The sequence below is a fragment of the Colletotrichum abscissum genome, assembly GCF_030869225.1.
Source record: "Colletotrichum abscissum strain IMI 504890 chromosome Unknown Scaffold_10.1, whole genome shotgun sequence".
NCBI classification, from domain to species: domain Eukaryota; kingdom Fungi; phylum Ascomycota; class Sordariomycetes; order Glomerellales; family Glomerellaceae; genus Colletotrichum; species Colletotrichum abscissum.
In genome coordinates, this window is record NW_026849988.1 from 1,184,884 (window position 1) to 1,300,918 (window position 116,035).

At 53.8% G+C, this 116,035-nt stretch overlaps 25 protein-coding genes across 25 annotated transcripts; 16 read left to right on the plus strand and 9 right to left on the minus strand.

Annotated features, from left to right (window-relative positions):
* Nucleotides 1–920: 920 nt before the first annotated feature.
* On the plus strand, nucleotides 921–2,462 carry CABS01_05319 (cellulase; the record flags this gene model as incomplete). Its single annotated transcript, XM_060538689.1, has 1 exon — nucleotides 921–2,462. One exon carries the CDS (start codon nucleotides 921–923, stop codon nucleotides 2,460–2,462), a length of 1,542 nt encoding a protein of 513 aa, XP_060405861.1.
* Nucleotides 2,463–3,732: 1,270 nt separating this feature from the next.
* CABS01_05320 (uncharacterized protein) lies at nucleotides 3,733–6,400 on the plus strand (the record flags this gene model as incomplete). The annotated part of the gene is made up of 4 exons (XM_060538690.1): nucleotides 3,733–3,819; nucleotides 3,938–4,156; nucleotides 4,230–4,948; nucleotides 4,999–6,400. The coding sequence occupies 4 exons, from the start codon at nucleotides 3,733–3,735 to the stop codon at nucleotides 6,398–6,400; spliced, it is 2,427 nt and encodes an 808-aa protein (XP_060405862.1).
* A 7,915-nt stretch (nucleotides 6,401–14,315) lies between these two features.
* On the plus strand, nucleotides 14,316–15,970 carry CABS01_05321 (ammonium transporter; the record flags this gene model as incomplete). The annotated part of the gene is made up of 3 exons (XM_060538691.1): nucleotides 14,316–14,385; nucleotides 14,454–15,377; nucleotides 15,435–15,970. The coding sequence occupies 3 exons, from the start codon at nucleotides 14,316–14,318 to the stop codon at nucleotides 15,968–15,970; spliced, it is 1,530 nt and encodes a 509-aa protein (XP_060405863.1).
* A 3,921-nt stretch (nucleotides 15,971–19,891) lies between these two features.
* CABS01_05322 (alpha/beta hydrolase fold protein) lies at nucleotides 19,892–21,126 on the minus strand (the record flags this gene model as incomplete). The annotated part of the gene is made up of 2 exons (XM_060538692.1): nucleotides 19,892–21,006; nucleotides 21,060–21,126. 2 exons carry the CDS (start codon nucleotides 21,124–21,126, stop codon nucleotides 19,892–19,894), a joined length of 1,182 nt encoding a protein of 393 aa, XP_060405864.1.
* Nucleotides 21,127–21,735: 609 nt separating this feature from the next.
* On the plus strand, nucleotides 21,736–23,039 carry CABS01_05323 (short-chain dehydrogenase; the record flags this gene model as incomplete). Its single annotated transcript, XM_060538693.1, has 3 exons — nucleotides 21,736–22,482; nucleotides 22,588–22,818; nucleotides 22,896–23,039. The coding sequence occupies 3 exons, from the start codon at nucleotides 21,736–21,738 to the stop codon at nucleotides 23,037–23,039; spliced, it is 1,122 nt and encodes a 373-aa protein (XP_060405865.1).
* Nucleotides 23,040–23,876: 837 nt separating this feature from the next.
* Nucleotides 23,877–25,783, plus strand: CABS01_05324 (monooxygenase; the record flags this gene model as incomplete). Its single annotated transcript, XM_060538694.1, has 4 exons — nucleotides 23,877–24,063; nucleotides 24,151–25,173; nucleotides 25,226–25,542; nucleotides 25,607–25,783. The coding sequence occupies 4 exons, from the start codon at nucleotides 23,877–23,879 to the stop codon at nucleotides 25,781–25,783; spliced, it is 1,704 nt and encodes a 567-aa protein (XP_060405866.1).
* A 633-nt stretch (nucleotides 25,784–26,416) lies between these two features.
* CABS01_05325 (fungal specific transcription factor domain-containing protein) lies at nucleotides 26,417–29,271 on the plus strand (the record flags this gene model as incomplete). Its single annotated transcript, XM_060538695.1, has 6 exons — nucleotides 26,417–26,643; nucleotides 26,740–27,855; nucleotides 27,946–28,371; nucleotides 28,451–28,707; nucleotides 28,820–29,020; nucleotides 29,102–29,271. The coding sequence occupies 6 exons, from the start codon at nucleotides 26,417–26,419 to the stop codon at nucleotides 29,269–29,271; spliced, it is 2,397 nt and encodes a 798-aa protein (XP_060405867.1).
* A 343-nt stretch (nucleotides 29,272–29,614) lies between these two features.
* On the minus strand, nucleotides 29,615–31,354 carry CABS01_05326 (cytochrome P450; the record flags this gene model as incomplete). The annotated part of the gene is made up of 3 exons (XM_060538696.1): nucleotides 29,615–29,770; nucleotides 29,842–31,032; nucleotides 31,103–31,354. The coding sequence occupies 3 exons, from the start codon at nucleotides 31,352–31,354 to the stop codon at nucleotides 29,615–29,617; spliced, it is 1,599 nt and encodes a 532-aa protein (XP_060405868.1).
* A 726-nt stretch (nucleotides 31,355–32,080) lies between these two features.
* CABS01_05327 (uncharacterized protein) lies at nucleotides 32,081–32,346 on the minus strand (the record flags this gene model as incomplete). The annotated part of the gene is made up of 2 exons (XM_060538697.1): nucleotides 32,081–32,272; nucleotides 32,326–32,346. 2 exons carry the CDS (start codon nucleotides 32,344–32,346, stop codon nucleotides 32,081–32,083), a joined length of 213 nt encoding a protein of 70 aa, XP_060405869.1.
* Nucleotides 32,347–33,497: 1,151 nt separating this feature from the next.
* Nucleotides 33,498–58,597, plus strand: CABS01_05328 (uncharacterized protein; the record flags this gene model as incomplete). Its single annotated transcript, XM_060538698.1, has 4 exons — nucleotides 33,498–40,233; nucleotides 40,300–47,531; nucleotides 47,601–56,951; nucleotides 57,107–58,597. The coding sequence occupies 4 exons, from the start codon at nucleotides 33,498–33,500 to the stop codon at nucleotides 58,595–58,597; spliced, it is 24,810 nt and encodes an 8,269-aa protein (XP_060405870.1).
* Nucleotides 58,598–59,532: 935 nt separating this feature from the next.
* CABS01_05329 (fungal specific transcription factor domain-containing protein) lies at nucleotides 59,533–62,671 on the minus strand (the record flags this gene model as incomplete). Its single annotated transcript, XM_060538699.1, has 4 exons — nucleotides 59,533–59,646; nucleotides 59,714–60,994; nucleotides 61,048–61,728; nucleotides 61,820–62,671. The coding sequence occupies 4 exons, from the start codon at nucleotides 62,669–62,671 to the stop codon at nucleotides 59,533–59,535; spliced, it is 2,928 nt and encodes a 975-aa protein (XP_060405871.1).
* Nucleotides 62,672–64,930: 2,259 nt separating this feature from the next.
* On the plus strand, nucleotides 64,931–65,476 carry CABS01_05330 (uncharacterized protein; the record flags this gene model as incomplete). Its single annotated transcript, XM_060538700.1, has 1 exon — nucleotides 64,931–65,476. One exon carries the CDS (start codon nucleotides 64,931–64,933, stop codon nucleotides 65,474–65,476), a length of 546 nt encoding a protein of 181 aa, XP_060405872.1.
* Nucleotides 65,477–67,204: 1,728 nt separating this feature from the next.
* On the minus strand, nucleotides 67,205–69,289 carry CABS01_05331 (uncharacterized protein; the record flags this gene model as incomplete). The annotated part of the gene is made up of 1 exon (XM_060538701.1): nucleotides 67,205–69,289. The coding sequence occupies one exon, from the start codon at nucleotides 69,287–69,289 to the stop codon at nucleotides 67,205–67,207; it is 2,085 nt and encodes a 694-aa protein (XP_060405873.1).
* A 461-nt stretch (nucleotides 69,290–69,750) lies between these two features.
* On the plus strand, nucleotides 69,751–71,059 carry CABS01_05332 (uroporphyrinogen decarboxylase; the record flags this gene model as incomplete). Its single annotated transcript, XM_060538702.1, has 4 exons — nucleotides 69,751–69,805; nucleotides 69,864–69,905; nucleotides 69,982–70,911; nucleotides 70,986–71,059. 4 exons carry the CDS (start codon nucleotides 69,751–69,753, stop codon nucleotides 71,057–71,059), a joined length of 1,101 nt encoding a protein of 366 aa, XP_060405874.1.
* Nucleotides 71,060–71,849: 790 nt separating this feature from the next.
* CABS01_05333 (uncharacterized protein) lies at nucleotides 71,850–72,372 on the minus strand (the record flags this gene model as incomplete). Its single annotated transcript, XM_060538703.1, has 2 exons — nucleotides 71,850–72,108; nucleotides 72,182–72,372. The coding sequence occupies 2 exons, from the start codon at nucleotides 72,370–72,372 to the stop codon at nucleotides 71,850–71,852; spliced, it is 450 nt and encodes a 149-aa protein (XP_060405875.1).
* A 5,106-nt stretch (nucleotides 72,373–77,478) lies between these two features.
* Nucleotides 77,479–77,891, plus strand: CABS01_05334 (uncharacterized protein; the record flags this gene model as incomplete). Its single annotated transcript, XM_060538704.1, has 2 exons — nucleotides 77,479–77,737; nucleotides 77,815–77,891. Coding segments are annotated over 2 exons (336 nt in total), but the record flags the coding sequence as incomplete, so codon positions are not given.
* A 39-nt stretch (nucleotides 77,892–77,930) lies between these two features.
* CABS01_05335 (uncharacterized protein) lies at nucleotides 77,931–79,485 on the plus strand (the record flags this gene model as incomplete). The annotated part of the gene is made up of 7 exons (XM_060538705.1): nucleotides 77,931–77,971; nucleotides 78,067–78,145; nucleotides 78,237–78,436; nucleotides 78,495–78,631; nucleotides 78,723–78,843; nucleotides 78,928–78,970; nucleotides 79,048–79,485. The coding sequence occupies 7 exons, from the start codon at nucleotides 77,931–77,933 to the stop codon at nucleotides 79,483–79,485; spliced, it is 1,059 nt and encodes a 352-aa protein (XP_060405877.1).
* A 2,389-nt stretch (nucleotides 79,486–81,874) lies between these two features.
* Nucleotides 81,875–82,205, plus strand: CABS01_05336 (uncharacterized protein; the record flags this gene model as incomplete). The annotated part of the gene is made up of 2 exons (XM_060538706.1): nucleotides 81,875–81,969; nucleotides 82,115–82,205. The coding sequence occupies 2 exons, from the start codon at nucleotides 81,875–81,877 to the stop codon at nucleotides 82,203–82,205; spliced, it is 186 nt and encodes a 61-aa protein (XP_060405878.1).
* Nucleotides 82,206–82,311: 106 nt separating this feature from the next.
* On the minus strand, nucleotides 82,312–82,730 carry CABS01_05337 (uncharacterized protein; the record flags this gene model as incomplete). The annotated part of the gene is made up of 3 exons (XM_060538707.1): nucleotides 82,312–82,386; nucleotides 82,471–82,621; nucleotides 82,693–82,730. The coding sequence occupies 3 exons, from the start codon at nucleotides 82,728–82,730 to the stop codon at nucleotides 82,312–82,314; spliced, it is 264 nt and encodes an 87-aa protein (XP_060405879.1).
* Nucleotides 82,731–87,946: 5,216 nt separating this feature from the next.
* On the plus strand, nucleotides 87,947–88,819 carry CABS01_05338 (superoxide dismutase; the record flags this gene model as incomplete). Its single annotated transcript, XM_060538708.1, has 3 exons — nucleotides 87,947–88,018; nucleotides 88,079–88,277; nucleotides 88,335–88,819. The coding sequence occupies 3 exons, from the start codon at nucleotides 87,947–87,949 to the stop codon at nucleotides 88,817–88,819; spliced, it is 756 nt and encodes a 251-aa protein (XP_060405880.1).
* A 2,295-nt stretch (nucleotides 88,820–91,114) lies between these two features.
* On the minus strand, nucleotides 91,115–91,306 carry CABS01_05339 (uncharacterized protein; the record flags this gene model as incomplete). The annotated part of the gene is made up of 1 exon (XM_060538709.1): nucleotides 91,115–91,306. One exon carries the CDS (start codon nucleotides 91,304–91,306, stop codon nucleotides 91,115–91,117), a length of 192 nt encoding a protein of 63 aa, XP_060405881.1.
* A 1,431-nt stretch (nucleotides 91,307–92,737) lies between these two features.
* Nucleotides 92,738–93,781, plus strand: CABS01_05340 (uncharacterized protein; the record flags this gene model as incomplete). Its single annotated transcript, XM_060538710.1, has 3 exons — nucleotides 92,738–93,151; nucleotides 93,455–93,534; nucleotides 93,667–93,781. The coding sequence occupies 3 exons, from the start codon at nucleotides 92,738–92,740 to the stop codon at nucleotides 93,779–93,781; spliced, it is 609 nt and encodes a 202-aa protein (XP_060405882.1).
* A 4,953-nt stretch (nucleotides 93,782–98,734) lies between these two features.
* Nucleotides 98,735–100,075, plus strand: CABS01_05341 (uncharacterized protein; the record flags this gene model as incomplete). Its single annotated transcript, XM_060538711.1, has 2 exons — nucleotides 98,735–99,044; nucleotides 99,498–100,075. The coding sequence occupies 2 exons, from the start codon at nucleotides 98,735–98,737 to the stop codon at nucleotides 100,073–100,075; spliced, it is 888 nt and encodes a 295-aa protein (XP_060405883.1).
* Nucleotides 100,076–102,146: 2,071 nt separating this feature from the next.
* Nucleotides 102,147–102,692, minus strand: CABS01_05342 (uncharacterized protein; the record flags this gene model as incomplete). Its single annotated transcript, XM_060538712.1, has 1 exon — nucleotides 102,147–102,692. The coding sequence occupies one exon, from the start codon at nucleotides 102,690–102,692 to the stop codon at nucleotides 102,147–102,149; it is 546 nt and encodes a 181-aa protein (XP_060405884.1).
* Nucleotides 102,693–107,230: 4,538 nt separating this feature from the next.
* CABS01_05343 (C2H2 finger domain-containing protein) lies at nucleotides 107,231–110,653 on the plus strand (the record flags this gene model as incomplete). The annotated part of the gene is made up of 1 exon (XM_060538713.1): nucleotides 107,231–110,653. One exon carries the CDS (start codon nucleotides 107,231–107,233, stop codon nucleotides 110,651–110,653), a length of 3,423 nt encoding a protein of 1,140 aa, XP_060405885.1.
* Between the last annotated feature and the right edge of the window lie 5,382 nt (nucleotides 110,654–116,035).

The following is a 116,035-nucleotide window of genomic DNA, read 5'->3' on the forward strand; positions in this document are numbered from 1 at the left end:
GGCATCAACGACGACGAACTGTTGATCCTAGCTTACACGACAAGCACACTCATCCACCAAGTTATCGTTTCAGATACTGAACCGACTGGGTTTCTGAATTCACTTGATCCAAGCCACCACGAACTACGAAACAGAACAAAAACGTTTCAGTCAGCTTCAGAACTGTCGACCATCAACGACTGAGGACGGTACTGAGATTTTGGCCTGGAAGTTGGGTGGAATCGAATAACATACCGAAAGCGAAAACAACGAGACGGCAGCGGAACCTGGCCGAGAAGGGGCGGAAAAAAAAGGAAGGGAAGGGAAATCAGACAGAGAGTAAGAAACCTATCAATACCGCCAAGACGGAAACGGCCTGACGTCTACAAGGGCTGTGCGCGTATTCGGTGTGAGCGTTTCACCGGACGACATCAAAACGAGACGAAAAGGGAACATCTCGAAGGAACGAAAAGAGCAATCCGAACAGTGAAGCGTTGCGTTCCCGAGCACGTGGTCGAAACGTTCTTATACCCTGCTCAGGCTAAAGTCTCTCAAGGAGATCAAAAAGTAAGGAACACCTCGTTACAGAGAGAAAGCAAAAGCAAAAGCAGAACACGGGCAGGTTCAAGGTGTGTGAGGTCATCTTGCCCGTTTGTTAGGTTATCGGCATCGTCGGGACAAGCTCTACAGTCTGCAGCCCCCGTCCGTCGTCCGTCGGATTTGAGGCTTTGTCCTTGCAGCAGGGCTGGCGCTGGAAAGGGACTAGTTTGGCCCGGCTTGACACCACCACCTCCCGCACAAGCCCACCGCTTTCCGATCCCGCCAAGGGGAGCCTCTCAGCGGACTCACCTCAGCTCTCCAGGTGGTGACACCGGACTCCACTGATTGGACCACAAGTCCCACAATCCAACCTTATCGCTTATCTTATCGGAACATTAGTGATGCCGTTCTCCGAGATCTTCAAGCTGAACCCCGGCACGCCAGCCAGGGTTTGGCGCTGGAGCGCGGGACGTCCCCAACCTGGGACGCCGATTGATGACATCGAGCAACCGAGCACTCCGCCAGCTAGAGGTGGTGTCTACCTCCCGAGCATAGACAATTCTGCGACAACCGAAGATCATGGAGCCTCCACCGGCCTCTTCTTCCGCAAGATCTCAGCCTCACCCCAGCCTTCTGCACCAACAGCAACAACACATTCGAGATTAAGAAAGAGAACCTGCCACCTTGGCTTCGTCAGATTCTCGTCCTTTAGAATGTTTCTCATACTGTCCCTCGTCTTCCTCGGCGGCTACGTCCACTACTTGTGGAAAGCAGAGGCTGCTCTCGGTGTCCCCTGGGTGCCCGACCCGGAGGCCCAGCTATTCCAGCAGCGGCCCCTACTACCTCCGGCCCAGGAGACCAGCATCGACACGTACTCGCTGCCGCTGCACACAAAGGGCCGGGACATTGTTGACGAGGAGGGACGTCGCTTCAAGCTCCTGTCCGTCAATTGGTATGGCGCCAGCGACGAGCTCAACATCCCCGGCGGTCTCGACGTCCAGCACCGCGATGTCATTGCGCAGACCATTCGCGGCCTGGGCTTCAACAGCGTCCGCCTGCCGTACAGCGACGAGATGGTCATCACCGACCCCCCGATCCCGGCCGAGCTGGTCGCTGCCAACCCGGACCTGATTGGTCTCAAGGCCCTCGACATCTTCGAGGCCTGCGTGACGGCGCTGACGGACGCGGGCATCGCCGTCATCGTCAACAACCACATCACGCACTCGACCTGGTGCTGCGGCGCCGACCCCTGCGACGCCCACTGGGCCAACGACCACCTCGGCCCGCTGTGCCGCATCAAGCAGACCGAAGAAGACTGGATCCAGCACTGGGAGAAGATTATGCTCCGCCTTGTCGACAACCCGGGCGTCATCGGCGTCGACCTGCGGAACGAGGTGCGCGGCGTGTGGGGCACAATGACCTGGGACAAGTGGGCCACGGCGGCCGAGAAGGCCGGCAACAGGCTGCTGGAGATGAACAAGGACTGGCTCGTCATCGTCGGCGGCACCGAGTCCGGCAACGACCTCACCGGCGTCGCGAAGCGGCCCGTTGTGCTCGACGTGCCCGACCGCGTCGTCTACTCGGCCCACGTGTACGCCTGGTCCGGCTGGGGCAGCCTCGAGGGCCGGTACTCGAAGCGGGCGTACGCCTCCTTTGTGAAGGCCATGCGGCACAACTGGGCCTACCTCGTCGAGGGCGACGTCGCGCCCGTGTGGGTGGGCGAGTTTGGTGCGCCGCACCAGCCCAGCATCGGCGACGCCAATTACTGGAACAACCTGCTGCGTTACCTCAAGGTCATTGACGCCGATTTCGGGTACTGGGCCGTTAACCCGCGCAAGCCAAAGGATAACGTCAAGGAGACATATGCACTCGTCGAGGACGACTGGGTCACGCCCGTGCTGGATTACCGGATGAAGGACATGGTTGAGATTATGAGGGCGTAGTGCGCTCCGCAGTTTTGGCTGGATGGTGAACAGGTGTGCCTTCTAGAGTCGCGAATTGAGGAGCTCTTGGCGACGATGTGTATTTGATGACACGAGAGATGGAAAATGTTTCCCCCCCTTTTTTACCACTCCCCCTTAATGGCGTTTTATGGAATGGTTCTTACTATAGGCACTTTGGTTTTTTTTACTCTGGGAGTGCCAGCTTCGGATACCCGGCTTTGGTCAGGCACGAGCTAGACGGTCACTGACGATTATGTCATAAAAATTGGCGAACATAGCCATACGTTGGGATTAGGATGACAGTTTTGATATAAGCAATTGGATTCATGAATGGCTACGTAGTCAACGAATAAGGAGTCCCTTGGATGAACTCTCAGTCCCTTCCTCGTCCCGTGTGAGGCATCCGCCATAGGTGACGCGAAGCATTGTTACTAAGGTATGAACTGATTCATCTGCGCTGATTATGCTAGTCCACGTGGTAGGACACGATGAAGAGGTCAGCGGATGGTCTCCAGTGGCTGTGGTGATGGAAAATTGGTCGGATGGTACGTCCGTGGCCTTGATGCTTAATCCGTCTTTTTGCCTGAAGGTACGACCACTACTCGTGACCAGAGACTTCTTTCAATACCGTCCTATAAGTCCTGATGATAAAGGCTCACGGATGAGGTAGGTACTGCTGCCCTCGTATAAGGTATACATTGGAATGTTTCCTCCCCGCAAAACGTGCTCGCTGAAACAATCGACCCCTCCTCTCCAGACAAGCAATCCAGCAAGGTGATCCCAACACCCTCTGTGAAAGCTCCTGTTATCGATAAAGCAATGGAATGGAAAACGCAGGTGCCACCCGCCCGACTTCCCATCAGGTCCCGTCATCAGGCCATCACCTTATCGATAACCGCAAATTAAAGTGGAGCAACACCCCTCAGTGGGTGTGCCGCCGCGCGCGTGAGTTGGAGGTGGGAGGTCCCGGAGGGTGGTGGTGTGTGTGGGTTGACGACAAACGGCGGCCAGAGGGAAGCTGCGGATGAGCTGCGGCGGGGGGGGGATGAGGAGAGGCCATTCTCCAGACCTCACCTTCCACCAACCCAACTCTCTTCGCGCAGCCATACACACACTTTCAAACCGTCGCAAAAGGCAGTGTGTTTCTTTTTCCGTCGGAAACAGGCAAAGCCTCGAGATTCTATACTTTGACAAATCCACAACAAAGGGGAGGGCGGCTCGTATGTTGCGCGCGAGGCGAAAGGGAGAGAAAGACTCCAAGGTGCGGTAGATGGCGGGCCAACAGGGTCAGTATCATGATCGCGGCTTCCGCGAGGCTGTGTTGGGGAAGTGTCAGGTCCAGACCTGTGTCGATCGGGTACGTACGACGCAACTTTGCTTCCTCTGCAACTCTGCTTTTGTTTTCTTTGGGGCAACGCGAGAGGCCTCTGCAGCTTTTCCTAGTATCGACTTGCATGCTGACTCTACTTTCTTAGTTTGGCGACGGAGCTACCGAAGTAATCCGGCAACGCGAGCGCGACCACGTCAACGGCATCGAGAATGACACCCTTGTGCAGGGCGTCCCGTCTGACCAGATTGTAACGGGTGTCGAGGATGAGGATGCGGGCAGCTCACAATCAATGTCCTTGGAGAGGAAGATACCGAAGACGCCGTACTTTAGGAACAACCTGACAGCTCTGTCGCAGAGATACAATGTTGGATCTCCCCTTCCCGCTTCGTCGGATGCCGTGAGGGACGACCACTTGGCTAACGGGACCCCTCTCCTAGCTCTACTTCGCTGCGTACGAAAACCGAATCTTCGTCTATCGCCCCAAGGGCGTCCCGAAACAGGCACTCCCTCGGGAGCCGAACCTCATTCTGGCCACAAAGCCTGACAAGATCGCGCGACATATTGGAGGCACGCTGAATTTGCGCTTCTCCCATCAGATCAACCACATCGCCGTCGGGTTTCTCGGGAGAGAGGAAATCCTCGTTTCGGTCTACGACGATGGGTCGGTTTTCGCGTACTACGTCCGGAAGATTGCAAAGTATATCGAGCGCATAGCGTCCGGTTGTCGAGAACCCAATCCGGTGCCGACGTACTTCTTGCGCGAGAACGTGGGTATTTCGGCATGGGGCATCGCGATTCATCAAAAGTCGCGACTCATCGCCATTAGCTCCAACAAGCGGGAAGTCACCGTCTTCGCCTTTGGGCTCTCCCGCTTGCCCGAGGATATGGACTGTCATGCGAGACACTTGGATCACTGCGAAAGATCGGTTCTCAAGAGGAAACGAAATTGGAGGATTTGCATACCCCTGGGTGAAGGGGGTCACAACATCCCCAATCTCTCTCTCTGGGACGACCATCATGGGTACGCTGAGAAAGTTGTTGCGAACGATATCTACGGGACGACCTGGATCTTGGACATATGGAAGGCCGGAACGGCGCCGTTCAAGATATCGCACAGAGCTAACGTCCAAGGGCAATGGGCGTTCCGTAATCCAATGTAGGCCATTGTCGGACACTTGAATATCAACTCTGCTAATCCAATTTCAGGGGCTGGGGCGTCATTGTCCTTCCGTACGAGAGTTTCCTGCCCGCACGATCTGTGACAGACCTCCTGGGCATGGAAGAGTCAGACATCATGAACGCTAAAAACTCCCACGCTGGGCGATGGATTGAGACCCAACGGGGCCTCTCCCGCATTCGCGATCATCCTGCGGAGCCGATTGCCCAGCGCATGCCGGAACCTGAAGCGTTCGGCCACCACCACGGAGCGGCATGGTTTCAGCATCAACAGCCAGCTTTCCTAGCTGCTATACTCAATAACCAGCAGTTTCTCGGACTTCCGGCGCCTCCACCGCCGCCGCCTCCTCCCCCTCCTCCGGCACCAGTCGACAATGATAACAATGTAGACGGCGGTGCTGTACCTCTCGCGAATGCTATTGTCCCTCCTGGAGCCCCAGCGACACAAAATGCGGTCCTGTTCACCCCGGATCACGAAGACGATGACGACGACGGGTGGAGCGAAGAAGAGGGAGAAGAAATTCCGGTCGCAGCATGGGACGATATGTCTTCTTCTGCTTTTGATAGCGAAGATGATGACGTGGGTGGGCCCAACGGAGAGGATGCGAATGAGATCGTCTTCATCGAGGAGGCGCTTTCTGCAACGGAAGAAAATGTTGGGTCTGGCGAAGGCATGACGCAGATTGCGCCGCCTGAGATGCTTTCTAGCTTCTTCAAAAACACGCCGAACTACGACATGAGCGAATTCCAATCTTCCTGGCTAGACATGGTCTATACGCCTCACGATGGCAAAACGTACGTTGCCCCAACGACAGTCATTGGACGCCTCCAGTATCTTCGTCGACCCCTGGTAAAGAATCGAAACACAAAGGAGCAGGACAGGAGCGCCCTCGAAGAATTGGGCAACCGGTGCTGCATCTTGCGAACCTACGAAGAGGACATTGAGATGCGCAGTATCAACCCAGACGACGGTGCGGCGGTCTTCTGCAAGGACCCGATCAGCTGGATGTACCCCCCTCACCCCTTACTGCAGCATTCCGAGCGGCTCAATATGATTCTTCACATCCCGGAGCTGTCGCTCGTGGTGATCGGATCCGCCATGGGTCGTGCTATATTGCTGACCCCGACACGCTCGCGTTACCACATCCCGGGGAACGGGTATAAGCTGAAGCAAGGGTTCCGGATTGACCGTGTTCTGCCGACGCTCTCGGACGAAAAGGCAGGACGTCGGCCGCCTCGGGGACTCTATGGCATCGCTGCTGGTCCGATTCAGGAGGGCGGCGCGACGGGGTGTCTATTGCGTGCTGATGATGCAGCTATGCCGTCGCCTGCGTCGAGACGGTACAGGCTTATGCTCCATTATCGGGATCATAGTATTTTGAGTTACGAGATCAGTCGCGATGACAAGAATGAGCACGTTCTCATCTTTTGAGACGCCGATTTCTTTGCAGAAGGGCAATGGTGAGGAGCCAAATCGAGGTATGAAGAGAGAGGTCGAGGGCAATGATTCATTAAATAAGCTGGAGGCTATGGAGGAAGGGAGTTATGCATTTTCTTCATGGACATGATGATGGCGTTTTCTTGAGGCATTTCAAAGGTCTTTTTTTCCTGATACCCGGCCTAGTGAACTCCCCCTCTCTCTTCGTGGTTGCTTGGTCGCGGAAGAGGGAGAGGTCTTAGCAAAAAGATAGCTAGGCCTTTTGAAGAATACGATAGCCATTAACCTTGAAACGTGTGTAACGTTTGTAACGTGTGTAATGTTTTCATACTTAGGGAAGACCGACCTTCTTCTTGAAAGTGGCTGCTATGGAGAGGGGACGAAAGGGGCCCTGGGGTGATGACCGCACTGCTTGAATTTCGAAGAGGTATGGAGGTTATCTTGCTAGGTCTCTTTCTCGCGGATTCTCTTGTCAAATCCGATGTGGCGTCTTGCTTTAGTTATGGATTACTTGATATCTGGTCTTGATGGTAAGTGTTCCACCATGCAGCCTGGCACTGATGCTTGAGGTTAAGTTCCTCCGTGGATGATCCCACCCGTTTTGAAGAGATCTTGTTAGACTTTTCTGTTGGCAGAGTGGATCCTATATCAATGGTTCAGCGTGAGGTTTCTCCTCCTGTTGACCATGTTTGTATGTGAAAATCAACCGGGTTGTGTGTGTCATGTCCTGTCTGGGAGTTTTCGTCCCCCTTGTTTGTGGTATTTTGACCCTTTTTCTGGCTCGAAGTAGGCTATGAGAGAACGGGTCCGGAAGCTGAAGTGTAAGGTGATGGTGGCTGGTGTACTAATCAATGGCACGATGGAGTCGCATCATTTTGCGAAGCTCATGGAATGTGGATGAATATACAAATCTGCTTTGCCATCTCTATTTTGCTACGAAAGAGCGGCTCTGGTGGTTTAGATTCGAGGGGGAATCTGATGTGCTTCTCTCCGGCGTGGAGACCTTCGTTGGGAACTATGAGTAGCGCGTTACGCGTGAAGTAACATTACGCGGTGACTTGAATACAATGACACGAGGAGGTACGGATTTGGAGAGCGACGTGGCGGTGGACTCAACTGATGGAAGAAGTATTCCTCTAGAATCCAGGAAGTCATAGCCGTCAAGGCCTGGGCCATATGTTACTCGCCGTGAGTACCTTTGACTCAACACACAGACAATGAACCTAACCCCTCAATCAATGTATAAAGCATCTTCTTCCCGAGGATGAGTAGAAGCAACATCATCCTTGATGTCGTTCATCATCATCGAGGTGAACAGACGATATTCTGAGCAGCTCGTTTCGCGTACTAGTGGGCCAAGCTGTAGCCACTATAAGGTGTTGGGCGACATAATCAATCAAGTACACATCATGTGTCAGAGACGGGAATGAAAGTAGCCCCGTAGTCTGACGTCGCTCCTGACATTGATTGTATTCAGGTCTATATATGCGACGGTTGCATGGCAGTCAAGGCTGACTTTGATCCATTGGCTAACATACTATCTTGTAGATAGCAGCAGTATATTCCGGATGAGACCAAGATGCTCGCCACAATCACTTTGGAAGACTCTGGCCATTGCCACATACCTCAAGAGATAACCCCCATAGGCTAAATGGGGGAGACAACTTACATAGACACTGTTTCTTCTCGCTCTGGGAATGATATGACACGTCTTTTCGACTTTCGCATCAACGCCAACCTACTCCAGCGTGTACGAAGCTACTCACTCAGCCGGTATAGAACTTAACCACAGCAGAAATGGGGGAAGTGCGACTAGAAGGATTTCCAACTAGATAGAACATTCACCGCACGACAAATACCTAGAAAATTCCGAGTATGGCGAAATGACACAAACTTCGAGCAATGATCAGAAATGCCACAAAGCAGCGAACTATCAAGTAATCCCAGACAAGCTTTCCAGCCGGACCTTTCCCCCCTTTTATGGAAATACGTAAAATAAATACAGATCAAACTCTGGTCCTTCTCATTTAGAGTAGTCGCTCCGTCAGCTACAAGCCTCGCAACAACCTAAGACGGGCCCCCGCTGCCTACGCCTAAAGATTAGAGAGGGGTGTTGAAGCAGTCCAAGGTGGAATCAAGTTGCTCTAACACATTAATCCAGAAAGTTGACGAATACGATGTTCGAAGACAGTCATTAATGACTTTAATACAATTCGTTTCCATTGTCATTCTCAAAGGGTCAGTGATCGCAGAGCTTCCAGAGAGATACAGAGGATTCCAAGTCGGATTCAGTTGACATGATACAAAACGATCCCACTGAGAGTGCAGTTCTGGCTATAGTCTGGAAGATCATGGGCAAGATGTGGCGTGAGGTGGAAAAGGCATGTCACGATACAGGAAAAAGTGTCGCTATTTGATCCAGTCCTCCGAAAGAACCTCCCTATGTCATTCATCATCAGACTTTACAAAGATCTCGTTGCGACCCACCCACGGCTTGAAGTCTAGGCGTATCCTTTTCTAAACACAGGCCCGTGCTAGCCATCAAATGGAGAGGCATCTAGACCAAGGTGTTTTAAACAAGCTGAGTCTCGTCCAGAGAGTGGCAGACCAAAGCTTGAAGGTAGCCGTAGCTCCCTTTAGCGGCAACTCAATAGATGATGGAGAGAACAGGTACTAAGTGCTAAATAGAGCGCTCTCAGCCGAACTCGCCTTGAAAGTTAACATCATGTAAATCTCTACCCCATCTGGATCACTTTTGTCGAACGGTGCCCTGATCCGTAGACCTAGCCAAGACAGCTATGTCATTACATATACCGCGTGTCGTCCGGTAAACATCTTACGCCGACAAAAAAGCAGGATCGTCGGAACAGATGGAAAGCGAGTACAGTGTATGTCAAGCCCATATCCGATGCCTTCAGTGGGAAACCCCCCTTTACCCCTTAACCAACATTCTGGCGCCGGACAGACCAACTCCAGATCATCGAAAGCAAATCAACTTGGTCGCGGAGTTGCATACTGTTCAAGCTCTCCTGCGCGTCGTCCTACATCCTCTACCGGCAAGTTTCGATGGCGCAGACTGCCGATGGGATCTAGGCAGCGGGGTGGTTGAGCGGATTTAGAGAATGACTTCATGACATACCAAGCTCTTTAAGGGGCTTTGGGATCGTTTCACCGACAGAAACTACACAAAATCTACGCTAGATCTGGGCCAAGCTGGTAGAGACGCTTGACATTTGATAAATGTTGCATCAACCGAACTTGGCCTGGATACTTGGCAAGAAGACACGAAAGGGAAATCCTTGACGTGCACGCATCATGACCGTGGCATTTTCGTTCGTAAGGCCCCCGTATTGTGAAGCAGGTCAGATGTAGCACTCACGCACTGCGTCTGAAGCGATCAAAATGCAGGACGATGTCGACTCCATCATGACAAAGGAACGGATCTGACTCCTTGCACCTCAAATGCATTCGTAATGTCGTAAGTTGTACCAGTTCAAGCTTCTCCTGATAACACCAAAGGAAGCCTCTCTTCTAGGTCTCGGTATTCCCACGATACGGTGGAAGTCTCATCACATTCTAGATCGATTTAACTCTATACGATGCTATCATGCGATCGTCCAAAGCTACGTAGTCACTTGCTCTCTTCAAAAGCAAGCCGTCAATCTGCAACGCCAACTCGACTTGTCTGAACCTCATATCCGTAGAATCCTTCTAGAAGGAGAAGAACAAACAGGGGATGACCGAGAAAGAATGGAAAGCCCACGGCCTTCGGCCGGCCCGAACGGACCCACTTTGACTGCCGGAAAGGAGCGAACGCACCCGAAGTGGATCCCTCTCCCGCTAGCGGAGAAGGAAAATGACATTTTGCTCTGACAAAACGACCGGGGTTCCGATTGGCTCATCTGGGCGCTGATAAGGCTAAGGTTTAGCGCAGGTCGACTGGCGCTGGGAACAGGGAATCTCTTCTCTTGGACGACCGGCGTCGCTAGGATGGGAGGAGGGAGAGGCGCACCACACACATTGGACGTCATCTTTTTTATTATCGGTTGCCCCCCAACTTCTGGGCCGTGATGCCCACATGTCGGGTGGTTTCAAGTAGGCGGACGTCGTCCCGGACTGGGCAATAGTTGGGATCTTCTCGAACACGATCATCGCCGCGCACTTAGTATAGAGGCCCCCGTCTCAGGAGGTCGAAGCCGGCAGTCAGTAGCAGAAGATTTTGGGGGACCAAAGCTGGGGTGCAGCAGTATCGGAGGGGATAGCGCGCGATAGGGCATGATGCTCCAGAGCGATGACATATGCTCATGCAGCGATTTGATGCAGATAATCGCGAAGCGTTCGACTGGTCGCGCAGGAGCTTATCAGGTTCGATGCGTGAGGCGGACGTCACCAAGATGCTAAATATCCAGTCTACCTAGCTCATCGTTCGGTTAAATACGCAACGTGTCTAGAGAATGTCATTGTTTGAGGCGCTTATCCGGTGCAATGAGCGTCTTTCTGATGGTCATGTCAGTAGCTTGATTTGGAGGCACGCCTCTTTGCTGATCTTGAGCACCGCCCAGGTTTTCCCACCTCTAACAAATACAGGCGTGGCGACCGAGGATCGTAGTGGGTCGTGGTCAGCGTTTCGGTAAGTCTTCGAATCGATCTCAGCCCATGATGCTACTCGTCTCAAACGTGAGAAATACAACGGCAGTTCGAAAACAGTGATTATAGCGTGAGAGCCGGAAGATAGTGACATTCCGCGCCTGAACTTCCAATACTCGATAGTCGTCGTCCAAATATTCAAGAATTAAAGGGCGTTGATGATGGTAGGGATTGGTTGAATAGAATCAAAAGCAACCGTATTTGCGCCTGTTAGAGATGCAGCCAAATAGATAGCTTTGATTGGAGCTCCCGGAGCGCCCCAGCCTGGGATCGACCACGGTGGAGGAAGCCAAGTTTGAAGGCCTCTCTGCGTTCTCCGGTTCCCTTGGGTGCTGGAGTCTTGATGCGATGCCCCCTCGCGAATTTTGCTCTCAAGGGTTAGCAAACGGTTGCCAGGCTGTAGACTAATGGATTTCAACCCCCACAACGAGAGGCGCGTCTCCGAATGAGCGATGGGTCCAGCAAGCCGATTTCTTCCTTGTGACATGTGCCGAAAACGGAGCTGCAAGAGCCAGAACCCTCTACGAGCAAGGGTAAAGAGCGGAATCGAATTTTTCGAGAAAAGAAATTTGGTCAGTCTTTCGAGGCGTCAAGCGGCCGGCCTGCTCCAGAAGTCATCTTGGTGTTGCAACGCAACTTGACCGAGAGCATTCGAATCATGCCACAACAATGTTGGAGCTAGTAGAAAAGTCGCGGTAGCCTCGCTCGGTTGAAATGACGGTACGCGCCACACCAAAGGTTATCTCTGGCTCTGGCAGATTAGGCTGTCAGTTGGCGTCAACATGTATGAAGAGTCTTGTCAGGAACGCATGGCCGATCTCGCCGGCCGTCCGCCTCTCAGCGTCTTGACTGAAGCTGATGCGCAGATGGGCATGAGGGATCATGTCCTCATGGTGGGTGGGGGGTGGGTTGGCTTTAATCATTGGCCGTGAGGTCGGCAGCAGGCATCGTGTGCGCTATGTGAGACAAATCGAAGTGTATTGGTCGAGAGTACCGCGATAGGACTGTGCTCGAGCAAGGGCAGTGACCGAATTCCTGGGAGCTAACCCCGACAGCAAATGCCAATGCTGAAAAGCAAAGTCAAGCCTTACGATAAGGTCGAGACATCCTCTGACCTGATCAATAGCTGAAATTTGGGGGTTTGGGGGTGGAGGACGCGACGGGAATTGTCGTGAAGAGGATTACCCCATTGGGGCAATTCCACTGAAGAAGAAAGGGAGCGAGGGATTTGGGGGTATCCCAGGCCGACACCCCCATCGTGAGGTCTTGTCCCGCCTGCATCGGTGGAGGGTGTCCGTGTGGGTCGAGTGATTGCCGGACTGCTGGGCCGTGAAGATGCAGGGGGGGATGGATGACAAGCGTGGATGCTGGAAGTAGAGAGTGACTGAGTGAGGGTATTTGCAAACTCGTGATGGAATTGGCTGACTAAACAGCCACAGTGAGCTCTGAGTGGACCAAAGGCATTTCTTTGATTCAGCCCAATTACTGTCCACCACTGACAGGTCCCGCTTGGGCTGCGCCTATCGCATGCCTTATCTGTGGTTCTGTCAAGCGTATCTGGGAGACTGGCCGTCCGTTCGGGTCGATGTTCCTTTTGGTTCATGATTGATTCAATGATGACAGCCAAGGATCGAGGATGATTGGAATTTGGGGGGAGACACGGAGGCAGCCAAGCGTGACTGTTGAAGCTGTCTCGATAGTTTCGATGGCTTGGCTTGGCAAGTTGTATTTTGGTTGCTGTATGTTCGGTAGGAGTGGCAGTGTCGCAGCCGGTGAGGTATTTGTCCTGCCGGGACAGATATCGGCCGAGTGGAGGGTTGACCTGATCACTGTTCATTGAGCCTGAACTTACATACGTAGTAGACCATTGATCTTGGTAGACAGAGATGCCGTGGGTGCTTAGGGTGAAAGAACAGGCCGGCGCTGATATGGCATTTCAGCATCAGAAATTGGTTGATGCGATGCGAATGGGAGGAGACGAGGATCATGGACAAGCTTGTGCCCCAAAGTCTCACACAAACACGCGTACTGGCACGGGTCCTACTCCGTAGACCTCCACATAGACGGCGAGAGTGAGCCGAAGCAAGAGCTTAATCACCCCAGACCCTATTGCCATTGAATCCACTGCCATGGGCTGTCGCCTGAGAAGAATTGAAGCCTACTTACACCTGCATCTTCATCGTCGTTTTTACTTGTGTAGGAGCCTGGGGCGGGAGTGCCTGCTTCAGCTCACTCGATTCTGAGATTAGTGTGTACATAGAGACAGTACGGAGTATCAGAGTACGTACTTTATCAGGACTAATGCGAATGACAATGACAGTGACATGGTGGCCGGCCGAGGAAGGCGTGGGGCGCGATAGGTGCAAGGACATTCCGCGGTACGTACCGATGCAGGTTCTACTTGTGGCAGGGGAGGGGCGTCTCTAGGCCAGGATTTCCCCCGAACGGCCGGGTCTGGCTTGCACTTGCCATGCTTTGCCTTCTTTGCTTTGGGGCCCACGGGCATTGAGTTCGGGATAGAACGCTCAGTCAGGTTCAGTCTTTTCCCGCCTTCTTCCTTCTCTGTCTCTATGTACTATCCGTAGTCCCTAGACTCTAGCAGAGGAGAAGCACCCACTTTATTCCCTCTAACGTACTGCGTCCGCCGCACCATGCTTGTCCACTCACATGTTCATCATTTGCCCAACATGGCCCGTGTCGTGTCTCTTATCTGCCCGCACCAAAACTCACTTACACTTTCCTGTCTGTCAAATCACCCACTGATTAACCCGTTGCCCAATGTCAAATGTCTACCTACGGAGCAATGCCCTCCAGTGCCTCCCCATCCGCTCCCACAACGCCTCCTCCGTATGCGGATTGCCCACACTAGCTCCGCTGGCCCAGGCAATTACACCCCCAGACATGGCCAGGGATCACCGCAGTATTCCATGCTCCCTCTGCCGCGACCACGTCCTTCTTGAAGCCACCCCTTCTCTCTTCTGTCCTGTCTGTCTGGTATTTATATATATGATCCTACCTGTCCCTCCCATCCCATTTCTGTCCGCCTGTTCTTTCCTCTTCACCCAGGCAATTCGTCTCATCTTGAATCCGACATACCCTGGCCGTCGACAATCTCGTCTCAGCTCTGTCCACATTCGAGACAGCTTGCTCTTGAGAAACAAATAATAATACTCTCTCATCCCCTCTCCTGACTCTTCTACGCCATCCAATCCTCTGGTGAACACCTCGCCCCAACCTCGATATCGCACACCAATCGCCCATCATGTCTTACACGCATACTGGAGCTCCTACGGAGTTCAATGGCACCAACGCCGATTACGGTGGTGATTCCAGTACGTCGACAACTTCCTACAAAATTTGGGACCCGCCTCGACCGACTTTGATGCTAATACGTGAATAGCCACCACGAACCTGAACCAATGGTACCAATCCGGTGACCAGTCTTACATTCTCGTCTCGGCCGCCATGGTTCTGCTCATGATTCCCGGCATCGCCTTTCTCTACTCCGGTCTCGCCCGCAGAAAGTCGGCCCTCTCCCAATTGTGGGTGGTTATGATGAGCTTTTCAGTCATCGTCTTCCAGTGGTACTTCTGGGGTTACTCTCTGGCCTTCAGCGAAACTGCCACCAACGGCTTCATCGGTGATCTTCGACACTTTGGCCTCATGAAGGTTCTCGCTACTCCCTCCCAAGGCTCGCCTCTCGTTCCCGCCCTTCTCTACTCCTTCTACCAGATGATGTTCTGCGCCGTTACTGCCGCCCTCACTGCTGGTGCCACCGCCGAGCGCGGCCGAGTCATTCCCTGCATGGTCTTCATCTTCTTCTGGGCCACCCTCGTCTACGCCCCCGTCGCCTGCTGGGCTTGGAACGCCAACGGCTGGGCCTTCAAGTACGGTGTTCTCGACTACGCCGGAGGCGGCCCCGTCGAGATTGGTTCCGGCATGTCGGCTCTCGCCTACTCCTGGGTTCTCGGCCGTCGCAACGAGAGAATGATGCTCAACTTCCGTCCCCACAACATCTCCCTCATCACTCTCGGCACCATTCTTCTCTGGTTCGGATGGTTGGGTTTCAACGGTGGTTCCGCTTTCGGTGCCAACCTCCGTGCCGCCATGGCTTGCTGGAACTCCTGCTTGACCGCCATGTTCGCCGCCATGACCTGGTGCCTTCTCGATTTCCGTCTGGCCAAGAAGTGGTCTCTCGTTGGCTGGTGCTCCGGCACCATTTCCGGCCTCGTTGCCGCTACCCCTGCCTCCGGAGTCATCACTCCGTGGGCTTCCATCATCCTCGGTGTTGTCGCTGGTGTTGCTTGCAACTTCGGCACCAAGAGTAAGCTATCCCTTCTCGTGCCCGAATGGGATCACTTCTAACACAATTGTCCCTTAGTCAAATTCCTCCTCAAGATTGACGACTCTCTCGATGTCTTCGCCGAGCACGGTATCGGCGGTATTGTCGGTCTCATTTTCAACGCCTTCTTCGCCTCCAGCTCGATTATCGGTCTCGACGGTGTCAACATGGGAGTCTCCGGCGGCTGGGTTGACGGCAACTACAAGCTCATGTACATCCAAATCGCCTACATTGTCGCCTGCTGCGCCTACACTTTCGTCATGTCTGCCATCCTGGCCAAGGCCATCGACATGATTCCTGGCCTGAAGCTCCGCGCTTCCGAGGAGGCCGAGCTCCTGGGTATGGACGACGACCAGCACGGTGAATTCTCTTACGACTACGTCGAGGTTCGCCGCGACTTCCTTGCCTGGACCCCTCACCAGGCCGAGCCCGCCGGAGAGGGAAAGTTCATTCCCCAGCACGGAATTGAGGAGCATCAGCACATGGCCAACAATGGAGCAAGCAGCGGATCAGACGAGCCCAAGCCTGCGACGCCCCAAGGCGAGATCAGGAGCGAGAAGGCTCCTTCTCTGTAAATTGGGGCCCGTGCCACGAGGAAGAGTTGGTCACTTTGGTTTGAATTTTTGGGTGCCGTATGGGCTCCAAAAGCGAGGCGTTATTTACAGGATGGGATTGATCTAAAGCTGTTTTCCCCGTTGGAAGGATATCCCGCAAAATGCGAAGCGAGCAGATACTTTTTTTTTTAATTGTTGTATAATACCCCATGGTATATCCGTAATGAGAAGCCAAATACAAGCGACTCTGATCTATTCCAAACGCTCAAGCGCATTTCCCTTCAAGTGAAGAACTTTGACAGTGTAATGGGACGAAAGCATCGAGAGAGCGCATAAAGAGGGGGGTATTACGACGAGGATGCATGCGGTGTTACCGAATGTCTCATCCTCCTGTACGACCGGAAATGACAACCAAGAAGATAGAGGCAGAGAGAGTGAACGCAAAAACAGCGCACCACTTCTGTATGTGTACATGCTTGGCAGAGCTGGACAATTGCGGTCAAGTGTCACAAGTTTGTGGAATGTCAGGAAGGTTGTGCAGATGGGGGTGGAGGGTGAGGGGGAAAGGATCGAAACACGGCCATCAGCCTTGGCGCAAGCTCTATTTCTGCTTCTGGCATGTTTGATTCGTTGGCAAATCCGACTACTGTAGTAGACATCAGGTTGTGGCCCGGGTTTTCCTGCTCACTCACACCCAGTCTCACTGGGTACTCATACTCTTACTCTTGTCGAGTCGGCAGTGCGTCTCCCCTCTCGCCCCGACTCTTGTCTCGATGATTGAGTTTTGGGTTTGACTTTTTACACGCGACTCGAGGCACTGAGTTTTCCAGGCGGATAATTGGGCTGCAGTTCCCCGGACGAGCTACGTTATTTGTTGCTTGGGTTGCTTTGGTGCTCATCTATTCGTTCCGTTTTGGCTACCACGTCCGGTCGACCACGTTGTGGTTAAGATTGGTTCGGCCAGTTTGGCTCGGAGACCGCGGATCCAATTGGTCCTCCATCTCTCTGCCCAAATTGGAACGTTCATCTCGCGCATCTTATGTCCCCTCTGCCGGCCGTCCCAAACAGCATGCATACGTATTCGTACGCGACTTGGGTCCTTGGGATGAGACGCCGAGTGGGATGATGTTCTGCATACAATGCGCCCCGGGACACCGAACAGTATGTCTGTGTCCTCTGCTTGGGGACATCTTTCAGCTTCGGATAATGACTCTCGTTTCTGCTTTCTAAAATTGACAGACTAAGCGCCGCGGCACAGTACCGGTAAGCCGACGTCGGCGCCAGCTCTGATGCTAATGTTCTGGAGAAGGGTGCGACTATTTCCGAGCGGATGTAGACAACACCGTTACCGTTGGTAATCGAGGCGATTAATCATAAAGACATGTCGAAGAAGAGGGAATGAGTACGTACTGTAGCCTAGTGTAAACGATCGGGAATTGACGCTCCACGCTGGTCTTCTTTTCGAGGGGGGTGGGATCGTTGGATGGGGCGGCATCGTCAACTTGTCAAGGATCCTCTCATCAACATCGAAGCCCCCTGTCGACGCACCCTTTTTTTCGCCCACGCTACCGACGTCGGGGGGGCTTGTCGCCTTAGTGAACCCCACCCACGGCCGAATGTCCAAGAGATAAGGAATTGAACGCTGAGTGGGCGGACCGGCGTCGCGACCCCCAAAGATGGTCTGCCCATCTCAGAAATATGTCCACTTTTTGGGAACGTTCACGCCGTCGGGGCGAGCTAGTGTGATATACCTTACTACGTAGTCGAGCATGCATCATGGGGGTTTGGCGGCTTGCATTGGACGTCGGTTGATGAAAGGGCGCGCGGGTGAAGGGGAAATTCGGAAGTGAGAAGACTAGGGGGGGGGGGGGGGGGGGGATGGGGAACGAAGGGTGGTTGGTGGCGCCGGTTCCTTTGGTTCCTTTTTTTTCCAATTGAAAAGGGGGGGGGGGGGGGGAGGGGGGGGGGGGGGGGGGGGGGTGGGGGGGGGGGGGGGGAGGGGAGGGGGGGGGGGGGGGGGGGGGGGGGGGGGGGTCGATATGGATACGAAGGCTGATTGATGCCGCCAGTTCCTTTGGTTCCTTATCTTTGCAATTGAATAGGAGAAGTGGGAGTGAAGAGAGATGGTGGTCATGCGAGCTGAAAGATTGGAAAAGAGGGAAACGTGGGAGGATTATCGGGCAAAGGTAGACGAGACGGAGAGAGACTGAGAGAGAAGGAGAGGCCGCAGAGGAGAAAATGGACGAGGAAGGAGGGCGCCAAGTGGGAAATTGTTAGGCAAGAAAGTGCGGTGCCACGGGGGGGGGGGGGGGTCAACCTTCAATGTCTTGGCAGGACCCAACGAGCCATACGCACCTGCTACCAGACAAATGAGCAGCATAGTGTATGGGGCAAGAGCAAGAGAGGGAGTCGCGATGTCGAAATATGAAGTCATATTCAAGATGCGGCTCTTCCAGCTGGCTTCAAGCTTTCGCTGCACCCCAAGATCCAGCGGGCGCTCGACGGGACTTTTTTCTCCCTTTCCCCAGATCTCGGGACGCGGTTCGTCCCTCTAGGGACCTAGGTACATGTCTAAAATAAAAATCCCCTAGATAAAGAAAAGAGTTGATCCTTCCCGTTGCGCGATGGCGATGCGGCAAAGGCAGAGGGAAACGCATCAAGGGCCCGGGAGTTTGGATCTTGCGCCCGCAAGAGGTGGGTTTTCGTGGTGGTTTGGCGGGTGTTGCGGGCGCAACGACATGTTGGCGTGCCTTCTGGGTGTGTGGTGTGGTGTGGCAGGTGCAACGGTCTGATTTGCGATAAGATAGGAGCACCTGCAGTTTGCAGATGTGGAAACCTGAATGGCTTACTTAGGTAAGGTAAGGCACCTGCCCCTGTCAGGAAGGTGCCTTGTGAGTGCCTTCCTCACGAAATCTTCCAATGTCGACGTTGATTTAAACAACTACACACCTCCTCGCTCTACCCAGAGGCCCTGTCGCAGCCGTTGACGTCTTCCCACCCTGGGGAGAGACAATATGTCGTCAAAGCAAGCCCCAAAGAGCCTCAACTCGGCTTTTGTGGAACGGGGGTTCGTTTCGGTTCGTCTTTTTGGGCTTCCCGCACCCGCGGGAACGGGAAACGAGATGAAAAGGCAGTGTCATGCTGGACATGCTGGCGCTGGGCACGCGGCTCTTTGAGAAAAGGGAAAACGGTTACGCGATATTTACATGATGAAAACTCCCCAGTGGTGAGGGGAGATGAGGGGGGCCGCCGCTACCGTACCCCGAACGAACGTGCCAAAGTCTTGGCCCTTTTCTTTGGAGGCAGATCTTGTAGGGCGACGAATCGGCGAAGCTCCTTTTTTATTGCGACACGACTGGACGAGATTTCGAATTCCGTCTCGTGGTCCAGAATCATTTCAACCTGTTCGGTTTGTCCCTTGTGGGCGAGTGTTGACAACAATTGACGCGGTGCATCCAGGATTTGGGGTACCCGGCCGCAACTGTACCCTCCCAATGACTACCCGCGGTATGCACTTCGTGACCTCGGTTCGGACACCCTTGCCTGTTGGAGATGGTCAATTCAGAATCGAGGAACCGGACTCACGGGCGCGTCGCAACAGGACAAAGTTGTACTGCTGCACGTCAGATGCTTCTTTTTGGAGTCATGAGAAAGCTCACCCCGAGTCTGATATGACGGGAAAAGAACGCCCTTGCTTGCGAGTGCATGCAGGTGGCTGGCTAAGGAATTGGCCCAATATCGAATCATCGACCAGCGCGCTATATTACCACGAGGATTTCAGCCACGGATATGAGAGACAGACATGTTATGTTCTCACGAGCGCACTAGACGAACGACGCGGCAGCAGAGGAATGAGCAGAACGAAACGCCGACGTGCACTTGGCATCTAAGGTTCATCAAAGGCGGTGGTGGTATCACGTGCAATCATTGATCGACAGAAGATCATAACAAACACTTTGACGCCCAGTTCCTCATCCTCCGAGACGCGTCCCCGATCGTTTCGCACTCGGATTCGATCAAAATTCCATCGTGGACCTCGGTGGACGCTACCTCCAGCTGGACGTCCAACCCGGGATTCCGTCTCCTGACTGCTTCCGCAAAGACCCGCGAGTCATCGCAGAACACCTCCTGCGCGCCGGCCGTCACGTATACTGACTTGGCGATGGTATGAATCTCCCCGAACCACTCCATGTCGCCATCTAGTGCCAGCGGTTCGTGCGGGTTCGTGGCTTGCTTCGCTACATGGTCGTCGGCAAAGAGGTAGTCGCCAGCCTTGGCGACGATGGCAGCTGAGAGCATATCGACACGGTGATTTGTTCGATAGGAGACGGCATCGGTGCGAAGCGTGAGGAGAGGGGAGACCAAGAACGTGCCGGCAAGGGGGCCACCTAGCCGAACAGGCTGGACGTCGGGGTGGGGACGGAGGAGATGGCAGAGCACCTGGGTTGTGAGATTCCCGCCAGCCGAGTCGCCGCCGATGATGAGATTCTCTGGCGTGACGCCGGATCGCAGGAGGTGATTGAGGGCCGCCACGGCCTGCTGCAGCTGCGTTGGGTACGTAGCACCCGGGCAGAGGGTGTATTGCAGGACCGCGACGGCGACCTCATCTCCGTTGCTATCGCCGGGCTTGCCGTTGACGTAGCATTCCCAGCACCAGGTGAGGTGGCCCGGGGCCAGCGGGGCGACGTACCCCCCGCCGTGGAAGAAGAGTACGAATTTGGAGGCTTTCTTGCGGTTGCCAAGCCACATGATGCTTCCGCTGTCGCCGGCGGCTGCGACATGATTGATATCGGCCCCGGTGCCGAGAGGCTCGACGTCGTGGTGTAGTCGGTCGAGGGCGGCGGTGTTGGCGTTCTTGGACTCTTTGACTTTCTGCTTTGCGAGCCAGGCCGAGTAGACTTGCAGGGTCGGAGTGGCAAGGAATTGAATCTCACGTGGCTGGAAGACGCCCAGGACGATGCGGTAGGTTGCGGCCAAGAACCAGAATCTCAGCGGGATGCCGCGGCGGATGGCGCGTGGTAGCCCGAGAGCTACGATTGAAAAGAAGGTAGGGAAAGCTGTTTTCTTCGGTGAGTTCTACGTCATGTAGCTTGTCGATTGTAGTACTTACCCCATAGTATGTGAAAGACGAGGCCGATCTTCTGGAGAGGTCGGAGACCAGATTGTGCTTGGGCCATGGTTGCCGATTTGATCCGAGATGCCGGAGCCGAGTTCCTTGCTGGTGTGAAAAGAGGAGCCCACAGCTAAGTCTTTCGAAAGAGTCTAGATGTTCTTGGGAACGACTGAAATAAGGCAGTTTGCAGCTTCAAAAGGTTGGTGCAAATGCGTGCCGAGGTAATCAAGTTTACTGAGCCAAGGTATAAAGCGGGGAGTTGCTGCACTGACGGACTCCGCGGCGGGCCGACATGGAGAATATAGAACCCGTCCCAAAATATGGGGAAACCAAGATCTATTTCCCCGCCTCCGGCTGTTCTCTCTTGACAAGCTTTTGTGGAGGACGGGCATTGGAGTCATACGGAACCGCTCCAGAAAGCTGAACCGGGGGCTGCCTTCGGAACCAACCCGATGTGGGGTCCGGGACGGACCCATCGGCGAACGGTCTAGGGAAGAGGATAGGATCACGGAGGCGGGACGAAGGAGAGACGATTATTATTTCGATGCTCGTCTTCATGCCACCCTATATGGGGGCCCAGATCGCTCAATAATGATTCAAGAATTATTGCAAAGTGTATCATTTGTCCAATTCACACTCTCCCTCAAGTCCCGCCTGCCCACCACCAGAGATTATGCCTTTTACAATCGACACCGTCGCCATCTTCCTCCGCGGGACCATCCTCAACCCGGCCCTCGTCGCCGCGGTAGCAGGAGCAGCCACGCTATCCCTAGACCAAGCCGTCCTCGCCGCGAACAAGATCCCCTTCACCCTCGCCCAACTCCAACTTGCCTCCTGCGTGCTCGCGACCGCCGGCGTTGGCCTCCGGCTCCACGAGTACCTCACCCGCGGGACAGCCAACAACTGGACGACGGACTCGATGTGGGACTGGTCCAAGGAGATCGTCGTCATCACGGGCGCCAGCGGCGCCATCGGCATCGGCGCGGGCGTGGTGCGGGACCTCCTCGCCAGGAACCCGCAGACGACGATCGTTGTCGTGGACTACGTTCCCATGGCGTGGCAGCCCGCGCCCGGGACGGGGACAAATCTGCACTACTACCAGTGCGACCTGAGCGACAAGGAAAACATCCGCTCGCTCTGCCAGCGCATCCGCGCCGAGGTCGGGGACCCGACGGTGCTTGTGAATAATGCCGGGCTGGGGCGCGGTGCCACCGTTATGGAGGGGACGTATGCCGACGTAGAGCTGACGATTAACACGAATCTACTGGCGCCGTTTCTCCTGATCAAGGAGTTTCTTCCGCACATGGTGAGGAGGAATCACGGGCACATTGTGAATGTGAGCTCGATGAGTTCTGTGATGCCGCCTGCGCAGATTGCGGATTATGCGGCGACAAAGGCCGGGTTGGCGGCTCTTCACGAGGTATGTTTCTTCTGTCATGGATGCGTAACATATGGGACGAGCTGGACTGCGCGAGATGAAGCTCCTCCAGAGAAGATATCTGACTGATATCTGGGGAAACAACAGAGTCTTCAGCTGGAACTGAAGTACATCCACAACGCGCCCAAGGTCCGGCTGACGCTGGGTATACTGAGCTTCATCAAGACGGCCATGTTCAGCGGCGAGACGGGACAGTCGGCCTTTGTGTTCCCGCTGCTCGAGCCGGATGCCGTTGCGGGGGCGTTTACGGAGGCGTTATATAGCGGGTACGGGCGGGTTATCTACCTGCCGGGTATCATGCGGTACATTGCCATGTTGGTGAGTGCTTTTTCCTCCTCTCTCTTATCCTAATCCTTTCTCCAAGAAGGATATTCAGTTTGCTAATGTTGAAATAGAGGAGTTCTCCCGAGTGGTTTTGGAGGATTGCGAGGGAGAGTACTGCGGGGCTCAAGGTGAACTTCAAGGGGTATCAAAAGGTTGATGGAAAGACTGGAAAGTTGGAGGTTTCAGGTGGGAAAGGAGGTGTGAAGTCGGCGTGATGACGGAGTCGGTTCTGAAGAAGGAGGAATATGCGTGCTTACGCGCTCGGAAAGATGCGGTGCTGTTCCTTATCTTTGCTTTTACGCATTCTCAAGAGCGTTTGAAGATGTAAATAGTCGGTATCAAGGGTTCCGAATATAATCCAATATTCACATATCGCACCGAATTGGCTGAGTACTTTGCATATCGAACAAAATTTACAAGACCTTGCAGTCTTGTGTTACTCCCAGAAGGGATACTTTCTCAAGTTACAAATGTTCGTTGTTTGATCTAACTTGATGGGCCTATCATCGCGATATCGGTTTACATAACTCTGTGCAAATCGCGTGGGTGGCGTGAGAATGCGCCCTTGACGGTTGGCACTCATCCCAAGCCATTACTGTGAAGACTATGTTCAAGCCGAGGGACGCACACAACAAATTCATCAATTCCATCAGCTCCAGACTTGCTGCCAAGACCGAATCATAAGCTTCGGAAGTGCGAAGATCGAAGATGACGACGAGGGGGTCGCAGCTTCGAAGTGACCGTCGCATCTCCTTGGGTCCTGACTTTGCCTTTAGTCGGAATCGTCCCGACCAATAGGAACGCGCCCGCAGCCCCCCAGATGTCCATTTACGGAAACCATCCGGAGACTGATCACATCACATCAACGGTAACGATGGACGACGGCTGATGGAAGGATGAGGTGTAAGGTGTGTCTAGAATAAAACAATGAGATGGTCATGCCTCCACAGCTGGTTTGCATGTCCTCTCGATAATCCTACTTATAACTGAATTCTTGCCTCTTACCAGCGTCCGATACCAACTTCATTCTCTCGATCTTGACGGTTTTCAACATGGCGAAAACTATCGACGTCAGCGAGACTGAGAATGTCTCTTACAGCCAATTCGCGTGCATCGGCTCCGGCTTTGCAGCTATTGGCCTCGGAGCAACGCTGAAGCGATGGTACGGAATCGAAGACGTAAAGTTCTTTGAACGGCATAGCCAGCTAGGTGGAACCTGGTTCATCAATCGATACCCGGGTAGGTCTAGGACATCCCATTCTTGACTATCTACCCCCTATACAGTCTTTCAGAGCAACGAGCTAACGGCCTCTGGTGTCTCGTTAGGATGCGCCTGCGATGTCCCCAGCGCCCTGTACAGCTTCTCCTTCGAGCCCAACCCGCACTGGACGCGAGTCCTGCCGACGTACTCTGAGATCTGGGAGTACCTCAACAACGTGGCCCACAAGTACAAACTCGTCCGCAACATGTCGTTCGACGTGCTCGTCGAGCGCTGCGAATGGATCGAGGAGCGCGCCCGCTGGCGCCTCTCAATCCGCCACCTCAAGTCGGGCGCCACCTTCTTCCACGAGTGCCAGTTCCTCTTCGCCGGCACGGGCGCGCTCGTCACACCCAACGACATTGACGTTCCCGGCGCGGACACCTTCAAGGGCGTGATTGAGCACACGGGCCGGTGGCGTCCGGACATCGAGCTCGAGGGGAAGAGGGTCGTGCTCTTTGGCAACGGGTGTACGGCCGCGCAGGTCGTCCCGAGCGTCGTCCACAAGACAAAGTCGCTGACGCAGATTGTGCGGTCGAAGCACTGGATCTTCCCGCCCATTGACAGAAAGGTGCCTGATGTGATTCGGTCCGGGCTCAAGACCGTGCCGGGCCTGGCGCGGCTGCTGCGCTTCATCGTCTTTGCCGCGGCGGAGAGCTCGTTGCAGGGGTTCCCGCTGACGGAAGCTGCGAGCAAGTATCGAGCTGGACAGAAGAAGGTTGCGGAGGAGTATATGCGGTCTACGGCGCCGGCCAAGTACCACGACCTACTGATCCCGGAGTTCGAGATTGGGTGTAAGCGGCGCATCTTCGATTCCGGATACCTGAAGAGCCTGCACGCCGAGAATCTGACGTTGACGAACGAGAAGGCGCTGAAGATTGTGCCGGAGGGCGTCAGGACGGCAAAGGGGCTGATTGAGGCCGACGTGATTATCCTGGCCAACGGATACCACACCAACGAGTTCGTTGCCGGGGTCAATGTGATTGGGCGCGATGGCGAGACGATACCGAGCCATTGGAAGTCCTTTGGGGGGCCCGAGGGGTATAACTGTTCGATGATGAACAACTTTCCCAACTTTGTCATGATTATGGGTATGTTCGTGTTCCCTTGAGGAGTTCTCCCCTGACTGCTAACACCATAAAGGCCCCAACGCTGCGACGGGACACACGTCGTCCATCATGGCCCTGGAAAACTCCATCAACTACGCCCTGCGCGTCTTCAAGCCCGCGCTGGAAGGCAGAGCGAGCACTGCGGTGATCAAACGTGAGGCCGAGGAGGCGTACACCGACACCATCCAAGACGCCTTGCAGCACAGGGTATGGAACTCGGGGTGCAGCAGCTGGTACTTTCAAATGTCGACGGACGGCACCAAGACGTGGAACGCCATGAGCTATCCCTACACGCAGGGCTACTTTTGGTATCGCTGTCTGTTTCCGGTGTGGTCCGACTGGGAGTATAGCGTGAGTAGAGACGACGAACTTTCTTGAGTGAATGGTGAAGCTAATTTGACTCTTTGCGTTACAGGGACAAACGAGTTCGGTCTCGTCGATCAAAAAGAGGCAGCCGCGCGCATTGCTTTTCGTCCTGACTACATTGCTTGGTCTCGCGGCTTGGGGGACATTTGACAAGACAGGCTTTGTTGCGGCTGTAGCCCAGGCTCGGATTTCTTTTGATGCGCTTGTTTCCTCTATTCCCAAGTAAATCATTCTTGCCGTCATTATGTATTTCCTCAAATTGTTAGCGGCCAAATCGTTCCCAGGGTTTTCAGTGTTTCTTTAATTAATGCATCTAAGATTTCCACGCAGAATAGTCGATCCATTTGCACCCATATCCTTCGATCAGGTGTCCTACTTTACTTGCATCGAAATAAACACATAAGCTCACCAAGATCTGACCACCAAATCTGGGGCATGCCAGGTATTTCGTCAATACAAGTAAGTAAGGTAGTTGACGGGTCCGGCAGTTGCACCCTGTCGAGGCAAACGGCGAAAATACGCACCAATCATTGTGGTGGTGATAGTCATAGCGTAACTGCTAAGTCCCCGGTGGGCTTTCAACTCGTCCCGGTGGCCCGCTTCCGCCGGGGAACTTCACGGTCCGATCTGCACGTCAAGGGAATAGCCGTTCAACCCCGCAAAACTCACTTGAGCCTTGTACACTCCATGGTACCCCGTGATGAACATCTCCATCCGACATCTCCGTAGGGTTGTTGATATTCTTGGTATGGGTACTTTGTCAGTACTTCTATTAATCTGTTCTCAAGTTTCCGACAATCACAATTTCACCCAGCCATGAGAATATTCCGGTGTTAACAACTTGTTAACGCAGGAGCGCATGCTTCTCACCAAAAGTTCAACATCTTCAAAGCTAGCACACACGACCGTCACGGCAGGACACAGCACCTCGCGATGCCTCCTGGGCGACAGGAACGGCAGCGTCGTCGCAAAATTACCCTGGCATGTGAGCCATGCCGAGAGCGCAAGGCACGCTGCGATGGAGGCAAGCCCATATGCTCGACGTGTCAACGACGATCACTGGCCCTCGAGCATTGCGTCTACACAGTGAACAATGCAAGAACGGCATGTAGCGATGAGTGAGTTTCTCATGATATGATGTTTTGCTGTTTTCTTCCTTCATTCCGCTTACCTACGAAAAAGCTATACAAAGACGCTTCATGAGCGCATCCGCAAGTTGGAACAGGCTTGCACATCACATGGCATCGACATCAACACTCTCGAAGTCACTGCGCAAGACGCTCACGGCTCCGCCGCTGACAATGTCTCATCCACCGCTGCGAGAACCCAGGACTTTACCGCACTAGACGCCGCCTGCGCCATGGACACATCCGACGACCAAGCAGCGGTAGCGGCAGCCCAGCTGCCATCGCCGTACTCGTCCGTTGGCGTCGACGGCTCCAGCGAGGCGAGACGGGTGACGGCTATGGGCACCATTCTCGCCGAGGATGATCTGGAGGACTCGCCTAACAATTTGGCGGAGCCCGACTTCTACGGCAGCTCCTCGGCCGTTGCGTTCTTAAAGGAGGCCTACAGCGCGATGAACTCGGCCCCTGCAAGAGTGCAGTCATCCAATCCATTTCGGAGCCAGCAGGCACTGCCGTCCCTCTCGACGCCGTCTTCTCTATACGCCGACTTTGACAAGTTCCTCTTACCGCCTCGCCCGTTTGCCGATTATCTTCTTCAACTGTACTTTCAGAGAGTACACTACCTCTACCCCGTCTTCCACAGACCGGCCTTTGAAAGAGCCTACGAATCCCTCTGGCAACCGACGACCTCGACAACCGCAGCAGCAGCAGCCGCCTCCGAAGCAGGAGAAACGGACTTCCGCGGCGTAGGTCTGGGATGTTCCCCCGGCGCAGACGCCACCACGATCGTCTTCCACAGCGCCCTCAACTCCATCTTTGCGCTCGCCTGCAACTTTGCGGACCTCACCTGCGCGGAAAAGGCAAAGAGCATCGAGGTCTTTCTGCTGCGGAGCCGCAAGTGCCTCAGCGTCGACCTACTCGAGAAGAACAACCTCGGCGTCGTGCAGACGCTGTTGCTGTGCGGCTTGGTCTTTCAGGGGACGCCGTTTCCCGACCGGTGCTGGAATGCCGTTGGGATCGCGTGTCGGATTGCGCAGGGGCTTGGGCTTCATATGGATGTTGTGGCGGCGCGGGATATGGGGGCCGGCCTTGGGGCGGAGGAGGAGGGAGGGTTCACTTTAGAGATGGACGTTAGGCAGCGGACGTGGCAGGTTTGTGTTATTCTCGATACGTGAGTTGCCCCCCTATCGTCGTTTATCTACGTTGTCAGGGTCATTTGGGACCATGAGAAAAAAGGTAGTAACGGCTAACATGTTGTCAGCCTCGTGAGCATGACATTCGGTCGACCTACCGTCACGTCCAATCTATCAGCAAACGAACTACTCTCCAGATCTCATTCCGGCGCAGACCAGAGTCCCGAGCAGCCCAAGCTGGAGTTCATCACCCAAAGCTTCAAGCTGAGCCTGATACTCGAGAACATCCTCTCACAAGTCTACCAGGCGTGGCGGAACCGTTATCCCGCCCAGAGAGCAAGTTGCGGCACGCGGGGAGGAGGAGGAGGAGGAGGCATAGGAGGACTCAGCTTCGACGCCATTGTCGAGCTCGACTCCAAATTAACCGACTTTGAGGACTTGGTACCGCCGCTCCTCTCGTGGGGAGGCGAGTCTGAAGCTTCCGTGCTGGACGGGGTCTCGTCTCCAGATGACCTCCGTATCCTCGCGACGCAAAAGCACGTTCTACACGCAAGGTACGCGCCGCCATTCTTGTGTACTCGATATCAGACGAGAGCCGGGGACTGAATATGGGGGATGCTTCTTTGAATATAGGTTCTTGTATCTCCGCCTCATGCTCCACAGGCCGATTCTCACCGATCTCTCTGCGGAGTACGCCCGACCTCATCGGGACACCGCCAGTGGCCGCCCATCATCGGAAGCAGCGTCCAGGTCGCGGGACAAGGGCCTCAGGGCTCCGTTCCTGACGGAGTGTGCTAGGGCGTGTGTAGACGCGGCCATGCAGCTCATTGATCTAGTGCAGGGCTCGTATCAGACGGACACGACGGGGGCGTGGTGGTGGAATAGCTTGTGTGAGACACTTCCACCTTCATTTCTTCTCTTTGATTCCCCAAGGCGATTGGCCCTCATTTGAGTATAGTAAGCAGAGAAAATGGCTAACGCGAGATCATATAAACATCACAGATGCCTGTGCCGCCGGCTTAGTCCTGATCGTCTGCCGCCTCTGTCCGCGCCTCTGGACAGGGCTGGACCACACAGCAACGTCTGCATCGTGGGAGCAATGCCAGGGCATTCTGCAGGGCATCGCGGCGTTCAGCGTTTCGGCTCGCAAGTCGCTGGATCTGCTGCGCAAGATCGACGGGGCCGTCACGCAATTGCAAGCAGGTGAGCCTTTTTGTTTTTCTCGCTCAAATGGGTATGCCGTCATGACAGCAAAGCTGACACGGTATGTTTTGTTTACTATAGCTAGGGAACCATCGGGACAACAGATGGACCCTGAGATGAATTGCGCGTCGGGGTTGGAGGAGAGCTGGTCGCTCCCGGCGGATATCGATGTCTCGCTGCTTCTCGAGCCTGATCCTATGTCTTTCTTTCGCGGGTGGGACGTGATGGGTTACGAGACTTTGAACTCGTGATAGAAAGTGGAGCGACTTTTTAAGAGGGAGAGACAGAGGGACAGAGAGAAAGAGAGGCAACATCAAAGTGGTAACAAAAGAAGCAGAGCTTTCTTTGCTTTGTATGTGATAATGTAGAATTCGTTTTAATTTCTACCTTTGCTGGCTGCTCGGGCGATTCTCGATATCTTTTACACGGTATTATTATACAGCATCAGTGAATACTCTCACTGTCTCGATGGACTTTGATAATGTAGAATATAACTACGAATCTACCTTACACCGCGCAGAAGAGGCAGGCACGAGATTCAAATGCCACATTCAAAAGTGTTTCTATAGAAAAGGGGGAGGGCGAGCATTTAATTTAGTCCCGCATCAGTTTAGCGTCCTCCAAAACACCAGCAACCTGAGCCTCTCGCAGGATGAGAGACTCGTAATGCTTGTTCCTCATGTCGACCTTGACGGGGAAGGGCTCGCCCGTGGCCTCCAGGTTCAGGATGTTCCTGTTGTACGGTCCGTTCTAGAAGGAGGTCTCTAGTTAGTGCTGTTACAAAATCCGAATTCGAGGGACAAAGAGGGAAAACCACTCACAGGCTTGTAGTCGACGCACTGAACCAGCCTAGCGATATTCAAAAACATGCTACGCTGAGCCAGGCGGTATCCCACACATATCCTCCGTCCGCCGCCAAAAGCCCACAACCCATGCGCGATATCCGCCTCGTGACCGTCCAGCCACCTCTCGGGCTTGAACTCGTCCGGATCCTCGCACTCGTTGGCGACGGCGGGCCCGTTGATGGCGAACCCGGTGCCCGCGGGGAAATAGTACCCCTCAAACTCCATGTCCGCGGACGTCGTGTGATCCGGCGTGAGCGGGAAGATGACGTGCCAGCGCAGGATCTCCTTGGCCATGGCGCAAATGTACCTCAGGTCGTCCATGTCGGCGAGGGTGGGCAGACGGGCCTGCTCGTCGACGCCGCAGAGGGCGTCGACCTCTGCGCGCGCCGCCTTGAACACGGCCGGGTACTCGAGCGCCGCCATGGTCATGATGTTGAGAGCCTCGCGGGTGGTGTCGCTGCCGGCCTCGATGAGCTGCATGGCGACGTACATGCCGTCGACGTGGTCGCCCTTGTACTTGGTGTCCGGGTGGAGCAGCGTGTCGCGGACAAAGGACGGGGGCGCGGTGCCGTTCTCGACCTTGGCGGCGATGGGGCTGTACCAGCGGTCGTAGAGGTCGTAGTTCCACTGGCCGAGGGCCTCCCAGTGCGGGCGCCAGAGCTGGAGGAAGCGCGGGAGCTTTGCGAGGTCGGGGAACCAGTCGATGATGGAGCTGCCGATGGAGCCGACGAAGAAGGTGACTGCGTTTTGCATGTCGACGAGCTCCTCCTCGCTCTTGACGAGGCGCTCGCCGAGGGCGATGCGGTGGATGACCGAGTTGGCGTAGCGGTAGTGGTGGCGGTACCACATGCCCGGCTTGAAGACGTACTCGGCCATCATCTGGGTGCTCTCGAGCTCCTGGAACTCGCCGTACTGGCGGAGGGCGGTGCCGCTGAGGAGGGAGTGCATGACGCGCCGGGGCTCGGCCCAGTCCTTTTGGGACATGATGAGGGACTTGCGGTTGCGGCCGACGATGTCGTTGGAGATGGGCATGGGGGTTCGGGTGCTCGTCTGGCTGCTTCGCTTGGCGATGATTTCGCTGACGACGCGGCTGCTGTTGAGGAGGACTAGGGTCTTTGAGCCTAGGTGAAGGGTGGTCATTTCTCCGTATTTTGCCATGGAGAGGAGCTGGTATTTTGGATCAGACGTTAGATTAATGTTCACGCACAGCTCCACACATGAAGAGATGGATACGTACGCCTCTGTTGTAGGGGTCTCCTTTACTGGCACTGACTTGAAGCAGGTTCCCGAACAGGGGAACGCCTTCGGGGCCTGGTGGTAGAACGGGACGTCTTCCATCTTTTCCTCTGCGTTTTCCGACTGGTTTGAAGTACTGAAGCAATATTGTGGTTAGAAGTGCGGCGGTAGCTGCAGCGGCGAAGACTATGGAGGCGACGAAATGTTCTTGTCTTAGGCGTTCAAGAACGTTGTGGATTTGCGTCACGACCATTTTAAAGATAGAGAATTATCTGAGTAATGTAAATATGTTGATACAAAGGTGAATAATGACAGCATGACTGCAGTTTCCGAAAAAGATCAAACGCTTTTATCATGGCGTTGAAGGTTGAGCTGAAAGCCATAGGGATTTGGATAGGGTCCATGTTCGGGATCGTTCCGACACCTTTTGGTTTGGCCAGACGATTAACCCATGGTTTCGGAACTAAGCCGTTGCTAGAGTTTTAATCCCCCGACAGGCCTAGAACATTTTCGGAGTCGGCTAGAACAGAAGATGCGATTGTATTCCTTTCATAGCACTTTTGGAAAGCGGTCCACATGATTTCCATGGTCGCCGCCATGGTTGCCGAGAGGGCCGTAAAATCAGGATTCCGGGCCGGCGGGCTCGGGGAGTCGGCGAGAGTGGGGCCGACGGACAACACGGCAAATGTGGATCTCCGGCGGAAAGAAGCTACCTTAGGCTGGGAGCTTTAAGTACGACTTGCCTCCGCGAGAGGTTGTGAAGACTTGGGAAAAGCTGTGGCACCCATTCGATTTCGAGTGACACCAGCCAGCGCCCTGCTTCAGGCCGCCATGCAGGCGCAGACGGGAAATTCGCCCCTCTTCAGGATCAAATTTTTTTTTTGGCGCCATCGCGATATCCGATCTGCCGATGTCTGCGACTGTGGCTCACGCGGTGGCCTACGGTCAGCGGCCCAATCACAACTGGGTTAGGAATCTCTCACAGTCTGTGACTTTGTAGCGCTCTGCGGTACTTTGGAGAGGTCGCCAATGAATAATCTCCCAGCACAGCAGAACAGCAGAGGGTGACAGTGAGAGTGGTTACACGTGTTGCCGCAGGTGACCTGTTTAGACAGGCTGCAGTAGGCTGCAGGACGACGATGCAGATCCCTGTTCGCCGCTGTGGTTTACTCTGTCTTGAGGTGTTGGAGAAGAGATGAAAAACGCGAGGGGGGTGGATCAGACCATAAGAATTAGAGGAGCCATTGGTGAGTCAATGATGAATCAACAGATGAAGCGTATCGCATCTTTGTGTGACGGCTTCGACACGTCTCGTCGATTCGAAAAAGAAAGGCCCATGAAAGAGGCGGTAAGGATGTGTTGGCGAGGGAGCGCTGGAGCGGGGAGGCCAGCCGGGCTGATCTCCACATGGGACGTTGCGGATGGTGGCATTGGGCGCACTCACTGACCTCGAGACTCAAGGCTCCAGACTCAAAAGTGACTTGCAGAAGCGAGAAAAGAGCTGAACCATGGCCGAGAAAATGCATGGCATAAGGTAGGTAGTATGGATACCTACTATGTAAGAGTGGATGATGGATGGGAAGAAAGTGCAGTGTGCAAGGTGAGTATGAAATGTTAGGTAAGCATACAATAAGGCATCCAAACGTAAGCGCGGGCAATTTCGACAGGGTGCCGCGGTGGCCGGTCGGACACTTGGACCATGGGAGCTGAGGTGGAAACAACGGACCAGGGAAGCTACAGGGATGGCCGTAGCTGCTGCCCGTCGAGTTCCTTTTCGTCCCAATTGCAGCAATTGCCAATTTCACATGCAGCTCGCCTCACCCTGTTCACCTCGTCTTAGTGGACCGCGACCGCTGGGCGACCCCGCCGCCATCTGAGGTGAGCCCAGCTTCCCCCATGTAGGTACTCCCTCCCTACGCAGCATCTGTACGTAGTAAGGTGTGCTGCGCTGCCAGCTGCCTCTCTGAACCAGGAAGGGCCTAGCTCCCAGTCCCCTTTTCCAGCGCCCATCGTCGTCCCAGATTGTGCGTGAGTGTTCCCAAATCCCCAGCCACCCTTTCCCTCCTTGCCTCCCATGGAAGGAAGTCTCTCCCCCCCTTCCACACTTTGAAGGCTTCCCACCACCCCCCCCGCTCAGTCAGTTTTTTGGGGGAACACCCCCGGGATATAGCTTCACGGCCTGTCCCGCTTCGTCCAGTCGCTTATTCCTCAAAAAACAAAACAATAACATCGCCAGATTATTGTCTGCGCACTTCAAAGCACAGAGCCTCATCTTTAATTCACCACACCACCACACAATTCGACACCCCACGCCGTCGAACATTTCCATCAAATCGCGCCCGAACCACGAAAGAGCGACAGATGCGCACGACAGCTTTCGATACGCCTTCGCGACCATGATGCGAGATCCGCGTCGCCGGAGCCCAGAGAGCTCTCGGCGGCGAAGAAGAGACCGCCGTGATTCTCGCGAGCAACTCGCCAGCGCTGCCGACGAGAGCGTCGTATCGAGTATTCCTGGTCCATCATCTCGGGCCCCAACACAGCAGCAGCCTTTGCCGTCCGTCTATTCGCCGTCGCAATCGCAATACCCCCAATCCTATACCGAATCTCAGAGATACCCCGAAACCGAGAGATATGCCGCCCCTTCTGAGAGATATCCCGATTCTCAGAGATATGGCGAGCCCCAACGATACCCCCAACCCGACCAGTACCAACATCACCAACACCACCAGCCGCAACAACAGTATCCCCCTTCCGAGGCCTTCGTTCAGCCTCTAGGCTATGGCGAACCCGAACGACATGCCCAACCCCAGCCATACCAAGGAAACCATCAGTCCGAGAGGATGCGCCCGCGAGGCGGCTCCAGTTCTTCCTCGTCCTCCTCCACCTCCTCCTCCATGCTCAACATCTCAGCAAAGAGCCCCAAGTTTGGCGGCATCTTTAATACTTTCTTCAGAGCCCCCTCGGAGCAGCGCAAACGTCGCAGGAGGAAGAAGCAAAAGGCCCGCATTCTCTCCTTTGGCAATTCCTCCTCTTCGTCCGTCAATTCTGACATGGCTTACGGTCGCGGCTACATTGACCGCGACAAGAGTCAGCTTACGAGCCCCAGGCCACAGGGATACGCGAGTCCCTCGTTGTACCGCGCTGAACCGACTGACGCCCACCAACAACAACCGCGGCCCCCGATGCCTCGTGATAAGACCGACGAAGAAATTCTCGAGATTGGACGCCAACTGCAAGACATTGCGCGCAGGCAGAATGAGCATGACCTCAAGTCTGCTTCCAAGTCACGGGCGTCCCAGCTGGCCGGTACCGCAGCTGGTGCCGCAGCCGCAGCCGCCGCCTTCAGCCATTTCCGTAGTAAGAGTAAGAGCGACACCAAGACCAGAGGATCTGGCACTTCTAAACCTAATGAAAACGCTTCCTCCTCGGACGATGATTGGGAATCGGCGTCTGAAGATGAGTCTACTACTACGGATGATTCCGACAACGGCCTGGCGTATGGCTCTTCCATCAAGCCGTCCAAGTCGGCAAGAATTTCAAACGAGCCTCCGGAGCAGATCAAGCCACCCTCGCGGAGGAGTACCATTGTGGACCCACGCCTCTTCGGTCCCGTAAACTCTCTTCGCGGCGCCGTAAAAAGCCCATGCGGCTTTGGCGAAGAAGACCCCCGGTCCGCTGGCTCTTCCCGGCGCCACCACGAAGAGACGGTAGCGCAGGTCGAATCGCCCAAGACTGGGAAACAACCGATGCAGCGTATATACCCCGTGCCGACCTCAGACCCGGACAAGTTTGACTACGACCGTAGCTCTGTAACCTCATCCCGCCAGGATGTCCCTCAGCGTGCCCGGCCCGACCCAGTCCCCATCCAGCAGCCTATTCCCATTGTCCCTCTCCCGTCCAAGGTGTACGATGCAGAAAGATTCGAGGAGGAGGAGCGCCGGAACTCTAAGCAACCCCGTCAGCCGCCCAAGGGAAGAAGCGCTGCTGAGAATGCCATCGCTGGCGTAAGCATTGCCGCTGCGGCTATGGGTGTTACCATGGCTGCTAAACGTAGGGACTCGGGCGAGTATATGGAACGACGAGATGACCGTCGAAGTGAGGTACGGGACCATCATCGGAATGACTTCCGCGATTCCTGGCAAAGCCGTCGTATAGAGGAAGAGCCCGAACGCCCAGTACCAATTGAGCTGGAAGACCGCGATCCTCGTGATCAGAACGACCCCCGCCGGCCCCATAGACGCAACAACGTTGAGATCATCGACGACAGAGACAAGCGTCGGGCTGGCCGTTCTGATCCCGCCTATGAGGCCTTGAAGAAGCCCGACGTCGAGACTGACCCTCGCCCGGAGGTGTACAAGCTGCCCCAGGGTGACGAGATTCGAGTTGAGTACGACCCAAAAGATGACCACCGGCCACGTGAGGAACCAAAGGAACCTCGCAGGGATGACCGTAAGCCGGTGGTGGTCGTGGATGAACGCCGGGATGTGAAGCGGGTAGAGAAGCCGACTGAGGCGCCCCGAGAGAAACATGGGGTGGAGCATCCCGAGGCCCCCAATGCACAAGCCCCTATTGACCCTTTCCAGTTCCAGGTCGCTGATGATGCGTTCCAAACGCCAAAGTACGCCACCCCGAAGAGGCCACTGACTCCCCAGGTCGTGACCGTCGACCGCGAACCCAACTTTGACGATTCTCCGCCGAGGAAGCCCGACTACTCCGAATCCCGAATGAGCCGCAAAGACTCCTTTGAACTCGAGAAGCGTCTGGAGCAGTATCAGCAAGGAGCACGAGACCGTTCCCGGACCCCTGAGCCGCGCCGCCGGAGAGATTCCCTTCAGGAGGAACAGCATGCTGCAAAGTCCATCTACGATGAGGCCAAGCACGCTACCGTGCCTATAGCCGCGGCCGCCATTGCTTCTGCCATCGCCGTCGAAGAGGAGAGATCACGCAAGCATCGCAACGATCATGTGACCGAGGATGGCTCTCGCGACAGATCCCGAACTACCAAGGACGCCGTACAGGAAGAGGCCGATCGGTACTACCGTGAGACTGTCATCGCCCGCAAGATCGCCAAGGACGAGATCCGCTCGCGCAGTGCGTCTCCCCATGATGAGTCTGTCGTCGGCAAGTGGCAGGACCACGATGAGGGCCCTGACATCGTTACCATCGTAACACCGCCCGAGATGGATCATCCTCACGACAAGAGCCCGTACGACGCCCCCAACGCCGATGTTCGCATTGATCATGTCATCATTCCCGACGAGCTTTCTCGCTTCCGTCTGCCTCACCGTCAACTCGATCCTGGCGCACAGCCAATCTTCCAGTCTCGCGATCCTTCTGCTGAGCGTGAGCGACCTCTGCTGAACCTCGTCTTACCCACACCCGTTGTTACCCCGCGCCACACGCCCGCCCCTGAGAAGCAAGCGCAGGAACAACCCTCCAGTAGAAGTCAAGAGCCTGTTCAACCACGATCCGTTACTTCAGCTGAGCCACCTTCTTCTGCGACCGCGCCTGCCACAGAAATCGTTTTTGGACCCAGAGGCGAGGTTGTGGAAAGGCCGACAACGCCCACAGCCAAGTCAGTCACTTGGGGCGAGAATGAGACCAAGAGCTTCCAGATCGAGAGCCCAGAGCCTCCAATCAAGGAGCTGTCCAGCACCTCTAGTAAGTCTAAGAAGAAGAAAAAGAAACTGGGCAAGAGTTCACCGTGGGGCATCATTGCTGCAGGCGTTGCCGGTGGAGCTGCAGCGGCTGCAGTCTCTGAAGCCTCTGAAGCCCCCAAGATGCGCGATCCTTTCGAGAGCAAGCCCGAAGAGGACAGGGAGCGACACAGTCCCCCAGAGTCACCAAAGTCCCGCAGCGTTGAGCCTATATCACCCATCATCGAAGCTGCCCCATCTAAGCTCACCACGTCGTTCGAAGATGACGCAGACTTGCCTCCCGCCCCAGGCCCCAAGCCTTCTAGCCCTCAGACGTCTAGGATGCCTGGCGCCTTTGCAGATGATCTAGAATTTGCCTCTGTGTTGGCGGCTGGTCTTCAAGACACTGGGTTTGATCCCAACATTGTCATCGACAACCCCACCTACATGCGTCGCGACAGCCCACCAGGACAAAGTGAGCCGGCCGTTTACCAGCAGCCGTTTGCCGAGACTGTCACCGACCTGGGCATCTATGGTCCCGATCATACCCATGATGGGCCCACTGCAGGCGACCGCGGCTTTGTCATTGGCGAGGTGCCAGAAACACCAGTCACAGAGAAGGACATGCACAACGGCCACGCGACCGACTCTCCTCGTGAAAAAGAACGTCGTGACAAGGGCAAGGCTAAGGAGGTGCCATTCATCGAGCCGGAGCCGCCAGTTGAAGAGACTGAACCGTCGAGGAAGCTGAGCAAGAAGGAGAAGCGCAAGCAAAAGGCATCAAAAAGGCAAAGTCTCGACAACGTGCTACCTGAAGAGACGTATGGTGCCCCCGAACCAAGATCACAGCCCGAACCTGCTCCTTCGTCTGCACCGGCCCCTGTCTACGAAAGACCACACGGCTATGATGACGTTCCCGAAGCCACGTCACGACCTGAGCCTAATCCATTTGCTCCGATGGATCATGCATACGCCAGACCTCACAGTTACCACGATGTCGCCGAAGCTGCACCACACCCTGCACACGCTCCATACTCGCAAGCAATGCCCGCCTACGCTAGACCTCACAGTTACTATGGCGAGCCTACAACGGCTTACCGAGACCAACCTGCTCCCTACGCAGAGACAGGTCCTTCTTATGAGAGGCCAAGCAGCTATTACGACACCCCTCAAAGCCCGGAAACCGTTGTGGCGCTTGGCCCGAAGACTCGTGGATTTCAAGACGCACCCACCTGGGATTTGCCCACTTCTTCTCTGACAACACACCCTCATGACGAGACTCCCGTCTCTAGAGCGGCGGAGTCCGAAGCTGCCCTAACAGACCCTGAAGCCTCCACATCGGCGAAAACAAGAAAGAAGGACAAAAAGAAGAAGAGTCGTGGCTCGAGATCTGAAATCATTGTCACATATGACGATGATGAGCCAGAAACCCAAGAGCCATCTTCTTACAACGAGCCGAGCACGTCCCGCGAGAAACTGCCCGAGAGGGATTCATACCGCTCTACCGAACCCCAAGAGGCCGGCGACGACGCATGGGATGAGCCTGCGAAGAAGAAGAAGTCCAAGAAATCCAAGCAGAGCTCAGACGAATGGACAGACGTCGACAAACAGAGCGATTACACCGCGACCCCAACCGTCGAACGAAGCAGCACTCGCGACGATCTTGAAGACTGGGACGACCTCCCGGCCAAGTCTCAGCGGGACCGTTCCAAGTTCGAAGAGCGAGATGTGAGCTCTGTAGTATCTGACCCATCGAGCAGGCGAGACAAGTCCGAGCGCCGTTCCAAGAGTAGCCGGATTGACGACCGCGACGTGAGCTCAGTTGTCTCTGATCCTGCGAGCCGCCGCGACAAGTCAGATCGTCGATGCCGAAGCAGCCGATACGAGGACGCAGACACCAGTTCGGTGGTCTCTGACCCCTCAAGCCGGCGTGAAAAATCCGATCGCCGGTCCCGCAGCAGTCGCTTCGATGATAGGGATGCTAGTTCAGTTGTGTCCGATCCCGCCACACGGAGCGAAAAGTCAGAACGTCGTTCCAAGAGTCGCCGTGAGGACGATCGAGACGCAGCTTCCGTAACCTCTGACCGTTCGTCTCGTCGTGAGAAGTCTGACCGACACTCGAATGGAACTCGCTACGACGACGATGCCAAGTCGGTGGTGTCGGAAAGCTCCGAACGTAAGAGACGCAGCCGAGACGACAAGAAGAGTCCCAAGGAAGATGAGAAACGCAGTAGCGGCTTCTTTAACAACCTGTTTGGAAACAGAAGCAGCAAGGATGTTTCCAGCAAGGACGAGAAGTCGTCTTTTTTAGATAATGCCGGCACCCTTGGCGCGGGTGCCGGCTTGGCGAGCGCCGTGGCAGCTTTGGGCTCCATGATGTCCCGCTCCAACGCCACCGAACCGCAGTTGGAAGAGTCGTCAGATGCTCTTCGAGATCGCGAGAGATCCGCCAGTCCCCCGCGAGACCTAGACATCGTCGACCCTGAGATCGTGCCGCGGACTATTAGACCTGCCATCGACCCTCAGTACGGAGATTTCCTCCCCCTGCCACCCAGCCCAATGCCGCCCAGCACTCCTGGCTCTCCCACCCAGACAGACTTGGATGAACTTCCTGCCCTGCCCGACAGCCGGCCGGAGACGCCACCGGAGGAGCGGAGGCGTCAGCACGAGACCAAGACGCCAAAGACACACGCCCGCAAGCGTAGCAACATGGAGACACCGACCAGAAGCCCAAGTCAGACAGCCGTACCCTTCAAGCTGCGACTGGGGCAGAGGTCGACACCTTCGTCTCCAGGTACCTTCGGAGTCTCGCCTGTCACCTCGCCAGCGGTGCCGACGTTCCCCGAGACCACACACATCACCCCTCCTCATCCCGCTTCCCTGTCCAGGCGCCCCTCGAGGCCCATCTCGTGGGAGAACAGTCGCGAGATCAAGCCCCTCTACCTGCTTGAACAGGCTCGTCAGGAATCCGCAGCTCAGTCAATGGAGCCACCCATTGATTTCCCAGAGCTGCCTCCAAGCGAGCCGTCATCGCGGGAATCTCCTGCACCAGAATTCACCCTGCGTGATGAGGATGTGAATTACTTCCATCAGCTTCAGGCATCGCCCTTTGAGCCTGACCTTCGTCTTGACACGGATATGTCGCGCTATCCTGAACAAACAACGCGCCGTTTCAGCTCGCAGGAAACCACTCCGAAGGCAGAGCACGCAGTCCAGCATGCCGGTGCCATGTTTGATGCGGCATCACCTGGCCTTCCCCCGTCTGCAGATACCGCCAGGGGGTTGGACTTGTCAGAGCATGAGCTAGAGAAGCTGCCCGCACTTCCTGCTAGCCCTATGACATCCCCGGCAACGGCCATTGCCAGTCCTACTCACCGTTCGAACATTCCGGAGTTCAAGTCAGGGCAGTTACCTGCTCTACCCGACAGCCCCGTGACACACGCAACTGAGATGCCCGAACCGGAACAAGTCGAGACGACGTCCAAAGAAAGAAGTTCGTATCTCCTACACATGACGCCCCCATCAATCATCAAAAATCTAATGGATCGTGACACACCAGACACACCATCAAGCCCTACACTGAACCGATCGCGCGATGTTGCCGCCAATTTGACTGAGATTGACCATGACGGCCACTCCCGCGATGATGCTATTGGCGCTCTGCTGGGAGGTGCCGCGGCTGGTCTGGGAGCTGCGTATCTCGTAGACCGTCTCAAGTCTCACGACAAGTCAACAGAGATTGGTCGAGACGGAAAGACTTTGGATGCTCCCGAACCAGCGGAATTACCCGTAATCGAAGGCAGGATGTCCAAGAAAGACAAGAAAAAGAAGAAGAAGGGCAAGGGCGCGTCAGTCGATGGCATTGCCCTCCCTTCTGATGGGCCTACTTCTTCTGCTCTTACGCCAGATGTCGAAGAAGCGTTGGTGTCAGCGGAGCACCTCGCAATTGACTCCACCGACAAGGACTTCTTGCCATCAATCGATCAGACTCGCGCCATGCCAACCGAGGAGCCAGTTCACGCCTCAACTAGCAACACTATTGACGTTGCGCCAGTCGACAGATCTGTGGGGCCCTTGGCCGAGATTCCCTCAGTCGCTGTCTCCTCGAACGATGAGATTAATTTGGATGTTTTGCCACCGCTTCCTGCTGCGTCTGCCGACGAGCATGCGCTTCTCTCAGCCGATTTTGGTCCCTCAATTGATCGCGCCGATGACCCGCTGCTTTCAACTCAAGATACTCCGCCTGTGGAGCCCACTGTCCAGGCACCCCATGCAGTCGAGGACCTTCCAGCTGTGCTTGATGGCAGGCATCACGCCGGCAAATCTGTCGCGGAGGACGTACCTGTGGATCGCAGTGCTCTGGTCGAAGATGTCGCTCCCGAAACCGTTACATCTGAGCCTTTGCTCGAGGACGACGCGTCTGACAAGAAGCTCTCCAAGAAGGAGAGAAAAAAGCAACTCAAGATCAAGAAGGCTTGGGAGCAGGCTCAGGCCGAGATGCAGGAGCTTGAACGATCTGCCGAGCCGCCTGAGCAGAACAGCAAAGCTGCCTCCGAAGCAGACACAACGCCGCAGCCCGCCCTCGCGCCTGTGTTTGAACAGACCGCGGAGACAACTGAAGCCGAGCGAGCCGCGGGTATCCCGCTACCCGAAGTCTCGGATGAGGTGTTCGAAGCTCCCCTGGAGTCCCTAGCTGACGTTCAGCCCACGCCCAAGCCGGAGATTGCTATCGAAACAAAGGCACCGTCCACTTTCCTACCCGCTATTGAACAAGCGGCGGCTATCCCTCTCCCTGATGCCTCAGACGAAGCCTTTGATACTCCTCTTGACTCCTTGGCCTCTATCGAGCACCAGCCTGACACCGCTCTCGACGCGAAGGCCCTGCCGACTTCTTTGCCAATCCTTGAACATGCTGCGGAGACCCGCGAGATCGAGCAAGCTTCAGCTGAACCGCTCTCTGAGAAGGTTGAAGACATGTCTCTGTCGAGTATCAAGGAGGTGCCTGAAGAACCGGCCAAGGTCGAGGAGCAAGTCAAGATCGAGGAGGTGCCCAAAAGTGAAGAGGATCTCTTTGCTGGCTTGAGCAAGAAGCAGAAAAAAAAGAAGATGGCAGCAATGGCAGCTGCTACTGCCGCGGCCGCGGCTGCCGCTAGCGTAACCAACGAAGCTGACTCTTCTGAAGCCAAGGAACCCCTCGTCTCCTCAAGTCCCCTTCCGGAAGCCGTCTCGGAGCCGCCAATTGATGCTGAGAAGGCAACGAAGATCACCACGGAAGCGGAAACAGCTGCAAGTGTTCCTCTTCCTGAGATCTCGAAACCCGTCCCAGAGACCTCTCCCGAGACTAGAGAGTCTCTTGGACCAGACAATACCCCCAAGGAGAAGGAGTCTTCCGATGTCGAGCTTGCCATTGCTGTTCCACTACCTGAGAATGTCGCTGAGTCACTCGAACCGGAGGTTGAGCAGGCTCAGCCCGAACAGCAGACTGAGGTCGACGTGGACCCGTTTGCTGGCCTGAGTAACAAGCAGAAGAAGAAAAAGAAGGCTGAGATGAAGGCTGCAGCCGAAGCCGCTGAGGCTGCAGCCGTCGCCGCCGCCGCAGTTCCGCCTCTTGAGCATGCCAAAGAGTCGCTCGAACCGGAGACGTCTCTCAAGCCAGTCGATGCCCCAAAGGAGAAGGAGTCTCCTGATGCCGAGCTCGCTGCTGCCATTCCACTACCTGAGCATGTCGACGACTTGCTTGAACCAGAGGTTGAACAGGCCAAGCCCGAAGAAAAGCAAGAGCATGTCAAGGAGCTGCTTGACCCCGAATTCGGACAAGCCAAACCTGAAGAGCAGCCCGAGGTTGGGGTGGACCCCTTTGCTGGCTTGAGCAACAAGCAGAAGAAGAAAAAGAAAGCCGAGATGAAGGCGGCCGCCGAGGCTGCTGAGGCTGCCGCCGCTATTGCCGCCACCAAAGCAGCCGAGGCTACTGCTGTTGACGCCGCCACTGTTCCACTTCCTGAGCATGTGGACGAATCACTAGAATTGGAGGCTGAACATCCGAAGACCGAAGAGCGACCAAATGTCGAGTACAAACCAGTGGTCGAGGAGAAGCCAGTGACCATGGAGAAGTCAGCGATCGAGGAGAAGCCGATGGAGGAGGTGGATCCCTTTGCTGGCCTCAGCAACAAACAGAAGAAAAAGAAGATGGCCGAGATGAAGGCGGCCGCAGAGGCCGCAGAGGCTGTTGCCACTAATGCCACCTCCGAAGTTGCCGCCGCCGCCGTTCCAATTCCTGACGAGCATGTCAACGAATCATTTGAATTGGAGGCTGGACGGCCCAAACCTGGGGAGCAGCTCGAGGTCGAGGAGAAACCCGTGGTCGAGGAGAAGCCAATGGATGATGTGGACCCCTTCGCCGGCCTCAGCAATAAACAGAAGAAAAAGAAGAAGGCCGAGATGAAGGCGGCCGCTGATGCTGCTGAACCCGCTGAGGTCAGCAGAGAAGTGGAAGTCGAACAGCCTACCGCCGCATCACCGGCGCAACCCATCGAAGAGAGCAATCTAGTCACCGAAGCAACTGCTACTCCTGAAACCAGCATCTCTCAAGCTAAGGAGGCCATTGAGCTTGACCAGCCTGCAACCACTTCTCTCGCAGACATCGAGGAGAAGAAGCCTGAAACAGAGTTGGAGCAGCTCAAGGCAGAGGAGGATCCGCTTGCAGGTTTGAGCAAGAAGCAGAGGAAGAAGAAACTGGCTGAGATGGCTGCTGCTGCTGAGGCTGCCGCTCAAGCTAGCGCTGGTCAAGCCAGCGAGACTCTGAAGGCGTCAGAAGTCCTTCCCGAGCCTTCTCTGGCACCCTCTGTCAATGTTCAGGAGGCCAAGGACACGGATGAAGCTGAACAGCTACCGGCACTTCCCGTCACGGAGGAGCCGGTTCCCGCCCCCGCCCTAGATGCGGTCCAAGAACCATTGCCTGATGTCAACAATTCCAAGGAGGAAGTCGAGACTGACTTGCCTGCTTCACCTCTGGTTCCTGACACTAAGAAGGGTAAAAAGAAGAAGAAGAGCAAGAAATCTTTGGATGCGACAAACGAAACTCTTCTATCTACTTCAGCCCTCGAGCCCTCAACTATTTCTTCTCAACAAGACACTCCTACATTGGACATCGAAGCAAGGTCGCTTGGCACCACCAATGATGTTACATCCTTGCAACAAGAGTCCGCCCCTGAGGCGCCAGAAGCCAAGTCCGCTGAAATCCAGCAAAGCCTCCCTGACCAGCGACTCGATATCCGCGGCCCCCAAGAAAAGCTCGACACACCATCGGAATCACTGCCGCCCCTCTCCGAATCTAACGACAAGTCACTCGGCCCATCTGACAGCTTGGCTGAGCAGCAGGTTGCAACTGTTGACCAAGACGTCAAGCCTGCCGACACCGACGTGGCGGCTGTTGACGAGACTCAGCCTGTACCTCTAGCACCAGAAGAAAGCCTGGCCACGCTTGAAGACGACCCCTGGCAGCTAGACGAGGACCCATGGCAACAGCAACCTTCAGTCTTTGGCCAAGAAGACATTTCTGCTTCAAAGAGCGACGAGGTTTCGCAGCCACCGGCCGCTGATCAAATCATCGATGACACCCCGGTTGAACCGCTTGAGGCAGAGGTCCCAGCTGAAGCCGAGTCTACTTCCATGTCCAAGAAGCAGAAGAAGAAGCTGAAGAAGTCCAAGAAGGACCAGACCGCCGAAGCTTTGAACGAACCTGAAGCAAAGCCTTCTTCCACCGAAACAGATGCAAGCACACAACCTTCTTCTGCGGAAGTGGACTTGGTACCGACCGATAACGACACTTCTCTAGCTGTCTCCGCAGAACCTGCTGTCGAGAACGCAATAGTCGACGCGCCCGTCGCAAAAGCATTGGAGGAGACGTCCGTCTTACCCGATACTGAACCAGATGCTACCACCATTCCTCTGCCTGAGGATGATACCGACTTCGTTGAGCAGATCCCCCGACAAACTGTTGCCGAAGTGGATGTTGCAGCAGTGCCTCTTCCCGAAGACGCTGCCGAGAAGACCGATGTATCTGAACCAGCTCCGACTGAGAAGGATGCAGCTGCAATCCCCCTTCCGGAGGATATTACCGAGAAAGCCTCCATTCTTGCCCCTGAAACTTCTGACAATGTGCCAGCCATTGTTGACAACGCGATGGCAACTTCTGAGCCTAGTCTCACGGAGCCGCCACCGGCTGAGCCCATTCAGCCTGATGCATCTGGCAAGAAAAAGAAAAAGAAGAAGAAGGGCAAGGGTGCTTCGCTGTCGCAGCTGGATGACGTGATGTCGTCTGAGTCGACTCCCCTCCAGTCCCCAGGCGTTCAGACTCCTACCACTGAAGCTCCTACCAACAAGGCTCCCATCAATGAGCCTGCTGCTACCGATGCCCTTATTGGCGAAGGTCCCGTCATCGACACCCCGGCGTTCGATGCTTGGGGAATCGAGAGCCCTGCTCCGGAGTACTTTGCTAAAGCTTCTGCCATTGATACTCCCTCTGTCGAGACTCCTTCCGTCGAGACTCCTGCCGTTGAGACCCCTGCCGTTGAGACTCCTGCCGTTGAGACTTCTATCGAGACTCCGGCTGCTGAGACTCCGGTCGTTGAGACTCCGGTTGTTGAGACCCCGGAGGTTGAGACTTCGACAGCGGCGACAGAAGCGCCCGTATCGAATGTCTCAACTACAGACGCACTGGCTGAAGACCCGTCCAGCCAGAAAACCGTCACCGATACCGACGCTTCTGAAGCCATTCCTGTGGACGCACGTCACCCAGAAGACACCAACCTTCAGACGGCCCCAGTCACGGCGGACACTCTCGAGGCCCCTACACCTTCTTCGCCTTCTACTGAGCAACAGCAAGATTCAGCTCCGGCCGAGGAGACTTCTAAGTCACTTAAAAAGTCGAAGAAACAGAAGAAGAAGGACAAGAAAGCACCCGAAGATAATGTCCAGGTGCCAAGCATCAACGAAGAGCTCCCTGCCGAACCCGCAAAGGGTACTTCATCCAATGCAACGATCGATGAGAAGTCCTCTGCGACTGACGCGCAGAAAGCCGATCAATCGCAGGAAATTGATATCAAGGCGACAGATTTCGCTGTAGAGGAGGCAACTCAAGTGGAACCTCAAACGCCAACAATGACCGAAAGCCAGGATGAGGCTTTCCTCACACCTCCGCAAGGGCCTGCGACTCCCATCAGCCCAGACGAGGTTTTCGAGAATGCTTCCCAGGAGCCGACACTTGTTGACAGCCAAGTTGACTCGCTTGAGTTCAAACCGCAAGAAACCTTCGCCGAGGACCAGCAGGATCGTGGTCCGGAGTCTCCAATTGAACCCGAAGCAGCATCATCCAAGAAGAGCAAGAAGAAGGCCAAGAAGGCTGCTGCAGCCGCTGCTGCAGCCGCCGCTGCCGCCATAACATTGGAGCCGGCCGTTGAGGACGCTACCAAGGATTCGGACAAGAAGGATACTAAGGACGAGACGGTCACGGACGAGTCAATCACAGACAAGACGGTCACAGACGTTGAAAACTCGAACACGACCATTTCAGACAAGATTGGGGAGATGGAGCAATCATCGCAAGAACCCACCGCGAGCGGAGAATTCGCTACGGACAGCAAGATTTCAGAGGAGGCAGACCCAGGACCAACTGTTACCAAAAAGGGAAAGAAGAAGAAGAAGGGCAAGAAGTCTTCCACCCTGGACCCGGAGAGTACCCTCGAAAACTCGGCAGATGTAGCGAATACAAGAGAACAGTCCGCTTATTTGACCTCTCCATCGGGAGAGCCTAGCAGTGACGAAATCCCCTTCCCGCAAGCAGACACGCCGACAGAGGCTGAGTGGCCGACTGCTACAACTGCGGGCAAGAAGAAGAGGAAATCCGTGACCTGGGCACCTGAACTGGAGTCTTTCTCGACCTTTGTTGAACCTAAGCCTGAAATGCCTCATGAAGGCGACGGTGGCTTGGAGACGACAAGCAACATCGAACGCGACTCCATATCTGAGGTATCTTCCACTGTCGAGCCAAGCTCGGCTCAGGATGCGTCAAGGGCAGGGGAGTTGCCCGAAGCAGGCAGTCCAGGCGATGTTCCGACCTCGCAAGGTTTAGACGAGGATGTCGACCAACAAACAGCCACAGTTGTGGCGGAGAAGGATCTCGGCTCTGATGGCCAAGCACAGATGCACCCTGCAGGCGAGCCCAGTGAGGAGGCCCTGCCCACACTGCAAGACACAATCGCGACCCCCATTGATGATGTTCCGTCATCTCCTGGGCTGAACACAAGCACGCGGGGAGTTGCAGGCGAGCCAATGGATTCTCTGACCCGGGAGCCTTCAACGCCTGCCTTTTCCAGTGAAGGCGGCGCTGAAGTGGCCAACGAGAAGGGCGGTGAGACATTAGAGCGGGAGCACGAGGTAGACGCGGAGCAGGTGGCTAGGGCCCAGGCTGGTGCAACATCGGACCCCGAAGCTGCGGGCCGCCCTGACACCATTGACGAACCATCAGCGGGATCCAACGCTCAAACGGGAGAGGTCGGCAGCCAGGACCCCGGCCTGCATGCGGGTGTGGAGCCGATTGACGACAAATCACTGGAGAACACGCAAAACAGGCGGATAGCGGATGACCAAGCCGTGGGACCGGCCCTCACCGACTCGGCCCTGGAGCTTCTGGAGGCTGGAGACCCACTTCGACCCCCGGTCACAGCCTTGGCGAACCAAGACACAAACACGGCGATCCCCCAACCTCTAGGACAGGGCACACAGGAGGGACAGGTACCCAGTCAGACATCATTGGAGGTTGGCAAAAAATCTGACGCGGGGATTACTGACTCTACTGCCGAGACCGAGACCCTTCTGCAAGACGTTCAACAACTAGACAAAATTTCAGACGTCGAAAAGAAGGAAGAAGAAAAGAAGGACCAGAGAGACGAATTCGATTCTCTCGCCGCCAATGTTGGATTCCCGGGTCAGTCAGGTCTATCGGAATCTTTGGGTCAACCGATCTTGCCGGAGCCGCAAATAGAGCCGCTTTCGGAGACTCTTCCCGGCCTTGAACCAACAGGGGACCCGAGTACCACTCACGACCCCGAACAGACCGAAACACAAGTCGGTCAGGAAGACGACGTTGGTTCTGAGCCCTCAAGCTCGAGCAAGATGTCCAAGAAGGAAAAGAAGAGCAGCAAGAAGAAGACCAAGGCTGCAACATCTGAACCAATTCCTCAGGATGATGTCCAAAATCTCAAGTCACCGATTGTGGAAGATGGAGCCCCGGCTGTCAGGGCCGTTGACGAATCAGTCCAAGCACCGGAGCAGGCGGGGCCGAATGTCACGGACGCCCCGGAAGCAACCGCCGTAAGAGAAGCAATCGAGGCTGGCGAGGATGAATGGGCAATTCAACCAGCTGGCAAGAAGAGTAAAAAAGACAAAAAGAAAAAGGCTGCAGCTCAGGCATCTGCTGCAGTGGAAGAGCAGAGCACTGAGCCTTCGCCTGCGCCTGAAACGCGCGAGATTCCCACCGAGCCTGAAGCGCCTTTACAGTCTTCAGTAGACCAAGCCTCCAAGGGTAATGATGCTGGCGACCACAGGTCAACAGAGGAGTCTGCGGACACCCTGGAGAGCGCAGAGCCCAAGCAAAGTGAAGAGGTTCGGGCCCCGGCGGAAAGCACATCAGACGAAGTTCAAAGTTCACCACAGCCAACGACAAATGATGAGCTGCCGGCCGAACCAGCAGAGGCCGACATCAATGACTTTGAGCCGACGAAGAAGAGCAAGAAGGACAAGAAAAAGAAGAAGAAGCAGCAAAGTCTTTCATTGGACGATAGCCAGGAACTCCCTCAGCTGGAGACTCCGCTAGAGGAATCTTCCTCTGCTTCACCTGACAACGCCCCTTTGCTTGGCGACGCAGCACAAATGCCATCTGAAGATGTGCAAGCTTCATCAGAGCCAGAGTCCAAAGGCCCGCTAAAGGCCGGTGCTCAGGACCTCTCGACTTCGAAGTCTGAGGAAGAACCACCGGCCCAGGACTCACCAGCAACTTTGCAGCCTACCAACCTGGAAGCAGGAGCCTCCTCTGCCCCTGTGGCTGGAGTATCCGAAGTCAAGCAGGAACTGCCATCAGAGCCTTCCGGCCAGACTGATCCTTCTCCAGCAACGCTCGAGACACCTGCAGATAACACCACTCCACTTGCAGAGGAAGAGTTCCCAGCTGTCACCAAGAAGTCCAAGAAGGATAAGAAGAAGAAGAAGAGTCTTGCTTCCGACACCCAAGATGAGCCGCCAGCCACGCCGGAAGCGCAGCTCGTGGCAAAGGAGATTGACCTATTAGAAGCACCGCAGAATTCTGAGCCACTAACAATGCCTGCCGTCACGCCGGCCGCAGAGGAGCCAAACCCCCAAGCCGTGGAGGAGGTGGCTACTCCACCAGAGGCAGCGGCGAACACCGAGTCACCAGCCGTTGTATCGGAGGATCCGATCCCTGAGAACCAAACGCCGACTACTGTGGAGGAAGAGCTTACCACCTCGAAGAAATCGAAGAAGGACAAGAAGAAGAGCAAGGACACCGCGCAAGATATTCTGGAGGACTCTCCTGCTCCAGAGGCAGAAAGCACGCCGGAATCGATACCCGCATCACAGGTGGAGGAAGCTCGCGAAGAAGCCGTCGTTCCTGGTGACGAAGCGATCGCCCAACCGAAGGAACCCGCGGAAGAGCCCATCGTCACGACTGAGCTTCCCGAGCAGCAAGAGGAAGAACCTGTCAAAGTAGAGCCTGAGCAAGAGAAGGGTATCGAAGAGACGGCGCCTCTGGAATCGGAGCAGCCTAAGGTCGAGGAGGATCCCTTCAAAGGCATGAGCAACAAACAGAAGAAGAAGAAGAAAGCAGAGATGGCCGCTACCGCTGCCGCCCTGGCCGTTGCTCAGGAACCCACGCCTGCCGCCGAGGAACAAACCGCCGACTCCACGCCTGCTACTCTTGAGACCCCACCAGAGGCGCGGCCTACTGAGGAAACCGCTGCCGAGGAACCTTCTGCGCCAGAACCGCAAACTGCAGATGAAGTCAAGAGTGTGCCAGAGGTTACGCCGGAGTTGATGAAGTCTGAAGAGGATCCATTCAAGGGTATGAATAAGAAGCAAAAGAAGAAGAAGATGGCCGAGATGAAGGCGGCCGCTGAAGCCGCTGAGGCTGCCGCCACTGTCGAAGCTGTCGAGGTCGAGAAGCCCACGGAAGACGAAGCTGCCGCTGAGAAGCTTGTCGAGTCGCACCCCACAGAGGACTTGGTCGCTGAGAAAACCTCCACCGAGGAGGAGCTTATTGGGGAGGAGCCTGCCGTTGAGAAGCCTTCCGATGAGAAGTCTGCCGATGAGATCCCCATCGAGACACATTCCACAGACGACGCGTCCGGACTGGAAACTACCACCGAGGACAAGACGCCTGTCGAAGAGATGACTTCTGACAAGACTACGATCGAGACGCCGACCAAGGAGCAGTCCGCCGTGGAGCCCGAACGCGCGGCGGAACCAGAACTTGTGTCAGAGGCAGTATCAGAGCCAGCCAAGGCAGACGAAGACCCTTTCAAGGGTATGAACAAGAAACAAAAGAAGAAGAAGATGGCCGAGATAGCTGCCGCCGCCAAGGCTGCCGAAGCTGCTGCCGCTGGTGAGGCTGTCTCGGAGGCCCAACAAGTACCTACTGAGCCTGCTCCAGCCAAGCTCATCGACGAGGAGCCTATTGTTGAGGAGTCTGCTGCCAAGGAGACTGCAGCTGAGTCGAAGTCCGTGCCCGAACCGGAGCTCGAGCAGCCTCAAGTCGAAGAGGACCCTTTCGCTGGCCTGAGCAAAAAGGAAAAGAAGAAGAAATTGGCTGCAATGGCCGCTGCTGAGGCCGAAGAGAAGGCAGTTGAGCAGATGGTTGGTGAGGACAAGGTTGCCGATAAGATACCTGCAGATGTCGCTCTCGAAGAGACTCCTGCTGAAGCCCCGACTGCCGAGGAGTCGACTCTTGCCGACAAACCTACCGACGAGAAGGCTGTTGAAGATGCGCCCGTTGCAGAGGTGCCCCAGGTCGAGGCTCAGGTCGAGGAGGACCCCTTCAAGGGCATGAACAAGAAGCAGAAAAAGAAGAAGATGGCTGAGATGGCCGCTGGTGCAGAGTTGGCTGCAGCCACTGCAGTTTCAGAGCTTGCCACTACAAAAGCTCCACAAGTCCCTGTAGAGAAGCCCGAGGAGGTGGCAGCTGAGAGCAAGATCGTCGAAGAGACTCCTGCAGAGGCAGCTGCCGAAGAGAAGCCCATCGACAAGTCCGAGCCGGCATCACCCATCGTCGAGGAGGACCCTTTCAAGGGCATGAACAAGAAACAGAAGAAGAAGAAGATGGCCGAAATGGCAGCAGCTGCTACTGCTGCAGCCGCCGCCGGGGTCATCGCAGCTGAAGTCGAGGATATCCACCACGACAAGGCTGCAGACGACGAGGCAGACATCTCATCCGAGCAGCCACCCGCACCTGAAGTAGAGACTGCCGCGACGTCTGAGGATGCTCCTAGGGATGCTAGTCCTGAGCTTCTTGAGGTGAAGGAGGCGTCAGAAAAGCCTGAGAGCCAGGTCGATACTTCCGCAATTCCGGATGTCAATGTCGATGACGACTTCCCGATGATCGAGAAGAAGACGAAGAAAGACAAGAAGAAGAAGGGCAAGGCCTTAGAAACCCTTGAGCCTGAATATGGCCCTTCGCCTGGTATTGCCGCCCAATCAAGCGAACCTGTCGCAGAGCCTTCTATCGAGGCTATTGCTGAGAGCGTCCCGGAGCCTCCGCTGAGCGATCCTACTCTATCCACCGAGGACACACTTGCCGCAGTAGAGGAGCCTTCTTCGTCAATGCCAAGTGCCACAATCGACCAGTCTGCCGATCAGTCGATGCATCTCGAGAGCCCCAAAGCACCTATCGAGGAGCCTGCCAAAGAGGCCATCGAAACGGTGGCAACAGACAAGCCTCACCTAGATGCCGATGTTGCTGCTGCCGCCGAGGAGTCTTCTAAATATGTGGAGGATGATTTCTCCCCGAAGCTGTCTAAGAAGGATAAGAAAAAGAAGAAGAAGGGCAAGCTTCAGGACGACTCGGATCCCCCCTCTGAAACGGCAACACCCACCGTCTTGGAGCCTTCAGACCACCTTGATGTATCTACTCCTGATGTTCAAGAAGCACCGGCTGCCGCTAGCACCGATGTTCCGGCACCTGACTCAACCGAATCGACCAAAGAAACTTCGGTGGACATCTCGGAACCCCAGGTAGATGCCGTCACTGTAGACGTCAGAGAGACGGCGAAGGTGGAAAGCGAGCCCCCTTCTGTTACCAATGAGGCCGAGGAGGTGCACGTGGCCAATGCCGAGTTGCCGACCATTGATACGGATGCTACTTCAGCCTTAGTTGGAGACTACTCCGCTGAGATTCCCGCTGTGGCCCCCGTCGAGACCCCTGTTGAGACTTCTGCCGAGATTCCAAACATCGACGACGAACCTCCAGCCTTCCAGAAGAAGTCAAAGAAGGACAAGAAAAAGAAGAAGGGCAAGACTCAAGACGACATTGAGATCACATCGGGAGCTGCCACTCCAGCTAATGCACTCGAAGCTGAGAGGCATCAAATACAGTCGCCCGATATCTCTGTCGAGCCAGTCAAGACTCCTACAGATGCCAACTTCCCCGAGGCTGAGCCAATTTCCACCCCAATTCAAGAGGTGGAGGACCGTTCCGTGGCGGAAATCCTCGCGCTAGCGCCCTCGGCTGAACCGAAGACTGTCATCGATCAAGATTCCATCGCTAAGGACTCCCAACTTCCAATCGACGCACCAGTTGAGGAAGAATGGCCCGAGGACGCGCCCGTCAAGAAATCTAAGGACAAGAAGAAAAAGAAGAAGTCCATGGTCGAGCAGGATTTGGATCTTGCATCTGGAACCGAGACACCGATGGAGACCACCGTTGAAGACAACGAAAAGGAAGTAGCACATGTTGATGATGCTATGACTACCGACACGCCCCTGACCTCCGATAGCAAGATGGCCTCAGATGTCCCGCTTGATAAGGCCTCAGTGGAAGCGTCACTTGAGGCTGACTCTACACAAGCATCAGCTCCAGAGGTAGCACAGCCTTCGCCATCGCAGGATATCTCACAAGAACAGCTGGCGGCAGACATACAACAACCTTCTCCTGCGCTCTTGGCCGAGAACCAGCCTGAGCCATCAGCTTCTGTGAAATCAATCGAGCTTGAGCCCGAGAAGACTGCCGAAGAGACAGCGGCTGCTGAGGAGCCTTCAGAGTTCACAGTCAACAAGTCTAAGAAAGACAAGAAGAAGAAGAAGAAGTCTACATTGACCGAGCTTGAAACCCCTACTCCAATTGCCGAGGAACAAGTAGCCACCTTGGAAAACACTGCCACCGATCCCATCGAAAAGCCACACACCGCAGGATCCATCTTGGAGAGCTCGGCCGTCGAGCCTGTGGAGGGAACGGCCCTGCCTGCTGAGGGGTCAGCCTCAGTGATTCCGGAGACTGAGCCCGCAACTGCCCACTCCCAGGATGCTCAGCCAAGACAGGTTGCAGAGTCCGACGTGCCAACGACCACTCTGGACCCTGAATCCAAGCCAAAAGGACTGGACGGCCAGTTTGATACTGCCCCTTCGACTGAGCAAGAATCCATTGCTCCCATCGCAGTTGAGAATTTGCCCGAGGGTGCTTCTGATCAAGTCCGTTCAGTCGAAAATTCCAACGTCGTGGCCGAGCCAGAGGCCGCAGCTCCTGCTGATCTTGACGATTTCATGCCTGCGAAGAAGAGCAAAAAGGACAAGAAAAAGAAGAAGCGACAGAGCCTGGCATTCGACGACGTCGAACCCGAGTCGCCCCTGGCTTCTGGCACGGCAACACCTAAGCTTGAGTCGACGGAGCAGCAAGAAACCGAGCGAGCTTTCCATCAACAGCCTCTTCTAGCGGAAGATATCTCGAGACACGAGGACCATGCTTCGAGCGACAAGTCGGCCTTCACGAAGGATGATCTCGCAACAGACAGATCCCTCGAATCCACTTCAGTGCCTCAACCCCTCCCCACTCTTGACGCCTCAGCTGGCCCCCAAATAATGGACGCCATGACACCTGAACGCCGAGAAGATCTCAACCAAGTTCAGACAATCTCCGAAGACACGCTGGCTACTGAATCTACGCCGCAGCAGGTTGTCGGTGACGAGACGATCTCAGTTGACCAGGTGGATGAAGTCTTGCCTAGCGCTCCAATGGATGTGTCTGACCAGGACGATAAGCGCCCCGTAGAGGCAACGAGCGCACCAGATGTCCGTGAAAGTGCCCTCACGGAGGAACCTCAAGAGACCTTTGTCGTCAAGAAGTCTAAGAAAGACAAGAAAAAGCGCGCCAGCCAGGTGCAGTTTGAGGAGCCGGCCTCGCCCATCCTCGAGACCACCGAAGCTTCTGAGCAAGCCACCTTCGCCGAGCCAGGGCCTGAGGACATCTCTCGGGGGATCGTTCAGGGGCCCGAAGTCATCGACCTTGCACCGCAAGAACCCATTGCGGAGGAGTTCGTCTCCAAGAAGTCTAAGAAGGACAAGAAGAAGGCCAAGAGACTTTCCTTTGCGGATGAGCCAGAAACGATCGTTGAGGAGCAGGCCAGCGCCCCAGTCTTACCTCAAGGCGGCTCCGCCGCACTGGAGACGTCAAAGAACCTCCCGGTCACCGCTGCTGAGACGGATGTTGCGAAGGGCTCTATTTCATTGAAAGACCCAGGTCATCAGACAGCGGCTATGCTCGAACCAGAATTAATGACTGAACCTGTCGCTGCTGGTGATGATGAATGGGACATTCCCGCCACCAAGAAGTCGAAGAAGAACAAAAAGAGCAAGAAGCAGTCAATCTCACTGGATCGCTCTCCCATCAGCGCCAACTTACAGCCGGAACAAGAAACGATTGTGCCTGGACCTAGCCGAACTGAAGATACGAAAGACACGGTTGAGTATTTCGACAGTGCACCTCGCGAAATCACTCGAAGCCCTTCAGCGCCACCGCCTCCAGAAACCGCATCAGCCCTCGAATCACCTGCAGGCATAGTTCCCGAGCCTGTTGGTGTCATTACCACGTCTCCTACTTCGAATAAGTCAGTAGACATCGATCTCACTCCCGCACAGGAGACCAGCAACGTCATTCATGAACTGCCCTTCGATCAGTCAAACAAACGCAAGAAGATGAAGACGAGAGAGTTGTCCGACACTCTCCTCCCCGAGCCGATTGTCAGCTCTAGAGATGTTGCTGCTGCGTACTTTGATGACCGCGAGACACCAGCAGCGGGCATCAGCAAGATTGAGGATGAGCTCCCTACCCCGGAAGCTGATACACCCCTTGGAAAAAATATTCCTGGGCACAGCGCGGGCAAAGATGAGCCTCTTCGGGAACCAGAGCCAGCTGCATCCCTTGACATCGCCGCTTCGTACATGGAGCACAAGTATGACCACAAGCCGGATGAATCTGTCCAGCCAATCACACCAGAGAAGAAGGCATCCGAGTCATCAGGCATCGGCGCCGCAGTCGGGGCAGCAGCAATGGCTGCCGGTGCGGCAGTCCTTGCTAGCAAATCGAGCAGCGGTAAGAAGAAGAAGGGAAAGAAGTCAAAGTACGAGGACAAGCGCGCAGCACAAGAGGAAGACATGTTTGATGATCCTTCTCTCTGGGAAGGTGCCGATAGGAAACATGTCAGCGAGATTGCAAGCAAAGAGGTGGAAGACTTTTGGGGCGGCGGCGAGAATATGGCCGATGACCAGCTACCTGGGCAGTCAACACGTACAAGCATGATGGCGGACGACGTTTTCGGTCCCTCGCTTCAGCAACAGGAGGGCGTCCCCATTGAAGCACAGGAGACTATTGTCTATGAACAAGAGCCCAACGCGTCTCCAGTATCTCAAGGCTTGGTAGAGGACGTATCAAAAGGAAGGTCACAGGAGGAGGAACAGGCTAAGGATGTTCTGAGTCTCACAGCACCGCTCAAGGAGAAGGCTCAAGACGACAACATTGAGAGCCCGATTCTTGGCAGAGAAATCGGAACGGAGCAAGCGAGCGAGCCTGCCAACATCACGACACAACAACGCTCACTGAACCGGGGTACCAGGTCTCCCATGACAAACACCATGGTTAGCGATATGGATGAAGCAGTCGATCGTGGGTTCGAGGCTGAGGCTCGTCGCGATCTATTCGTTGGACGTTCACCAAACAGCCCTGAGCGGACCTTTGAGATGGGCGGTTTCCGGAGTCCGGTGCCGAGCATCTTGCCGCCCGTTCAGGAGGAAGGTCACGATGGAAGCGATATCGAACCTCGATTACTGTACAGGCCTGCTTCTCGCACAACCACAGGCTCACCTGACCCAACACGAGACAGCGGCTTTGTACCCAGCTCGCCTCACCCTCTCAGAAGGGGAGGGTTCGATAATGAGGAGCAACGAGACAGCGGAGTTCATCTTCGGGATTGGCAGGAACAAAGATCACCAGGCCGCGATGGACAACGGACTCCAGAGTTGAGGTTTCACAAAAGCGAAAGACGACGATCTAGAGATCTGGAGAGAGTCAAGTCGCCGGAGAAGACCTCACTGATCGAAGGAGAGGCTCGCGATCACCCACTTTCCAGAACACCCGTATTGCGAGAGCCTGCAGGAAGGGAGCTGACTCCAGAGCCGCAGAAGCACAAACGGGGCATCAGCCCAGAGCTTGAGATGCGAAGAAACAAGTACCAGGACCTGGCGTCGGCTGCCTTGGCTGGTGCAGCAATCAGCAGCACAGTCTCGTCACCACGCAGCACTCCGCCACCAGGTAATCGCAGCGTTTCCGACAGGGTCGCACGGCTGCAGTCTCCAGCACCTACAGAGCCTATAGCGCGCAGGTCCATGTCCAACAGCAGCCTGTCACGGCACAGGCGGGCCACTGGGGCGCTAACGCCAGAACCGCTCAAGTTCCGGCCTGAGAGCCCAGGCATCCAACGGTCAGGCACCGCCACCCCGCCTCTTCGCCGGGTCGACAGGCGTGTAAGCGGAGACTTGCGATCCATCAGCCAACGAAGTCAGCTTGACCTCAACAAGGACCCCAAGGACCCGACCAGCTCCTCAAACACCCCCGTCGCCAACGAAGGTCGTGTCCGTACCAAGGACATGGCCGACGTCTTCGTAAGTCACGCACATTTTTTATTCAATTATTTCTCTCTATCTGCTTTATTGCCTCACCGTGCGATTCCCAGGTGGTGTTTGTTTTTAGCTGGAAGCGCTTGTGACAGCATCGCTAGCCACCGTCACGACGAACTTTGACTGACCTTCAATCGTAGGATGGATTCGGTGAAGGCCGCATCGGCTCTCCCCGATCGCCTACCCGTCCACACAGCATGCGACGTCGCCAGAGCATGCAAGTCCTCGAGCTCGAGTCCCGCGTCGAACAATTGATGGCGGAGAACCGCATGCTCACAGACGCCCGATCCCAGACCGATACCCACAACAGCAACAGAGCCTCTGGCATCCTGGCAGAGCGCGATGCCGAAATCGACGTTCTCAGGCAATCACTTGAGTTTCTACAAAAGGAGGTTGCCCGATTGACGGAGGTCAACGAGGGCCTGAACAGCGCCAATACCCAGCTTGCTGCCCAACACAATGAGCGTTACCGGTCATTGGAGACCCAGCACTCTGATGCCTCCAGGCAATTAGAGCAAGCGCGCACCGAGCATAACCACTTCCAGGAGTCACTGCTCCAAAAGGATGCCGAGATTGGCCGCCTACGCTCTGAGCTCGATGCGGCCAAGGACAAGATCCGACAGATGCAGCGCCAGATCCTGGCATCCAAGGGCGCTGACAGCGACTTCCTCAATGTCAAGGATGTCGACCACTTTGACCACAGATGTCAGCAGCTCTGCTCTCACGTACAGCAGTGGGTTCTGCGCTTCTCGAAGTTCTCTGACATGCGCGCCTGCCGCAAGACAAACGAGATCAATGACGAAAAGGTCATTGACCGTCTCGACAACGCCATCCTCGATGGCACCGATGTGGACACTTACCTCGGCGACCGTGTCAGGCGCCGAGATGTGTTCATGTCCATGACGATGAACATGATTTGGGAGTTTGTGTTCACTCGCTACCTCTTTGGCATGGACCGCGAGCAGCGACAAAAGCTCAAGTCGCTGGAAAAGCTGCTTACCGAGGTCGGCCCTCCTCCGGCCGTCCGACAATGGCGTGCCGTCACCCTGACGCTGCTCTCTAAGCGCCCCAGCTTCAAGCACCAGCGCGACCTCGACACCGAGGCCGTCGTCCAAGCCATCTTCCAAACGCTGTCCAGGGTCCTCCCTCCCCCTTCCAACCTGGAGGACCAGATTCAATCACAGCTGCGCCGTGTGATGCGGGAGGCCGTCGACCTCTCCATCGAGATGCGCACCCAGCGCGCCGAGTACATGATGCTCCCGCCGCTGCAACCAGAGTACGACGCCGACGGCGAGCTCGCCGAGACTGTCACGTTCAACGCGGCGCTCATGAACGAGCGCAGCGCGGACAAGTCTGCTACCAACGAGGCTCTCGAGGCTCAGGGCGCCGTTGTGCGTATCGTCTTGTTCCCGCTCGTCGTCAAGAAGGGCGACGACGGCGGTAACAATGACGACGAGATTGTTGTGTGTCCTGCCCAGGTGCTGGTGGCTCGGCCCAAGGGCAAGTCCGTTAGGCTATTTACGCCCGGGAGCGACGCTGGCGGTGCGTCGCTTGGCGGGCAGACGGCGGCCACGCACAGCGATCTCAGCATGGGAACTTTCTTGCCCGATCAAGCCTCCAACTTGCGGTAAAGGAGCTTGCCCTGGCGATGGATACCATGCCTGTGTGTGAAAGAGAAGAGAGAAAGAGTAACATACGAAGGGAAAAGATGGGTGTGATATAGATGTAATGGAACGGATGGAGGTCCCGGAGAACGGGTTGTGGGACAGTACATTATATGGGACGATTAAGTACATTGGTTTCAAGGGAAACGGGGATACCAAGCAAACAAGAACAAACCCAAGATTACGACGTTTACGAAATATTCTCATTTTGTTCTGGCACATCGGGAGAGGGGACAGAACGGGACGGACGGGCAGGGAAGGGAAGGCTAAAAGAATGGCTTGTGTTGTTTTTTTCATTTTGGCAGAGTGCACGACGATACCTCTTGGGTTACTATTATTTCATACTTCGTATTATTTGATTTCAGTCAATCGAAAAAAAGATCCCGTTGCAGTTTGTGCTGTATCAGTCGTTCCCTTTTTGCCCCAACGAGTAGGTGCAAATTATCGAGTTCCAATGTCAAGTAAACTGTCCTGGTTCAAAGAGATTTTGGCTCGTGTAAGAGATTACTTCTATTACGCACAACCTCATGCAAACACGTCACCGATATCATCCCCCAACTAAACTCCCTCCAGGCATTTCAGTCGTTCATGATGAACCGTTAGTACATCCCCCATTGCTAGTCCTCCTCTATTAACACTCGTGACCAAGGGGTGTCTTCCCATTCGTGAAACTTTTCTCCCTCTGTGGAAGACTTCGCCCCCATCAAACTCCGCATTACGCATAAATCAAAACCAAACAGGCGTAAAACAAAATAGCCGTGGTATCGTGGGATCTTTTGAGCTTCACCAGCCAGCAAGCAGTAGCTTTCCAACCCATTGCACATGGTCGCGCAAATGGTCGAATACATTGATGCAGCAAAATAAGCATAAACAGCAAGAAATATGCCCTCTTATATCCACGCTCATCGTTGAGCCCAGTGGAACCCGTTCACCAACCCGAGCGTTGGATCGTTGAAGCCGGAAATGTTCAGTTCGCCAGTATTAGGATCGTGAGGGAAAAGACCGTTGATAACATCCTAAAAAGAAAAAGAAAAAAGTCAGTAAATTGCGAATTACTCGTGTTGCGGTACGAGATGAACTTACCCAGTCTACGCCCTCGAGAGGGTTCATCATATTCATCGGTTGCGAGGGCCTGTGACCGCCCATACTGGCCCCGTCGCTGACACTTTCTGGACTGTCCGCGTTTACGGGTGGCATGCTCCAAATGGCCTCGCCGTTTGACACACCCGCAAAGACGATTCCTGGAGGCGGACCTTGCATCTGGGCGTTGGGCGGAGACGCCATCCCCGGAGACCCCATGCCGCTCATCGGTGAAGATTGTTGCATACCAGGACCACCCATGCCAGGCTCTGCCTTGAAGCCCATCGGCATGCCCTGTCCGGGATGTGGCTGCTGGGCATTTTGTCCCCCCTGATTCTCGTTTCTCACGTTGACGGCCGTCTTGTTTAGCGGTGCTCGGGAGGTTCCTGTCGGCGCACGCATCTTGCGCATACTCTGGTATGTTGCCATTTTGCTCATAATCTCCCCCAAAATCTGCAAGCCCTTCATCTCAGGCGGTAGAGTCCGGTCTGTTCCGAAGACGTAATCCAGGCAAGCCCAGATACGGTCGGCCTCCCTGTTCTGCGGTCTGTAGTAGATCTCAGTGGCCAAGAGCAGAGCAATCTGGAATTGTTGGTAGGCGCCTAGATACCAGGCCCAGTCTCGGAATTGCGGGTCGTTCTCAAGCTGTATCGAGATCTCAATGATCATGATGCCAGAAGTGACGAGTAGGTTGTTGAGGCGGTGGGTCATGGGACTGTTGGCGTTGGCGTGGTAGGGGTGAAGGATCATGACGTGGAGGCGGTAGAGGAGCAGATTCATAACCAACTTCGCGTAGCGTTGAATAGGGATTTCGCCATCGAGTAAATGTTCGTACTTCTCCACCATTCGCCGCCTAAAGTTTTCAATCTTCTGGAGAACAGCAGTGAGTGTCGTTTTGCGTGTTTCGAGCCTGCGGCGGTCCAGCCAGATTACGCGCATCATCTCGTTGCACTCGGTCCGAATCGCTGATAGTAAAGAAGAGGTCCACACGTCTGCGGGCTCAGGGGGTGGTCCGGCAGCGTAAAAGTCTTCTTCTTCACAGTTGAGCGGGAGCTTGGTGTCGTAATCTTCCCTCCTGATAGCCGGCCTGGGGCCTTGCGCTTCGCAGGTGCGGATATCGAGGAAGCAGAGTTGATGCCAGATGAGTCTACGAACGTGAGTGTCCAGAGGATTCAGTCCGTATGTCTCTCCGTCTCTGTGCAAGCCCATGCACTCGGCCATCCTGACAGCGGCACCGACCAGAACAGAGTGAGCTCGAGATACCTCGGCTCTGCAGAGTGGGAGCTGTGATTGATGTCAGTCACGAGCTTGCTGAAACACAAACAGGCGCAACGTACCATATACATGATGAAAGCCTGCATAGTCTCCACTCTAGTTGTGCGTAGGAAATTGGCCTTTCCGAGAGCTCTCTCTGTCTCGGTTTTCATTCGGTCGATCAAGTTGGCTTTGGTGACGCCAAACAACGTCCTTACTGTCGGATCGTCCATACTCACGGCGGCACTGAACCAAGCCGCAAACATGACGGCTTGAGTGGAGGCCCTGGGTTCAATGTTGCTGTAGACTTCATCCCAGAAGTTTACATACTCAGCCTCAAAGGACGGTCTGTGAACACATCGTGCAATGGGGTGAACTGCTGCAAAGTATTGTTGCGTGAGTCGATCAGCAGCCTCCTTTTGAGGTAATCTCCTATCAAGAGAGAGGGCCTCGGGGGTGTGGCCAAAGAAGAAGCCGCTCGAGGGGGGAATGTAGGATTCACCAGGCCTCAAAAAGTCGGGGATCGAGTCACCAGAGCTTCCGCTCACGACAGACATGGCATCCATGCCGGGTGGTGGACCACCAAAGCCGGGATACCCAGGAGGCGGCCCACCACGGGGCGGCCCGCCTCGTCCGGCCCCGCCCATGCCCCTACCGCCCATCATGGCCATCATTCCTCCCATACCGCCCATCGGGCCACCCATCGGACCGCCCGGAGGTGGACCCCCGGGGGGACCGCCCGGGCCAGATATACCGGCCGAGATCTGACTATTGCGTCAGAAAATCGCTAGCTCGAGACAAGTGATCAAGATTTGGGATTGAACTGGTGAAAAGTAACAGTAGGATTGGACACACCTCTTCAGCTATTCTGGGTCTGGATAGGCCACCGATGCGCTCTGTGATACGCATGCGACCAACTTGTACACCCAGGTCAATGAGATCGTCGGTTCCGTCTGCGTCTTCTTCGTACGTGACATCGAGAGCCGTCATATCTGTGGGCTCTAGATCGCGCTCCTCGGCAAAGTCGTCCTCGACATCGTCGGCGAGGATAGCTTGCTGCTGGGCGGCTCGGGACGTTTTGGCGACATCGCGCTCCAACTGGCGCTCCAATGATCCAACCTTCTCCTTGATCTCTGTAAGACGGAGCTGACTGGCCTCATCAAGCTTGGGACTAAGGTAGACGCAGTCGCGCGAAAACTTCATGCAGTTGACACATGGCTGAGACTTGTTGCACTTGAGCTTCCTGCGCCGGCACTCGAGGCAGGACGTAATCATGCGCATACGCCTCCGGATAGGCTTAGAGGCGGGACTAGGCGCTCCCGACACAGAGGCGGCCGGGGACGAAGGGCGGTTGGGTGGTAGACCGGTCATGCCGTGCGGCGCGGAAGATGTTGCTGAGCCCGGTGAATGAGCGCCAGGCATGAGATCAGAGTTTGGTAGGACGCGGGGGCTCGTCATGGAAGGGCCTTGTGCGGTTGGGCTCACGGGATTGATCGAGTAGTACTGTGGCTGGCCATGGGGTGATTGCGCGGGTGTTTGTAAGTGAGAGTGGCCATGATGGTAGGCGTGTGCTTGTGCGTGAGCGTGCGAGTGCGCGTGTGCGTGGTCCATGGGCTGAGCCGAGTAGACGGCACCACCACCGGCGGCGGCGGCGGCAGCGGCAGCGGCAGCAGCATGACGTGCAGCGGAATAGTGCCCAGAATCCATTTGATGGTTGGTTGGCGGTTCGGGCGCCGGTCTGATCAGATCTCGGATTCTTGTCAATGGCCGAGCGTTTGGAAAAGGAGGGTGTTATGAGAGGCTGTCGGGATGAAAATCGAAGCAAACAAGACGGTCATTCGTTGAAGAGAGTCGAGGATGCGGTCCAAAGAGGATAGAAACTGGGAACGGTCGAGGGTTACCTGGGTGTTCCGGGGGGAGTTACGGACGTAAAAAGGGACGTGGGAAGCTACAGCCTACGGGTGCGAGCCGGGTAGCCAGTGGTGAACGGAGATATGTGAGAGGAGCGGGCGGGACATGCAGGAGAGTTGATTTCTAGTCTGGTCCCTGGTCCTGGTCCTGGTCCTTGTCGTGGTTGTGTGTGATGGTGCTTGCGGGTGGTGGACGACTAATCCCAGTCCGAAGGATTGAGATGGTGGTGATGGTGGTGGTTGGGTGGGCGAGTAGGCGAGCGAGGAGCCAAGTATGTGAGAGGAGGACAAGTTGGGGGTGGGCGCGCGCAAGCCTATGTAAGTGCCCATCCACGTAGGAATACAGCTCTCTCTCACCCTCTCACACAGACGCCGGTAGATGCGGAGGCCGGCGAAGAAGAGGGTATCCTCGATTGGGACTGGGTTTGAACTTGATTTGTGTCACTTCCTGTCCAACAACGGACAATAAGAGGACGAAAAGGAGGGGTGGAGGGGCGTGGCCGAAAAGGAAGCTACCTCGAGGTAAGAGACAGAGAGGGGGGAGAAAGAGAAAGGAAGAGACACGAACGTGGGAGTGAGTGACATGGAAAAGAAGAAGAGAACAAGAGGTAGAACCAGCAGGGCGAGACACGAAACGAACGAAGCGTGTAACTGTTGCGGGAAGATGGGAGGATGGAGGATGGTGGGAGAGGTGTGTGGAGCAGAGTACGTGGTAGAGAAGAGCAGAGCAGGATGAAATGGCCCAGAACGACCTTCCCGCAAGGCAAAGTATGCGGTACCCGGTACTTCGAGCGGCCCAGACAAAGAGGGGATGGGGAGCACCGCACCTTCTCGCCGAGTCTCCGCATCTTTCGTACTGGCTTCTCAGTAGTGGCCGCAGCAGCACCCTCCTCGGGGAATCAGCGGGCAACGTTAGGTATCTAATAGTGGGCGCACAGCATATACATACTTACGCAGTAGAGTACGTGAGGTAAGGCAGCGGGACGGAGCAGGCGAGACCTGCTGGGCCGGTTCGCGTGTGCGACTGGGCGAGGAGATCCGCCGCAGGTACCGGGTACTTCCGCATGCGGGGGTTCGGCACCCCTGAGCTCTTTCTCTCTGCCCAAGACACACCTCCCGGGAAGGAATAGTTCATCGCAACATCACGCAACATGTTCAGGGCGTCGTCTCTTCGCTAATCTGCGCACAACACTGGTCTGTAAAGATACTCCGTATTTGCACCATGTATCCACGTTTTGATAAGTACCTTTCCAGAGACAGCTTGCCCTCCTCACCTACCTTAAGGTACTAAACATCTGGACTGGACGAAGCTACGAACCCTACGACAATCCCCCATGGAGGGACAAAAGCAGATAAGCTCTTTCTCTCGCCATGTCTCTCAATCTTTCTGAGAATGGAAGTACATGTCTCTCTCCGTCTTTCTCTCTCTCTCGCACTCTCTGGGCTGCCGTTCCCTCGACTCTGCTTAGCTGCCGACGGGAGAAGCTGGCGTCGGCGTTCCAAACCGTCCGGAACGTTCCCATCTTTCACTTCTTTCCTTTCTCTCTTTCTATCTTTTGCGGCGGTACTACCCGTACGGCGTATGCGGATAACCATATGTCGTAGCTGCCTGCGCCATGCTATGCCACCTACGAGGATGCCGCCATCCCGTGGCCATGCCGCAGCCTGTCCCGTGTCTGCCCTGTCTTACGGCGTGCCTATCACTCAACTGTTATTACAGACGTGTCTTTGGATGAAGAGAAGCGAATGGGACAACGCTGCTCAACGTGCAGGGTTCTTTTGCTCTCGTTTATCATGGCACATACGGGATATCCGTCGCGTACGGAGCTACAAGTGTCCATACACTATGCCCGTACTTGCATCAACGTTTGCCTCTGAACCCTGAGTCTGTGAGTCTGTGAGTCTGAGTCCCTGACTTGAGTCTAATGAATGATGGACGGCGGGCCGGCCCCCCCATGCTACCATGTCCCCTCCAACCATGCGTGCCACGTTCGTCTGAGCAAAGGTCATATTAAGGTCAGAGGAGGCTAATGTCGCCTCAACGGGCCTACGGCAAATGTCAGTCGAGTTCTATGTCATCAGTCGCGAACCGACGCCGTCCACGCCCTCTCACTGGACACAGCCCACCCATCTCGTTTTCCTTTGCTTTCTTTTTGCGCGCTCATCTTTGCTGCACGTAATCAAGAGGGACGTGTTGGGGGAGATGGAAGGGGCACGCCAATTATGCCTCGGCCGAAACGAACCCTTCTTTCTCTGCCTTTACCCTTTTCTGCCGCCTTTCCTGGGCTTCCTCTACCCGTACGGAGTTATGTACTCTCCAGGGCAGGTTGTATTAGCTCCAAGAAGTTGCAGCATCCTCCCCCTGCCCATCACATATCCTCAATCTCTGCCCGCCTCCGCCGCCCGTCAACCCCCCACCTCGATGAGCAAAAATTTTTGTCCAACAATGTTACGATTTGGGCATGAGCTGCCCCGATTCCATCCATTGAGGAAGAATCAAACGCTATGCAGATACGTCGCCCCTCCCCTCATTCCCCATCCGCGGACCGCAGCACCGCAGGTATCGCACGTCAGTTCCTCGAGGAGGAGTCCACAGCCTTAGGTAGGCACTCGCGGTACTATGTATGTACGGAGTACCTACAGGCAATAGGGAGCTTGGGTACGAACTACGACGTAGGTACCGTAGCTCCAGTGCTCCACAAGGGACCAAACCTAATCAACGATGGCGCTGCTTCCATCCATCTTCCATACATTCCAGACCTCGTCTTAGGTTGTTCGTTTTTTCTTCTCAACTTCACACTGACAGACAATGCGTGGTCCACTCCCCCAACCTGGCGAAGTGAGAGCCTCAAGTGGTTAACCCAGGGTCTCATCCACCCAAATGCAGCGACGGTAGCATCACCTCTCCCACACACAATCTCTCTTTTGCTGCTCATCGCCTCACCTCACTCGCCTCTCTCTCTTATCGGCCCACCCCCTCCCCCCCGAATATTCCGGCTTCCCGTCCACTAACAAACTTTGCCCGTTTTCTCTGCACTAAGGCCTACCTCAGTCTTTCACCAATATCGAAACACCTTTCTGCTAATGTCCAACCTATGTGCCTGGGCTGAGAGGGAAAAGGGCCCTAATGTAAGGTACGGGATGGTTACATGATACACCCTTTGCAAATCTTTCGCCTCTTGACCACCGCCACCCTGGGTGACTACTAAGGTAGTAGGTGTTGCTCCGAGTCTATTCAACTCACCTAGAACCAGTCATCCGGCCGCCTCCCCCGTTTCATAGGCCGCAAATGACTATGTATGATTATCCCCCCTCTACCCCTCCGCCTCCCGTCCGTCCCGGGGGTGAGGTGTCAATCGACCGGGCGGCGCCGAACGAGGCTCCAAGCCCACCACAATCCAACCTACTGTCCCATATTCCGCCCGCTGCCCGCAAAGGAAACGAACACATTCACGGGCGGCGAGAGACAAAACCAAGACCCAAAACGTGAAAGAGCCCCAAAAATCGATTGAAACCAAACGAATTCTTCAATTTAACCATTCTCCAACTTTCGACAATGGGAAACCAGAATCAAGGTTTTCCCTGTCTCATACCATTTAAACAAAGGAAAGAAGAAAAAAAATGCACGAGACTTTTCGCGACCTCGCGACTTCCTCAGTTTCGAGCACCGGAAGGGAAACGTGTGGTGTGTGTGTGTACCCACCCGCCCACCAACATGATCTCTCATTGTACGCATGCGGCCAGAAAAGTCGAACAAGCTCACACACACACACACACTCTCTCTCTCTCCATCAACCAACCTTGTGACCCGGCCGAGAGCCCGTACGCCGTCAAAGGGAACCCAATGGAATGCCGTCCGGCGCCGTCCTCCTCCTCCTGCTCGTTTCGCCCGCCTACTTTGCCCTTTCACACATTCCAGCGTTCTTCGTTGCTGCGGCTCGCTGCAGATGCTGCTAATTTTTTTCCCTCGTGGCAAAAGCTTTGAACGAACCGAATCAGCTTTCCCGCGCCATCACGAAACAAGGGGCCCTGTCACTCCCCTCCCCCATCCCATTGCAGAATCCCAATCGTACTGGGCCGTGCCGCTTCTTTGCTGGTCGTAGATGCGAAAGGTACCTCACCTACCTTTTTACCTTCTTGTCCCACTACTCTTTCTGCCCACCGTGATCGCCCTCGAGTACCACGGGCACGCGCTACTCATCGTCTTCCCCCCCTTTCACGTCTTTATTGCTGGGTCCGAATGACTTCATCTTGTATGTGTTTGACGTAGTATTTGAATATGTGTGAATGTGGGTGTGTTTGTATTATTCCCTAAAAATCACCCAACCATCTACCACTTGCTCCTTTCCGGAGCCCCAATCGCCTCTCTGATCCGCTGGGCGTCCGGCACCCCTTCAGCCTCACGGCACCTCTTCCTCTCTAGTTCGGAATTGGCCTGCCTCCACCGTTGCAGCACCCGGGCGACGAGAGCCCTCTGCTCGGGTCCCCTGGACTGTCCTATAACATCCAGCAACCAGAGCAGGCGTTGCGTCCGCCCGAACTCGCCCTTCTTGAGCTCGCGCGTGGCCACCTTGGCGATGGCCGCCATCGAGCGGTTGCTGAGCGGCACCTTGTTGTTCCGGAGCCAGCTGATGCACCTGGACATATCTCGAAACGTGCTCCTCTCCGACCGGTTCGCCGCGCTCGCGAACCACACCGTCATGTCTTCCATGAGAGCTTTCCTCCTGATCGAGAGCTCGTGCCGTTTCGCTTCGTACCGCTTCATCTTGCCGTCTCCGCAGTGTACTGCCCACCAAATGTCCCGGGATGTTACCGATTCGTCTCTGATCATGGACTTGATGTAGGGCACCCAAGCCGTCCAATGCCACTGTGACTCGATTCGGCTCTCCAGCTTCTTCTCGTGTGAGAGCAGGATCGACCTTAGCCTGAGGGCCGTCTTGTAATCATGACTGGCTGACGCGACTCGCATGAACGGCATGACAGGTATCGAATCCCTGGTTTCCGCAAAACGTTGCATCGAGACGATGAGCTGATCCTGGCGACCGAAGCGACTCAGCAGCTTCATGAGGTTTTTGATTAGCCAGACATGTTCCCTCCTCAAATGCTTTGGTTTATCGTGCTCAATTTCGCAAATACCGGCTACTAGGGCAGCGAGGCTCGAAGTCGCATGTCTGGACGATTCGCGGTCCCAGAATGCTGCGACAGCCTCGTGGTCACCTAGGTACCCACGGCTAGTCCATTGCTGGAGGACAAGCTGGCTGAGATCTCGGTCATCGTGCCAGGGTAGCTCGCGGTCAAAGTATTTGGACCTGACGCAAGCGTCAAAGAGATAGACAGAGTCGACCAGCGGCATGTGTGCCAAGACCTGCAGCCAAAGGAAATGAAGCTTTTGGCGGGCTTCCTCCTCAAAGACCACTGAACCTTGATAGACTGCGATTTCGATCCCCTCGAGAAGCGCACCGTGGTTGTCGGGTGACAATTCGCGGAGCGCAACGCCAATGTCCGCGGCCCGTCTGCGCCCCGTCGACTGAGACACGGCTAGTGTTTGCACTGCCGCAATGATGCCCTCGTGGACATCGTTCAGGTATGGGCGAGGGACCGCATCGAGCGTAGCCTGGAATAAGAGAATCGTCGCGTCATTGGCCCGCAGCTGAGACGTCCGATTCAGCACAAGATTCCAAAAGCTCGCGTCAAACTCTGACGGGCCCAAAACTTTGGAAGATGCGATTCCGTTGACAACGGCCGAAAGAAACAGCTCAATGGCTGTGCTGACCGTCTCGCCGTCAGCGCTTGTCCCGGTCAAAGACTCGGGGAATTTCGAAACAGCCATGTCCACGGCTCTGGGATCGAGGGCACCCAATTTCAGTTCCTTTTGAAGCCCCTCGATAAAGTCGTAATAGCCCGAGTCGATCGCCTTCCGTGTCGATGCCGCAACGGCGGCTCGGGCTTCAGACAGCCGATCGTCAAATGTGGAGGCTGGCGCATTCTCAATGCCGTTCCGGTCAACTTCCTCCTCTTTCATCTGTTGTTCTGACATTGACCATCTGTAAACGCGAGATAGCAGAGATTGACTTTGCTGGCTCTGTAGATCATCCCTCTGGTCCTTTGATGTACGAAGTGTCGGCGGTTGCCACTTCCATTGGCTCAGATCGATCGGGAACTCAATGGCCCAGGGAGGTAGGGTCGAGTGTCCGTCCATGTGCATCTCTGCCATCCTTCTCTTGCCCAGTCTTCGTCGATTCTCCAGCGGGCCGGGCACAGAGCTCGATTTCCGTCTCGTGAGGCGTGATACGTGGCAGTAGCGCTCAAAGGCGCTCGCCAACAGACCATCCGTGATCCATACATTGTCGGGCGAAGCTTGAAGCTGTTGCTGGACGGCGCGGCAGCATCGGACGGTTGGTCGTGACGGCGGCATTGCAGCCCGGTCGCCAAGGGATCGAATGGCGACGGGCGCGTGGGTATTCAATTGATCTTGCTCGGACTATATCATCGTCGTCCTGGTCGTGAAGCTGCTTTTGCGTGTTCAGTCGCGGGCGGAGATTGCCAATTGGCTCGATTTGATTCGATGGAGACTATTCAGAGCTGTTTGAAGAGAAGCGACAAATGGAAATTGCCAGGGAGGTCGAAAGAGCTTTGGATTGCGGGCCCACTCAATAGCGGAGTCAAGCCACAACGTGGCTGGTGCACCTGCCGGACCGGCTGCCTCGGCGACGTGCGCAGGGCGGCAGGGGCGCACAGGAGGCGGTGGACGGGGGTCCTGAAGCTTTGGCGGGGTTTTGCAGCGACCGAACCGCGGGGCACTTTTTGGATGATCCGTGGAACGGCATCTCCAACATCCGCCATCAGCACCTTCAATTCCCACAGCAGGCCGACAAGATGGAGTTGACATTTGAGCCATTGAAGAACGACCTGCTCTTGCGCGCAGCACGAGGTGAGTATCTACCCCTAGTCCACTCTTCTAGTCAAATGCTGACCTCCTCAATTTCCAGGCGAGACGGTCGAGCGCCCGCCATGCTGGATCATGCGTCAAGGTAACCCGCCCTTTCCCGTCCTAAGAAATAGGACATGAACAAATGAACAGCCGATTCCTGACAAACCGCGAAAAAGCCGGCCGCTATCTCCCCGAGTACCATGAAGCCAAGGGCACCCGCGACTTCTTCGCCTGCTGCCGTGACCCCGAGGTCGCCAGCACCCTGACCCTGCAGCCGATTGAGCGCTTCGCCGGCCTCCTCGACGCCGCCATCATCTTCTCCGACATCCTCGTCGTGCCCCAGGCCCTCGGCATGACGGTCGAGATGGTCGACAAGAAGGGCCCCCACTTCCCCGAGCCGCTCAAGACCCCGACTGACGGGCAATACGAAAAGGTGTTGTCCAAGAACGTCGACGTCGCCTCCGAGCTCGACTACGTCTACAAGGCAATCACCCTCACCCGCAAGAAGCTCGCCGGCCGTGTGCCCCTCATCGGCTTCTGCGGCGCCCCCTGGACGCTCTTCTGCTACATGGTCGAGGGCGGCGGCACCAAGCTCTTCATGCAGAGCAAGACGTGGATCTACCGCTACGCCGAGGAGTCCAAGGCGCTCCTGCAAAAGATTGCCGAGGTCTGCGTTGAGTACCTCGCGCTGCAGGTCAAGGCCGGCGCCCAGATGATCATGGTCTTTGACTCGTGGGCCGGCGAGCTCGGCCCCGAGGCCTTCAAGGAGTTCAGCCAGCCGTACCTGTCCTACATCTCCGAGAACCTCCCCAAGAAGCTCGCCGAGATGAACCTGGAGCGCGTTCCCATGACCGTCTTCCCCAAGGGCGCCTGGCACGCTCTCGACTCCGTCATTGACATTGGCTACGACGTCATCGGCCTCGACTGGCTCCAGGACCCCGCCGAGGCTGTCAAGATTCGCGGCGACAGGCGTGTCACTTTCCAGGGCAACGCAGACCCTGGCGTGTTGTACGGTACCCATGAGCGCATGACGGCGGCTGTCGAGACCATGGTCAAGGGCTTCTACGGTAACGGAAAGAAGGGATGGATTGCAAACCTCGGCCACGGTAAGTCGATGCGTTCAATTTCATTTGCTGCATTTTGTACGGAGAAAGGAAGAAGGCTGATAATCTCATGTTAGGCATCACCCCGGGCGTCAACCCCGAGGATCTCCGATTCTACCTGTCAGAAATTCATCGTTTGACGAAGAACTAAGCAGGCAACGAGTCGGTGGGTTGTGGACAAAAATCAAGAAGCGGCAAGTGATGATTGGAAAAGTGGATATTCGAGTATCAAGTCACAATACCTACAAGGCGTATTGAAAAAGGAGCGAAATAAAGTGATATGGCATCAATCTTTAAAGGCATCTTCCTAGAGACGGTAGTGCCTTAGGACAATCTTGGTCGAATCAAATGAACCCTCTGATAAAGCCTCATGAGTAGAAGGAAACATAACGGCAACCATGATAACTTTAAGCGTCGCAGCTTCAAAATGTTCTCCTGTAATAGTACCATAACAGTTCCTAAATTTCATGGTCAAGGAAGATATCATGGTTCAGAGCACAAGCCAATTGTATGGGATAAAATAAAAAATTCCATTATGCTTTTCCTTCCCGTATCGTAATTATCCTTGAAAATCATGTCGACCGTGGTATCAAGAACTTTTTTTGTGTCGTTTCAACATCTTCAAACAAGCCGCTGGCCATTAGCGACGCTTATTGTTTGCCTCCAGCAGAAAAAAAAATCCCCGATCCGTGAAAACTCCGTGGCAAAAGCGCTGTACAATGATGGCCTGATAAGAAACAGTCCTCTTGGACATTCCAGTCGCCGAAACGATGAAGAAGGCTTCAACGCCCTGTGGCGTCCAAGCGTGGTCACCAACTCAACAATACGCCATCGCTAATGACTCCTCATACCGAGAAGAGACACAATGCAGACGTAAATCCCGCCCATTGGGGGCGCAAGAGAGAAAGAACAGAAGAGAAGAGACGAAGCAGGTGAGGGCTTTATGCCTTCTTGGTCAGGTTGTTGAACCACTGCTTGCCCTTGGCGGCGAGACCGTTGGCGTTCTCCTCGGAGCTGCGGCGCGGTGACGGGCTCTTGCTCTTACGGAGGGTGGTAGCAGACTCGTCGTCGTCGACGGCGCTCGCGCCCTCGGCCTTGGCCTTCTTGGCGGCGGCCTCCTCCTCGGGTGATCCCTTGAAGACATTGGCGGAACCACCGCGGCCAAAGTGGGATGCGCCGGCACTCTCGCGTCGTGGGACACTAGATCGAGAAACTCATGTTAGCTTTAGGTCTTTTACTTGCTTCCTTCGAGTTCAATGGGGATAGCACTTACGCCTCAACGTCCTGGCGCAAACGAGTCTCGTAGGGGTCGGCGTTCTTGGCCATGTTTCCGCTTCCGCCGCGGCCCGTGGTGACGACAGATGTCTTCAGAGTCGGGGTCTCGAGGTCCTTGGGGGTGATCTTGGGCGACTTTGAGGTGTCGGCCATGTTGCCGGCACCGCCGCGTCCGTGTGAGGCAAGCATTTTTGGAGTTTGTGATGTGGGATTTGGTGTGGGAAAAGTGTGTGGTATAAACGTCTTTATGAGACTCGGGAGATGTTCGTGCTGTTCCGTCTAAGATGGTCTAATGCGCAATCGCTCTTCGGATGGAATTGTCGAGTCGAATTGGGACGTGAATGGTGCAGTCGGGTAGGCAAAGGTATGACTCTATGATTTCTCAGGGAAACAGATTCTCCGGTTTATATGTGTGTGTATGGTGGGAACGGGTGAGCTAGAGGGGTGGTGCAAGACGGGACAAAGGAGCTTTATAGGAACAGAATGAGGAACACACAGCAAGCACATAATATCTGGTCTTTGTTTTACCCCCTAGGTATCCGTCCATGTGAGGTGCTTCCCTCCCACAGGGAAGGAGGAAGAGCAAGGATGGGATTCTCGGCTGCAAGCAGCAGCTATTGCGCGACCTTTCCCAACTACGGCGCAAGTCATCCTTGGCCTTGCCTGACGTAGGGTGCGCCAGCCAAAAAAGTTGATCACAAGGTCAATCATTCTTTTCTTGCAACAGGCTCCTTGGCTGGCTGGTTTCTCCACATACGCGCCATCCCCGGGGGTGTGCACGCCTGCGTTCGCTGCTCACGCACGGCCTCGGCGATGAACGAACGACCTTGCTTGAGCTTCCAAGCTTGTTGGCCTCTCGGTCCACCGATCTGTCCAGGTGCTCTTCCATAAATTTTCTCTCTCTCTCTCTTGCTGTCCACTATAGCGGTGGAGAATGTACCTACGTCTCAGACCGCGCTGGCGGGAGAATAGGTGGGCCAGACCTGAAAAAAATTCTGTAGCTGGGGGAAGAGAAAAATTGAAACGAGGCCTCGATTCTCACAGGCGTTGGCGGAGAGTCATGGGAGAGGGGAGGGGTGTACCGTGTGTGGAGGGGCAAACGTTGACAAACTAAAACGTAATGAAAATAACGACATCCAGTCGAAAACACCACGCACCCGCTGAATAAGACCAGGCACGAACAGCGTTTCTTCCCACCCCCGGCTACTGGACCCCAACAGGTAAAGTCCCGAGGGGGTGCCATTGTCGTTTTACGGTTTACCTGGGAATTCGAGTCACTTGATGGCAATTCTTTAGCCGCTCGCTTCGTGCCTCATGGCAAACACGCGAGAGGGGAAGGTGCTGCTGCGTGTAAGTGTAAGTGTGAAACGCACATTCGGTGTGACGGGAACCAAGACGGTGAAGTGTACATCAGGTATTCGTAACTTAAGGAAGGACATTCACAAAAGCAGGGCTGATTCGCTGGTTTATGCAATAAGGAAAGAGAAAGGGTCGAACGGAAAGGCATCGCGATATTGCGCTTCGGCGTGCAGTCCAGGCGCCAGCGGTAAAGAATTGAGAGGGGGTCTGCAGTGCTGCACTATGCAGTCCTACCCCGGATTTTTTTTGCATGCTCTGTGGCCATGGGTTTACTTCGCACTACGGATACTTGAGGTTGCAGGAACCACCTACCTACCCCGGCGTCGTTTGATCATTTTGTGAACACTTGACTTGAAAACCCCCCCCTCTTGGCCTATCTTTCCTGGCAGTGCCTCGGGATTGCGCAATTCCATTCGTAGCCCGTCCGCATCGCCTGGTCCGGAGCGGTCGTGAAAATATGGTAGTTCTAGGCTGGGGGCGGCAGTGTTGGCGGTTGCTTGGCAATTGCGCGAATTTCGTCCCAGCCGAAGAGCGAAGGCGAAGAACCTAGGTAGGCATGGGCGAGCTGTACCTAGGTATGAGAAAAGCTGGGGCAAAGGAAATTTTCAAGCAATTTGCGCTCCCCGTCATTGTGCATTCCCTGGGCTGTTCATCCTCTTTGAGGCCCGGTGGCTTGTCTGTGAGACATGGTCTCGCTTCTAGGTGAGGAAGAGAGGAAAGTAGCAAAGTGCCGCGACTCATTTCTTTCAATGATTCCCTGCCTCATTCGTCTCCTCGCCTAGCAGTCAAATCTATCAGAGTACTCGGTCAGTAGACTTTCTTATGCATTACGGAGTACTGGATATTGATACCCGCGTGATATCTACACTAGCAGATGTTACCCCGGATTTCCCAGACATATGGGCGACGGGGACAGTGGTGATGATCCTACGTAATGATAACTCTGCCGAACAACCAGCCAGTCAGAAGCTCAATTTCTAACATCCATTCAGGAACAAGGTAGCCGCACGCGCGCGGGGAATGCGACTGAATTGGAGTTTTTCGCTATAATATTTGATATGCCGCTCTGCAGACTTCTAACTTGCTTTGCATCTTCGCCCCCTCGGCCCTTCGCCTCGAGCTGGCGGGCTTCGGTAAGTTCTACACCCAAGCTTTCCTTTTTTTTTTGTTGCTCCGGAGTCCGAACAAGGTCCAAATTGGCTTTCCGAGCTAGCGGGAGCGGCGACACCGAAAACTCGGTGTTGGTCCCTGAGATCCTTGGGGGGAAACAGAGAGAACTACGTCAAAGTAGCCACATGATGGAGCTCTTCAACTCGTCATGATTGGCTCTTCCCACCTGGGATCATCACCAACCCATCATTCGGTATTCTGTACGGGATACAGAGGTACGAAAACTCCGTACACAGTTCGGCCCAGAAGTAAAAGTTGGCCCAAGTCTTCTGCCCGGCCCGTTTGGTCGGTCTGCGGCCTGCCCCGGCCATGCTGCCACAGGCCCCGGCACCCGGCGATCTCCATTCCTGGAAAATTTTCCGAAGGTACGGTCGTCGTTGGGCGAGGTGGTCGTGAAGAGCGGGTGCGAGGGAGTTCGGCCTGGACACCCTTAGTATTCAACACCTGGCCATGTCACTTTCAAGTGCTTGGGCATGGCTTCTGAGCAGGTCCTTTGGTTTACATGACGCAATACTCTCACCGCCACACTGTGACTAGTGATTATGAGCACTGGGCTTGACGGGCAGCTTGGGACAGAAATGAACGGAAGCTTGGATTATGTCAGCCAAGGCACCTCATCATCCCTCGTGCTTACCTAAGGCTGGCAGTCGAGCAACATAATCACCTCTTCACGTGAAATATCAGAGGATCAGCTCTTAGCCGCTCCGAAGTCCAGCATCCAGAAATCTGGGCACATTCTTGAACCGTGAATTCCTTGGACAGCGCCATGTAAAACGGGGATGAAGAAATTTCGATTCCTATTCCCCGGTGGAAACAGAACGGCATAGGATATTGAGGCTTTGCAATATAAAGTCTCATGAGGCTAACTCCCTACCCCGTCTCAGCTCCAACATAGATAAGTCGCTTGCCATTTATTGCAGGCCCATCAGAAGCTGCTTTTGAGCAACTGAGCTAGTGAAATACCTGCAGCATCAGAACAACTTGGAAACCCACAATTCTCTAACCACATCGCTCATGTTTCACGATCTAGAAAGGAGGGCTATGCCACTGTCGACAAATCATTTACTCTCCGAAGCATAGGATCATTCCCTACATCTCTCGTTGGCCATGAATACCTTCACCTCCACGCCCGTCTTACGCGGATTGGACGCCATTTGGCCGGCTAGGTGATTCAGTGCCATGGTGACACAAGCCTACCCCCATCTTATGGGGGACTAGGGTATCATGAATTCATGTGGATGGCTTCTCGGCCGCAACTTCAGTCACAGCCCTGCTTCGGGCTTGGATGATCCAGCTCGTCTCTTGAAAGAAGTTTCCTCTGTAATGAGACCTCGTAACTTCAGAGTACAACCAAGCTGGTTCGACTAGATATGTTGAGTACTTTGCGTTGCCAAGGTTTTGACCAGCTGCCTTGCGGACCTCATCTTGGCCAGCGACTGCTGTTAGATATACAATCGTCTCACCATATGTCGCCATCGTCTTCATCAGGAAGCCTGGCTTGCACTCATTCACCTATTGGTCAGCGGAACTTCCCACACCTCATCTGATGACCTGCCCAGATCATCTCGTGGCTGAAGTCAGCCCTTCTTCCCCTTGTGCGACTTGGACTTTGTGTTCCCAAGCCCGTCAGCGATGATGATCCAGCCATGCCGGATGTCGGCCTACCAGTATCGCCGTGTAGGACGCTCAAGCATGCTTCGAATCGAGGGCTAGCACGGGAAGAAGACGGACTCGGGCCATGCTCGTCTGGTCGAAGCCACAATTGACGCCGCCCGAGCTTCCCGAAAGACCTCTTGAATAACGCGATCAATTCTCGAATCTGAGATACAGCGTCATCTTCGTGTCTACAAATCTCGCTTCGTCTAGGGTATCACAGTCGGTTATATAGCAATATCAGCCGAGTCCACTCTCCCTTCCCGCCGTCTCAATGGTTGCAATAACCGACTTAAACGAAAACCCGAGTCAATGTGCAAACTGAGCCGTTGGCGAACCTGATTCTCGGGTTCTGCAGGTAAACGTGGCTGAGCGGTGGCGTTCTCACAAAGTGAGCCACCCTACCTATTACATCGGACGGCTGCTGTGATGTGATCAGCTGGCGAGACACTCGCGTACTCAATCCCCTGGCCAGACCTAGGCCGGGACAACGAGAAACATAGCACGGGCTTGACATGATAGTAATTCTGCGCCCGCCAGACACGACCAGTCCGTCATCGGTTACCAAGTGCCGGACAGACGAGACTAGCAATGCGGGAGACACTAATGCGACGCGGCATGGGCGGGTTCGCGGACGGGCGGGCAAACCCTTTTCGACGATAACATGAAAGTGATCAACCATACATGAGCCCAAGTCGGACCTCTCTCCGTCCCTTAGATTCGGAGGTCAACGAGTTCGGCTCTCCCCTCACTTGTCTCGGCGAACGCTTGGATAGCTTGGAAATAGAAATGACCTTCACGGACGGTGATCGCCTCCTGGGCATCGTCGCCGTTGCGGGTCCGTAGGGGAAGGGGGACAGAATCAGTACTGTCTGAGTCGTGTCGTTCCCCCCTTAGAATGTCTTTGAAGTCGCCATTGAGGGGCATGAGGGGGAACGGGAAATGGGGGAAGCTTCCGACCCCGTTGATGTTTGGTGCTTTGTAGTGCTGGCGCTAAAACTCACCAGCGATAGCTGACGATCCCCCATCCGAATGCAGCCAGATACTACATGAATCAGGCCCTTTACCAGCCATCCGTGTGTTTCTCTTCATCGACTGTTAACGCATTACCTAGTTTCAACGTCGAGTATTTGGAGGCGAACCCCCCGTCATTGGAGAACCGCTCACCTCGAGCTTGCGATTGTGGCTTTTGAGTTCGTTGTTGGCTCAAAGCCATCTTTGTGTCGAACGGGTCAAGGCAGGCTCGCAATTGTGGGTTTGTTCTGGGCATCTATACCATGCTTCCCCCCTTCGAAAGCCGCATGCGGTTCAGTGGCTCTCGGGACTGGAATGCCTCGTCGTTCCGACAGACCACCGCGCCGGCGATATAGTCGTGAGTGAACCCCTCCCTGTGGAACCTTGCCAGTGCCCTTGATTTTGATGGAGGGTCGGAAACTGATTCATCGAAAGAAAGAAAGAGAAAAGAAGATTCTGGGGTTGGAAAAGTATCGCCATCATCCGGTCATCAGCGAGCCTTACATTCTTGACACCAGCTTGGCGGGCATTCCGCCGGAGGCACCGCCGCGATGGCTATGCCACTCAGCACGAGAGCAGAGTGCTGGGTTTGGTACGGCCTGGCGATTGGTGCGGTCGTAATGAGATAGTGAGTAAATCATATTCGATATTTCCCAAATCCAGTCTCATACTGATATTCCGATTCAGTCAATCTCAGTACCTCGTCCGCAAGCGCAGGTTCTTCGACAAAATGACTATAGACGACATATTGATGGCTATAATAGTCGTAAGTCTTTGCATCAATCCTGCCGCAGATATCCATAATGCCCACAATTGATCAAAGGTGTTGCGGCTGAAGCTAACTTGCTATCTCTCAGCTAATATACACTACCTCGATCTCCGCACTATACATCTACTTTGACATCGTTGCGACGACCGACTTTGACGCCCTCACTCCGGATGAGTATGCCGCAGTTGGTCGCAAGATGGGAATACTGAACATTCTATCCGAAACATCGATGCAAACAACACTTTGGGGTAATAAGTGTTGTTTACTGCTATTATACAATCGCCTGACGTACGTGTCAATCCCTTTTGCCATCGCTTTTGTAGCACAAAGTGCTCACTGTTAGCAGTCTCTTTGGCCATTATCGAAAGACTTGGGTCAGCGTTGCAGCTTACACCGGGCTTGCATACGTTGCAGTCATCGTTTCACTATACGGAGGGTGGTGCAGGCCATTTTCCGAGTACATGGAGCTTCAGCCAGAAAACGGTGAGTCTCTTCCTGGACTGGAAGCCGATGGCATGAGATCAGCTGTTTCACGAACATCTTATTGGAAGGAAGCTGACTCTTGCTTCTTCAGCGGAATGCTTGACATGGAAGAACTACAACATATTGCAAATCACGATGAACCTATCGACGGATCTGGTGCTTCTTCTAATCCCAGTCACATTAATCAGCCGGTTAAAGATGAAAATCGGAAAGTACGTACGCCCTTTTCGTGTTGTGTAGACGACAGGATCTTAATCCAGGATAGAATTTGAATGCTAAATGCGATATCGCTACAGGAAACTCCTTCTCATCTGTCTCTTTAGCATGGGCGTATTCGTTGTAAGTTCTATCCTGAAGAGGCCCCGTCTCCTCCCGTCATACAAGTCTCGCTTTGCTAACTAACGTCTCTCAAACAGATGCTTTGCGCAATCCTTACCAAGGTCGCCGTCTTCACCTACTCAACCGACTTCGTCTGGTTTATGTGGTGCGTGCGCGAGACGAGTACCGCGATGCTAGTCGGCAACCTCGTCCTCGGAATGCCCACCCTGCGTGCCGCGTGGCGGTGCGTCTTCCCGCAGAGCAGTATCACGCCTTTGCGAGATGGGGAATCCTCTGCGGGTACGGGGGAGACGTACGCGACGTACAACACGGCGAAGAAAGTCTCCCGCGTCGGTTCGGACGCCTGGTCGGCCGCGGAGCAACAGCACCCCCACGGAGGCGGTCCGTCTCAGTGGAACTCGCCTCCCGCCGCCAGAGTCGCGATCAGTAGCGTCTACACGGATTTTGAGCTTTACGGGAAGGCTGGAGCTAAGGGGGAGAGTAGGAGGTTGTCGATGGGGTCGGAGCATGTATGATATGGCAGGGTTGGCAGGGTACACTCGACTGGATGCGAGGACTGCGGCTTTATAATATTTAATGTTTGTACGCAGTACCGGATATAAACGGATTCATCCCATTCCACAGGACGAGACGAACCATCTTCGGAATAGCCGCCTCGTGTTCACTAAATAACCGGCTAAGGTTCCTCTAAACTTAATATGCCGCGATGAATGTAGATCATCGCGGTCTGGCCACATTGGCCAGAAAACTGTTGATCTATACGGCACCTTCGTACTGGTTCAGTTCGACACACGATACCCGAATATGGACACCCTATGTGAGACTTTTTATCTCTGTTGCCATGTCTCCGTCGGGTGTGAAATCAGCTTCTTCCCCAAGTGCAAAGCAGCGAGGTTACCAGTATCAACAACCACGATAGGCCAGATTTTCTGAGTCAAACATCATTTTCCTGAATTTAAGTCTTTTGAAGCAAAAGTCTCGTGTATGTTTCTAGGGCCTCTGGCTGGTCTTGGTGACTATTCACGTATTATCTTATACAGGTTTTGGTAGATTCTGTGCCGAGCTTCGAAGCTTGTTATCGCTTCTACTCACTATACGCGCGATCTTTCTAAGTCGCAGCCATGGCGGTTGACGGAAGGATCAGTGGCGAGCTCAGTGGTGGTCTCACACCTTAGTTCTTGTAATTTGGTGCGGGTTTGGCTGTTCGTGGGTACCTATGGTTTATCACGATTTGGGTTCCCATAGGTAAACGGGACTTAATGGGTTTTGGGTGACTGTGAAATTGGGGATCCAAAGTTCTCAAGTGTCGAACTGGAGACACTCGTGGGTTTCCGGGTAATCACCAATTGGGTCCCCACGGATTTGGATCCCATGGGTAGAACTTCAGCAATTCAGGTTCTCATTGTTTGTTCGCTACTCATGGGTCCCGCGACTTTGGGTCCTTATGGGTTGAGGATACCCATGGGTCATCGTTTCCATCTAGAAGCATCACTTATGTACTTGTTCATAGCCTACTGTGCAACCGGCAAAGAGCGCGGTCACGTTATGGTATAAGTTGCCATCCTCGTAAGGGGAAGGAGGTCTACTGAGACGGTCCCTGTAAAGTCCATTTGGACACCAGAAAACTCTCAAATAGAGCAAAGAAAGGCAGATACTCCAGGACACACCCTTGCTTGTCCCTCTCACTTCGCTGGAGTATCTTGGTCGTCACCGACCTTAGCAAGAAGACCAAACTAGCAAAGATTCGTTATCCACTCGCTCCATCATCATCCAAAAAGCAAAAGAACATACAACACCAGGTATTCGCTGGTCGTCACCGACCCAACTACTAATCCGGCCCTCATTGGCTTATCTATGGGAGAGCGGACGGGATCCCGAGTTTTCCAATGGGTATGGTCGTATGTGCTGGAATGAGGGCATCGTGACATCCATGGAGGCCACACAGCACTACAGAGCAAGGAAATCACAACCAACATTCGCACGAATATCAGTTACTGCGATAGCTATACGGAGAGCTTTGAAAATAGATTGGACTCTTTTTCTTGAATTTTGCTGTTTCGACGTTTCGCCTCTCAAGAGTAAGAGTAAGGGGGAGTTTTGTGGAGGTAGGTTGCTCAGTCGATTCTTTACCTCTACCTCGTCTACTCCCTCAACAGCTAGAACCACGACTCACATATTTCTAACCCTTGAAGTGAAGGTTATTATTGTAGACTCCAGCACGTTTGTAACATACTAGTTGATATATGAAACTGGAAGATGCGATCGCCGAAGTTGGCCTCGGTGTAGTTACGCAAGCTCAAAGTACCTGCCTCGAACTGTCTTTGTATCTCGCAGAAACAGTAGCAGTTCAGTAAATCAATGACTTCATGTGAAATACACTGCTAACTACGCTTGCAGAATGTTGCAAATCAGCCAAATTACCACGCGTTTAGTCGCAGACAAATGCCTCCTTAATCCACCGCACTTTTTGGAGCATACGCACACATTACTCCTCAATACGGAGTTGGCAATCAAAATCACCGTTCTTCAGAATTGATGGCATAAATAGTAGGTTCCAATCCGGGTCAGTAGATTAGAGCCAGCAGACCATTCGGACATACCTGGATCGCCACGCCAGCCTGGTTCAATAAACACACTTCAGAGGGACTTAGCAATTGGAATCGTGCTAGCTGAAGTGATTTCTCAATCATTAAGCGTAGTTTGCATCACGTCTAGTGTAAAGTACCAAATCCTCGATGTAGCTAGGAATATGATGGGTAGACTCTAGCCGAAGCATCAGACATAGCAGGCTATGCACAGTGTAGGATAGAAGAACTATCACACCATGGTAAGTAATAGCCGTAATGATGTGGTGAGAATAGATATTCTGACTTGCAGGCTCATTTCCACGTCTCCGTCGTCGAGATGTGTTTCTCGCCCAGGCCCGCAAGCCACCTCACTATGAGAGTGTATCTGGCCAAGTCGGAACTTCAACACGAGCGCAGAAAGTTGTTCAAAGGGTTTCACTTCGCGCCTTTGATAACAAGAGCTTACGCTTGCTCATTATATACGAAACTCCGCGCGGGCCTCTAAAAAGAATATCTTTCGTACATCGAAACCCATGCTCCCTCCTGCTCTTTCATAGCGACATGCTAATAACTACAAGCTCAAGTCCTGGAACAACGCTCTCAAAAGAGCTGACCCTCCTCCTCTCATCCGGCTGGGGAACCCGCCGCAGGCAGAGGCGGGTGCTTGAGCTGTGCCATACAAAAATTCAACAACGTGATGCCAAACGCCAGGAAAACCATAATGTGTTTTTGATGCCATGCTCTGCACATTCCAATAACCCCTTCTCCGTATCATTACAATGCGATCGCGCCTCGTCTATTCTCCCGGACGTGGAGAAGGCCCTGGAAGCCGCAGAAAACGAAGAAACCCTAGTGTTGGCGGTTAGCAACTTGGTTCCTCAAAAGCGCGTGCATTTTTTGCCAATATGTGTAGGAGGAGGGTGCGTGACGTACGATGTAGATCATCACAGACACGAAGATGGTGCCCGCAACAGCGCCGCCGTCCTTGGGGTCTTCCTCGCTACCGACGAGCTCGGGATGGTTTTGCTTGAATAGAATGCCGAGAACACCGAGGATAACGATCGCGAAAACGGAGATGACAGTGCTATCGAATGAAGGCGAATTAGTATTCGGAAGCTTGGCTCAAGGGGGATACTGCATCGGGGGAGGGCGTACCATTGCCATGCTTGCATGGCACTGACGACAGGCTTCATGTTTACGGTTTGTGGCGGAGGCCTGATTTCTTGGCTGTATGTCTGATGAAGCACGAATGCGAAGTCGTTGGGTCGTGATGCGTGTGGCGGCGTCGTTGGCAGTGATCGCGAAGGTCGAGGCTGTTGCTGCTACCTATCTCGCCGAGCTCCACACCAGTTCGGTGACGTCCAATAAGCTTGCCTGACTTACCAGGCTTGGAGTTACAGCCACTGTCCAGTCCAGCCACACATCAGTCAGCCGCTCACTAGCCACACACGGACGGAAGAAAGACCCGCCGAATTTACCGCCCGGCCACGCCTCGGCGCGGGTGGGGCCGCTCGCAAGTCTGTGCCCGGACCTCTGTTCTGCAACTCAATCATCCTATTCCATATGGCGGATACATGCTCATTTTCACACTAAAGCAGCTTAAGATTCAAGATCGATGTGTACCATCAGTCAATCTGCAATGGCTCTTGAGGAAATCTGCGTGTCCCGCCGAATTTGGACGGATGTGGTCCTTCCCGGATCTCGAGGTGCATCGGATCGTCCCCGTGAGATCGCAGCAGACCCATCCCCGATCAACCATGGTTTTGGAAAATACGAAGCTCTGCCGGCGACTACAGCCGTTAGTCGCCTCAGGTTACTGGTCGCAAGGATCCGACATGGCCGTCCTTGCCGTCCCACATAGACTTTCACGATAGGCACAGTCGGCCCCCAATGGTTTCGTCTGCTCAGAACCCTGAAGCCTGAAACGCGTTCCCTCTACCCCGACCTTGGGCAATACCATACTGGAGAAAAATAACGACGGAATTTGCAAGCGCATGTTTGTCAAGGGGGAAAATCCATGAAGAGAAGCTGCACAAGGTGACGCCAGGTCTAGCGTGCAAAGAATCAGGCCCGAGGCCAGTCTGAGCTAAACGTGCTAAGCCGTCACCTGACACCTTGGAAACGGTGTTCTGTGCTATCTATTGCTAAGTGGAGGCTCTGTTGAGATTCCGAACGGTTCTAGCCCATCTAGCAGTGGAGAAACGGTGCATCGATATGGAAGAAGCTTAAACCACTAAAGATCGAATGCCAAGAGACGGCCGTTTGTCACCGGTGTTGACAGGACCAGTGGGCAGCAGTTCGCCTGATAAGAAGTTGACCGGGCGGTATCTGTTGCTGGCAGTCTGGGATCAAGCCAGCAAAGCAGCCAAACGGCAGGGCCGCCAATGTGTTCATCGCTTGGGCAGTGACATGACAAGCTGAAACAGCAACTTTGGACCCAGACGGATGGTCCACCTCCGAACAGAACTATACGATATCGCCAAACTTTTGGGTATCACCAGATTTTGTTTCTCTTGAAACACTCGCAGTACACTCAAGCTTTTAGGATAGGTGAACAGACCTTTGGCATGTCCTTTGTGCATCCCCGAAGACGACCCAAAGGAGAGCATGTCCTTCATCCTGTGCCTTGGATACAGACGTCCACACCAAGCGTTGATCTTTCGTCATGTCGGCAGAGCGAATGTTCTGACGACAGTGGCACAGAGGTGCCGATTGCGCCAACGGGACGATGGCCGTCACCGCTGCATGACGAGAAGAGGTTGACAGGATAGGATGAGAAGACGAGCTCAGGTCATCGAGAGAGTCATTCGACCCTATGAGTGATGTTCGACTCAAGCTTGGCTACGAATGAGGAAACCCTTTCCACACGGCGAGAACGCTCTGCAGCTTACAACTGCACCCTTTCGAAACACCACCAAAGGTTGGCGCATCTCTGGTGGTTCTCTACGACCGGGTATCGGAACAATCCCACTCCACACTGCCCTGTATTTTCGTACCAGACTCTCTCGCTTTGGATGCTAGCGCTCATCAGCCTTTGGAAGAGGTGGTCCAGGGCCTGGGGGCCAATAAGACCTTGTCTTGCAACGTAGGTGACTGGTGACTGCATCGGGAAGCCTTGCCAGGGTTGGAATGCCAATCAATCGAGACTAGCAGAGTCGCAAGCGATCTGCAAGGCACTGGCGCCGAAAACTTCCCACCCACCACGCATCTTCCCAGCCGGTCAGCGCTAGTAACGCTGCTCTTCGGCTCGGAATGGAACTTGAAACTTGTCAACCAACCAGTACGGGTGGGCAGGGCAACATGGTGAGTCCATCGATAATTAGCATGCTACAAGCACTTTATTGGAACAATTTGGAGGGGCTAGGCAAGCCAAGGCAAGGTGGCACAGCACGCACATTGAGAGGGCACATAGAGGATGGATGCAAGTTCGGGGAAGCATCTTCCTGTGTCACACTCGCACGACTTGCGCCCTGCTGACTTCTTCTCCTTGGTGGTTTGAGGTACGTCTGCGCTTCGCCAATGGATACTAGCCCGAGGTGAGTCTCTTGAGTCCTGAGCCCTGCCCAGAGGGCTTTAACAACATGTTTGCGAGCCAATTTCACAGAGCGATATTGAATGGGGTCTATCAAAACAGTCCAACTTCATGGCCTTGGAAAGGTGGCGGCACTGCTGGTCATGGAAATATCGTTACCGACATTCGCCTTACCTGAAAGAAACATTGCGAGCTGGTCTTTGGTAGATGTGTTGGTCCAAATGGGCTGAACAAACTGCAAGGCCCGGGGTGGGCTTGCTGAAACATATTAGAAGGGGAGAGAGAGGCACAGAAGAAAAGAAAGCCAGCCCTGAGCAAAGCAAACCAGCGTTGGGAGCGGAGAGCAAATGTTTGGGTGATGTTCATCGTCAGGGTTCCGGTGTCTGCAGTCTGCAACTACCCCCAAATTTCCAGTCACCAACCCAACCATCTGCCCATTATTCTATTTCCCGCCTGGCACCAAAGTGCGTCTGAGTCTGCGGGGGCCGTTCATCAGCCCCTGTCATGCTGGCAGCAGTTTTGATCAAGGTCCTAGGGCAAGGGACGGACAGTCGAATACGGGACCTCGTAGAAGCCGTTGTCTTTCAAAACGCGCCTAATGGATTCCATGTGGTAAGAGTGAGTGAGTGGGTAAAGTGACGGACTCATCTGAGCGAAGGAGACAGCGCGCTTGGATGCAGAAGACGACTGGTAGAGCATCCGAGCTCACAGATGTCACTCACAACTCGCATCAGGAGCCCCTCAGCTGGACGTTGGTTGGGTCGGGGATGCAAGCCAGGATGTCTATGACGGGACAAGGTGCTTGTTCAACGGGCACGCTGAGAAAGGCCGACTGTTCACTGGCCCACAGCTTATGGCGGCCTGAAGCGAGGCCCCCATGGAATTCCGCCTCCACCACCTTAATGTTCAGCCCGCCAACATCAATGTCATCATGACCATCATCGTTACCATGGTCATCATAACCACTCAACACCAACATAGTCCGTCACACGCTCATGCGCCCGCAGGTACCAAAAGACAATTTCTTTGGTGCCTGGGATAAATCAAGGTCTACCTCTTCCCAGGCTCGTCGTAGAGCAGGCTCATTTCCATCATTGAAACCAACAACAAGGCAGACGGACAGCTGTACGTCAAGAGGAGGCTGGATAGCCGCCGTTTCTGCCTCAGCCTCTGTCTCTACCAATGCTCTTGGTCATTTGTTTGGCAGAATTCTGACATGTAGTGACACTGCTTCTCTGTCTAACTTTGAGCTTTCCTCTTTCCACGACCACCGACTCGTCAGCCTTGCCCTGCTCTTTGAGCGGCTATCTGCATGTTCAGCAACATAAGTATCTATACGCATCTGCGAGCTGCGTGCCCCTAAAAGCCCCCGAACTTGTTTGTGTTCGCCGTTGGCACGTTTCTTTGGAGCGCGCAATCTATTTCTGATTGGCAGGGGCGAGATGGGTTTCCAAGGTGGCGCAGTGCATGGGAAAACAAAAGTCAGACATCACCAACCGCCTATTTGTTTTTGTTCCATGCAATGTATGTGGTGGCCCAGAGTTCAGCGTTGCTACTCCAGTCTCGTCTGCCCAGTGGCAGCTAATGGATTTCCCTTCCCTTGCGTCCATCCCTCCCGTCGCTCCTGGCGCGAGCTCATCCGCCTGTCTTACCCTCCGCTGTTCCCGCACCAAATCCCAGCAAGCGAGATGCCAAATCGGGCAAGATGCCTACCAGGATTCTGGCCCTTCTCTGTGTGTTTCCTTTCCTTGCCTTGCAGCCCCTGCCGGCCCTTACAGCTACGGATACACCATCAAAAGTCCCGAGGTTGGTGCTTGCTTGGCTCGACCATGTCATGGAGATCTCTAGGCGTGGGACAGGGACTTCATTCGTAGCTATTGACCATCTATTCATCCTGACTGCGAATACTCAGAGTGAAGGAGGTTGTGTTCGCTTCCGCTTCCCGTACCGAAGTATCCGTACTCTAATCAATACTAGTAAGGTAAACCCCGTCGGCTATTGAGGCAATGGCCAGTCTCCTTGTCATTGAGTTGAACTTTCCTTTGCCCGTCACGACTCACGAAAGAGCAAGACGGTCCCTTCTACCTACCGCCTGCGAACTCACCTGCCTGCCTTGTCTCTTTGACGTTCCCCCCAACTCCTGGCCCTCCTCCTCCTATGACTCTCCCTCCTGCAGCTTGCAGATTGCAGCTTGCCCTTCCATCATCTCTTCTCTCGTAGCACAGGGCGCACAAGGTCCACCCCGGCAGCGCAAAGCTTCGATACGTACCTTGCGAGAGAAACATTCTTCTCATTCGCCTAGATGCGCCGACGGCTAGCTGCCGTTTCTACACTACATCCCCTTCCACTCCTCTTCCCCCCCTGGTCGTACGAAATACATGATGGCTCAAAGCATCCGATGTTGTGGCCTCCTCTTGACTCTCGTTCCTTTCTTTGATTAATCTGGAGCTAGCGCAGCCGGGGTGCGGTCATTCACCCTGCCGTTGGCATTCCGCATACATACCGGCCTCTAGGGTGCCAAGCTACCGTGGCATTGGGGGCTGTCGTTGGTCCCATCCTCATCACATCTCTCTCTCGTGTGAGTGAGCGTGTGTGTGGGCCATAAAGAGTCTCAACCCAATACCTTCTTGCCGTTTGCAGATCTCCATTAGCTTTCCAATTCCAACCTACGCTCACTACCTCCCCAGTTGGATCATCACTTGGTCTGGGCATCCCCACGGTCTCTTATTCTTTTAAGAAGCTCTCCCAACCCCTCTTACCCTTCACTTAACCCCCAACTTCACAAGCTCGCCCTTGATCATCGCTTGCCGCATTCCAACCAGTTTTATCCCGCCCCTCAGCAACCTAGGATATTGCAACAAGATTATCACCGCCAAAATGAAGTCCTTCTCCGTCGTCTCCATCATCGCCGCCGCGGCTGTTGGCCGTGTCGCTTCCCAGTCCACTGGCGTATGTCACCACGTCTTCAATTCACATGCTAGGATTCAAGCGTACTAACATGACTCTCAGGAACTTGGCGATGCCACCATCGTCTCCAACCCGGCCGGTGTTGTTTACGAGGCTGTCCTTCCCGAGAAGCCCTTCTACAAGGCCGGCTCGCTTGAGGGCAACGTCCAGGGCTCCATCGTCGCCGTGACTGCCCCCGATGGCAAGGGTGTCGAATTCAAGGTCCGATTCTCGAACCTTCCCAAGGAGGGCGGTCCTTTCAGTATGCTCAGTCCCTCAATTTTCATTTCTTATTTTCGTTGCGACTAACACCCTCCAGCCTACCACCTCCACGTTGACCCCGTCCCCGAGGATGGCAACTGCACCAAGACGCTCGCCCATCTCGATCCCTTCATCCGCGGCGAGGCCACCAAATGCGATAGCTCCAAGCCCGAGACGTGCCAGGTCGGTGACCTGAGCGGCAAGCACGGCGCCGTCGCCGTCGACTACGAAAAGACCTACGTCGACCCTTACCTCTCCATCGTCGAGGGCCCCGGCTCCTTCTTCGGTAACCGCAGCTTCGTCTTCCACTTCGCCAACAAGACTCGCATCAGCTGCGCCAACTTCAAGCTCATCACCAAGCCCGACACGCACGACAATTGCTCCACCACTACTGCGGCGACCATGAGCGGAACCGGCGCCGCCCCTACCGCCACCTCTTCGCCGACAAGCTCCATCGTGCCTTTCCCCGGTGCCGCCTCTACAAGCGGCGCTTCCATCTCGCTCATGATGGCCGGTTTCGCCGCTGTCTTGTTCGCGCTATGAGCGGGAGCAGGCTTGGCGTGACTTGACGTCTGAACACCGTTTGCGGAAATTCAACGAGTCATCATCATCACCTACAATCAACCTTAAATCACAAAGCGGCGTTTTTTTGAGTTTCACTACAATCGAGAGAGCACGTCGAGACCGTTCCTGCAGGCCCATAGAAGAGGGGAGGAAAATTGGTATTTCACGCACTAATCGACAGAGGGCCGGCGTCCAGTCAACCGGACAAAGGTCCATACTGTTTCTTCAACAACACTTGTACATACTTCTATTTGAGTGGGGCGGGCATTAGATGATACCAGGGAGGACCTACCAGACGCGGGTGGTTTTCCCAGAAATTAAAAAGTTTCTTGACTCTCATCATGATTTTTCTTATCTTTGGCGTTTGTTTTATGACACATGCACCTAGGGCCTGACCGTAATGAGCTTAAACTTGTAATGGTAACGTATGCGCGCATGCAGGCTTGGCTGACATGACACCCATCCATTTGCGCAAATGAACGTGGACAAAGTCGGTGGGAGCACAGACGGGAGGGTAGTGGGAAAGGGATCATGGCTGACGATTCATTATTCGATCGAGGCAAACGTCAAGCTAATGATGTCCAGGAATCTTCTACCACGATCGGCGATGTCATGCTTCAGCAAGTTCGAGGTCAAGTTCTGAAATGCGACAAATTACCATTGGATATCTTTCTCCTTTGCAGTCTTGATTACTGATTATGGTGGGTGTGAGAATGTTCCCCTAGCAGCGATATCGTTGCCTGTGTCTTTTTGGAAAGCCTCTGCCGGTGCGTCGGTTGCTTGGGTCGCCCGTGGGACTCTGAGAGATAGCAGGTCAAGCATTTCAAGCAGGGAGTAGGCCTGTTTGGCTTTTTTGGGTTGTGACTTTGGCGATGACAGGGCGGCTTATTTGACGAAACCGAGGCTGAAGAGCTATTTGGTGGAGGGGGGGAAGGTAACGGAAGAGAGACGGCACTGGATCAGAGGAACTGAGTTTGGCTGGTAGGTGGTTTACTGACGTCGATGCGGGGAGGGGCTCCGAGAGGGAGAGGTGTTGGCCATCCTTCGTCCCTCCTTCAGTCTTCCGTGGCTGCAAAAGCTTGATGGGATGGGAGTTACGGTTGCGAGAAGTTTCTTTACGGTTTGTGAGGGACACCTCGAAGTAGACTGACTGCCCTTAGATAAGGAGCCACGGTTCTTCACCTGGTCTTTCTGAGCAAAGACAGAGCCAGAACGTGACTCTCGCTCGGAAATCGGTAGGGCAAATGGCAGAGGAAACCTTTTGGATAAATTGTAAACGTGTGGAACGGATACGCCCGGTTGCCGTGTGCCATTTCTTCGGTGCTTTGGCCGCTGCTGGCTGGTTTCATGTGCTACCATTGGATGGTCTTCCGTCCCCCCCAAGCGCCAGTGCCGGGACGTCGGCGCGGGATGGTGGGGCCGTAGTTGGCATCGCTGTTCCGGGTTATATGGGGCTAATCGATCGGTGCCGGTCTGCCGCAACTGAGTATGCGAATCGGATTATTCTACATTGAATGAGGTCCTATGGTTTTCGCTTGGGTAAACAGAACCATGGAGAATCGTGTCGACTCGACGTCATAACGCTGTAGAAATTGATGGTCGCCGTTAAAACCTCAGAGTTCGTCCTCTTTGACTTACAAGCGACCGGTCCGGGTCGGAGATCACCAGTTGCTCCGTGTGTCCATACTTGCGTTGCGGAGAACGGTCCCCGTTCGGACGCCCGCAAGCCCACATGCCTTGTTGAGTAGGTAGGACGATCCCACCTCATACTTTCCTTTCGCCGAGTGTGGCCGGCGAACTGATGCGCTCGAGGAGAAGTTCTGCGCGTGATTTCCGGTTCGACTCCACATTGGACAGCAGCCCCTCGCAGTGACTCGCACGTTGATACACGGATAAAATGATTGCTATCGGGCTTCGACAACGCATTACTGTGACCCAGATAAGGGCCTGTCCTGCGAGGTTGTGAAGTTTCCGAGAAGCATTGCAATTTTCGTCGTTGCGACGCCCAACGTCGATGTTGCCCATGGGTGTCATAGTTCGACTTTGAAGGGCGTCTTGAGGAGGCTACTAGATGAACTCACGATTGGAAGCCGTAGAGCGCGGCCTTTGACAGTCTGGTACGGAGAATCCTGGACCGTGTTGGTTTTATGGAGATACTCGGCGGAGTGGCCTTCTTCTCTTGACAAGGCAGTTTGGAGCGTCCAACTTGGGACGGCTGCTTGATTGAAATTGAGGCTTGCAGCTGTGTTTCTTGTCTCTTCTCGAGGGGCCTGGTCAAGCCTTGCCCATCAACCTTTCGGCGACTTTCCGAAAAGGCTCGTTCTTCCAGGATAGAGGGGAACGAGTTGCGACGGAAAGGGACACAGAGCCCTGCAAGGGGAGCATAATATTCATAATGGCATACGTTGGTATCGGTCGAACGCTAGTTGAGAATAATAGGCTTCCGTGAGCCCCAGAGGAAATCATCAAAAAGGGACACTCACCTCGAGATCTGTATCTATCGTTCCATCGAGTTATTACTGGAGAGCTGTACGGTATGATATAGTAGCAGAAACTGTTGTTTGGTACGCCGGTGAGGGTTAATATTCACCAGACTCTAGAATCGGTCACAATGTTGTGCTTGATTCGGCGACGCCAACTTCTATGATAGCCTGAAGGTGTCAAAGCAGTAAGAATATGTTGGGGCTGAATATGTCATGCGATTTCTGAAATTTGAAGGAACCTGACAGTTCATGCCTTCCTGTCTTGTGTGTGGCCGGTCTCTCTGCTGGCGCCTGCCCTTGGAGGGTTCAGAACCGTGCAAACCTTCGCTTCCCGTCTTTCGGGGAGACTATCCGAAGGAGGAGGAGCAGCAGGAGGCCTCTAGCGAACCCGAGCCGCCGTTACTTCCATTTGATGTGCCTTCCGTTTGATCCCAAGTTCCCAACACGTTGGCGTGGGCAGATATCCTACACATGTGGCGATATCTTGCCTTCCGTTACGATCCTTCCAGGAGAAGAAGAAGAAGAGGAGAAGGAAACGGTCCTGCTTTTGGCCGACGGTGGCTCCTCCTGAGTCTGGTATTCTTGTTGTCTTATCCAAGCTTGTCACAGATTCCGCGCTGCTTCGCTACTTACTTGAGGTTCATCTTCTGCTCAAACTTAGAGCTCGCCATCTTCTACCACTGTCCTAGCCCCCCCGCCCCCCTCCTAATCATCATCTAAAATCGCCTCCATCAACTACACCGCCTACAGGAGTTGAACGAACTACACTACGAGAGCGAAGTGAGTGTGGAACACCTTGAAGAGCATACTCGGCTGCGTTTGGGGTGCGTCTAACCAGATCGTCGACCGCTCATCAACACGGACGTCAAATTCCTGACCGGTTTGGCCTCATCATACATTCAGGCTGTACCTATATGCTCCCATCCCCACCGCGCCTCGAGTTCTAGATATTACGTGCGGAAAGGTTGCTCCGACCTCGGAACCGGCATTGACGAGTCTCAAGCAAGCGTCCCAAGGTCCTCGCATAGCCTGGTGTTGGTGGCGACCTCACATCTGAAGCAGTATACAAGTGCTCAGCTCTGGATGCGCCATGACTGATGCAAGGCGCCGACCCTCCGAATATCTCACCTATGGACTTCTGAAGCATAGCATCCGGATTTGACTTTGATATCCAGTCGGATAAAGCTGCGATCCGACAGTCAACAAACCATGACTCAACCAGCAGGACAGTTGGGAGCCCGGCTGACCTTTCTCGCTTTTACAGCCTCATAACCACAAGCGGATCACAGTCTAATTTCCAGTCGTGATCGACCGTCTCTTGACTGCCACTAACATGTCCGGAGTGATCAACAACGGACACAAGAAGGGCAAGGATGAGAGAAGATCAAACTCTTGAGTGACGTCGACGCACGCCATGCAGGCCTGCCTAGGTCTTGTAGCAGAACCTCCGGAACACTGCGAGTATCTGTGCCGAGCCAGGGTTTGCGGAAGTCAGAGTATGTTGGCGGGTTCCCTGCATCAAGGAAAGAGGTTATCCGGAGGACTAGAGATTGGCAAGTGGGCGGAGCGAAACCCACAGGTCCACTGCCGAATATCGCGAGGAGCCTCGGGATCTACAACAGGAAACTCGGAGTTGAAGGTGTCTGACACGGCAGGGATCCATCCATACGGTTGTCTCGCAGAGTTCCCTAGATCTGGACGAGCAAAAGATGGTATCGCTATCCTAGTCGCGTTGTCCAGCGCCAGTCCCTGTCGCGAGATCGACGGCAGTGTCGCCAGTCTGGCTTCAACTGAAGTGCGCCAGATTGCGGCGATCCTTTCGTGGCATGTACGACGCCCCGGATAGCTGGAGGGTCGATCATTTTTTGCGCAAATCTGGAGTTGAGGAGCGAGGTGTGGGCGGAACATACACCACCACAATACGGTCCTTTTCCCCATCTACACTAGGATCCCGTTAGCTAGCGGCTCAGCTCGTCTACGCTAGGACCGAAAGAGAAGCCTCTCTTCGAGCTCAGGAATGCCTTGTGCGGAAAAGGCACGACCATATGTCCTGGGCCGGGTTGCCTAAGCCCTGTCGGTTGGCTGGGCCGGCGATCTCTACAAGACAATGATACCTCAAACTGTGACCTAGGTTCTCAGCCTGGCACGTGCCTGGCAAGCTGGCAATGCTCATGTCGTGTGGTACAATGAGACCGAACGCCAGACAGACTGGTAGAGGCGACCAAGAGTGTTACATTCCACGAGGTCCTTAGGCAAGCGAGGCAACCAGTCGTGGCTTCGAGGGCAGCAGAAGGAGTATTGTTGGACGCGGGGGAAACCGCGACACCTATGGGTCAACTCTAGTCTCTACAGCGCAATACTCGTGGCCTCGGGAGCAGGCCGAGGTAGAAGACGCATGACAACCATGAACTGTGACACGCATGATCACTCCCTATTGATCCATCCCAGAATTGGATAGATCAGAGACCTTCCTTAACAGAGGGGTGGAGCTTGTTGGGGAAGAAGAAAATCACAACACAACGGGCCGAGCTTTTTTCTGTCCCTTTGCTGTTCGGGGTGCCAGGGGACTCGGTTGTCTGATGTCTGTCAGTTCCGAAGACGTTGGGATGATTCAGATCAGGTTTGATCGGCAAGGTTTTCAAGGGACGATGCTCCGAGACTTGCGGCGACAGGGCCAACAACGACAACTAAGGAAATGCGGGGTGCAGCGGAACACCACAGCATAATTCGGGAAGACCATCGTCAAGTGCGGCTGCTTCTTTTTTTGATGGCATATCCTGGCTGCGCATCATGCCAGATCAAGTCCTGCAAGTGAAGGTGGAAGCGGACATAGAACCTTTGGGCAATATGCTCTTTGATCATCGTCCATCGTCAACTCTAGTTCGTCCCAACTCTCAGATGAAATCACATCTCCCGAGAAGTGACCTCGTTGGCGGATCATTCAATAACCCAATGTTGATTTTTCTGGCCTGTCAAGCGGCACGTCAGGATTGATGTGAAGTAGCGGCCTGCTCACGAGCGCTTCGCTGTTACGACACCTCGAATCGCAGAGTTGCTGTCATGACAATCTTCCGAGTTGAGCCTGCGCGAGATTACTCAACTGATTCAGGCCGTCTTTTCTGGTCCGCTGTCCCGGACTTGAGAGGCTCTTCCTCACGCCCGCCGAGAAGCCAGTGTTGTGGTGGTGGCAGCGGTACTGGTAGTGGCCGTCGGTCGAGGCTCTGCTTTGCCGCGCCGCCCTACGTGCAGCAACGTAGCGTCGCTTGATCGGATGATGCCGCCCGCAATTGAGAGTTGAGGCATGGAATGGTTCAGGCACTTCCCATGCAGCTGGAACATCTCGGCAGCTGTGTCACCGCGGGCCGCTAGCCCTGCAACCTTTTCGAGTGCTGCAGAGGTGACAAAGTCAAAGCATGCATGAAGAGCAAAAGCGAGATGAAAGGGTCGTTCAATCCATCAAAGATGGGCGCGACGCATTGCCATATGCGCCTTTCTGGGTCTAATGGTCCAGACCACTGGTCTCCATCGCGCTTGGCGACTTGCCCCTGAATCACAACGAGCACTCTACGGATACCTTACGTATAACGATTTCTTTGGGATTTCCTTGGGATTTCTGACAACGGCAACGGAAGGTCACGGGCCTAGCTCCTGGAGACGACGCATGGGCCACGAACGTGGTGAGGTTGCAACCCGCCATCGGTAACCCATCTTTCCTCAACTAGGCACAGCCTGTCTAGCATTGTAGATGACAAGACAATACTGAGTCACATATAGCCTCTACCGAGTGACGGAAGCGCACGAACCTTGAGGTCCTTCAATTCCTGCAGACAGTATGGCCAGGAGTTGTAGATTGCCCAGAGAATCGCACGTATTCAACTTCCTGTGTCATGGCCCTGATATCTTCGGCGGAGTCTCCGCGGCATCAATGGAGCGAGAGACTAGGGCATGGAAGCACTGTTGTAAGTTGTAACCAGATAGGCATTCGCATTACCTACCAGGTGATACGTCCGGCACCTGTCTGGAAGCAATAAGCTTCCTTGTAGACTTCAAGGTGGAGGAGTTCGCGAACAACAACGGCTGCTAGCAACGGTTAAAGATAATCTTTGACGCAATGGCGCGAGCAGGGAAGTAGCGGGACAAGCTCCCACATCTTTCGTCCCAAGTCTACCAGTGCTTGGACGTTACTTTCACCAGGATCCGCAAAACTGACAGGCTCAAACAGGGGTACAAGCGGATACGGTAGAATGAGGCATTCGTTCGGAAAAACTGGAGAGTCAAGACCATAAGTCTCTTATCGCCTATAGCGAGACGGGTACGGAGTATAGTGGTCAACTTTCCTGGTTGGCAGCAAAACCAGTAAGACAGTTCGCCATGTCTCTTAGCAGTTCACTTTCGATTGAGGTATGTCCTCATCAGAAGCCAATACCCACCAATTTTTAGCCCTCGGAAGTACCTGACCGCGTGCTTCCTGTGCTTGATTTTCGGCAAAAGATTCGAGAATGGCATCTGGGCTTCTGTCTTGTCATCTGGAGTTGCGTACCCCTCCAACACACCCTGGCTGCCTAGGCTTTTCATATCCACACTCCCACACTTCCTAGATCCCCGTTGATGGGGCAGGGGTTGGAAGAAAGGGCCGCTTGGAGGCAACTCGACGGCGAGTGGCCCCCGGTCAGTTCAAGCACCCTCCAAGAGCTCGCAAGATGAGCATGGGATATGAGATGGGGTGAGATGAAGTGTGACGACAACCAGCCAATCGACAGCTGCGCTGCCTTAGATGAGACGCCGGGTACCCAGCGCTTGCTACTCAATATCCTTTGTAGGGTCACCGTCTGGCTTGGGAGTCTGCTCGGTGCGCATCACGGACGAGGGATCGTGCCAGGGAGTGTCGAGGGAAGATCACAAGCAGAGCATCTGCTGATTCTAGTGCCTCCAGACTACCCGGCGCTTATCAAGTCCGAATAACGATCTAGGTACACGATCAATGGTATAGGGTCGTCACAGAAAGGTAAGGGAAGAAGGACAAAGACTATTCTGGGCAAGCGCTTTTCGAGAAGCAGTTTCAGGATACCTTTTTCAGAATCCAAAAGCCCATTTGCTCTTCTTGACTTTCCATTTTCGCCTAGACTCTGGGGTCATTAGAACGGCCTGATGACTTTGGCCTCTGGCTGTATTCTCTAATTTCCTCAACTTCTTGCCAACTGCATGCCGTCCCGCCGCACCTCCTTGTTCTCCTCCCCTTGTCATTATTGAATCACTTCTCTATGTCTAGAGTTTGGTTCAACCTCTCTGGCTGAGACCTCATTTACAATCCTCTTTCCATCCTCACACGGCAGACGCAAGCAGAGGGCCGAGCATCATCATTCGATGTCAGAGTGGACCGAAGCAGGAAGGGACCAGAACCAGGTTTTCAGGGTCTTCCCCATTTGACCAGCTTTGCATCCCTACAAGACTGGACTCTTTTGAAAATTCTCACACCGGCCTCCTCCAATGACCGAAGGATTCCAGCGAGCCCCTCGCCACTGAGATCGCTACAACCCTTTTCTATAAACCCGCCACATCTACCATCTTAGCTCCACACCTAAGCAACTCAGCCCTCGAGTCTTTGCAACTCATCTCACTCTCTCGACGACTGCTCCGAAAGTCTCAAAGGCTCACAGGCTCGAACTCGTGGCCCGACGTCTTCGTCTCAGCCTCGAAGAGACTGCCCTACCATCAGACGAGTCTTAAGAGGCGGTAAACAGACGGGCGAATCGGAAGCATCCTACTGCTGTCTGAGACAAGCTACCTGGCCCCCACGTACAGTTGTCACCAAACGTCCATCAATCATCTAGAGCGTTCCTGTTAGCGCGTACATTCAACTAATAAGCCGAGATTCTCATCTGGTGGCGCTGGAACGGTACATCCATCTGCCGCGGTCCATTCGCATTCGAACACAACGTTCTAGCTGCGTGGTACTACTTGGGCACTCCCTGAATGCAGCCACACGTCAAGCAAGGTATGTAAACATCAGAGTGCTTTCCCCTTTGGTGTATTCACTTGGAGACTGGTTCCCTGATGCTCCACAAGCTACTTGGTTTCTATCCATTTGCTCCTCAATCGTCTTGTCCGTTGGTGCCTTGCATCTACCTTCTGACCGACTACTATAGTGAACCAGAAACCCTGTTTACACTTGCGAGCCCCCGAAGGAACTCAAATTTGGGATATCAAGGTTGAGGGAATTACACAGCCAAGGCTGGGTTCCTTATACTCGAGAGGCATTTGCTGTCTAGAATTGCAAGCCTATTGGCGGTTTTCTCCTTGACGACCATCTCCAAAGATCAGGTACACACCATCGATGCCCCATTCCCCTATAACGGCGCGACTCCAAAAACTTGACCTGGATGCCCAAGACCAAAAGCATGTTGTTGACACCCTTGTTGCCGTTGTAGTCCTGGTGGTTTCCCAGAGAAACAAGGAAGCAAGTCGCTATCGTTCAGCAGCCTCTAACTGGCAAGGTACGTGCCTTTCTTTTCTTTTCTCGGATGTTTTCGTCATCTCTCCCTCGTGCGTTCTTTCCTCCTTCGTGGTTGGCCTTTACATCATGCAAAACCATACTTAGGGTTGAATCTTGTCTGACCACGTCTTGGTCTCATTCTCAGGCTCGATACCTTCGTCTTTCTGTCTCCACGTCACACCTCCCAAGCATCACCATTAACCGACTCGACCCAATATACCCTCGATATAAACTTCCACAGCGGCATGACACGCATCCCAACGCAGAGAATTCAGGTATACGCTGTCTGCAGTTGCTGTTATTAGACTACCCCCTTCCTACCCAACTTGGGTGGTAATCATCAGCCCACGGAACCGGGAAAAACTTGGGGAGCCGACCCAATTTTGACGGCAGCCCATTCAGAAAGCTTCCCGACTTTGGTACACCATCCTGGCCGTTACCGCACTCGCAGCTTAGCTGGACCACTCAAATCATCTCGATTGGTCCGTCCCTGGCATCGCTTTGTGCCGTGTCCGCATCGGTCATAACCGCGCTCTATCCGTACCGCACCCAACGCGACATCAACGGCAAATCTTGACCCGTCATTTGGGTAGCCCCCTCGTTGACACCTCGAAGAAGTGTCTGTTGACAAACGTCAAGAACGCACTGCATCTTCGTTGATTGCTTCTACGAAGCCTCGATTCCGGACCAACATCAGCAGGGCTCGACCAACGTTACGCCCGGATTCTAAACTGTATCGCCAGCCTAAAGGGTCCAACACCTCGAAACGCATTTCCGCATCTCTATCGTGTGACGCTTCGACATCAACAGGTTTATCAAGGGTATAGCAGTATAGGTCTCCGACCTTTATATGGACCTAACTTCCCGAGAAGGATTCGACTTTGCAACGTCACCGACTTTGGAGTGCAGGGTTCCATCATGTCTTACCCATATCCTTCGCATTTTCTTCCCCTCGGTTCCGACATGGAGGTCCCCAATTCTGGCTTCGCGCCTAGCTACGACGCACCAGGCTCAGGCCAAGCATCGATGGACCAGGGGACCCACGAGCCAACAGACCAGGAGCGTAGAGATTCCATCTTACAGGCGAGTCGTCGAAAATCGAAACGCTCCATGAACAAGCCTAATGTCAGACTGCGGCAGGCCAATATCTCTGATTCAAGTCAGTCTGGCCAAGCTGGGGACAAGAAGAGGAACAAGCTGGGCTATCACCGGACCTCGGTAGCTTGTGGTGAGTGTTGTGCCCGTCCTCTCGCGTCTCTTCTGAATTTGTACTGACGGCAGCAACGTCAAGGACATTGCCGCAGGCGGAAAATTCGGTGCATAATGTCAGAGGTACAAGGTGATGGCCGATGTAGGAACTGCATCAGGTTGAAGAAGGACTGTAGCTTCTTCCCTGTAGACCAGGCGCCGTCTCACATGACTGAAGCAAAACCCAAAGCGCAATCGAGACCTGCCGGGGGATCTAACACCGCTTCCGCATCGTCTTCTCCCGTTGTACTTCCTAGACAAGCCCCAGAAGGATCCCAACACTATCAGCACCATCAAGGAGGAGTTCTGCCCTCGTCACAAAACGTACTACCGACAACTATCCAGACTTCTGCAGCCGGAAATCTTGGTCAGGACCCCACAGGCCAGTTTCCACGCATCCCGGAGACATGTCAAATAGCTAACAAGCGAACAGTGCCTGTCTCGAGCACTACAGCGTCTTCTCAGCCCTACGATTTTGCGAATCCCCAAATCACGAACTGGGCATCACCAGATGTTAGTTCCAACTATGCAACAAAGCCAGGTGACTTGAAGGAAACGAAGAAGTCTTACGCTGAACAGTCCCCGATTACTCCGTCTCCGTCGTTCTCGCCGTATACATCTCAAGCCCCACCGTCGGCCAGCTGGAGCAACGCAGACATCAATGCTCAAAACAATATGGGCTATTCGTCATTCACAATAGGGAACCCTATGGCATACCCAAGAGGCACACAGATACCTACACAATACCCCACGATGTCACACCAGGGCCGGCAGTTCCCCAGAAGGTCTTCGGCGGCGATGACGACCGACATGTACACGAACCCGATTGCGACAAGTTTCCCAACTATGGACCCGCACACTGTTTCCATGTCTGCAGGTGCCAACCCGCCTTCAGGTTACGGTACTTGGCCACAGCAACAGCAGCAGCAGCAGCAGCCCCCCTACGGCTATCCTAGGCCATCCGAGGGATACGACACTTGGACAACTTATGACAACAGTAGCGGAAGCTAGGCACTTCCTAGCCACAACCTTGCTACATCATCAACGGAAAGCCCTGAGAACCCCGGTTCCAAACATCCTTCTTCTGCTTCAAACTCCATCGAAGTTGGCACACGGCATAAAGGGGACGAGACGGAGCCCATGGCCGAGAAAAGAGAGAAGAACGAGAAAAATAAAATACCCTAAGCAAACATAAGGCTAAGTAGAAAAGATGGGAGAGTAGTTCAAATTCATGCGAAACCGGAAAAAATGTTCCAAACGGTAGCCTTGACCGCCCTGGAACGAGAAACGACAGAAAGCAATCAATGGGGGTCTGAGGGATTCAAAAGCAACAGCAACCATATGCCCCATTTTCAAGCGAGGATCAAGTGACACTGGCATGCCGATGACGGCTCCGCAACGCCGGGATCGCACGAAACGTGTTGCTGGCAGACGTCAGATTTAAATGCAAGCACATCGCGGAAGGAATGTTGCGGGGCCCCGAGCGCAAGGCGCATGGTCGATGCCGAGCAAGCGGGGAGGGGGAGCCTACTTATACCTAGGCGGAATACGAGGTCACTTTTTGTCTCGGGAACGCACCGTGAGACGGGAGATTCGGGCCGGGCGCGGCGATCCGCAGCGCCGTACAGTCGGACGAAGAGTCTTCCCTTTGCCTTTCGTGTTTATATTCGCAGCTAGCATTGAGGAGCTATGGGAAGTACAGAAGCGACGGCAAGTGGATGAGGCAGGCTTCGAAAACAAAAAGGGGAGGGATCGCATTTGTCGGGTCTGGAGACACACGCGCATTTTATACCACCGGCGTCATCATGACGCTTACCTGTTGCTCGCCTTTAGTTGCTTCCTCTCCTGTTTTCTCTTCTTCACTTCAACAAATCTCCTTCAATGCACAGTTCAACATTCTTATCATACAGCCGTTTTGGTTTCTTTGCCCTTCTTTTCTCTCGAGCGCGCGTCTTATCAGTACATAGAATTCCCTAACCTCCGAGAACTTTCCTCGGAAGTGGCGAATACTTCAATCCAGATTTTGGTTTTGAGCCCGTTCATTCTTCTCTGGTCCTCTTGAATTTACTTTTGGACCTATCAAGCTCTCTTCTTGTCTTTGTGAGATCAAGCTCACAACCCTGTTGGGCTCTTGCAGTGAGGGGTCGCGCTGAGGGTTGCTTTTACCTGTTTGCCCTTCTACCCTGAGAGGCAGTCCATGGTTTTGTATTCGGTGATGAACCCCAAATGCCAAGTCGATGGGAAGACGGCCTTGAGATCGGTAAAGGTCGAGACTAGGCGGAAAATACCTACATTGGACTCACTCAGGTACCCATGCCCGCGAGTCCCAACGCATGATGCATGATAGGCCAAGGAGACATGTCTAGCTCACTGAGATACACTGTGAACAAGTAACTTTAGGTTTGAATTTGGATGGGATTACTCTCACTGGACGCGATTTGTTTCGTATGGAGACGGGGAACCCAGTTTCGGACATTTCATCAGTGATGTGTACCCCTTTGTCTTGCTTCAAATCAAGATCCCGTAATTGAAAAACACCTTTCAACCCCCTTCCTCTAGTGACGTTGTAGACGGAGATCCCATTTCCCTGACAAAATTACAGGCTGCCTGAGGCGTACGAGTATCTGATTGTTGAGACTAGACCTCTCCAAGGATTCGACGTCCTGATCACCGTTGATGGGTATCCATTGGTAGTGACAATATGGTTGGTGTTGCTGATACCCGTCACCCACATCTGTGTTGCGATTCTGGACCATCGGATGTTTGGCATGGCGCTGAGTTTCTGATATCTAGGCTGAGAGTATATGGCAGAGGACAGAGAAGTCACGGAAAGCCCTGACTTTGTCTTTGGTCTACTCTGGAGAACCTTGATGATTTAATTAGTGGTTAAGATCGGAATCTGAGATTCAGGGTACATGATTTAATGAGAGTAAATCACCGCGACCTCGTACATTTTATAGACAGAAGAGATACAACCAGCCGTAGTCACCAAAACTCCATCCTCCCATCACAAAAAAACCACAAAAACCCAGACCAGCTTACTTACTCATCCAACTCCCCCCTTCCCCTTTCACCCCTCACATCACTGCACAAGCTGCCACGTAAGCACCAAAAGCGTAACATACGCAGCAAGGCTCAAGACGGTAAGCATGGCGACGCTGTTCCCGCTCGTGCGGAACTTGCGCACCACGCCGCCGCTCGCGACGCCGCTGCCCTCGTCCACCTTGGGGCTCGTGAAGAACTGGCGGTTGCCCTCGTGGCGGCGGAAGATGGCGACGAGCATGACGGCGGCGCCGTAGACGGCGAACAGGGCGCCGATGGCGTAGAACTCCGAGGTGAAGATTTTGAGGATGATGAGGGCGAAGGAGAATTGGGAGAGGGCTGTGCGCATGTAGGCGCCTTCGAAGGTTCGTTGGGCGGCGCGGATCTCGACGAGTCTTTTTGGCGCGGGGAGGGGAAGGGTCAATACTGTCAATGATGGGAGAGGTTTTTGAGAGGAACGGAGTTTGAGACTCACTCCTCGGCGGTTAGGATCACGGAACGGGCGCGGTGGAGGCGCAGGTGAAGGTGGTCTTGGGGGTTTGGCTGTAAGGATGAGAAGAGGCGATGGTGAGCTGCGGTAGTTCATTACGAAAAAATCGGTGACTATAGACCTCGATGTGGGATTGCAGAAGATGCTCTCTTTCGAGATGGGAATACGAACCTGAAACATTGTAATGATAAGTGTTGAGAGGCTCTTATACCACGATGCTGGTCCCCGAGCAGTCCGGGTCAGGATATTTACGAGGTTGCAGTCTCGATGAGCTATATTGGATTGCGACTGAGCCGCTTTTGCAGCTGCGTAGTATCTGTACGGCTCCTTCACTGGAAGAAACGAAGCCAATTGGAAGGCGGCGGGAGCCGAATAGTCAAGTCAACGAATGGCGAAATTCAGGGCTGAAATGGCTCCATCGCCATAGAGATACAGAGTAAGGTAGATAGATCGAGAGCTGAAGTGTAGTGCTTTAGAGTTTCTGGGCAGGTGATCTCCACCCTGGCTCTTGGTGGTGGTTGACGACGTCGCCGAGGTGGATCAGGTGCAGTGATTAGATAAGCCCCCAAGACGTCCCCGAGGATACGTTCATCGTACCTTCTTACACTTAGCATCCTTTCTTCCGCCGACGCAGAATGGCTGGCTAGGTACCGTGATATATGCACCCAGGATTTGTTGAAAAAATTGTTTGGTTACATGCTCTTTTGTGTATAGCACTTATGTCGAGATCTCGAGAGGCTCTCAGGGCCTGGGAGACTTGACAGAAGTCTGGTTCAAGTCTAGGTCATCCGTTAGCTTTATGATCCATACGTCTTGGTGTCCATTCATGGTTCCAGGTCGCCGAAAGTTTTCCATACTCGGCATCGTGTCGAACCGACGCATTCGCTGCGTCTATCCCGCGATAGAACATGCCTTATAGATGAGATTTAATCTAGTTAACCGCCGAGAGATCGCGTTTACGAAAGGCGCTCGTTAATGGAGACTTGCCCACCATTCGCGGATCAGGCGGAAGATGGGGACTTCACTCGAGGCACACTCCAAGAGCACGAATAAATATACATATCAAGGTCTGCGGGAGCATCATTATTAGCCGCAGATAAGACGCGGAGACCAACAAGCGAGCATTAAAACGCCGGTATTTCAATGCAACGCGTGAGGCGTCGCCGATATGGACGGACGGGTCGGGGATGTTTATGGCGCTGCGCAACCCTGATGCCGCGGGTTTGGAGCGGCGACCGGCGGAGTGCACCGCCAGGCTAGCGGTCAAGCTCAAAAACACAGCGCTTCTGCTTCGCCCAGGATCCCCAACTCGACTGAAATATCCGAGTTCCATCGCGGCGGCTGCGGCTGTGCATAATGGTGCTAGGCCCCACTAGCCAATGTCGCTTTCCCCAGTATTTCGTACCCTGTGCAGAGCGGATAATGGGGGGTTATTCGGTTTTTAGACTCTTGAATGCGAGAGCGATATGGCGACCGAGCTGAAAGCGTTTCTGCTGCCATATGGATGAGCGACCCTTAAGCGGAAACAATTGTCGATATTCGCGGCACTCTGTTTAGGGGCTGATGCCTATCCGTAGCATCTGCCACAAGGGCATGCATTCGTACGTTACCGCAGCTTTTCAGCGAGAAGCACATGCCGTCGGATGACATCAAGCGTCTGCAAGCCGGTAAGTCTGACGAGCGCTTTTCAAGGGTTTGGTATGTGGTCGGTATGAGGTGTTGGGCGGACAGCATCGGTGATAGAATGTGAGAGGGACTATACGAAGCTAGGGCCGGAAGTGGAAATCTGCCTTCTCGGTGAACACAGGCTGACCCAAGGTTTATCGATGGTCGATGACCGAATGTCGTATCGAGGTCGAGATGACACTAATCTTGTGGCATTATCAAGCCCAGGGACAAGAATCCAGCCACCCATCTACTAAGGTACTGTGAGGTGCAGCGACGGACGCTGAGCGTAAGAGCAGAGCGTGACCTAAGTGGAGGGACAGAAGTAAGCCACAGTAGCTTGCATCTGTGCGACAAGATGTGGTGGGCTGCCAGATGGCAGACATGAGGTGGGATGGATGTAGGTATTGGATCCCTGCTCATACGGCGGCGCAAGTGTAAGACGGGGAGTGGGTGACGGGATGAGTGTGTGAGGTCCGAGGTTACTCTGAGTCTGAGGTCGAGGACGGTCGGTCGGGAGTTCCAGTTGCAAAGTTGCAGTGGAGAGGTAAAACTGCCCTGCGGGCTGGGGCTGAGAGAAATGCGCCCAACGACAGTAAAGAAGAACGCCTCGCGCAAATGGAAGAATTAGGACGATACTTTGATTTGCCGTGGGTGTGGGTGGTGGTCTCAGGTCCCTTGCCATCTGGTTCGCTCCTGGTTCGCTCCCGGCCCCCATTCCGCCCTACGAGCGAGTGCGCCTGTGGACAGGTACTTCGTACATGTACTGAGGCTAAGGGATATGTACCGCTGTATTGAGCTATCAACCACTCAGAGACGTGAGCGTTCCTTCCAGTTCTCGGAGTCTCCCAAATGCCCCACATGACGGAGCGGGGCAGCGTTGCTGCATGAGCCATGAGGAAGTCGCAGTCGACATGAATATGAGCGGGAAGGAAGCATGGAGCATGAAGCAGGAGCATTACCAAGGCAAGGCATTCTGAGATATGTAAGGTTCTTGCATGAGAACATGGCAAGATAGCGATATATCACGACTCGTCCAAGTTGGGTCAGCACGTCAGGTACCTGATCTGACAATATCGCGATTCTCGACCGTACAAACCGAGTCTCGGGATCAAGAAGGCGTGGTTCCTCCAGATTTCGGCCGAACACTTGAGAACCAAATCTGAACCAACGATGCGAACAGACGAGCAGCAATTCCGCATGCCATCTCTACCTTGTTGTTGTCCGTACCCAGCCACTAGGTAGTCCGTCCTTAATCCTCCGTCCCCGTAGCCATAGGACATCGTAGTATCGGTAAAGAACCTAGGTGACAAGAGGGCAGCGTTGTGGCGCATTCCCGCTTCGGTGGGCTGCGCAAGTGGCCGGCATGCTACCGCTAAGGTACCGCCCACACGCTTCCTATTCACTGAGACAATGGAACCTGAACGTCGAGGGCGGACCGGACGCGACAGCTGAACCTGGATGAGAGACGGGAGAGTGAGAGACACCAGGCAGACTGCCCAAGTCTAATTCAATGGGTGTGTGGGTTGGCGGGCAGTGGGAAAAGCTACCTCAAGGTACCGAAACTCTCATGCTCCCATAGTGTCACTTCTCCTGAGTCTTTCTCTCGCTTTCCATTTCTGCTCGTGTTGAGAATTACCCAAGGTACCTCATCCCAAGGTACGGATAGTATAGAGCAAATAGGTACTCTATCTTTACCAAAGGTAAAAAAAAAAAAAGGTACTGTACTTTTTAGCCCTTCCCATCTTGAGCTTCAATTGACCCTGGGTCGCACCTTCGTACCTTCGCCATGCACCACCACCACCACCTGCAAATGTCCGCCTAATTGCCTTATTAACTAAGGTAGGTAGGTCAGGTACCTTGCTTCTAATTGGTTTCCGCCCCTCCTCGAGATTGAATTCCGTCCTGTCTCGCGCTTGTCTTGTCACAATCGCATCCCCACCCCCAACCGTCTCTTACTTCTCCAAGGTTAGCCCGCTGGGTACTCGTACCTTACGCCTATCCAACCATCCCTCCCCTCGTCATCCCAAGATCATCTCTCCCTTTCCCTCTCTCTTACAAGTCTCACCAACTCTTTTCTCCCCTTCTCCCCTCCTCTGCCTCCCGTCCGGCTCGCGACTCTGCCACATTCAACCCATGCGCCGGTCCTAGGCTCTCTTCCGCCTCGTTCTACTGTCTCTGCATGATCTCATCGAGTCTTGTACACCCCCTCGCATACCCCTGATTCCTGAGCTTCTTTACACAAGACCCGCGGATACTCTATCGCATATCCCGCCTCGCACCCCCCCGTTCTTCCACCGGTCGACTGTCACTCTTTCCATCTTGGCTATACTTCTCTGCCACCGACCTCAACTCAGCCTCACCGCGAAACGCCGCAAACAACTCTTTTGCTTTCGAAATCACCTCAGCACCTTAATGCTCGCATACCTAGACAAGTTTGATCTATTGCTTGTTGCTTGACCCAGTTGTTCCCCACGTCGCCTGTACGAATACACAATCAGCGAAAAGCATAAGCGCTGGACGAAAGAAACGACCAACACATCTAGGCCGCGCAAACGCCGCCGCCCTCCACGACCACATCTTCTTCTCGTGGCTTTTTCCCTTGCTCGCTGGCGACTGCTTTCCTCCTCCACATTCAACTGCTCTGTGGTATCGCATCGCCTTGTCAACACAGTCTCGTGCCTTTTGCTCCAATCCACAAACTGGTGCAAGACTGCTTCCTGGAGCCCTGTTGCGACTGTCGCCTAACCCCACCTTCAGCCTGCTCAGTTGATCGCTTCCAATTCAACCAACACAATCAAGTCGGAACATGACAGCGCTTGTCTTCTAACAACTCTCAAAGAGTAGTTCCGTCCTCAGCTTTGGCTCCATCTCGCCTGATTTACCGTACCTTTACATCAAGCCAACCTATATATCACGATCAGCCTCTCCTACAATCTCCCCCCATACACTCGCGTTGTGTCGTGGCCATGGCTTCGACATACGCCGTACCTCCCGCGGCCTTGCACGATGGACAAGCTAGCGATGCCCACAACCCCTCCCCACCAAGTAGTGGTCAACGACGACTGACTGCCACTTCATTTGACCCGAATCATCTCTCGCCTTCGTCTCAGTTGCAGAGCAGCTCCGTCTCACCCAACTATAACGATACTCCAGCAGAGTCTATCTCTAACTATAGCCAATATCATTCGAGCGACTTCAGCGATATGGACGATGGACTGGACCCCTTCTTTGGCGTGGACTTCAGCAATACTGAAGCGGGTACGCCCTCCTTCCTGGACCCGGAACACAGAACCGACAGCTTCGGCCAGGCCACAATTTCCCAGGCGAGAAGCAAAAACCTGGACGCTACTACCTATCCGTTCACCCCTGAGCAGACGGCCTCACTGCACACGACTTCACCGCGCAGCGATATGAGAACGATTTCCAAGTCTGTGCCTGAGCGACTCCTTCTATCCATCTCACCTCAGGAGCTACAAAGGCCATTCCAACCTCCTCAGATTTCCACTTTCGCCCCACAGTCCGCATCTCAATTGACACCAGATCTCAGTGGTAGTGGTCGTTCCAGTGAGGACAGCGCAGTGCCGTCTCCTCCCATGATGGCTGCTCAGAGTCCTCGAGTGACTGTCTCCATGTGGGGAAAAGATGCTACCGAACCGGTCCAGTCAATCGAGCGCACATTTACACCAGATGACGAGAACTCGACCACAGCACCTGCCGGGCTCAGCTCCGCTGGTGACTTGATCTCGTCCCAAGGACCAGTCGCTGATACGACAACCCCACGACGCTCATCATTCAGCCGCCGTGGTTTGGATCCGACGAATAGACCCTCTACTGAAGTTGACAGCGTAAACGACATTATGACACGCCGTGAGATCGAGGAAAAGAACCAGGAAGTTGATCAATGGCTGTCTCGTAGCTTGAATAACGACCCAACTGCAGCCCCTTCTCAGCCAGAGACCAGATTGCATGCTAGCCCCGATGCCATGGCTGGGGAAGACGGCATCCATCTGGGCAATCAGACTGAAAACCGCCATCAACCTGGACAAACTTATTTCACAGCTCGCGGCGGTGAGATGACGGCTACGGACTTCCATATCATGAATTCGAACCGTGTCTGGGGTGATTCACCCGTTGTACACCCTATCAGTGGCCCAGACACAGATCGATACCAGCCGGAATCTTCGCAAGCTGCAATTGCTCGTTTCAACAGAATGTGTATGGATAACGAATCCATCATTTCCAAAGCGGCTACGTGGGGCACACGACGACGTAGTCTGCCTAGCGTTATCGATATGGACACCGAGAACGTCACCAGTGGGAACCTGTTGAAGAAGCTTTCCATCAGCAGAGGCGAGGGAGGTCGTAGGCCAAGCATCCTCAAGGATTTGCGCGGCCTCGTCCGTCGGCCGAGTGCCAGCCATTTGCTCAAGCGGTCTAGGAGCACCAACGGCGAAAACATTCCCAAATCGGAGGCTCCGCCCCCTATGGAGAAGCGTGAGAGTTTGCCTCATCTTCTACCTACTGCACGAACTGGCAGCTGGGGGTCCAAGAAGACACCTACGCCGAGTATAAACACCGCTCTCGTCACCATGGGAAGCAGTGTGGCTTCAATTGGTACAACACACGCGCGGAATGGTTCAATCGGCGGCACGCCCATCACATCACCAAAGAGTCCATTTGGCAGTCTACAAGTCAAAAACACACTTCGTCGGCCAAGGAGCAAGTCGGATCTACCAAAAGCTAGCGGAAACGAAACACACTCAAACCTGGTTGGCATGTGGAGGAAATCAGGCGGCCCGCCGGTGGCTGTCCTTGCCAAGAGTAACTCGACAAATGTTGACCTGGATGAGGATGATGACGACGAGGATGAACTTTACGAGGATGGTGACATGAATGCGGAATCCAGCAAGTTGATCCAGGATGTCTCGCCAAACTTTGCAGGCTTCCAAACGCATGTTCTCCGCCTGAATCCGGATCTGGCAACCAACAATAACTATCTCGTTGATCGGATCGCCCATCAGCAGGTTGTTCGCTACAAGAGCCTCCTCAATGCCAAGGTGAAGCATCTTGGGATTGGCCAGGCCTGCACGTGCGGATCCTTCTGTTTGGCTCGTGGTGGTCGGCCAGTCCTGCTCGACCAGAAGGGCGATTCACGAGACATCGACCCTCTGTCAACAGGCGCTGACTCTGGGGACGGAGACTCAACCCCTGTGGAGGGTGCTATTACCAAAGATAGCTTTCCACAGGACATACCTATGCCGCCTACGCAATCCCTCCCGGCGGAATTCGAATGCCAGCTCTGCTTCACGCTGAAGAAGCCCAAGAAGCCCTCTGACTGGACGAAGCATGTCCACGAGGACGTACAGCCTTTCACTTGCACTTGGGACAGATGCCGTGATCCCAAGATCTTCAAGCGTAAAGCCGACTGGGTACGCCATGAGAATGAGGGCCATCGGCATCTAGAGTGGTGGACATGCGACGTTGAGGACTGTCGGCACACATGCTACCGCCGGGACAATTTCTTACAGCATCTCGTGCGCGAGCACAAGTTCGTCGAACCGAAGAACAAGACTAAAGCCGCCATCAAACGGGCTGGCGGCATCGATCCCACGTGGCAAAAGGTAGAACAGTGCCGCCATGAAACAACGAAGAGACCACAGGAGGAGCCTTGCCGTTTCTGTGGCAAGCAGTTTCCTACATGGAAGAAGTTGACAGTCCATCTGGCGAAGCATATGGAGCATCTCAGTCTACCGATCCTACATCTGGTCGCTGCCAAGGAGCTGGAGCCAGACACCATCATCAGCCCGGTGCAAGACCCCCCGCCCAGAGCTCCTTTCAATGCACCAACTCCCTTGGACGAGTCAGTCGTCAAGAGTGAGCCCTCTATTCACAACTATGGGAACCAGTCGTCATATCAACCTCACGCCATGATGGCGAATAACAATGGTTTATACCAGAACATGAACAACCTTGGGTTCTCGGGGGTCGCGGGTAACTCGCAGTTCCCAGACTACATGTACTCTTCCCAGTATCCGAACACTAGTCAGCCGATGGCTCAGAACTTGATGGGCATGCAACCTGTCAACCGAGCAACCCAGGGTCTCAACCACCAATACCAGAACACAACCAACATGACCATGCCTGCCGCATCATATATGGGAGCCCAGCAACAATACATGTCATTGGCACAAGAGACTGAGCCCTTTCCCGCACTCGACCACAACGCCCTTGGACTACACCAACCTGGGCAGATGGGTGTAGGCATGGCCTATGATGGACTCATGGGACAGAGCAACATCGACGAGAACCAGTACAATTCTCAGGGGTCTATCTCACCCTATTCACACTCTCCCCTCCAAGGTGGTCAAGGGTTCTACCCACCACAGTAGATCATGCAGTATCTATGTGCCTCTACCGAGGCCATGAAATATTCGCTTCAATCTTATCGCGTATTTAGATACCCTTTTTCATAGCAATTCAGTCCGGTTATTTCTTCATCTGTATGGAATGCGAACGCCGGACCCGGCTCTCGCTTGACGATGTATCAATGTTACGGCCTATACCAGTGTCAGGGCAAGCACGGTGGCGCTCAGGATGGAGGATCAGAAAGAAATATAGACGGTCAACGGAGTCACGGAATATTCTAAGCTGAATGATGCCGTGCACTATGGTAGCTGGGAATGCCACGCAAGAGAAAGAGTGCCAGTGTTGGGTACCAAGTCAAAGGGAGCGAGTGTTCTTTATATATCTGGACAATGTATGTTTTACATCGTACTCTCAGACCTGAATGGGATATCTGCCCACTAGCAAAGCATCATCAATCATGACAGAAGGCCATATGCCTCCAATGCGAACGCTTAGATAGAGAAGAGTCTGATATGCGTACCCAATATCATCTTAACCCACTCAATAGCGCGCGTGAACACGGACGCGACATGCCCTTTCAGTGTGCCAAGTTCCAACCTAGCTTTTTTGGTCCCCACCAGAGAAGCATTTTTAGCATCCTGGGTCCAGTCAAATGTTCCAGAGATTTCCAATGAGCGGTACGCGAGCGATACGGAGTGGCCACGGTCAAAAATATCTACGGAGTACGGGTGCTCTGGACTCCCGTGGGATCAGCGTCTTCATGTCTTGCCGGGTCGAACGGTTGAACCCCCCCCCGCGGAGCTTGCCTATCCGACTTCATCGAGGAACAAGCCTTTCCCAATTCTCTGGGATGTTGAAGCCCTCCCTGTGCCCCCACCCCCCTCCCAAATCACCAACATTGTGCTCTTGCGCCTGTACGGACACGCTGTAGTGTTCTGAGGTTCCACAGTTTCCAAGGCAAATGCGTCGCAGTCTCGGGGGGCACACTTACGGGGGGTTTTTTACTTGGATGGAGAAGGGAGGTCATTGGTGACACCGTGCCTGTACGCAGCATACGGTATCCTAAGTAAGGACGAGGGAAGACCCGCTTCATACGAGGCGCAATAGCGGTAATACGTATCCCGGGCCGCGGGCCGGGAAGGAGGGAACGGGCGACCGCGGAGTCACGGTTGGGATTTTTGTGTACGTATGGATAAGGCAGTCCAGTGTACGCATACCGAGTACTGTGGGTGGAATGCCATCATATCTTTCTTTTCGCCATTTATGCTCTTGATGGAGAGGGGAGGGATAAATCATCAAAAGTTTCCTTGGTCTCGACGGGGTTCCGACCGGGACCTGGGACGGACGGAGGTTATTCTGGATCTGGTGCCTGATTGTCGGGGTACAGGATACCCTTTGATATTGTATTACCGTTTGGCATAAGGACGCAGGTGCATACCACACAGTAGAGTGGGAAAAAAAAAGCAGGGAAAAGGGCAGCCGGGCCGTGTAGCTGGGAAATACTGGCGACAGTCTTGCTTGCTTTTATTAATCTATCTCCATCACGGGTTCTGGGATGTGGTTGGTTGGGGGCCGCTCGGAAGAGGGGGGGATTCAAGATGTGAGGGTGAGCCTGTGTCCAAGCCGTGGGAGGGAGGGCCGTGTTGTTGGTGTCTATACTGTATATGTTTTTTACTCTGGGAGTTGGAGTCGGAACTTGGGAGAGGCTGAGATTGGGAGCGGAATGAGGAGTGAAGACGAAGAAAAAGAAACCCAACACGTGCTATTTGGACTTGGGTTCCGAGAAGCCAAGGGTGCCTGTCGTTGAAGAGAAGACCTGCCAGATGCATCGAAGGCATTGCTCGTCTCTCGGGGGCGCGATTCCAGAGTGAGAGGCATGATGGGTTTCCCAGGATTTGAATCTTATCGCTCCAGTGTCTACGAGCATACATCCACCTGTAATCTGTATGGACAGGAGGCTATAGCTGAGAGGTACTATTGTGGCTCGTCGTCATCGTCGCCGATCGTTTTGGAAGGCAAGACAGATACCGCGGGTATGGTACGGGGTCCAAGAGCGAGGGACTGTTTATGGAGGGGGGGATTCTCTACGGGATAGTGAGAATGTTTGGACATCCGTACGTGTGGGTGGCAGTGAGAACGCAAGCGAGGGATAATGCTTGACAATGACGACGGAGAGAAGTGTCGGGGTCCGGGGAAGCCGTCCTGGAGGCCTACCTACGTTTTTCTTCCGACGAGACCGGTCTCGTGGGAGAATAGAAGGCGCTTGAAGCCCGAGACATGGTTGGGTATCCCAGGGCATTGGGAAGTTTGGGAAGACATCGCGGTAGTTGAAGCCAGAGTTTGGGGATGTTGGCGATGAAGTCACGTTTACTTTTTCTGGATAGGTTTTGGAAGTGCGCTGCTGGGCTTCACGACCAACCCCCTCGCCCTTCCCCTCGAAGCTCCTGGTGGGGAGAGTGTTTCCAATCACACGGTACCACCGCGAGACAGAGACGAATGGGGGGAGGGGGTAAATCAGGGTAAATCAGGGGCTTTGACGAGTTTCGGAAAGGTTTACAGAGCAACTCGAGGTCATATTGTTGAAGAAACCATTGGAGGAGGAAAGAAAGAAACAGCCTTTGTTTGGTGACGGCGTGGGAGCAGGATGTAACCTTTTGACGAAAAAAAAAGAAGGTTGCCCTTGAAAAAGATCAAGGTTTTGGCGTTTTGCGTATCCGTACATATGCTAAGTAAGGGGGTGACATGTCGTCAATATCGGATGAAAAGATTGACAACCAAGGCCCAAGGGGGCGGTGCGTCCGTCTAGGCGGTTTTGGCGCGGGGGTTCTGAGGCACAAGTCGTTTGTGTTGCGTTTGCTCTACCGTCCGAGGCTCAGGCCAGAGCTGGGCTGAGATGGGCTGAGCTCAGCGTACTCTAGCTCGGTAGAGCAAAGCACGGAAGTATCTGCACGTTTGCACATAGCCTACAGCTTAGAGGAGAAGAGACGAGACGGCGCGGTATGTCCGGCTTGGGAGGAGTGAGGTGGCATATGCACGGCACGGCACCGGTACTGCGCGTTCGCTTGTTGCCCGGACTTTCCTTTGCAGTGACGGGACGGACGGGAGCCGGTGGACGGATGGAGGGGTGAAATATTCGTCACTTGGCGCAGGCTAACGAAGACTGCGAGTATCCCGTAGGCTGCAGGATCAGACGAGGACAAGCAATGGTCGGTGCCAGCGTTGAGTATGGGTAGGGCAGAGCCAACACTAGAGTTGGAATGTTGGACAAATGGGCAAGCAGGCGCCGAGGGGGTTGGAATGTGGCTTGGCAGGCCTCCCGGGGAGCACAACACGGGCCATCCTAACCTTACATCTTTTCGTGCGGATAGTTGAGCATTCCTACGGCAGGTGAGCAGACTGCGGAAAGGTGGGTGGGGGAAGCGGGCGCGGGAGATGGGATGGGAAGAAGTGGGTGATCCGAAGTCATCATCTTTTAAGTTCAACTTGTGTGTGAAAGATCAGGATTGCCCTGCCTCACTTTACATCGTAGTTGTGTTACTGCGCAAGTTAAAATGTCGTGAGAACGCACAGGTACCGCGTAGCCGCACATACCAAGGTAATGTACAATGCAGCGGCTGTGCCTACGGGCATTGTAACTACCGTGCCATCTTCTGCTGTAGCCTGCGCAGACGTACTCCGTAGCTTCTTCTTATTCTTCCTCTACTGCATACAATTGTCCAAGGTTTGGGGGAAAGTGTATTGCTGATGTGGGCCTGAGATGACGGATATTGTTAATGATAATGGAGACGTACCGATCCTCATCCCTACACAGCAACGCGATATGAACGTGGTAGCGATGATGGATAAGCGACGCGGCTTGGATTGTGACGTGGGGACATTCCGACATTGAGGTGAGGAAGACATGGCGGAAGTATGGAGATGAGGTAAGGGGTGTGTGAGATTGGGATTGGGAGACAAACGTTTATTTTTACACAGTAATCCAGGTTCTTAATCTTAGTAGGGTAACAACGGCAATCCGATTGCATCGAGCCGTTCACATTAATTAATTATCCGTACGGAGGTGCGTCTCAATAGTCCTTGTAGTTGCTACTAAGACCTAGACCCATAATTACGACTAATTTTAACTAATTAGAAGCCACGGATTATTTTTAACTTACTTTAGTTACTTTTTACCCTAATACTACCTATAATAACTACTTTAACTTATATATTACTATTATAATTATTACGAAGTTTATAAAAATATTAAAACTACTAAACTTACTAAATTACTACTTTTAAAACCCTTTTTTTCTTCTTAATATAGATCTTAAAATATTAATAAAAAAGAAGCTAGATCTAGGCATTAGAGTAATAATTTTAGTTTTATAAAGTCGTATAATTAAATAAATTACTAAATAAATATCTTAAGTTCTAAGAATTCTAATCCGTATTATTTTTAATGTTCTTATTTATATAAAAAAAAAATTCGACTTAATTATTTTTATTTTTTTAATTTAACTTATTTATTATAAAAATACCCCCCGAAATAGCTACTTAATTAAGTAAATTAAAGAGGTTAACGACGCTATTATTTATAAAGTTTATTATAACTAATATAGTTATAAAAAGAACTATATTAATATTACTAAAGACTTTATAAAAAATAACGGTATTAATATATTAATAATAACTATTTAGTAAATCCTTTATTATTATAGTTTTTATAAAACTAAATTAATTTATAAGCTAGGCTTAATAAAAAAAATATAGTAAGAGCGATTTAAGTAGTACCTCGACTATTAATACTAGACCCTTAACGATTAAAAGCGGGTTATATAGTTAAATAAGACTATAATTACCCTTAATTACTATTATAATAGTTATAAGCTCTAGTACTACTTAAATAAGGCTTATATTAAATAATATATATAAAAAAGTAAAAGGGTTATTTTAAATTTATATTTTAGAGCTCTTTTATATATAAAAAAAAATGGCCGTATTATTATTAAATTCCTAAGATTATTATTAAAAAAAAGACTACTAAAATAAAGATTACTTAGCTTAATACTAAACTCGAGCCCGTTTAATATTAATAATAAAAGCTTAAGAATAATATAAAATAAATAAACTTATAAAATTTATTAAATTATAAGCTCTAATTTAATTAAAATACGAAATTAAGTAAGTTAATACGGAACGGTAAGGGTAGAATTAATTAATATAAATATTATAAAGAGATTTTATTATTTAAATTATTCCTTTAAGTTAAAGGATTATTTAATAATTTAATTATATAAGAGAATAAAGCGCTTATTTATAATTATTATTTTACTTATTATATATATAGTTTTTTTAAAATTATAAAGCTTTTTTAACTAGGTAATTTATTTAATTTTAATCTTATTAAACTTTATTAATTATAA